General features: G+C 48.9%; 4 protein-coding genes across 7 annotated transcripts; 3 read left to right on the top strand and 1 right to left on the bottom strand.

Annotated features, from left to right (window-relative positions):
• The first annotated feature begins 35,140 nt into the window (after positions 1-35,140).
• Positions 35,141-57,861, top strand: Tmem72 (transmembrane protein 72). 2 transcript variants are annotated; one of them, XM_003466108.3, is made up of 5 exons: positions 35,141-35,775; positions 47,636-47,702; positions 50,772-50,843; positions 51,725-51,864; positions 52,016-57,861. In XM_003466108.3, the coding sequence occupies exons 1-5, from the start codon at positions 35,706-35,708 to the stop codon at positions 52,492-52,494; spliced, it is 828 nt and encodes a 275-aa protein (XP_003466156.1). In that variant the 5' UTR covers positions 35,141-35,705; the 3' UTR covers positions 52,495-57,861. The 2 variants fall into 2 exon arrangements, with proteins under 2 accessions (XP_003466156.1, XP_063089860.1); XM_063233790.1 differs by lacking the exon at positions 47,636-47,702.
• Positions 57,862-67,297: 9,436 nt separating this feature from the next.
• Rassf4 (Ras association domain family member 4) lies at positions 67,298-96,524 on the top strand. 2 transcript variants are annotated; one of them, XM_023563473.2, is made up of 12 exons: positions 67,318-67,407; positions 71,892-72,296; positions 75,112-75,200; positions 76,768-76,843; positions 84,644-84,786; positions 85,397-85,488; positions 85,976-86,133; positions 88,712-88,813; positions 89,226-89,277; positions 90,613-90,734; positions 91,393-91,490; positions 92,336-96,524. In XM_023563473.2, exons 3-12 carry the CDS (start codon positions 75,139-75,141, stop codon positions 92,394-92,396), a joined length of 966 nt encoding a protein of 321 aa, XP_023419241.1. In that variant the 5' UTR covers positions 67,318-67,407; positions 71,892-72,296; positions 75,112-75,138; the 3' UTR covers positions 92,397-96,524. The 2 variants fall into 2 exon arrangements, with proteins under 2 accessions (XP_003466193.1, XP_023419241.1); XM_003466145.5 differs by lacking the exon at positions 71,892-72,296 and having other exon boundaries at positions 67,298-67,407.
• Positions 80,698-82,060, bottom strand: Depp1 (DEPP autophagy regulator 1). The gene is made up of 2 exons (XM_005002038.4): positions 81,855-82,060; positions 80,698-81,299 (listed from the first exon to the last, which is right to left on the bottom strand). The coding sequence occupies exon 2, from the start codon at positions 81,288-81,290 to the stop codon at positions 80,727-80,729; it is 564 nt and encodes a 187-aa protein (XP_005002095.1). The 5' UTR covers positions 81,291-81,299; positions 81,855-82,060; the 3' UTR covers positions 80,698-80,726.
• Positions 96,525-97,468: 944 nt separating the features above from the next.
• Znf22 (zinc finger protein 22) lies at positions 97,469-101,778 on the top strand. 2 transcript variants are annotated; one of them, XM_005002039.4, is made up of 2 exons: positions 97,469-97,634; positions 99,544-101,778. In XM_005002039.4, exon 2 carries the CDS (start codon positions 99,626-99,628, stop codon positions 100,352-100,354), a length of 729 nt encoding a protein of 242 aa, XP_005002096.1. In that variant the 5' UTR covers positions 97,469-97,634; positions 99,544-99,625; the 3' UTR covers positions 100,355-101,778. The 2 variants fall into 2 exon arrangements, with proteins under 2 accessions (XP_005002096.1, XP_013004036.1); XM_013148582.3 differs by lacking the exon at positions 97,469-97,634 and adding an exon at positions 97,688-97,887.
• Positions 101,779-141,956: the final 40,178 nt, after the last annotated feature.

Raw genomic sequence — 141,956 nt, 5'->3', positions numbered from 1 at the left:
AGGAAACCTTCCTTTCCTTCCAGAGGCCTTTGATGGCCCAGGCGACCAGGGCCCAGCCACTAACTGAAGACTGAGAGGCACCTCAGAGAAGGCCCGGGCAGCTTGCAGATGAGAGACGGGGCTTCCTGGTGTCCTGGATGGGGTCCTGGAGCTCCTCCTCCTCTGCCTCCTCCTCCTCCTGGTGTCCCCATGGCCCTCTCCTTCTCCATAATCCCTTGGCAGGAGAAGCTGTCAAGCATTTCCTGCCTCAGCTGCTGGGAGCTTCCTTGAGCTCTGGATTCTGTCACCCCTGCCGCCCAGGCCTTCTCTCTGGGCCCTGATTGAAGATGGTGCCCGAGAGATTTATTCTCAGGACTGAGGCCGGCGACGACAGCAGGGCCTGAGAAGGCCTTGGAGAAAGGGAAGGTGCACCACCCAGCCGAATTCCACAGGCTGTGTTTGTGCTGGGATGGGGAGGCAGGAAACGGGCGAAGGGAATTTCCACTCTGCGTCTGCTGCCCCAGCTGAGGATGGCGCAGCGCCCTTCCTGCCTGTGCTCTCACCTTCTCAGGGCATCTGGGACTCAAGAGGGTGCCCCATTAGCAGCCTGTGGAAACTGCTTCCTGTTTGGCCCACCATGGGAGCCTGTCATCTGGTACCACGCCTAAGTCTCCCTACTGCTGTCCACTCAACCCTTTTAACAAAGCAATGGTAGTTCACAATGGCAAAGAATGTTGGTGCTTGTGATTCACCAACATTCCCTGCTGAGGCAGAGGCAGGAGAACTGCAGGTTCAAGGCCAGCCCAGGCAACTCAGTGATATAGCAAAATCTTGTTTCAAAATAAAGCAATGGTAGTAAAGTGCAGGGGTCCCTTGGTGTCTGGAAGGTTTCTAGGGGAGATCCCACAGATGCCTGATCTAAGGATGCTCAAACCCCTTGTAAAAATTGGCGTAGTGTTTACAGAGAACATACAACACCCTCTATACCCTCAAATCACCTCTAAATCACTTGGGATCAAATACAGTGCGACTTGTGTTGCAATACACGACCACGGACTGCACAGAAGAGGAAAAGATCACCCAGAGGTGGAACTTAGTTCAGCCACTCAGGGGTCCTGTTGGGCTCTTTCTCCACCGCGGCCACCCAGCCATCAGGGCAACTCTGGGAGAGGCAAACGACCCCAAGCTGAGAACCCTGTGGCTTTTATTTAGAATCTCTGTGTAAGAGAAAAAAAGCAGTTTGGGCCAGGAGCTGTGCCAAGGCTAAGCAGCTTTCCCTGGGGAAAGGTGAGGACAAATGGCCAGAGGGAGCGTACTGCACTGACCTAAACTTCTGTGTCACTATTTAATTCTCATACAGCCTGATGATTTTGCCTCCTGGTTAAATTATTTATTCTGCAGAGCCTGTGTGCCTGTTGCCTTGCACTTTAATTATTTGTGTGCCTTTGCCCGGCATTGTAACCATTCGCTCCTCGTGGAGCCCATGTGCTTTTGTCCCTCTGTTTAATTGTTCAGTTTAGCCATTCACTCTTGGCTAGATCTCCTGCAAACTGTCGCGCAAATCACCATCCAAGCTGTGTTTAGGGAACAGTGCAGAGCGAAGGCACTCGTGTGCTTCATAGGTGGAGGTGGGCTTTTCCTTATTTGTTAGCCCCCCAGCTGATTGGATGTGCAGGCCCACAGCTGCGCGTGTGAGCAAGTGTGAGAAGGTGTGTGCAATCTGAGACAGATTGAATTACACTCACTGGTACACTAAGTGCAAATGTATGTACTGTTTGAAATCAGGAAGGGCTGGAGTTGTGCATGACTGCAGGGCACACCTTAGAAGGTGCCACGATGTAAATGTTTTGAGTTTGAGGGGAGTGAGGATCGCACAGCCCCAGAATGTGCTGTGACCATGCCATTTGCTTCGAACAGTGCAGTCTCTTGCTGCAGTTTACCTGAGGGTGCATCTGAGACCAGCCCTCATAATCACATTCAGACTCACTGACTGCACGCGGACTACAGGTTTCTATCTTGGTCATGAGATCTATTTGTATTTAAAGTTACCTTAAACTCTTCCATCTTAACTGTAAGCACATAGATAACATGTGACACACATGGACACTATGTGTCCTCTTGCTATTTGCAAGGGTTACAGCCCCAGGTGTGGCATCTGTGTTTGTGTGTGTGTGTGTGTGTGTGTGTGTGTAAAATAGTTTCCCAAGCCACTCTCCCAATCCACACCCCATTATTCTCTTTTTCTTGTGCCTTAGCTGTGCTGCACTTTGGGGCTCCTCTCTGGCTGTCACATTGTCCCCTTGCCAGGGTCTCCTCCTCTTGGGCCAGGCTGCAGCCCTGCAAGCTGCCCCACGCATGTCCACTGTGCACAGGGCTCCCGGTGGCACTGCCCTGTCATCCCTGATGTCTGCCCTTGCTGTGCTCAGCCTGCTCTTCTCAGCCTGGGTTCTGCCTCCCCCCTCCTCCTCCCCTCTTCTCCTCCCCCCTCCTCCTCCTCCCCCTCCTCCTCCCTCCCTCTTCCGCCCTCCTCCTCCTCCTCTTCCTCTTCCTGCTCCTCCCTCCTCCTCCCCCCCCCCTCCTCCCCCCTCCTCCTCCTCCCTCCTCCTCCTCCTCCTCCTGCATTTCCATTCATCTCTGTCTGTGCTGTCTCTTCAGTGTCTCCACTCCTGAGCTCCCCACTGAGTGAACGAAGGGGCCACATTGGGAGGCACTGTGGAGATCAGGGCTCACTCAGCAGACTGTCTCAGTCTGCTCTCTGTCACTGTAACAAACCCCAACACTGGATGCTTTCTGGAAAAAGAGATCTGTGGAGCTCACAACACTAAGATTCAAGAGCACAGCACAGTCTGTGCCCAGTTCCCATGAGGATCACATGGCAGATGGCACTTCGAGGGCGAGCGCAAGAACATAAGCAAGACAAGCATTAGGCACACGTGGACCAGGGTGGGAAGGGCCTGGCTCCCTGTGGTGACTCATCTCATTCTCAAGGAAGAAAGTCCCCGTCCCATGAGACCTACATTCCCTACTTACCTGCTGCCACCACCTCAGCTCCTCGACACCACCAGGCAGAGACCAGCTTCCTGCACAGGAACCCATGAGCGCCACCCAGCCCCTGAGCAGTCACAGCAAGGGCTCCAGGCCCCCACCCCGCTGTTCCCTCTGGTTCTAATACTTGCGGCTCAAGGCAAGATGACAGGACCAGCATGAGTCTCTTTTTCCCTCTTCTCAATTTCCCAGGCAGATCTGCCTTTCCCGTAAGTAACTCTTGGCAACTCGGCATGGGATTTGTTGGTTTTCTTATTGAGTCCAGAACCCTGGTGCCTGCACTTGAAGGCGGGCACTCTCGGGCTTCTCATGGGCAGATCTGCACCCCCAGCTTGGCTGTTCTTGTGCTTTGGGGTCCTCTCCAAGAGCAACAAGGACTCCTGCAGTGCAGGCCCTGTGGCTCTCAGAGCTGATTCAATAACAAGACAGCTGCTGGGCAGCCAATGGACAGGTGGTGTCCGTGGCTCTGGACGTGCTTGGAGGGATGAAGCGGGCAGAGGGGGTGGCAATGTGAGATCGCATGTGCCCCCTGCAGCAGCACGCTCAGGAAAGACTCTGGGAATTTTCAGACCCTGGTGGCTGAGGGTAACTGATACCCCAGAAAGTGAGGCTGTAGAGGGGGCGGCTATGCCTCCACTGATTGCAGAAACCTCTTGCTTTGGGGGAGTCTGACTCCAACCAGAGGCCCTTCCTCTGGGGACAGTACATTCTCTCCTGCCTGTTAATTTCTAGACAGCTCCCCTCCTGGTCTTCTGCAGCCTCAGTGTCTGCCCTGCTCCCAGGCACGGATCTCTCATTTATGACAAATTTGTCTTCTTTTAATTTCTTCCTTTTAGTCCTTCAAGGGATTTTTCCTCCGTTTTTCTTTCTCAACTCCAAATAGACACAGTGTAGAATTCTTTGATAAGGTCACTCTGTCTCACGTGAATCCGCTACTATTTGTCATTTTTATGTCTTGGGGTTATATTTTGGAAGAAGTTTTCGTCGCTACCTTCCACCCCATAAATTCAGTTTTTCACTGTGTTTAATTCTGCCCTAAAACTCACTGATTGTATTTCATTGGTGTTATTTCTCTCCAGGTCTCTATATCTTTGTGTATATATTTTATGAAATATTGTCATCCATTTCGGCAATGTTCTTACACCATGACAGTCATTATTCTTATTCTAAGGAACTTTCCAATACTCTAATCTTTGTGTCCTAAGGCAACGTCTTTTTCATGTGACCTGTGGTTGCAGTTTAATCATGTTCCTCTGAACATGCTGATTGTCCTGCACTGCTGGGAGGCCCCTGGTTTTGGGCCATTTTCTATGTCTGTCTCTTTGGTTTGGGGTAGAGAGGGTGGGAGAAGATAGACATATATTTCTGCTGGATAAGCTTGATATTTTTACAAGCTTTTAACATCTGTTAAAAGTTGCTCTTCTATTCATATGTATTGATTGAATGAAAAATTGTCACTGAGTGACCATACTTATGGCATCACCTGCCCAGGAAAGCAGCCCATCTTAGGATTTAAATAGTTTTGGTGATTAGCCAGTACTGTCAATCTCCAACTCTCAAGCTTTGGATAAATGACATCTCTGAGCCTCAACCTTGTAATGTGTAAAGTGGGCATAGAATAAGAGTACTCCAAGGATTAAGTGTGACCTTGCAAATCTGTGTACCGGTGCCTGAAATGTGGAATTCTGTCATAGGGGGTTCAGAAAAGACCCCAAGAACAGAGATGCCGAAACCCTAAAGAATGTGCAACTGTGGTGGGGCTGGTGAGGTGATGATGGGGGAAGGCTTTGACCCAGGAAACCTCCCAAGCCTTGATCCTCTGTCTGCCCTCATGGAAACTGTGATGCCCCCTTGCCTCATAGACGGGCGAGCCTGGGTGAGAGAGGGGGCTGCTGTCACCCTGCAGCACATGCAGCTGTCTCCTAAAGGAAGGGCCCTGGCATCCTGGTGACCTGTGTGCTGTCTGCCATGGCTCAGTGCTGACTGTCCACTCCTCTGGGAGTTCCTGAGGACGGTGAGCTGCTTTTTACCACTCTTTTCCAGCTCTGAGCAAGACAAAAGGACTCAACCAGATCAGCGGCTGCTCCCCAAACAAGGAAACATCTCCCGGGAGATGCCTAAGGGTCTGTTCCCCAGACAAAGAGCCACATTTTAGCACCAAAAACCCCAAAATTCTTCAAGCTGCTTCCACCTGGTTTGTCAGAGCTGCTGACCAGCATCTGTGCTGGCCTGTCCATTCCTTAATAGGAATGTCCGTGTCTGTGTCTGTGTCTACTCCTCCAGGGCGACCAGCTCCCCAGCCACCTCCTTCTCTCCTGCTGCCCCACAGGCTCTTGGCCTACACTGTGCCTTTTCTGGGCTGCTCACCATGCCCACCTCTGGTCTCAGCCAGCCTGATCTATGGGCAGTGAGTTCACCCAAGTGGGGACTCAAGTGGCCTCTGGAGAGGAGGACAGGGACACAGACCGTGCAGGGCCACTGCTGCTTCCTGATGGCAGCCAAGACCTGTGATAGTCCCAACCCATGGAGGCAGCAGGGGATGGCATCAGCACCCCCATCATCCCCTCCAGCTCCTGTCCCCACTCTTATCCCCACCCTGGAGGATGGAGCCAGCCCGAAGGCCTGTCACACTCTGGTCCCGCTGTGTGGCACAGGAACTTATACCAGTCCAGTGCCCAGGAGAGGAGGAGCCCAGCTGAGCCCCCTTCTTAACGGGTGTCCGGCCCACTGTTTAGGGCTTAGGAGGTCTACAGAGGCATGAAACAAGTCAGAAAGGAGAAACGGCCTTCTCAGCCTCAACCAGACCCCTCAATAGTGCCCTTACTGTATCCCCAGTGCATTCAGAACCAGATCGGAACCAGGACTAGCAGAGAGTGTCAGGACAGAGCCAGTTGGCATCTGAGGCTCTGTCTGCCTTGCCTGGTTTCTGCCCAGCTAAAGATGTGTGTTCCTAAGTTATTTACAAAGCCCTGTATGGGTCCTCCTCGGCCCCTGCTCTGCAGCATCAAACGAGTCCAGAGCTGCACAGGTTTTCTGTGGGCAGAAATGGGCAGGAATCAGCCCCAGCCCACTGGCCACGCACCTCAGCTCCCCTGGCCACGCAGATGCTCCACCACACCCAGATACCCACTGAGCTGCTTCTGGAGTGCGGCTGGACCTCCGCAGGAACAGGTGTCACAAACAGGGATAAAGCCCAGAGCTCCAGGCCAGAGGAGGAGACCAGGCATGTCTGCAGCTCAGCCCCAAGCCAGAGCCGAGGTTCTGCCTGTGGTCCTTAGCCCCTGGGGGTCACCTCTGCCCGTCCTCACCCAGACATGGGTCTTCTGGGTCAGCAAGGAAGCCAGAGCTGAACAAACATCTCAGGCTGCAGTTAGCACACCCATTTTCCCCTGGTCCTCCACGGCCACTAGTGGGGAGGCCCTGACCAGGGGTCACAGGTAGGAAAAAAGATATAATAGGATCTCATTAAGCTTTATTAAAGCAGTTAATGGAAAATCTTACTAATGGCAGTTTTGCCTCTGCAGTGAGACTCCAGGAATTAGAAAGACAGAGGTAAAAGAGAGAAACCAAATAGAGAAGGTGCCGGGCGACACAATATAAGAATTTAGCAGAAAGAGTGGACAGGCAAAACAGAGAGGTGGCCAGGAACATGGACATTGGGGTAACCAATCCCCACCCCCACCCCTGATAAAGTGCAAAGGAGATAAGGGGCAGCAGCCGAGGGCTCTCAGACACACACCTATGCAGACATCCTTACAGGTATGCTCTGTCTTTAGCATCCCTGCAGCTGCACACACGTGCCCTTTACTCAGTTCCTAGCTCTAAGCTGCCCTGCTATGGAGCTCCATCTCCCCACGCTTGTCCATCCCAAAAGGGCAAGCAGGAATCAAATTGCCAGAAAGACGGTAGTTAGAGGTGCCCATCACAAGATCAAAGACAGCCAGAGAGCCAAGCAGATGGTGACATGAAAAGGATGAGAGAAATAAATAAAAAGGAACTAAGGACTAAAACCCACACGTATTCGCTTTCCGATGAAGCTCCGTGCCTGGTGGACACCCACCTGTGCTGTCTGCTTACAAAGCCCAAGCATAGACAGAGAACTGAGACACAGGTGGACTCTTCCAGAGTAGCTCTTTATATTGTTTCTCTTCACTGTGTTTCCAATTAAACTATCTTTTTATTTAACTTCTGCCTCTTTAATTCCTTACTGTTGCCGAGTTTACCATCCCAGCAGGATCCCTGGAGCTGCATGTTCCAGCAGGACAGTAGTGTGGTGTAGGGTACAGTCCACCCCCAGACACGACACCTGGCCTCTGGCTTCCTGTGACTGTAGAGTCTGCTGTGCCCAGAGGAGCAGACCCGGAGCCTAGAGCCCGGTGCCAGCTCAGCTTGGACGCATGATACAGTGGGGGTGGGGCACTTTCCCGCACACATGTCCTCAAGTTATAAAAGGTTGCTTTTTGGAGCAAAAGGAAATCTGCCCCGTGTGGCTCCACTTCAGATCAAAGGCCTCCTTGTGATAATGACACAGACTCTGTGTCTGCACCACATCATCACAGTCCTTTAAACACCTAGACACTCAATCCTCTCCCATCCTCCCTGACTAGCTTCTTCCTCACTCATGTCAAGAAGTCAAGTGACACAGTTTCTAGGCCCCTGGGGGCTCTGACCACTGCACCATAGACTTATCTCATGGCTCTATGATGCCACAGAAACCCCAAGTGCACAGCTCAGCAGACCATAGGACACAACCTCCTCCCCTGCTCCATACCACACTTCTCCATCAATGCAGCCAACATTGCCCTGTTATTGTGTGTGACACTGTGGGTTCCCCCCTGAAGACACCAGAAACATTCATGCTTTGGTATTTCTGCAATTAACTTTTTTGAATGAAAAATATATTAATCTCTGATCATTTTTAGCACTAATTTTGTCCCTCCCCCCCCCAATAACACGCAACTCAGGAAGTATCCCCAGGCCTCCCAAGAGCACCAGGAAAACTCTCTCTCCCTCTGTCTCTCCCTCAGTCTGTGCTTGGGCTTTGTAAGCAGATGGCACAGGGGGGTGTCCACCAAGCACGGAGCTTCATTTCACATGGCTCTGGCTACAGGGAGTCCAAGACCAAGGCGCCCACAGAGCAGGTCATACAGGGATCAGGATGCGGGTCCCTGAGTTCCCAGTGAACTGGCACTGGGATGTCCCTTTTCAGATTCAATTGCTTCCCAGTGAAAGGCAGAGAAAGGTCTACAGTGCTTCCAGTATGCATGACATCACCTGCCAGATGTGAGCGAGGAACACAGGGGAAACTGAGGCACGCACTCCCAGGTGCCCTCTGCTCCCCACGCAGCCCCTAGGGAAAGCCAGGTCACCTTGAAGCAGCTGTGCAGTCCTCCATCCTCTCACTTCACTTCCCCTCTCCACTTCCTCGCCTGTTCCCGCACTCACCTCTCACTCTGGCTCTTTCCTCCTGTAAACAGTGATATAAATTACCACTTAGCTGGCGCTGCTGTGTACCCTTCCCTTGACGGAGACAGCAGGCCATGCCGTAATGCATCCCCGTTCTCGGGGGGGCACCGGAGCCGGGAGAACTTTGATGCTGAGCCAGGCCTCTCACTCAGGAGATCACAAGCGCCCGACGCAGTGAGATTCAGCTCGACGCAGAAAAACATGTGTTTCCTGTCCCTTACTCTAAATCGATTGAGCCATTTGTCTAATTTAAACATGCTATAAATTATACACATCCTCCCAAGATAGGGAGGGAGGGGTGCTTAATCTATGCACTTTCCTGGGACTTGAATCCATCACTGTCCCTGCGAGGCCCCTTGGCTTTCTCCTGAGTGAACGGAGGCCCCATAACTCTCTGATGTGTGGCTCGCTCCCTGACACCCCTCTGGAGCTCAGTCGGACGATCTGGCCAGGAAATTACAGCTGAGTTCTCAAGGCCCAGGTTGCAGGTTGAGTTGGTACCACAGCCCTCACTACCTTACCCTTTGTTAGCACAACGCTTCAGTTCTCTTCAATTTCTTCTTCTATATATCATCCATTCTTGTAAGAAATTTAACAGGCAAAAAGCCAAAGCAGGTAGTTGGGGAATGGATGGACTCTCATAGCATGCAATTACAATATATACCATTTTTGGTCAATGTAGCCCAAAAGAAAATCAGAAGAGGAAGACTCCTCTTATTCCAGTTACCAGTTTCTCTGGTATATGAGCCTCTGGGAATGGTGAAGAGAGACCTCTCCTGAGGTCAGGTTCCTCCTTGAGCCTGGCTAAGGAGACTGCAGCCTAGTTACCAACTAGATTTTATCATGATCATCTACATTCTATTACGTTTCCAATTGATTCCATTTTGGTTTCAAAAGCAATCTGTGTTCTTCTGTCCATCCATTAAATTGCATATGAAAATAAGTCTGAGCTAACTGGACACAGTGGAACACACCTGTAATACAGTACTCAGGAAGGCTGAGGCAGAAGGAGGACAAGCTGGAGCACAGCCTGAGTAACCTAGTGACCCAGCAAGACCCTGTATCAAGGATAAGGAGGAGGAGGAGGAGGAGGAGGAGGAGGAGGAGGAGGAGGAGGAGGGGAAGGAGAAGGAGAAGGAGAAAGAAAAGGAGCAGGAGAAGGAGAAGGAAAAGGAGGAGAAGAAAAAGGAAGAGGAGAAGGAGAAAGACGAGAAGGGGAAGAGGAAGAAGAGGAAGAGGAAGGAGAAGAGGAAGAAGAAGTTAAAAGCCTGAAGGTTTAGCTCAGGGCCGAGTCCTAGGTTCAATCTCCAGTACCAGAAAACCGTATTTGCGCCTGTAAGGGAAAAGAGATCTCTATAATTTCAAGTGCTTTACTTTATAAGAAGGCTGAATGTGGTGAGGGGTAGCAGCTAAGACAGAAACAGATCTAAGATTTTTAAAACATTAGTTTGGTCTAGGAGATAGAAAATATAACAAAATTAGAGCTGGGGATTTAGCTCAGTGACTCAAGTGCTTACCTGGTAAGCATGAAGTCGTGAGTTCAATTCCCAGTACCAAAAAAGAAAATACAATAAAATCAGAACTGAGGCAGCTCTCTAATTGCTGCTGCCATGTGGCCGTGCATAGTTTCCCAGTGATACAGCATGAAAACTCAAAGCTAAAAGTTTCAAAAACAAGACCTCAAACTTTATACTTTCAAGTTCAAAGGACTATGTCCCCATAATCCCATGAGCAATAAGTATTAAAACTACCGTGGACCCTTGACTTAGGAACTAAATTTGGTTGTGACTCAAGTTGTCAGTTGTAGGCTCGGGCCCCTCTGCACAACCTCTGGTCTCTCCCCTGTCTACAGCAGATCTTGGTGTCCTCAGAGACCCTGGCCCAGGAATTCTCAATTAACCCCATCCAGGAAAGTGTGTTCTGTGTTTCTTCCAGGACTCTTAAGGGTTAAATCTGTATCTGAGACCAGCTGGAAGCACAAGTAGCCAGCATCTGGGTCATAACTCAAGACTTTGGTCATAAGTGAAAACTGAAATTCCAGTCATAGCCCAGGCTGTTTGTCTGTCAAGAGATGGTCCTTTGTATACTGGATTTCAGTGAGATGGGTGATTAATGAAAACATTGCACAGAAGTCAATAAAAATGTAAGATAAAAATCTTCCTTATAAACATTTGAAAGATTCCTAAGAATTACTAACAATAGATCATTTGGAAAATTTGGCTATCATGATTCTTACAAGACCCCTGAAATCATGAACAAGAAATATACATGAAATACATAAATGAAACAGTCAAACACGATTGGAGGTCGCACAAATCCCAAGTCAGGGAGAAACGGGCAGTTCCAGGGGAGAGGCTTCCTGTTAGGTGAAGATATGGAGCCTCAGACAGCATCCCCTGCCCTGCAGGAAGACCCACTGCTGCCTCTGTCTCCAGTTTTCAAGCCACCAGCTCATTCTCCAGCCCTGTGGCCTTGCTGGTTGTCCCCAGAGTAGGATCTTCCTGAATATGAGGACAGATGCATGTTAGCATCTCCTGGCCCAGAATCAGAGATAATCAGAATTTAGGTCCTAGACATCTCACTTCCATTTCAATGTTATTGGTTCCATGAAGCGAATACTCCAGAACTCTCCTGATGGTGTTTCCTGTGCTCTTCTCCCTGTGCCTCAGAAAAAGAAGCTGTCCTTAATCCATAGGGATCTTGAAGCTGGCTGATGCAGCAGCCACATCCCATGCCTACCAGGAGAGAGTGAGAACTGCACCGAGCACAAGGATGGCAGGGCTGGGAATGGGCCAGCCAGGGCCCTCGGAGACAGGTCACCAACCTCCAAGGGGAAGAGGTGCTACACTCACCCGGACTTCTCCTGAGTCTGGCAGGATGGCCGAGCTAGGAAAGTTAAAATCTGCTCTCCTCAGTACATTGTAAGTACAGCAGGATTTGGTTTTCATTATCAAATGGGCTTTCCCAAGACTCTAGCTTGGGAAAATATTAAATAGATTATAAGTGGAATAAACACACTGATTACAAGACAGAACTTGGCAGAGTACATTTCAAAAACTGTAAGAAACCCACTTCATCTGTGACAATACAGGCAACTACACAATAAAAGAGCAGAAAATAAACAGTGGAATATGAATATACAAATATATTTCAAACCATCAAAAACAAGAGTAATTTTTGCCATTATCAGTTAATTTCAGGGAGGAAATAATTACCAAGTCAGAGATTTTATATAAAGATAAGAGTCAAAGTACTAAGAAGACATAGCAGTGCTAAATGTACATGTGCCAAACACCGGAGCTACAAAATATTCAAGGTAACATCAGATAGAACTTGAAATAGCCATAGCTGAAAACCTCCATCTCCCAAAGTTGGTGAACTCAACCCACATGACCCCCCAAGGATCCCACTGACACTCGTTGGACTCCCAGCAGCAGAGCACATGTGCTCTTCAAGTTCCTTCAAAACATAGGCCAAGGCGGATTCTCTCCTAGGCTATAGAATCAGTTTCCACAAAATTAAAGGAATTGAAACCACAGAGAATGTCCTTTCTGATAACATCAGTATCAACTACATATCAATGATAGAAGGATAATGAGAAAATGCCCAAATATTTGTAAACTAACAAACATACTTCAAAATAATCTATGCATCAAAGAGGCTATCTCAAGGGAAATCAGAAAACATATTGAAGTAAATGAAAATGGAACATAACTTTAAAGTTTGTGGGATATAGTTAAAGGCAGCACAGAAAGAGAAATGTATAGTACAAATGCATGCATTAGAAAGTTCTCAAGCCAATCATGTATGCCTCATCAAGAACTAGAAAAAAGAAAAGAGCCAAAAGAAAAAATAAAAAAAGGAAAAAAAGCATCTGTAAATAAATAACAGAAAATCAGTGAAATGAACACATACAGACTCCCCATCATGAGTGGGATCATTATGCATTGCAAAGGTGAACTAAAAATAAACAAAAATTAAAAGAGAAAATAATATAGAAACAAAAAAGTAATAGGAGAAACAGTGAAACACAGAACATTGGAAGATAAATGAAATCAATACCCCTTTAGCAGGTGGACAAAGGGAAAAGAGAGAAGGTGTGAGTGTCCACATCAGGAAAGAGCAGACGCTGTGGTTTCAGATCTGCAGACAGCTGGGAATGATGTGGGGAGGAATCTGAACACTTGGGTTTAATGGTCTAGTTCCTCCAAAAAGACGACACAGCAAGGTTTGTTCAGTAGACATCCTAACGTCCTGTATGTAGCTCATGAGGGAACTTGGATTTACGCTTAAGAATCAAACAAGAAAATATTCAGGACCACATGATTTCACAAGAGAAGCCTATCAAATGCATAAAAAAATTCACACGAATTCTACACATCTTTTCCAAAACAGGAGAGGAGGGAACACTTATCAAAATTAAAAGCAGTTGTTCAAAGGACAGTAAACCAATCTAGAGAGTGTGAGGGAAAAATTGCAAACCACAGCTGGACTAGCACAGAGAATATTAAGGAAGCTTTGAAACTCAACAGTAAAAACAGCTCAGTAGGAATCTCATACAGGACACAAAGAGGGGCTTCAACAAAGAGCGTGAGATTGCAGATGGGCCTGTGGAATGATGACTGCATTAGCCCATAGGGAAGGGCGAGTTACTAACCTTAGGAAGGGGGATAGGAAGCAGGGGACTCCGGGTGACTGAGCCCCTCTGAGCAATAGGCTGGCAAGTTTTAAAACACTAAGCCTGTAAGCCAGTGTGGTGGAGCAGTATCATCCCAACACTGTGGTAGGCCAAGACTGCAGGCTCAGAAGTTCGAGCCCAAAGTGAGAATTTAGAGAACTTGTTTCAGAAAATAACAAGGACTGGGGATGTAGCTCAGTGCAAAGGCCCCTGGATTCAATCCTCAGAACTGCAAACAAATAATAAAACATTAAATTTTAGTCTGTTTTTAGTCTAAATCTCTTTAATCCTATAGATAGATGGGAGCAGGCAAAATGAGCTGATCAATACTTGAATGCAGTTTGCTCTTTTACTGCAAACTCTCCCAAGTCCATCCCAAATGCAAAAACAGCCACAGAGCTCACCTCATCCCCAAGGCTGGAAGCAGAATGTGTCCTCGCCATCTTACTAACCCCTGCCTGCCCCGTTCTCCACCTGTGCCAGGCTCCAGCTGTGCCATCTCAAAATCTCCACCTGAAGCCTTAGACATGATCATTTCAGTGATCACTGATCATTGAAGGAATCTGAACTTTACGAAACCCAATTGCAAACATAATTAACTGTGTAACAGTGTCTGCTGATGAGCTCTCTGTAGAGGCCCCTATTCCCAGCCTGGTTCCAGTACGGGAAGTTTATATTTATAATCCCATGGAAATGTTATTGAAATTCCAGCGAGTTAATTCCAATCTACCATCTCCAGGGCTCCCCATGGTGAGGATAAAGGCACTAAGACATATTTATAGTTATGAGGAGTCACGGAGTCCTGAGTCTAGTCCAGATGAGGTTTCACAGAACAAAGGCCTTGATCCAGGGTCTAACCCAAACTTTATTAATTCATGAAGAAAGGAGTGGCTAAGGATGAGTGACTGTGAGAATGCTGGAATTATGTGAGCATAAGCAGAGCTAGCCAGGAGGCCAGAAGGTACCTCTGCATTATGCAGAGAGAAGGCTATGCAGAAAGACCAACCTACACAATGCAATAGAACCTTTAACCTGGGATTTAGCTGAGTGGCATAAGCGCCTGCCTGGCAAGTGTGAGGTCATAAGTTCAATTTCTGCCATTAAAAAAAAAAAGTAAACTGCATAACACAATAGAGGTAGCAATTAATGCTTAGGGCATGGTGCCTTAGCTCTGAGTGTAAAGCCTTTTTGTACCAGAAAGTCATCGTTTCTTATCTCGAGGCTCAAACCCAGTTGACAGCCCTGGAGCTATGTGGCTCTGCCATTCCTCTGGGCTCAACCATTTAGAGGGAGACACTGAGGTAGAGAAACAGGACTGCCACTTAGCTTCAAAGATTAAACATCAGCACCTCAGCCAACCCTATTTACATTGCTTAAAGCCAACCGAAGGGAAAAGGAAATGGCTCAGCCAGCTCTGTACATATCAGTCCATAGAGACAGAGCCAGGTTTAGCTAAAGTGGAGGTGACTTTTCCTTATTCAAGGAGAGCTGTCCAGGTGGTCTTCTACTCTCCACAGTGCAGCTGGACTTGAATGAGGAGGGGAAGGTCCCTCAGCTCAGTTCTGACCTGAGCAAAATCACAGCCCATCCTCTCCACACATCTGCTAGCTCCCAAATCTGCAGACTCTGCATCTACAAATTCAACCAACTTGAGGCCAGAAATACTTAAAGCACTACATCTGTACTAAACATGCTCAGCATTTTTTTTTCTTGTCACCATTCTTCAAATAGAACAATGAAACAACCATTTATGTAACATGGAGAGAACACCAGATAAGTGATTGGGATGTGGTTTGGAGTGTGCAGGGGAAAGGGGAGGGGTAGATTCTATGCAAACCCTGCATCCTTTGTGTTTCCAAAGAGTTTGATGATCATGAGATGTTCTGGAGCCAGTCTCCCAAAGACAACCCAGGACAGTTGATACTGGACAGTGATATGACCCAGACTTAGACAAACTGTGCGTGCCCAGGGTGTTACAGCAATCGAGCCCTTTAGAATGGTCAGCCTGGCCTCGTGCTTGGAGGAGACCTGCAGAGACAGCTGAGTGGGGCTGGGGACCTCTAGACAGAAGAGGGAATCTTTCACTTGCACCTATGTCTGGTGGGGCCTCCTGCTTTACCTGCTGATGGCTCACAGCTCCTGTTCCAGGCCTCGGAGACCCCACCATGTGTGCATCACCACAGGCAGGGCAAAAACCTTGTCCCACCTGATCCAGCCCCCTAGGGGAGCCCTCTGAGACCTGTGTCCCAGTACCCATGCTCTGTAGATCCAAAGCCTTGGCCCTCAGCTGAGCACATGGCCAGCCACTGGTGCTGGCTTCCATGTCCCCTCCTCTGAACACCTTTAGCCCAGGGTGGCCTGCCTCTCTGTGAAGTTGGGTCTTGCCACATGGAAGTCACCATGTCAAGCTTCATCACTACCCTGACGCTTAAATTTGGCACCAAGTTTAGGAGGGTCAGATCGTTCCTGTTCTTGTTCGGGGCAGGCAGGGCTCACTGTGTCCCAGTAGAGAAGGAAGTGTGGCCTGTGATAGGGTTCCAAGGCAGGGCCTTCCGTGTGGCCGAGGCGTCAGTTCAGGTGCTACCCTGTTTACATCCAGCTGCTGCCTCTCAGCACCAGCTGCATCCACGGAGGCCAGTCTTCACTGTCTCAGATTTGATACTCTAGTTCCCGCTGGGCTGTGACCCAACTTTTCTGGGCTGTCCACACCTCCCTTTTCAAGGCCAAAATCTGATTCCTTTACCTCCCAGCTTCTGACAACTCAAGATGTTATCACTCACCTGACTTTGAGTCTCACTCATTTTCAAAGATTGGAGATCAGGTTTCTGGGAAGCAACAGACAGAAATACTTGTTGATTTTCCTGCACTCAAATAACCAGACCCACCAAAAAGAACATAATCCCAAATCAGATGCCTGCAGACAACCAGGAGCTCCTGCATGTGTCTGGCTCCTTCCCAGAAGCTGAGATTGCAGAGGCTCCCACACGGCTCCTGCTGCCCAAGCTTGTTCTTGATGGGAAATGCACGAGTGAACACAGCTCTCTGTGCAGTCCTGTCCTGAAGGGGGCAGCCAGTGGGTGACCTAACCTGGGTGGGTGTGTGGCTCCTCCATAGCAGTACAAAGTCCTCCAGAGGACAATAGAGGGAGAGTAGCAAGTGTCTCCAGCACCAATAAAGGCTGACCTCCCCCAGGGACTGTGAGCAGCACCCTAGAAGTGGTAGCATCTCAGGGAACCCTGGCTTCTGGCCTTGTAGAGCTGGGATCTAAGGGTAGCAGGGAGTCAGGTGTGGACACAGAATTCCCATGATGCCCTGGATCCTGGGTAGCTCCTGAGGAGGGGCACAAGGGCAGGAAGAGATCCCTGTGGGTGGTGCCCAGGAAGCAGGGGCTGTGAAGGGGCCTATAAGACCTGGCCCAGGCCATGTAGCCTCTGATGTGTGCTGCATGCTGTGTGGCGCCCTTGGACCCTCTCTTGCTCAGGACTGTAGCGCAAGTGTCTCAGTGACTGTGCTGCTGACGTGGCATCAAAGCCTCTCCTCACCACCAGGTGACAGGGGCTTCATCCTGACGGCACTTTAGCAATGACCTCATTCCAAACCCCACCACTGTAAATGGGAAACCAGGGGCTGCCTCCTTGGGAGAAGCTTCCAAGCAGCCTCCCCTGAAGTGTCCCCCCGGAACAAACAGCCAGCTAGGGACAGGGTCACAGGCAGCACCTGTCCAGGATAAGAAGGAGAATGAGAAAACACTCAGTCCAGATGGATAGTGGTAGAAACAGAAGCTGCCAGCTCCACAGAGCAGGGCCTTCAGGACAGGGGTGGGACAGCTGGAGCCCCCAGGGCCACAGCTGCAACCACAATGAGGGCATTGAGGCTAGCATGGACTGGACAGCAGGAGGGAAGAGGGGCAGGGAGGCCCCCAGGGGAGTGGCCCAGAGGCCCAGGTCCATCCTGGATCGGGGAGAAAGGAGCCCCACCCGGCAGCCCTGACCTTTGCTGGCAGGGCTTTGGGTCTGCACAAGGCCCAGGCCCACGCCTGCATCTCATCTCGTGATCCCTGCCCCCCACTGTGCATCAAGTACCCCTTGTTCTCAGGTCCCCTCCCCAGTGCCTGAGGTTCAGAGCAGAAGGCGGCCTGGGTGGGGACTCCTGGTTTCCAAACCCTTCCCTGGCCTTCCCAACCTCTCCCACCAGGTTGCTCTGTGGCTGGGAGCTGGAGGTCCTCCCAGGGCAGGTCTGCTTTCCCAGGGTCATTGGCTGGGCCCTAGAGTTCACTCGCTGTATGGCCCTGAAGTGGAAAGCGCACCCCGGCCTGATGTTTGGAGGTAACATAGGCATACTGCCATTCTTGCCCAGTGCAGTGCCCATCCTGCTATTCCTCTGTCTTGGCACAGCTGGGCCCTGCACCCAGGGGAGTGCGCTGCTCTGATGTTTCATGGGTGCCTAAGGAAGCCTATTGTCTGACCCTACTGGTGTGGACAGGAGGGAGGGAGGGCACCCTGAGCCGGCACACAGAAAGCCTTTATTCAGCGACTCTAGCTCTGTCTGACTGGGCTCATTGGTGCACTTTGGGTCGGACGGGTGAACAGAAAGAAAGGACTGAAGAGAAGCCAAGTGTCTGGTGGCGTGACCTCAGCCGCAGCGCTACAGTGGCTCTCAAAACATCCTCCTTGATCGGGACCCTGGAATGTCACATTCTGCATGCCCTGGGGGTCTCTTTGCTAAACTGTACTGAAAATTGCTCAGCTAATGAGGCTGCTTCCTGAACCAAGCCTGGGTTCTGAGACAAAGGAGGGACCTGGGGTGCTGCTGCCACCTGGAGTCATGACGGTGAACTGCAGAAGAGGAGTGTGCACGTTCCCCCCCCCCCCCCCAGCCCCAGAAAACCCAAGACTGGACTAGAAAGTGCAAAGACACAAGCTGCCTGGGTGTGTAGGGGGGTGACAAGCAGGTGGGGGTGCTTCCTGAGGGTGTGGAAAAACAGTCAGTGCCGAAATGCATTTGCAAACATCCCTGGAGAGAATGGGAGCTGATGTCCTGTGGTCACTGCCCTGGGCTCGTGCTAAAAGCCAAAGCTGCCAGGGGACAAGAGACAAGACAGGGTGGCTAGGCCTATACCTTGGGCCTCATTGTTGGCCTGAGATGACAGTAACCTTGCCTTACCCAGAGCATCACCATCATGGGCTCAGTCTCAGGTAGAAGGAGGCAGGCAGCTGTCTCCACATGGCTGTCCCATAGTTTCTGTCATGAAGACTGCATGTCCATGTCCCCAGCATTGTGACCTAAGAGGGGACACCTTGGGTAGTGATTGTGAGGAGCGTTGAACCTTTGCACAAGATTGTGGTCCTTAGAAGGAGGACCACAAGAGATGTGCTCGCCCCTATATGGAGACACAACAAAAAGATGACCAGGCCACCCAAGGCCAGGAAAAACCCCACCCCACAGCACACTGAGTCTCTGGACCTTGGGCTTCCAGCCCCAAAATGGCTTCCATCTCCAGGGCATGGTCACAGAGAGCCTCGCTGTCAAAGGCCGCAGCCCTACCCCTTGTCCTTCTGCTAGAAGGAGAAGCGGGGAGGAGGAGAGTGCTGCATGCACAGAGGTGAGGGGTACGCATTGCTGAGTTCAGTTTAGCAGCTCCCACCCTGGTCACAAAACTCAAGCCTTAGGCTGCAGTAAGCAAAGCTGAACTTCCGACAGCAAGGCCAGGTGCGTTGAGATGACAGGGGTGGGGGAGGAAGATCCCTCCCAGGAGCCAGCGGGACTTTGCATTCTTCCTTGAGAGACTGGACAGAGGCCAGGATGGGCCTGGGCCTGGGAGAGAAGCTCAGCACTGAGACTGAGGGGTGAGTGGGAAGCCCCAACCCTGCCTCAGAGTCTGGGCAACATCTTTAGGCAAATTCATGACTTCAACCACACAGATGGTTCATGGGGGCTGGAGTCTGCTGGCTACAGGTAAAGCATAGGTGTGGGCCCTCTGATCCGGGCAGAACCCAGCTGCCCAGGCATCTGTCTGGCTGGGACCCCCCTTGGAAAGAGCACTCATAAGGAATGTGGGCATTGAGGGACGTTAAGGCACAGAGGGTGAGGAGGTTCCTACAGACCCTGTGTGAGCAGGTACTCAGGGTCTAACCTGCTTCCCTCTGCCATAGCACGCCAGGCAGGATGCACTCACCAGGGCCAGAGCTGGGGCCAGTAAAGGAGGTGGTACAGGGTCTCCTCCTCCTCAGGCCCCCACAGCCCACTGCAGAGCAGGCAGCCAGTGTAGAGGCCACCCGGGGTCAGAAGGAGCCCGGTCCTGACAAATTTTGCTGCCAAAGCCTCTGCAGAAACATGGTCTCTGTCCCTAAGGAGGTCGTCTTGATCAGGAGCCTGTCTATTCTCAGGCCCTGGGGACACAGAACTGGACAAGTGTCTTAGCTATTCTTCTCTAATTGCTGATACAAAATACTTGACACTCAAAGTTAAAAGGGGAGAGGTTTATTTAGCTCACAGTTTGTAGAGGTTTCAGTCCATCATTGGCTGGCCCCAACGGAGGGTGTCACATGGCAGAGGGTCAACCATTTATAGTAGTGGAAGACACCAAATGTAATGAGAGAGAGAGAAAGAGAGAGAGAGAGAGACAGAGAGACAGAGAGACAGAGAGACAGAGAGAGAGGAGCCAAGTCTTTTTCTGTCTCTTATGTTGTATGCAGGCTACCCACTCCCTCCCTTTCTCCCAGCATTAGATCCTGAATCAGTCACAAGTTCCAAATTCGGCCATGACTGAAAAGTCTGCCCCCATAACCACATAGCTTTTGGGGGGGCATCTAGACACAAATTATAACAACAGGGAAAAGGCCCCCATTAATGGTCACTTGGGATATGCCACACATGGTTGGTGTCCACAATGGCACTCAGAAATATTCAAAAAGTCATTTGCAGATAAGGAAGTAAATTTGGGAGCCCAACCTGGTGGGCAGCATTTCAGGAGTGTTCCACACCTTCTCTCATTGAGTTAGTCAAGCATCTCCAGAGAAATCATGCCAGCAGAAGAAAGATACAGGGTGGATGGATGGATGTGTGGCTGGATGGACGGATGGATGGTTGGGTAGGTGAATGAGTGCATGGAGGGGTTGGATGTATGGATGGATAGGTAGATGGATGGGTGAGTAGATGGATGTGTGAGTAGATGGTTGGGTGGATGGATGGATGGGTGGGTGGATGGATGGATGGGTGGATGGATGGATGGATGGGTGGATGGATGGATGGATGGGCGGATGGATGGATGGATGGGTGGATGGATGGATGGGTGGATGGATGAGTGGATGGGTGGATATGTGGATGGATTGGCAGATGGATGGATGAATGGATAGATGGATGAATGGATGGAAGGATGGGTGGATGGATGAGTGGATGGGTGGATATGTGGATGGATGGGAAGATGGATGGATGGTTGGATAGATAGATGAATGGATGGATGGGTGGATGGACAGGTGGGTGAATGGATGTATGGATGGGTAGGTGGGTGAATGTATGGACGGATAGATGATAGATGGGTGGGTGGATGGATCAAAGGATGGGTGGATGTATGGGTGGATGTATGGGTGGGTGCTTGGATGGATGGATGGATGGATGGATGGATGGATGGATGGATGAATGGCTGGGTGGGTGGATGGACAGGCAGGTGGATGGATGGATGGGTAGGTGGGTAGATGTATGGATGGATAGATGATGGATGGGTGGGTGGATGGGTGAGGAGGTCCCTACAGACCCTGTGTGACCAGGTACTCAGGGTCTAACCTGCTTCCCTCTGCCATAGGACCCCTTAGGGAGAGGAATTGGTTACTATAATAGCACCTCCTTCTCAGAGTCAGTGGGAACAGAGCAATGGTCAATGGGCACCATTAGCCCAGGGCAGCAGGAGTGGGTCCCTGGTCCTGGAAGCAACACCTCTGGAGGTGGGCAAGGACTACTGAGGGTGCACATCTATGCAGCTGCATGCAGTCTGCTGTTGGGTCTTTCCATGCTGAGCACTGACTTCTTTCTCCGTTTTAGTTCCTCAGTGTCTGTGAACTGTGACCGCAGGTCCCTGACCCCACAACCATCTGGCCACCAACCCATCCCATTCCCACCTGATGTGACCTCTGAGAACTTGGAAGCTCCACCCCCTAAATGAGGGATGCAGGCCCTGTTTGGAGGCTCTGGACCATATGCTTCCCCCAAATGAACAGTAGCCAAGAGGGACAACCAGTCCCTTGCCCCAGACAGACAGAGACTGAGCACACCAGTCCTGTGCTCCAGCAGGGAGCTGTGGGACCCACCCCATCCACCCTGAAGCCATTGTCCTGTGGGTCCCCACGGTCACTGCAATTTGTAAAAAGAATTAGGATGATTCTGCCCTGCTTCTGAAACCCTTTAACAGTTTTCAGGTTTCTTTTTAATATAAAATAGCAATATCGCTATAGATAACAAGAACAACCAGAAATCTACAAGGCAAGCACTATGCTGAGAACTTCACCGCACCACCTTGCCCCATTTTTGCAAGGCTTTGGGTCAAGGCATACAGTCACTATGGCTTTAGAAGAGGGGAAACTGAGGCTGGGGGCAGGCACACAGCCACTAAGTAGTAGAGACTGGGCGTAAGCCCTGCTCCTTCTGCAGAAGCCACTTTGTAATTGTCTGTGGTCACCAGACCCTCCTGGTCCCTGTCCAGAGGCTGTGCTGGGGCACAGAGTCACCCCCTCACTGGGGACAGTGAGATTTGCCCACAGGAGCGAAAGGTGCACTTTGTTTGAGATTCTTTGTCAACCTGCCCTGGGCTGGTGGATAATCAGGCACTCTGAGAGAATGGGCGGGGTGTTGGGACCAACTGCCACTGTGCTGGCTTTGCGGGTATGTACTGTGTGTCACGTTGGGTGCCAATGTCCTCTGAGAGCACAGACATCATCGCCACTGCCCAACATAACCTTGGGTCACTGGCCTCTGCTGCCCCCTGGCGGGGCCTGGAATACTGCACATAGCCAGGGTGAAGAGAGGGTGGCCTGAGAGGGTCTTGGCTTCACAAGCCAGGTGAAGGGCAATGGTCACAGCGGCCCCTCCTGGGTGCCCCTCTCCTCAGTGTCTCTATGAGGGCAGGACCCGCCCAGGAAGGCCAGCCTTCCCCAACTTGTGCTCCGCTCATCTCCCAGTGCTGTAATTGGAACGTCTCAGCCTACAGGGCAGGAGGGTACAGAAGTCTGGACCGCAGTCCTGGTACCCTCACCTTGCTCCTGAGTCTAAAGAAATAGGTAAGACGCTTCTCCACCAAGTGTTAGCTTTGCTCTAGGCTTCTTGATACAACTTTTGTCAAGTTTAGGACAAATCCCCCTGTTGCTTGTTTTCGGTGCTTCTTTAAATTAACTGTTAGTGTATAATGGACAAAACCACTGCTGTATCACACACAGTGTGAGTTGCAAAGAGTGTGGACATCATGCTGTGGATGCATCCACCCCATGGACAAATGCATTCTTGCTGGTCAGTGCTTGTGCATGGAGAAAGCATCACGTCCACTCTGCAGTGTGCAGGAACACAAGAGACCATCACTTCTCCAGCCATCCTCATTGTGACAGGTGCCTGGGCTCTGTTTCTCCCACCTCACCGTGGTTGTGTGTGCTGTGGCCAGCTGCTTCCTGTCTGCCCCTTCTCCCTATAGCCCAGCCTCTGGTGTGTCCTGCCCTCCACCTGGGAGATCACCTTCCTACAGATGCCAGTGAGTGAGGTTGCACGGTGTCTGCACTAACATAAGACCTTCCAAGTTCATCCATGTCATCCAAAACCAAAGTTTTCACTGTTCTTTAGTCTCTAACTTCTTTGTGAACCAGCTTAGTCTTCCAGTGAACTGTGCCCATTCCGTTTGGTTTTTCAAATGTACTAAGTTGTGACTGAACATGTGTTGTGTGTTCAAGGCCCGGGATGGTGCTGGCCTGGCGGGGGCCAGCTGCCTACCATCCTGTGCCTGCAGCCATGCTCCTAGAATGACACAAATATGGCAGTGTCTCCCTAGACGCTATGCTGAGACCTCCTCAAATCAGCACATTCATTGTGGAAACTCCTGGGTTCTCTCCACAGTGGGATGGAGAAGGACGGTGCCCTTCTCCCAGGTGCCTCTGTCTTCCATGTCTCGGGAGCTGATACCACAGCTCCCACCTAGCTAGTCCTCACTTGTCCCCTCTCCATCAGTGCCCACAGACTCACACCAAGGATGTGGGTTGTCTCTGCCATGCTGTGGTGACCCAGGATTAACCAGAGAAGTCACGGGAGCCGAGCCCCGGTGGCCTTTCTCTGGTATAGTCCAGTAAACCTGACGATTGCTGCCTTCCACCTTACCACAAGGACCTCAGGGATCCTGTTCCATCCATGCGGACGGCCACTCCTCAGCCACTCCCAGCCGTTCAGTGCACACTGTCCTTCCGGACTATTCACCCAGGTCCCCATTTGGTTACCTAATGTGTCCTATAGCCAGACATCTTGCAAAACAAGGCTCCCTGGAGAGACCTACAATCCCATGGGCTCTGCCAGCTGGGCGCAGCTACGCTGCTAAGCTCCGGGAGCCTCACAAAATCTGGGACAGCTACGAGAGGTCACTCAGGCAGCCAGCTGGGATCTCAAGCTGGGGGTGACAGGGAGAGGGAGTCCAGGTCCTATGGGGAAATCAGCCGACTGGAGACACAGGGACGCATGGGGGAAGGGCTGAGGATTCACCAAAGCCAGGAGGTCAGCTGGACTTTGGCAGGGGTGGACGGGGTCATCCTGGGATCTGGGCTCTGCAGGCCATGCTCCTCCTCCCCCAGGATTCAGGCTGGTCTGAGAAGTCCCCTGACCTGTGCAGCTCACCCACACAAGGAAGGCTGGTGTGCTCTGCTGTCTGCGGCTCTGTCTAGGAATATGCCTCTTCAGCAGCCTGGGGCCTGAGCCACCGGGGACCCCACAGGCTCCAGGTGAAGTTTAGGATTCCCACTACCCCATGGCGACCAGCAACCTCTCACGCAGTGCTCTGTGACCACAGACAACCCTCAGCACTGAAATATCAGGAAAAAATGTGTCTGCTAGATGCGTACAGGGACTAGCCTTTTCCTTTTCCCCTTTTCTTCTTTTTAAACTTTTGGTTTTTATTTTTTAGTAGTCCTGGGGGTTGAACCTAGAGCCTTTGCACCAAGCTACAGCCCCGGCCCTTTCCTATTGCTTGAGTCTAGGTCCTGCTAAGTCACTAAGCAATCTGGGACTGAGCTTGAATTTATGGTCCTCCTGCCTCAGTTTCCCTGAGTGCAGAGATTATGGGTACACACCCCTGGGCTCAGCTAGGCTGCTCCTTTTCTGCCTTTAACCCTAGACAATGCAGTATAACAATTATTCACATTGCGTCGGGCCTGATAATTAACCAGAAAATGATTTACTGTACTGTCGCACATTCCCTGAGCACCACCCTGGGGTCTGAGGTGAGGCAGGGACCACACACAGCCACCCACTGAGAGACATCGGCACCTCCCTTCAGCCCGGGGCTCATGGCAGGATCACCTTGGGGTTTACCGCCTCCCCGTAGACTCTGGCTCACAGCCTGCGTGGTTTTATTTCATTTTTTTAATGTTTCTCAGCTGGTTTTAAAGTGCAGTTGGGATTCAGAGCCAGCAGTAGACCTGTGCTTGTCAGCAGTGTGGGCATGTGGGGTTCTCACTGAGACCCAGGGATCCTTGCGGTGAGCAGAGCCTGGCCTCCCATGCTGACTGAAGAGGTCTCAGGTGTGACCAGGTGCACCCAGGCCAGCACGGGACCTGGCATTTCCGGTGACTCTTAGGGAAGGCGAGTCGCACACAGATGGGAACACCCATCATCCAGGTGCCCGGCAACCCCGCAGAGCACTGCCCATGCCTTCCTCCTGTGCAAAGGTCTCTGGCCCTGTAGTCCCCATGCCCCACCCCAGGGCTGTTTCTCCCAGTCAGGTTGCGACAGCCCTGCAGTACTTGCTGCCTGTCCCCTGCTCTGCAGCTGCCTTGAGGCTCCTTCCCCAGCCTGCTTCTTCCCACACTTCCGGGGAGCTTTCCAGGGACCCTGAGGTTCTCTGCTTCATTTTTGTTTTGGGGGTGTCATGTGACCATGGCAGAGCCCTCGAAGCTTGACTGCTGAGAAAATAAAGTCCCAGGCTCCAGGGACACTGCAGAGGGCAGGAGGAGCCAGTGTCTAAGAACAGGGTTTCCTCTGAGCAATTTGCAGGTTAGGGTAAACTCAGGTCAAAGAGCTCAGGCCCCACCCTCAGCCCTTCCAGTTCCTTGGGCCCAGGACTTGCACGTCCCAGGGAAGAAGGCTGGTGAGTGGAGTCCTCTGAGACACCCCAGCCAGCGGCTGCCATTGTCCTGCCCACAGCTGTGTCTTTCACTACAGCAGGAGGAGTCTTGGTGGGGTGACAAATGTGCCCCAACACCTGTGCTTAGGGTCCATGTCCCTGGACCTACGGGTATCACGTCACATGCAAAAAGGGCACAGAGGCTGCAGATGGAGCTAAGGTTGCTCATCAACTCAACTTGAAGCAGTGAGGCTGTCCGGGATGACCAGGGACACTTTCCTGGCTGGAGAGATGAAAGAGGGCAGAGCAGGATGTAAAAGAGCAGAGACCCCATCTGCTGCTGTTTGCAGGTGCAGGGTCCCCAAAGGCTTCCAGGAGAAGGCCTTGCCCCCAGGCTGCACATTCTGGTCCTGCGGGCTCGACCACACCATCAGGGTAGGACAGAAAAAGCTTCACAGCTCAGTGGACATGGAGCTGGCTAAAAGAGTTGGGCAGCTGGGCCTCTTCACTTTTTGGTGCCTGGAGGCGAACAGTCACCACCACACTTCTGCTGCTCTGGGACACACAGGTGCAGAGCCAAGCCGAGGCCAGGACTGAACACTGAGACAGTGAGCCCAAAGGAACTGGTTCTGCTGTACACTGTCTTCCCCTATATTCAGCACAGAAAGGAAAACGGACCAACACATCTGTGTTTGCTAGCTTTAAAGATGGAGAAAGAGGGCTACCAATGGAGGGCCGTGGGCACTCTCTAAAGCTGGGAGAAACCAGAGAGAGAAAGGTACCTTGGGACACACCCTGCAGTGCAACCTGGGTGCACGGAACACAGGACCTGGCTGGAGGCCCAGGACAGGCACCCATCCCCGGCCACAGGAGCATGGACTTCTAACCTGCAGGACTGGAGCTGACCTGTGTTGCCGCGTTAAACATCTAGCGGCGTGGAATTCGTGACAGCGAAAATAGGAGCCAAATCTGTGGGACAAAACCATGGCTGTGGGGTTTGGCTGGTGACCCCTATGTGGGCCAAGGAGAGCTGGCCAACTGCACCCGGGGTGCTGAGTGCTCCCCACCCCCTTCCCATGTTTGTTCCCCATACCATCCACCCCACCCCCAGACCAGTCAAATAGTCAAGATCTCCACAGGCAGAAACTAGGAAAGTGAAGTCACCACAGATCCCATGAAAAGGAAAAAGGAAAAGGGAGGATTGGTGTTTGTTATTGAGGACCCAACTCAGGAGGCTACCCCAGGCCAAGGAGGCTCAGCCCCAGAGAGGACCCTGTAGCTCTGCAATGGGGCTCCGGATCCTGCACGGTGGAGACCCCACCACAATCCTGGCCTACCTTTGCAGAGTGCAGAGTTAGAACTCCAGCTGTCTCCCTGTGGGGAGCTCGCTCAGGCCTGGACATAGGAGCTCACAGTTCCTTGTCCACCAGCAGGACGCTGGGTGTGCAGGTATGGACAGTGCTGGCCAGCAGGTTCCAGGCAGGTTTGCCCCCTCCACGAGGAGGCCTCCCTGGATAAGTGCAGTCCTGTTTCCCTCCCATGGCCTGAGATCCATGCAGCTTTTATTGTTACTGTGGACAGCTTTGCATCCCCTGTGCAGTGCCTGGTAATGGAACAACCCGCTATAAACACTGTGGAGTCAGTAGGTTCCTTGAGTTGGACTCAAATTTGCAATCTTCCTGCCTCAGCCTTCCAGGATGTTGGGATTACAGGGCTGCAGGACACACTTGGCTCAGTCCTTATTTTATAACTACAAAATATTCACTAGTAAGATGGTCATTACAGAACTTGTTCACTTTAATGCTCTTGTGTGACCTCTGCCTGCCACAGCTCCTCTCTGGTCCCCTCTCCTGTTTGTCCTGTGCTCTCTCTTTCAAGACCCCACTGGCCCAGGGCAGTCCTCATGCTCAGCACAAACAACTAACCTGATGGTCAGGGACCTGAGAACATGAATGTGGGTTCAGGGATTTGAGGGATTCATGGCAGGGTCGTGAGGCTTTGGGGTTCCCAAAGCTGGGATCTGAGTCACTTCTGGGAATCTGACCCTCTTGGGAAGCTTCCAGTTCTGCCTGGGGACAGAGGTCCACCGGCTGCTGGCTTGGCCTGGAGGCCCCTCTGTCCCCCGCTGACCCAGCCTCCACACCTCCAGCTGGCCCCCTGGCTTGTCTAGAGAGCAAACCCAGGCACCCTCAGGTAGGGAACAGGAGGACAGGAAATGCCAGTCCCAAGCCACATGGGTCAGGATGGGTCTGCAGGTCCAGCTGGTCTCTGCACACCATTCATAGACTTGGGACAGGGACACCTGATGAGCCCAGTGGAGGAAAACACATCCACACAGCCTAGCATCACAGTGCTCTGTGAGTATCTGACACTCCTGTTCCTGTTCCTGTGGTTCCCGGAGCTGCGGCTCACTGCCACTGCCCAGCACCATGAGAGAGGGTGTGACACAGGCAGCTGGCCTGGCAAAGGAGTGGCTCCTACTTCACTGAGCTACATCCCATTCCAGACCTTTTTATTTATTTATTTATTTTTTAAAGATTGGTCTCATTGAGTTCCCAGACTGGGTTTGAACTCGAGACCTTCCTGTCTGTCTCCCAGAGTGCCCGGGTTACAGGCATTCACCACCACATGCAGCTACACTACCTTAAATCTGAAAAATGGAGCCATTCTCATCTGTTCAGCCATTTGATCTCCCTCTCAGCCCTGTGCTTGTCCTTTGCTCACTGGTCCCTGGCATGCTGGGGGCCGAGCTCATGGGACTGCAGGTGCATTGGCTCAACATGTTCTGCTCCGTGGTCACCGCTCTGCACCTTGCAGGACAGTACACTGTCCGTCTTCCCCCATCCTCAGAATTGCCACAGTCGACCATGAATGTCTGCACAGCCACAAGTTCACATCCTAAGCAGCGTGGCGTCCAGGGTCCACGCTTCCCCAGTGAGCCCCTGCTGGTGGCTCTATGCTGCCAGGAGTCCTTTGTGTCTGGAAGTTAGCAGCTGGCTGTAGCTGGGTGAATGAGCAGAACCGGATCAATGTGGCCTGGTTCTGACAATTAGGGATGCTTGCAAGCCTTGGTTGACGTCTTTCTGAAATTTACCCTCAGATTCTCATTTTCCCAGCAAAATCCAAGATGTCTTTTAAACAGTTAAACAGTTAAACCAGAGCACAAGGAGTGTTCAGAGACACCGTCGCTGGCAGCACCACACAGAGCAGGGAGCTGTGGCCACTGCTCTGCACCCCACCCACCCCCTCGGAGGGCGATTGTCCTTCATGGAGAGCACCAGGACTCCTCGAGGACCCTCAATTCTGTCCCCAAGCTGGATCCTCACTGTCTCTGGGCTCTGAGTGAAGAGATCGACCCTGGCCGAGGTGACTTGGTCCCTTCCAATGAATCCTACGTGTCTCATGTAGGACTCTAACCAGGAATGCAGGCAGCAAACTTCCAGGCAGCATCTGGTCTCACTGTGTCTCTGGAGGACCGAGGACAGACACCAGGTTCCAGAACGCAGCCTCCACCGGCTGCTGCCCTCCTACCACGCTCTAGGTCTCCGAGCCCATCCCAGGAGACCAGGGGCTCAAGGGCCTGCTCAGCACAGAGGTAGACCATGACGTCCCCTGGCCTGCAGTCCCTTCCCCCTGCAGTCCTCTTTCAAGGTGGCTTTATTGAAATTGTTCCTGGTGACCCAAGGACTCAGCAGGTCCAGATTCCCCTTGAGAAACAGACATACCCAGGAGGCTGAGCTGTCCATCCTCATATTGACCTCAGCCAAACTGGCAGCCTGGAGGGAGGACACCACACTGCGCCCTCTGCTGGAGCCAGGTGGCAATGATGGGTCCGTCATCTGAGCAGCCAGGGGTGGTCCTAGGCCAAGGGCAGCTCCTCCAAGCTGGTGAGCAGATGCCCCTACTCGCCCGCACACCCGCCCCCAGGGGATGCCAGGCAGCTTCCACACCCTGTGGGCCAGACTGCTGAGCCCACACTGGGCAGCACACAGTCCAACTGGGCGGCCTCTCTTCCTCAGGAGCACAGGGCTTGCATGGGGTCAGTACAGCCTGGGATCCAGGATTGGAGGCAGAACCATCCTTGGCCTGGAGTGGCTTTGCCTCCTCTCTGTGCTAAAGAACCAAAATAGACACCAAGGGTGTCCCCGAGATGAGACTCCTCCGTTCACTGCAGCTCCGCAGCCCAAGCCTCTGGTGGTAAGGGCAACGCTAATGTACAGAACCCAGGTCAGCAGCCCAGGCCAGGGCACAGGCCAGGCAGAGGTCATAAGGGTGAGACCCATCCAAGGCTGAGGCCATGTGGGTGTAGGAGACTGCACACACACAGCAGTTCTGGGAAGAGAAAAGAGACGCCCACAGAAACGGGGGTCTCTGGAGGTGGAGGGTGCGAGGCCAGGAACACTGGATGGAGGAATCCCGATATCAGTCTCCAAGGACTAAGCCGGGATGGAACTTGAAAAGGTCTACTGTTCCCAAAAGATCTCGAGGAGCAGCTGAATGGAACCCAGGGGGTGACACAAAGTAACAGGGACGACGGATGGCTTTGGGGAGAGGACATGCAGTTGTCAGAGCCCAGAGCTGATGTTTCCAGCTGCTGTGCGCCCGGGAAGCAGTAAGGCTGGCAGCTGAGCTGGAAAGGTCCAAGAGCAAAAGGAAACTGAGAAGAGAAGGCTGAACCTGGCTGGCGATACGCTGGTTTCGACACAGAGGTGACCAAAAGCCAGGGGAGCTGCAGCCTGGTGGCCAGGAAGGCAATGCACTGGGCTCAGGGCCCAAAAGGGGAAAAACTATTCTGTTTGTAATACTCAAGCCACAGGATGGGAAAACAGCCCGAAAGAACAGAGGGGTGGAGGAAAGAGGATTAGAAACTGGGCCTTTGTACCTGTTGCTGGGTAACAGATCACCCTAAACCCAGCAACTTCAAACAGCATGGGCTCCCTGTCTCCAGTTGCCAAAGCTCCAGTGTCTTCGAGCAGCTCCACAGAGAACCAGGCTCAGGGTGACCCCTAAGGCTGCAGGCAAGGTCACCTGTATCACCCCCATGAGGCTGCACTAACCCAAAGGCTTGGCAGGGCCAGAGCCACCTATAGGGTCCCTTCCTCTGCCACTGTGGGCAGGGAGCCTGGCCTCTCATGCACAAGACAGACCAACACAGTGCTGTGACCTTGGATCAGGATGGATACATGGTGCAATGGGAGGGGTGGAGCACCCCAGGAAGTACAGAGGGCCCCCCTGGACCTGTGTGGAGGTTGCCAACTGCAGATCACCCCAGGAGAAAAGCTCTCTGCCAGAGAACTCCAGGCAAAGAAGAGACCACAGTCCTAGCGCTTGTACGTGTGACAGGGGATAAGGCACACTGTGCATGGGAGCTTTGGTCTGGCTGTGGACAGTGGGTGAAGAGGGTGGAAGAAGAACAGAAGGACGGAGACCCTGGCTGAAGGCTCAGGTGCCCAAGACACACGAGACAGTGAAGCAGAGCACAGGTGCAGGGCCGACCCTCCTCTCCCAGAAGGAGGGGTGTGGCATGGAGAGGGCAGAGCTTGGGGGCCCTACTGTCTTCTTCTTCAACTCTAGATGGGGCAGAGGAGGGACAAGGGTCTGGAGAGATCCGCAGGCTACAGATCTCCTCTACATGCATCTCCGGGCCCAGCCCTGGCTGATTTATGAGGTGAGACTCCCTACCATGCAGTGGAAGCCTCCTCGCTCAGAGATGGGATTAGCTAGACACACATTTCATGCTGTCTTGACGTTTGCAGCCCCCAGAGCCTTCCCCGGGTCTGGAATTTCTGTGTGTTCACAATTTATGTCATCCTTGTGGCTGGAGGTCGGCGAAGCATCTACTCACCACGGCCAGGAGACTTGCAGGTGGGGTCACAGAGAGCAGCGACGGAGGCTGGTCATTGTCCCTGCCCTGGACCACCATGAGTCTACCTCTAGGTCTAGAGCTAGGGGAAGGGGGACAGAGGAGTCTCTGGGGCTGCTGGGGAGCATCTTATACTGGGTAGCTTCCTGCCTGAGGCACCCACAAGCCTGGGCCAACTGCAGAGAAGGGCTGGTTGGGAGGCCTGGTAGGCTCAGTGTCCCTGGTTATTTCCTGGGTGACCTTCTCAGCATGAAACACTGCTCCCTCGTTCGGAGTACAAAAGGTGGAAGAATTGGGCTGCGTGGTGGTGGGGAGGGGCACTTAGTCCTGGGGAACCATGCTGAGAAAACTCCAGCTATGGTTACAGCCCTGACATCAGTGTGAGTTTGGTCTTCATGAGCCTTGAGGACAAGACAGTGTATGGAGTCAAGCCATCTTCCTCCTGCTCCAGCACCAAACTGGTGAGGGTAGTGGGGTATTGGTTCCCAGGGTAACCACAGGAGCACCACCTTCCTGTTTATTTACCATGTCACACTTCCTGGCACCTGCTCCGGAAGAGTGCTTGGGACACAGGACATAAGACCTGACCTTTCAAACCCATTTTGCAGATAAGGAAAATAGGATGGAAAGGGTAAAGGATGCCCCAGGCCTCAAAGCCCCTAACCTCAGGGCTGAGCTCTGCAGCTGTGGGCCACCCTACTTCCCCATGCCACTGCTTGGCCTGGCCACACATCCGGGACCCTAGGAAGAGGTGGAGAGGAGCCAAGCAAGGTGGGAGCCCAGGGCTGTCTTGGTGCCCAGAACAGCTGTCCTCTGGGAGCCCTGTTCCTGGACCACAGAGGTCATGAATCACAGCCTCTAGATGTGAAAGGTCCACTGGGCACTTGGGGACCATCCCCTCTCAGCACCCACAGGGCCCAGGGAATTCATTCCCTCCCCCACATGATCTCCAACATGATCAAGAGCTATAACTGAACCCCTTGCCTCTACTCCGAGCCTACCTGCAACCCCACCCCAGATTCCAAGGATGAAAGTGAGATTGTCCCTTCCTGCGCCATGTCCCCATCACACCTGGGTCCCAGCACACTGTGCTTCACCCGTGGCTGAGCCTCGAGCTGCCTTTCTGGCTCAGAGTGCTTCTCTGTGCCCTGGGCAGGTCCCTGCCTCCCACCTCTGGGTCCACCCTGGCTGCCTGCCCACACTGACCTCCCTCCTCTGCTAGTCAGCTGGCCTTCTGGTCCTCACCACCTTCCCGTCCAGCTGCTATTTTAGACTCTGGCTCCATACTTGGGGGCAATCACTGCCCTGAGTGCTGGGGGGTCTGTGGAACTCATCTGCCAGACAACCCTGGCCACCGCGCAGGACTCCATGCCCTGTGGTATCCTGCAGCCTGCAGCTGCTGCCTGGCACCTCAGCTTTCAGTCTGCCCTGAGCCAGTGCAGGGGAAAAACCTCCCCCTTGGCAAAAGGCCTGGGAGAGGCAGGTCCAGTCATGGGCCATGCCACCTGCAGGACAAATGCTGTAACCAGAAGCCACGTCCATGTCTACTGCAGGGCACAGTTGGCCCAGCAGCTCCCAGTGTCAGGGGGTGCTGTGTCTGTCCTCTCCTGGGCCAGGACCTCCTCACTGTGGGACAGCTACTCCCAAGAGGAGTATCTGAGGGGAAGGACACATCCTGTCCTCCAGCCCCCTGTGAAACGCAGAGGGGCACTGCCCCCGAGGCCCCTGAGCACACCCCTTCCTGGCGGTCATGCAATACTGGGTCACATGCTCACTCCCAAACAGGCTGGGGAGGGGGGCCGCTGTGACCCGTGAAGGGAACAGACCCCACTGAGCGAGGCCCTGAGGGTCACATGCCACACAGAGCCAGAAACTGGTGACCAAGAAGCAGCAAGTGACCGGTGTGGGCTGCCAAACTATCCAGCTGCTCAGAGCAAAGGGAGGAAAGTAAGCAAAGGGTTTGTGAAGAAACTAGGGGAGCCCCAGCTGCTCCCCAGCCCCCATAGCTCCCTCTCTTCTGTTCAGTGGGTGTCACAGCCTTGGGGAGGGGTGCAGAGTGCCAGGACCAGCACAACTTGCTGTGAAGGTCAGAGTCAGTAAACAGTCTGCTAGTCATCAACAGTCTGCTAATAAACAGCCCACGGCTGGGGATTTAGCTCAGCGGGGCATAAGCACCTGCCTTGCAAGGAGGCGGTCGTGAGTTCAATCCCTGGTACCAATAAAAAAAAAAAAAAAGGTAAACAGCCCGTGAACCTAAGAACCCCTATAGATTATATACAAACTGAAGCAAGGGAGGAGAAATAACCTAGGTAGAAAGAGACAAGGAAAATCATAATTTTAAAATTGTGTTTTTTAAAGACAGTTACAGGTTCAGAACAAAGACAGTCAGGAATTCCTAAGGTCCTTAGAGACTCAGCATGCTTGGGCCACTCCCTGTACCACCCATAAGCCTTGTCCTGCTGTGGCCGGGGCCTTTCCCTGTGGGTGGGCTCTGTTTCAGCTGCAGTGGCCATCGCCCAGCCCTGAGGAAGAGCCACCACCTGACACCTGCAATCAAATGCTCTCCTTGGGGCTGCAGCTCACAGATGGATCCCCACCTGAGTGCCATGAATACCCCAACACCAAGCTGGAAACATCTGCCTCGGAGTCTACACTGCTTCACTGAGTGAAAGACCTTAAAATTCTGCCCAATAAACTTCTTTATGTCTTCCTTTGACGTGTCCTAAAATGCCTTTTCTGTGATAGAAGTCAGCACACCTGTGCCCTGGCCCTGGGGTGAGTCAGGCTTCCCTTTGTCCTCCTTAGGGACCTCCTGGGATCCCACTGTCCACACCACAGACCTCACCAGAACAGAATCATACTGTGTGTGTGTGTGGTGCAGTGGTGCGGTGTGTCTGTGTGGTGTGTGCTGTGTGGTGTGTGTGATATGTAATGTGTGATATGTTTGATCTGTGTATGTACATGTGTGTGATGTATAGTGTGTGTGGTGTATATGTTTTACATGGTGTGCATGTGTGGTGCGTGTGTATGTGTGTGCTGCATGTGTGTGGTGTATATGTGTGGTGTGTGTGTATGGTGTATGTGCATGTATGATGTTGTGTGCGTGTGTGGTGTGTGTGTGCGTGTGTGGTGTGTATATGTGGTGTGTGTGTGTGATGTGTGTGTGTGCACGTGTGGTGTGTGTGGTGGTGCTGGGAATCTGACCCAGGGCCTCACACATGCTGAAAATGAAAGGATGCATTTCTGAGGTTGACCCTGAAGCCCAGGGAGCACAGGGCTTCCTGAACTTGTTCAAGGGAAAAGTCGCACAGAGAGGTAGGAGCTACAGAACCAGCCAAACCGACCGCACCATAGCTGCTGCGGGAATGCTGTGCGAAACACCTCCTCTCAGAGCACACTCATCCCAGAAGCTCTGGATGGCACTGGCTTCCCTTACCGTGAGGGCGGTGGACTTGGCTCACCAACCTGCTCCTTGCCTTGCCGAGCCCTCCTGCATGGAGGAGAACCCACTCCACTGAAGCACCTGGCAGGGGCACTAACTCACTATTAGCCAGAGGGAATCAGTGATTTTAGAGGGGGCTTCAGAGAGGGTCCAGCATGGCCCCATCAGGCTCACAGTGAGACTCCTCACCCTCCGGCACCTCCACTCATTTTCTGCAGTTATCAGGGCTCACGGAAACCTTGACTCCCAAGGTCACCCCGTCAATTATTGACAAGCAGCTCCCCGCGGAAGAATGGCAGGGATTTCCCCTTCCGTGTCACTGGTGTCTGCAAGGGATGAAGGACGGTCCTTGTGTGCACTGGGCGGAGCCTCTGCTGCCCAGAGTCTGGATTCACCAGGCTAGAACAGCTTCTGAGCTCGGGCTCCAGCAGGCGCTCTCTCTATGGGTGATTTACAGACTTATCCTTCTCCTACCTGCGCACAACTGGACGGGCACTGATGCTCCTCCTAGGGCCCCTGGCCCAGCAGGTGTGTGGCCCACATACAACTTTCTGGGTGGCACTGCTTACTAAGAAAGGGCCCTGCTCTTCTCTCAGGGCTCCTTCCTCCCTGCCAGAAATGGTTAATTGCCAGCTCCAGGCTCCTACAGCCCAGCCCTAATCAGCCTGATCTCTCTCTAGCTGCTGGGCCAGCAGCTCCGGGCCAGGCTGGAGCATTCTTCCGAGGTAATGATTAAGCCGAGCACTGGACCAGCCAAGCTGGGCTCACACCTCCTGGACTGTGGTGGCCAGGACTGGCTGGGGTAGGCAGGGCTCCACTCAGGGACCCACCAGCAGCCACAGCTCCTATCTGCCTGCACACATAATCATCCCAAGCATCATTCCTGGGCCAGAGCCTCTGCTGCCTGCCCACTGGACTTGCCTGCACCCCCACCATGAAGCTCTGGGTGTTTTGGACTGGGCTGGAGTACACCTGTCGGATCCTGGGCATTGCCACGGCAGCAGGTAAGACCCCACAGGCCAGGTTGCCTATGCCTGCTCCCTGTCCTCCAGTTCCTTCCCCAGGCCCCTGGGAAGCTCTGCTCTGTGAAGGAGCAGACAGGGAGTGGCACTGCATCTGGCCACAGCCCACCTCTGAGCAGTCTCAGACACTTGGAGACCCTCAGCATCCTCCTCTGCAGAGGGGCCAGCTCTGGGCCCCACCTCCTGGAAAGTGGGAGGCAGAGGTGGGGCTCCTGGGTGAAGGTGCTTTTAAAAAGCAAACATGAGCATCATGCCTGCTTGTGAAAAGGGCTGAGTAAACGGAGGAGTGAGAATGCCCGCCCATCCTGGAGTAGCTCTGCCCTGGAGCAAGGGCTGGGCACACCCCAGAGCCAACCAGAACACTCTAGTGGCCTAGTGTACTGTGGGACTCTACCACAAGAGCTCTCTTGGGCTTGTGGCATGAAGAGGCCCTGGGCTTGTCCCTTCCTCTCCCTGCAAGGCTGCAGCAGTTTGCACAGCATAGCCTTTCCCAAGGCAGAGCCCCTTTTGCTGGTCCCCAGGGGCAGAATGTGTACTGAGGACACAAGGAAGCAAAGCTCCCAGTCCCTGCTCTGGCCCACTGTCCTTAGGGTCCAGGAGGAGACACACAATCATCAAAGCCTCCTGGCAGAAGTTTGCTGGGTCAGGGAAGGGAACCAGTTTGGATGCCAGCAGTCCCAGGCAAAGCCCTACCCCTGTCCTCTGTTGGATGTGTGACCTTGGAGGAGCCACTGTCCACCTATCCTCACCCCACACACACTTTCTGACCACCAAGGTAGACTGTAGCTGGGGTTTCAGTCCATTGAGGATGCAGAGCTGTGCACAGCTAAGAACTGAGAGTGGGGCCCCAGGAAAGTGTCAGTGCTGGGGGATCCTGGACCAATCCCAGGGTACCTGGGTCAGGAGTCAGAGCTGGCAAAACCATAGAGAGGGTCTCACCCAACCGGCTGAGTACAGGATGAAACCACTGTGTTCCAATAGGAGCAGTGACCTTACCTGAGGCTGTGCTGCAGGTCAAAGGAACAGCCAGCCCAAAACCCTAGCCCTGGGGCTTTCCCAGGGTGGGAAAATGGGCCTGGTGCAGGCTGGAGGGAAGAAGTTGGTGGAGGAGCTGCCCAGCAACCTCCAGAGCCCCCAGGTTACCTATGTAGGAGGATTAGGAGGATAGCCACCAAGGACACACAGGCCAGCCTGGAGAAAAGACTCTGACTGGACCAGTGTCCACGACAGGGTTAGAATCCTGCTGTAACCCTGTCACTAACGTCTACCAGTGACCTAGGCCCTGGGCTCCAAATAGACACACAGCACCCCAACCACACCCCACAGAGCGAAGTCAAGCCCCTGCTAGGAAGCTGAATGAGATGCAAACCTCTGTCCTTCTACTGGACTTGGGAAAGACTGGTTAGAGGACAAATTATCTCAAGCAGGGTCAGACTCTGCAGTCCTGCACACACACCTGCCCCGAGGCTTTATCTTGGTGTCCAGGCTGCTGGTGAGGCATAGGGGGACCTCCCACTTGGTTTCAAGACCAGATCCAGGCTAAAAATAGGCCCTATCATTGCCTCTTAATGGCCAGGCTCTCAGAGAACCTTGCGGGTTCTCTAGAGTGCTGGGAGTTGGGGAAGAGAGGGGTGTTGGTGCTCTTGCTGCTCTCAAGTTCCCTCCCACACCCTGGACAGCTGGCCTGTGTCCAGCATATAAGATTTGCACATTCCTTTCTCCCTTAAGCCTCTTTTTTGCTGAAATCCTCCGTTGGAAAGCCCCGGCCTCATTGTTGGGTTACAGCTGCTAAGGACGAAAGAAGACTTCAAACAGAGCCAGCACTTGGCAGAAAGTGGGGGGAAGGGATGCAAGGTGGCCCGGACCCTGCAGGTAGAGAGTGTGGGTCCGAGGGGCTAGGGAGACATGTGACCCAGGGCCACCCGAGTGTCAGCCTTCTCTGGCCCCTGCATGCAGAACAGATGGCAGACACCATTCACCGGAACACCCTTGTCCCCAGCCTCTCAGGATGATACTCCTTAGGGCATAAAGTGACCTACAGGCCTCACAGCCCATGCTGAGGTCCACCCATGAGTCACGTGCTTCTGGAGCATAGGCAGGGCAGTGCCAGTGCCAAACCAGGGTGAGCAGGCTTGGGGCAGGGTGCCCAGCCCAGGCTGTAAAGTCAGGGCATTCTGTGGCTTAGAGCAGTTACCAGGCTTGCAGGTCATCACTGACCCTCCCTGCCTATGTCGGCACTGGGCTCTGTGGTGTCCCTCCCTGGCCTGGGCAGGCAGTGGGTGTACGCCTCTGTGTGTGTGGATGTGTATGTGTGTGTGTGCACATCTATGGGTGCCCTTGTAGCTGAGATGTGGCCCAGCACCACCCAAGAAGCTGCCACTCTGAGAAGCAGCACATGAAATACATTCTCCCTGCAGATGCCACCTGCCTGTTACTCCCACAGTGCCCTTACAAGTACACCTGACACCTGGCACAGACACCAAGATAGCACAAGCTCTGCCCAGGCAGTTCTGCCTGGGACTGGTCTGGCTGCAGACTGTCAGGAGAGGGACTGGGCTCACAGGATTCACTGCTGAGCTCGGTGGCTCTGTCACGTGGAAAGGTCCATCTAACAGGAGGGGTCCTCGGTGCTCAGGCTTCTCTCTGCCACACTTGGGGGCTTTTTCTTTTCCCCCTGCGGTATTGAAATTTTCACTGAGCGATATCCCCATCCTTTTTAAAATTTCTTTTTTTATTTTGGGCCAGAGTCTGACTGAGCCTCTAAACTGCCCAAGCTGAGCTTGAACTTGAAATCCTCCTGCCTCAGTCTCTCAGAGTGCTGGAAATGCAGGACTGGGCCAACACACCCACCTTCAGGGTCTCGGCTTCATTCTTCCTGCCCTGCTCTGGACGGTGGCGGCTGATCACTCCAGGGTGGTCCTGAGAGCCATGCTCTGCGCTGCGGCTTTAAACACAGGTCCTGCCTCAGTATGAAAGCAGCATCTTCCTCATCCTCGCTCCTAGGGTACAGTGAGAAGCTGAGACTAGGAAGGAGACACCTAAGGCCCAAGGTGTCCTGACAGCAAGCAGGCAGCAAGAGCCTCACACATCTCCATCTTGGGAATAGTCCCAAGCCCAACACAGCTTCAGAGTCATCACCTTGCACAGCTCACAGATGCCTGCTGTGCAGAGCAGGAACCCGCTTTATATGTGAGGAGACTGAGGCTCAGGCTGGCTGGTGGCTTGGCAGAGGTCCCACAGCCAGATGCAGGTGAGGTGTCCAGGCTCTAGGCTCACCCACCCCAGCAACATGGAGGTTCTCGAGCACGAGGGGCTGGGAGGAGCCCAGGTAGGGGGAGACGACATTCGCAGCAGCCCCACCAGGGAGCCCAGAGTATGGGTCAGCTGGGACCGCTGGAAGTTGTTTTGTTTTAGGATTTGACCCATGAACTTGACTCTGCATGGGACCTGGCAGCCGCACTCTCCACAGCCCTGCGTGCAGTGCCTATTAATATAGATGAGGACGGAAGTGGGACCCACAGCCTGGGTATGCATTTCCTAAAGGGCACAGCAAATGCATAGCCCGACCTTGGCCCTGTTTAAGCCTTCTAGGAAGCGGGTGCTTCGGAAGCAACTGTCCTGGGTCCTGCACGATAATCTGTCTCTCTCCCTCTCTCTGTCTCTCTTTTTCTGTCTCTCTCTGTCTGTCTCTGTCTCTGTCTCCGTCTATCTGTCTGTCTGTCTGTCTCTCTCTCTCTCTCTCTCTCTCTCTCTCTCTATCACACACACACACACACACACACACACACACACACACACGCATGCATGTGGACACACACACACAGGTAGACCCCATGAGCACTTCTTAAACACCAACTGCCTGCTGGGGATGGATGCCCTATGGAGATCCACAGTACCCTTCCAGGTACACCTGACACCTGGCACAGACACCAAGATAGCACAAGCTCTTCCCCAGTGACCTCAGCTATTTGTCTTTCCTGATTCTATCAGCTGGATGGGTAAACAGAATCTCCCTCCCGCTGAGAGCCACAGGCTATGATCCAAGCATTCCTTTCCTTCCTCCTCATGCTCAGAACACGACTCTGGAGCTCTTCATGTGACTCGCTGAGTGGCACACACTTGATGGTCTCTGTGTCATCAGTGTTCAGCAAGATCTCAGTGTTTGGGGCTGCACCTGGTGACCAGGGAAGTAGCCTGGGGACCACACGTCCCAGCTGCAGTGCTGTCTGCTTGCTGGTCAGTGTGTCCCCTCTCCTGTACTTGTTGTGTGGCCTTGCACATGTCCCCTGAATTCCATAAGCTTCGATTTCCTGTCCACAGACTGGGGACAACTATTGGGTCCAACCAAACATTGGGTCAACTGCCAATCGCCCACACAGTCCCCACCCCGCGCAGATCAATCCCAGAGGTGCACATGTGGCATGGCGACTGCACAAGGTGAATGAGACCAGGGAAGGGGGCCAGGCAGCAATAGCCAGGAGGCGGCAAGGGACGGGGGCCAGACTGCAAGAGGCCCGACCCCTGGACATTGCCCTTGCATCCTGAGCCCACAGGAACCAGGCATCTATACACTGAGCATAGAGAACTGACCAGAAGGAAGAGGGCAGTGCTGTTCTACTTTCTATGGGCTGATGGTTCCCTCAAAACTGCCTGAGTCCTGTTTGGCCTTGCAAGGAGGGATCTAAAGGAAAGGGAGGCAGTGGGACATGTGCACCAAGGCTTGTGCCCACTGGGCACATGCTCAGTCTCCTGGCATGGAAGCCTTTTCATGGGGGACAGAAAGCAGACACATCTGCTGTGAATAGTAACGGAACAAGGACAAAATGCTTGGCTTGGGCCTCCCTGACTCCAAGGCCAAAGGACATTTCTCCTGTGGACCTCAAAAGGATGATGCTAGGATAATGGGGTCTACACACTCAAGCAACTGTGTCAGACTGGGGATTCCTTTCATCCAAACACTGCAACCCCAACAAGCTCATGGATCTGCCTAGACAGCCTTTGCCTAGACAGCCTCACAACGCATAAGCAAGAAAGAACATCTGTGCTATGCAGACTCTTCTAGAAATTTGTTTTACAAAATCATCATTTACATGGATACCAAAACTTTGGACAAAGCCCTGCCTGGGGGTGCAGTCCTGAATCTTAGGAATCTGAGTGGCTGAGATGGGAGGATTGGAAATTCAAACCCAGCCTGGGAAATTTTGGCACTTAGCAAGACAGTGTCAAAATGAAAAATGGAAAATGGGCTGGAGATGTAGCCCAGTGGACAGGTTCTTGGTTTACTTCCCGTTGATACAGAGAAAGAGGTCGGGGGAGGTGGGAGACGTGGGCGAGGAGGAGAGGAGGATAAGAAGAGGAAGAGGAAGAAGAAAAAGAAGAAGGAGAAGGAGAAAAAGAAGGGAGAGAGGAAGGGAAGGAAAGAAAGTAAAAACTTTAGACTAATTATCCTTCACCAGCAAAGAAGCAAACATTCTAAACAGTTTTAGCCCCAAACATAATAAAAATTGTAAGACTGATAACAGATCACAACCAAGTGGAGTTTACCACCAAAATGTAAAGTTGCCTTAAGGTTAGAAAATCAATTACTGTCACTGACCATCTGCTATGAAAATATGCCCCACAAATTCATATGTCAGAGCCCTTGTGACAGAGGCCTGCAAGGGTCCCACGGACCCTTCTGCCATGTTGGATTGCAGTGAGCATCCAGTCCTCTGTGAGCAAGTGGATCCACTCAAATGAGCTGGCACCCAGTCCCAGACTTCTTAGTCTCCACTATGATGAGGACTAAGGTTTGCTGTCTGTGAATCATTTAGTCTGTGGTATTTTACTGTAGGAGCCAAAAGCACTGAGCCACCATATTACAAGCTAAACAAGAAAGGCCGTAATCACCTTGGTGGTGGTACACTGGACTCTCTTGGCAAGATCCAATATTCTTTCATGACAAAAACATCAGCCAGCTGTCAGCAGAAGGAAACTTCCTCCACTTAAAAAGGGAAACTGGGTCCCCACCTAGAAAGGGAATCTATGTTTTAGCCACTTTCCTCATCACTGGGACAAAATACCAAACACCAACAATTTAAAGGAGGAGAGGGTTATGTTGGTTCATGTTTCAGGCCATGCTCCACAGGTCCAGGTAAGAAACAGCATGGTAGAGGAGAAGCTGCTCACTTCATGGTGGACAGGAAGTAGAGGGTATAGATGTGCAGGAAAGTGAGAAAGACCCTTCCAGGCCATGCCCACAGCGATCTGTCTCCTAGGACCAGACCGATCCTCCTAACAGCAAGTCAGCTAGAGTGCCCCGTCTGATCACCTTTCAACAGCCCCACCTGTGAGCCCTTGCTGCTTTGGGGAACATTTTAGATCCAAACCATAAAATGTACAGAAAGCATACGGTTGTATCAGAGGACCAAACACCTTTCTCCCAAGATTGGTGAAAAAACAAGGCTGTCCAGTGTCACCATAGCCCACCAACACTGCACTGGGCCTTTTAGCTAAGGCACCTATGCAATGAAAGAAATCAAATGCGTAAGACTACCAAGTAACAAGACAAGCTGTACTCACAGAGGACAAGATCATCTGTAGAAAATCTGCTGGAATCTACCCCCACAGTTGCTAGAACTAGGAAAGGGCTTAGCAAGATTGCAGGAGACAAAAATCAATGTATAAACATTCCTCGTTTAACAACGGAATTCCATTCCCAAGACTGTTCTTAAGTGAATTGGTCGCTAATGAGTTGTTTGTAGTATGGATATCATAGTACTCAGGACAAAGAAGTGGCCAAAGGAAACTTCACCTTGATGGCTTTACTTTTATTTGCATAACTCTTACATGCAATACTCTAATGTGTAACAGAACATAAATCTGCAGTACTGTACAGTACAGTATACTCAGCAAGTCAGGATATATAATATCTAAATGTGCTGTGCAAAATAGATATGGAGGCTCAATAAAAAAGATGTGATAACTATGCAAAAAAATAGATCATAAGTCTAACTAGCAGGCGGTAAGCCTGAGACAGCTCCTTGGTCATAAGTATGAACCGTCGTTAAACACGTAGGTCATTAAATGAGGAATATTTGCTGTATTCACCTGCATGTCCACATACCAGAAAAAATTAGAAAATGAAAACATTTAAATACAATTCATATTACATCAAAAACATGAACTAGAGATAAATCTGACAAGAGATATTTTTAAAAACTTGTATACTAGAAAACAAAAGGTTTTGCTGAGAAATCATAAAGACCTAAATCTTAAATAAATGCAGAAAATATATTTTGTCCATGGAGCAGAAGACTTAATACTGTTAAAAAGCTTTGCTGCAGTCCCATTCAAAATCTCAGGAGGCTTGAGATTGAGGAAATTGACTGCCGTATCTACAATTCACATGGCAATGGTAAAAGATCTAATATCATGCAAACAACTACAAAAACAAATAACAGTCAGAGCATTAATATTGACTCATTTTAAGTCTTATTTTAAAACAAAGAAACCAATACAGTGCAGTATTGATGCAAAGAAAGACAAACAGATCAATGAGACAGAAATAACCAGAAATAACCCTGGATATGTGTAAATAACCAAGTTTTGAGAAAAGCACAGAGGCATTTCAGTGTGGCAAATGTGACTTGTGACAGCTGGTGGTGGTGGAACACTGCCCATTCATTTATTAGTGACCTTTTGTGTGTACTTTGCACCATGTCCCCCGCTCCCTGCAAAGGCTCAAAATAGATCGTGGACCTACGCGTAAATCCTGAAACTGTAACAGTCCTAGACAACAGGACACAGATTCAGTGACAGGTGTGTGGGAATTTCCTAGACACAAAGTCCAATTCATGAAAGAATGGACATATTGGATTCCATCAAAATCTAAAACTTGCTTCTTCAAAACTAGTCGGGACAGAGAAAATCAAAGCCTACAAAGAAAATAGGGTGGCAAGCCAGGCGTGGTGGCTCCCGCCTGTAATCCCAGTACTCTGGAGGCTGAGGTGGGAGGATCGTTGAGAGTTCGAGACCAGCCTGGGCTATAAAGTGAGCTCAAGGCCAGCCTGAACTGCATAGCAAGACCTCGTCTCAAAAAAGACAAGAAAAGAAAGAAAGAAAGAAAGAAAGAAAGAAAGAAAGAAAGAAAGAAAGAAAGAAAGAAAGAAAGAAAGAAAGAAAATAGGGTGGCAGGTAAGGACGTGAAAAGATGTTTCCATCGTTAGCCATTAGGAGGACACAATCCAGACCACCTATAAGTGCTGTTTCCCACCGATCACAGGGGCTTGTATGAGCAGGCTGCCCCCATACCAAGTGCTACCATGCAGACAAAGGTGTGAAGCTCACTCACATGGCACTTGTGGGGTTGCCCAGTGGGGTGATCAATTTGGAAAAGGTTGGACAGTTTCTCAAAAGGGAAACATACACCTGCCACGGGATCCAGCCATTCCACTGCAAATTGGTACTCAAGAACAAAGGAAGCATGTGACCATTCAAAGAGCAGACAAGTGGCCACTGCAGCCTCCTCTATAGCTGCAACCCATGTGCCCATACGTAGGTGAGACGGAAGCAAACTGAGGTTCATCTTCCCGTAGAGTACCACTCAGCCAGAGAGGTGTGACCTTCAGACAAATGGCATGCATGCATCTGGAAACAGTGATGCTGGAGGAAGAAGACAGTCCAGAGATGAGCACTGTACCTGCTGTGGACTCTACTGATTTAGACTAGTGGGAAATACAGACTAATCTCTTGCAACACAGACGGCTGGGATGGTAGGGATACTATGACACCATAGCAGAAAATCTGGGGGAGGTTCATTCTCCTGATCATAGTGGCGGCTGTATGGATACAGACAAACACCACTGCTTATCAGGCTGTTCTTTATGTAAGTGCAGTGTGTGCAGGTTAAGTGCACCTGGATGAAGCCGTCCTAAAGGGGAGGTTATCTGTGCTGTGTAACCGCAGCTGGACCTGTGCAGCTTGTAGACCATAACTTTGCTGTTCCTACTTCAGGCGAGCAAGCAGGGCTCACTGCTGCAGTAGATGGACTGTGTGTCCCTTCCTGGGAGGTTAGACAACCTCTCCAGCCTGGTGCTGGCTGCAGTGACACTGTGGCCCTGCTCTGTGGGCACCTCGTGCTCTGGCAAGCTGGCCCAGGTGCGTGCTTGAGGCGCTGGCTTTGGAGCTGTTGAATGCCTGTTTGTATTGTGCCTGGTAGCACCCTGAGGCCTAAAGGAAGTCACGCTGCTAAGCCTAGATACAGGGTTTGGGAAACAGCTTCACCCTGGTGCAAATAATGTGCATCTGTCCCATGACCACTTGGCAAAGGATGCGGGTCCATCCCAAAGCCCTGGGGCTGCTCCGGTCCTTGGCATCTCTTTGATTGTGGATCTGGACTGTCTGCCCTGGCTCAGTTGGGCACTTCCTGGGCAGCCTCATGCTTTCCAGATCCCTGGCACGAAGGGGACCTGAGATCCTTTGTGACTGAAGCTCCAAAGGCCCCCAGCTTTGAGCTCTCTGACAATCAGGAAGACCATGGGTGCCAGGGTCAGGGAGGCACTGAGAGGTGGCTTCTTACCTTGGGCTGATACAGACTGTGAACCCTTCCACAGCTGGGCTTGGGGGATGCAGGACTCCACTGTCAGGACTAACTTGGGGCTCCCTCTTCAGGTTCCCCTGCAGTGCCCAGGAGGCTCCAGGAAAGTCCTGTGGCCCTCACCATCCTCATCCCTGTCATTCTCTGACCCCTGCTGGGGGTCAGGGCCCAGTGGCCACCACCCTCACTCGCTCCCAGACTCTGGCTTCTCCCCTCCCTGTACCCTATGCATCTGTGCAGGTGCTGCACCTGGGGACCTATTGGGCTTCTCATGAGTATCAGGGCTGCCCGTTCCCACCTAACAGATGTGCAGATTGAACAGGATGCGCACAAAGGGCCGCTGCAATTTGGGTGTGTGGTGGCATCTTGGGGACAGAAAGCAACTGGCACATCTAGAGAGCTCCCAGACCCAGACACCTGAGGCTCCTGTGACTACCCACCAGGACTGCCCTCCACATGCCAATAGTGCACAGCAGGAGGAGGACTGGGTTCTAAGATCCTTCCTGTCACCTGCCTGTCACTAGCCCAACCACACAGCTCAGCCAAGACCATGACCACTGCCTGCCCAAAGAAGGCACAAGCTCAGCCCCTGGCCCTGAGTCAGAGGCCCTTCTGGAAGCCAGACCCCATCCCTGAGTGGGGAGTTCTCCTTCTGCAGACAGGGTGACCCCTTATTACCAAAAACTAACAAGCAAGTTCACTGCACTCCTGTATGGAGCTCACCAAATCCTCCTCTCTATTCTGTGCCAGAGGTACAATGGGGAAACTGAGTCTTGGGGAGACAGAGCAATTCAGGTATTAACTGGAAAACGTGAGACTGCAGCGCAGCATCTGACCCGGGTCTCTATGGCTGCTGACTGCTTTGCTGATACTGTCTGTGCCTCTGTTTCCTCGGCTGTAAAATGGGGGTGATTGGTACAATGACCAGATGAGGTAACAAATGGCAGGTGCTGCGCCAGAACAGAGTGCATGGTGGGTGCTGGGTTAGTGGCCTCTGACTGCACAGCACATGCACACACTCGCCAGCACCCACACTCACTCACCCTATTGGGCAGTAGGCGTGGGGCCCAGCTCCAGGAACCCGAAGACACCAGCTTGGGCCCTGAATCCTCTGTTCCCAGCACAAGTAATGTGGTGAAGGTCATGAGCTTTACTGTGCCCCTCTGTGATATGGGAAGATCAGGGGCATGGGTGACCCGTGTGTGTGTGTGTGTGTGTGTGTGTGTGTGTGCATGCACATGCATGCTCTGAGACACTCATCACTGAGAAAGCCAACACCATGGTGATGGGGAGGATGGCTACTGTCACAGCTCTGGCTGGCACCAGAGCAGAGCAGGACTTGGGGTGGAGCATATAGTTCCCGGCACACTTGCCCTGTGGCAGGGAAGGTACCCAAGCCCTGTGTCAGACAGCATTGCCTCCTCGTCCTGCCTAGATCGAGGGGCTTGATTCTCCTCTCCCAACATTGCCCAGAGTGACAATGAGGTGCAGGTGACTCCTTCCTGCTGTACAGGAAATAAAGAGTCCCTTTCACACAGGACATGAGAAGGGGAGTCCACAGGGTATCTCTGTGGGCAGAGAGGAAGGGCCAGGACCCAGGAAAGAGAGGAACAATGGCTGTCTCTGGGGAGCAGTGGGCAGGGCACATGCACAGTGGTGTCACCAGAGAGAGAAACACAGGTGTGACCACAAGGGAGCAGAGAAGCCTGTACAAGGGCCACACACTGTCCCTATGGTGTCCTCAACTGCAGCTGGGCAAGTCAAAGCTGTGCTGGCTGATGTTCCAGTGCATGCACCAATGCAGGGAAGGAAGGGAGAGGAGGGGACCTGGTGGTGTGACCAGCACCAGACCCAGAGCCACGAGTGTGTGTGAGATGCAGCCATCATGTCCACTAGAGACAAAGGGTTGTGCTGGCAGGCAGCTAGGTGAGAGATGGGTGGGACAGGTCTGCCCTGGCTACACACTGCAGCTCAGACACAGAGCACAGGACAGTGAGGGTTTTAGAAGGACGATGTGTGCAGGGGCACAGCTGCATTTCAAAAGCAGGAGCACCCAGGGATGTTGGCACCACTAAGCTGCTCTGTGGAAACACAAGGGCTGGCCCCTGGGCTCTCCTGTGCCTTCTCAGCCCCAGCCACTGATGCCATGGAGAAGAAATGACCAGCCTCAGCCAAGGGAGATGGCTCCCCACAGCCGAGGCCCTCTACAGGGCAGTACCACTGTGTGGGCGCCTGGACAACTCTGCCTCTCCTCTCACTCCTCAGTGTTGATCAGCGTGGGCACTGAGACCCTCCTCCGGGGGCAGTTCAAAAGCCTGGCCTTCTACCTCCTGTGAGTACACACTCCCAGCCCTCCCCACTGCAGGGCTGCCCACTCACCCCACACCTGTCCATGTGCATTAACCCAGAGGTACCAACTCTATATCAGAGTGGGGGAAGTCCAGGAAGTTCCTAGGATAATGCCTGGTATAGATAGACTATTCCTTAGATAAACCAACTGTACCTCCATCCATCCAATCATCCACTCACCCATCCACTCACCTATCCATTCATTCATCCATTCACTCACCACCCCTTCACCTAGCCATCCATCCACTCATTCATCCATCCATCCATGCATCCATCCAACCATCCATCCATCCAACCATGCACCCATCCATCCATCCATCCATCCATCCATCCATCCATCCAACCATCCAACCATCCATCCATCCATCCATCCATCCATCCATCCATCCATCCATCCAACCATCCATCCATCCATCCATCCATCCATCTATCCATCCACCTACCTGTATACTTATCCACCCACTCACTCATCTGTTCATTCACCTGTCTACCACACCCGTCTACCTACATGTCCATCTGTCTACCCATCTACCCCATGTATCCCGTTGATCAACTCTATTTAGGAAACCGAAACAGAGGTCCCATTTGGAAGCTGGGTCATGGTCATGAGCTGTAGATTTGAGCTCTCCCACACATCAAGAGCAACTCAGTGTCTCATTTGCATCACCTCATTTAATTCTGCTGACCCCCAGTCCTTAGGACAGGGGCACACTGGCCTGGTTGAGGAGGGGGGAAATTCAGAGGGAGCGGGCAGTGCCAACACCAGTGAGCTCTAAGCAGCAGGTCCAGGTTCTGCAGCCCCTGTCATGTCTCCTTGCCCACAAGCTGCCCCTGACAGGAAGGAGGTCAGGGTGTGGTGATGTCCAGGCTTAGACCTTGGTCCTCATACCATGGCCTCCTGGTTATCTCCTCCTGGCACTGAAGGAAGCAGCTCCTTCCAGTACCCAGAGGCCCCAGGACTCCAAGCTGAGAGCTACAGTGATCTCTGGGGTCTCGGGCTGTGCCTTCCACTCCCCCAACCCACGGGGCTGCTGTGCTGTAGTGGATGCCAGGTCCTGAGCAGCTTCACCCATTGCAGCACCCCTGCTGCCCTTTGGCCCAGGGGCCACCCTCCCTGCCCTGTTTACACTGCACCTCCACACGTGGGTCTCTCGGAAGACCTCAGCAGTGCCCTCCAGCTCAGTCTGCTCTGTATTCCACACTGCTCTGCTGTACCCTTGGATATATCCACCACGCCACGGAGCATGGGTGCCGTGGCCCACCAAGGGCTGCTGAGACCAACTCCCCCAGGGACTGCTGAGACCTCCCTCCCCCAGCATCCTGCCCTGAGCACTGGGCCAGCCTGAAGTCCCTGCTGCCCCAGGTGACCTTTTCTTGCTTTGTTGCTTTCCACACCTTCCACCCCGCCTCTATGCCAGGCTCTGTCTGGCCCTGGCATTAACGCAGACATCACCCACCTGGCCCTGCCTCTCCCTGACTGCTCCATGTGCCTTGAAGGGCCCCAGGACCCCTGCCCATGAGCCTGAACCTCCATGCCCTGTACTCCAACCCACAGGTCACACCCTACTAGGACCAGACAGGACATCTGCACCTTGGTTCCCCAGCATCAACCTCCCTTCTGCCCCGCCAAAGGCAAAGTAGGGCTCTGCCTCTGCCTTTCCAAAGCATCGGCCTGAGTGTGCATGGTCACAGGGCTGGTTGCTAAGTGCTGGGTCCACGCCTGGCTTCTGATCCTGCCCGGGCACGTGACCACAGCAGGGGGCTGGAGCTCTCTATGCTTTGGTACCCTCCTTTGTAAGCTGAACCAGTGTCGATCGGAAAAGGGCTGCCAGGGCCAAGGGAGCCAGTGTTGCAAAACTTTGAGAACTGTTCTTGGCACACAGCAACCACACTAGAAATGTTAGTTATTATCCTTTTTAGGACTGAGGGTTAAAAGTGGGGCAGACACTGGGGGAGGCAGAGAGAGGGAAGAAGGTAATGAACAACCCCATGGTGAGAGAGGCGGTGGGGAGCAGGACCAACTGACATTTGCATAGTGGTTGTCATATGCCTATGCTGAGGCCAGTCCTGGGAACCTTATAACATTAATTCATGACTTACATGAGTTAAAGCACTGTCATTACCCAGTTTAGAGCAGGGAAAGCAAGTCACAGGAAGTTCAAACCTCCCACCCGTGGTCACAAAGCTGATGGGAACCAGGCAACACCCATGGCCTTAAGTGGACCCTGTCCTTGAGCTGTCTTCCCCTGCAGCAAGCATTTCCCTCACGCATCCATTCATTGTGGCCACATTCCCAGAACACTTACCCAGCCAGCGGGCTGGGCTCAGACACTCCCTGCATTTCACAGACAGCAGCTTTGGTCACATGCTTCAGCACAAAGAAGCAAGATGTTATTAGAGAAACAAGCCAGGGAAGGTGGCCTTGTGACAAGAATGAGTTATGCAAAGGCCCTGAGGCACCTGATAGCTTCCCACACATTTGAGGAATGTGGAAGTCTATGAACAATTTGGAAGGATGCTGAGAGATTTTGGTTTTATGGACCAGCGAAGTTATCCAAAACAAAAACAAAACATTTAAGCAACACTCCCCAAGGTACTGGTACCTAAAGTCCAGGAAGGGGGCTCTTGAATCTGTGACTTCACACATGTGCAGGAAGGTTGACCCCAGTGTCCCCTTCGGTCCAGGCACTCTGGATTGGGAGACGTAAGATCAGAAGGAGCCAGAAACCAGGTGTGACCACGGAGGAGCAGGGGCAGGGCCTGGATGGGGATGGCCAGGCTGGACTGGGCCCAGGCAGTGCAGTGGGGCCAGAGAGGAGTTTGGGGGTCACAGCCAGTGCTCCAGTGCCTGGACATGGGAAAGAGGGAGGAGTTCGGGGTTTGTGGGTCTACCTGGTCCTGCCAGGCATGGGTATTGGCCCTGGTGACTGCAGTAGGGAGGCTGCTGCTGGTGATACCACCTCCTGCCAGGCCTGGCACTGGGCACACCTGGGAATGTGGTTGTCAGGAAATCAGGTCCACGCAGGGGCCGCCCCACCTGTCCCCACTGCAGGTTCACAGGCAGTGCCATTGCCGTGTGCGAAGGGGCCTACTTCGTGGCGCAGCTGCTGACCATCTGCTTTAAGTAAGTGTACTTAGTCGCTTCTGTCTGTGGGCTGTGGAGGGGACATCCTGCCTCTGGCCAGTGTTGGCAGGAGAAGGCTCAGCGCCTCCCTTGCCCTGCTCCCAGACAAGGAACCAAGTGACAGATCCATCCAGGGATGGTCTCTCCCCGATCCTGAGGAGTTAATGTCCCTGACCAGGAAGGATCCCAAGGGCCCAGTATCCAGTCATCCCCCCAAAAAGGGCCAGCTTAGGGAGCAGGGCTGGGCATGAGTACCAGGACAGATCAGGTGCCATGAACCTCTGCTAGGAGTCCCCTGTGCTGCCCTTCTGGCTGTACCCACTGCCAGAGGCCTGGGGAAGGACTGTGGGTGTGGTGTGAAAGGGCATTGGACAGCATTGCAGCCACCATCACCCCCAACACACATAAGCGCGTGTGCACACAGCCAGCAGGGGGCAGCAGGGAGCTGCATCACGGGGCTTGGTGACCCTGACCCCTGGCCCACATCACTTCCCCAAAGCCAGCCTGGCCCTGGTGCTGCTGGCCATGGAGCCCATCCACGGTCCGCCGTGCCTGTGAAGAAGGAATCCTCACAACCCACTAGGCCTGACTAACCCGGCCAAGCCCCGAGGACTGGGATGCTCCCATGCACCCGCCTCCCCTGGGCTGCAGATTTCCCATGAGGCCCTGGGCCTCTCACTTACCTTCCTTTGCCCTCAGCCACAAAGACACATTGGCAGCCTTTTCTGGAGGGGCCAGTGAAGGCTCCCACTGTGGAATCACAGTGAGGCCCCCAGGTTTCTGTGAAGCCAGGCAGTGAGAAGTTCAGACAGGCTGCTGCAGCAGACTGACACACAGGGCGCCCAGCTCTCCAGGCCTTGCTAACCCCACCTCCCTCCCAGGTGCCAGCCGGGATCTCTGGCCTACGCGGCCAGGGAGAAGGCCCACTGGCTGGGCTGCTTCCAGAAGTTCCTAGCCTACATGCTGCTGTCAGTGGCCTGCTTCCTCCACCCTGTGCTGGTGTGGCACGTGACCATCCCAGGTAGGAGGGAGGGGAGGGAAGGGCAGGAAAGGCACCTGCTTCCCCTGGCCTGCTGACTCTGGACTGCTGGGATGGGGGCTGTGGGAGGTACCTGAGAGGCCTGGGAGGGCTCGGGCTCTATCATGTCTCACCCTTGCCCTGATGTCACCAGGCTCCATGCTCATTGTCACGGGCCTTGCCTACTTCCTGCTAAGCAAGCGCAAGAAGACCAAGTCAGGAGCCGCGGGGCTGGCCACCCCTGAGGAGTACACAGACCCCTCGGGCAGCACTGTGAGCACCATAGGCTCTGGGGACACAGAGCAGATCTACACCTTCCACGAGGCCCTCACAGGGAGACCCAGCTCCCTCTTCACCCGGGTGAAGAGTCTCCTACGGGGGGCCAAGATGAACAGCAGCCTGCCCCGCCCCAACACCATGACTGAGTTGCCCCTGCAGCCTGCAGACAGCCTGGCCAAGAAAAAGCAGGTGCACTTCCAGGACGATGCCATCAGGATTATCCCGGCCCTCACTGAGACACTGGAGGATGGGGACAGTGAGGCAGAGGAGACCACCTCTGACACAGCACCCATCATCCCAGCTCCCCAAGCCCCACACCTGCCATCCTCACTGGATGTTCTCAATCTGTACTGAGCAGCTCGGCAAGGGAAACAGTCCATGACCTGCAGGGACCCATGGGGCCTTCACAGTTAGGTTCTCCAGAGTGACCAGACACTCCATGGTGGCCGGACCTCTAGGCCATCAGGGCTGTTGGAGGTGTGATGACCTAGAAGGTACCAGGAAACATCTTCCTCCTGGCTTCCCTCCTGGCCCCAGGTGCTAAGATGGTGGCTCCCAGTGCACACTGGCTGCAGGGTCACTATCGCTGGCCCCTCTGCACAGAGGACATTGACTGGCAGATGCCACCAGGCTGCCCCTGTACTTCATCCAGAGCCTCTGCTGCAAACCCACCTCTGAGACCCCAGGGCCAGGGACACAGTGGCAGCCAGATCAGGTGTAGGCTGGAAGGCAGGTGTCCAAGGAGGCCTTGAGTCCCAACAGAGACCACTGCAGTGGGGACCCAGGCTGCAGACTTCAGGGCTGGAGCAGCTGCTGAATCTTGAAGCCACCAGGGGATCATGCTGCTCTGTGTCCACTGCCAGGAGAACTGGAATGTGGGAGCTGCTCACTCCAGAGGCACCCCTGAGGGTCCTGGGCCTCCCAAGACTACAGCAGACAAGAGCCCAGGTGCATCCTGTAAGGCTAGCTGTGCGCCTTCAGGACCTGGGGCGGAGCTGACGCAGCCACAGCACGATAAGTGGCCTCGCTGTGGGGACATGGGATGCACACAGGGCTGTTCACAGTGAGAGGGAAGAAGGCCAAGAGGCAGGAGGAGGCCCGGAGGGTGGTGGGCAGCTGCACTATGGGCATCAGAAAGGAAGCAAACCAGCAGGAAGGAAGGAGTCACAACCAGATATTTCTCAGTTAAGGACTGGCGGTATGGTGTCCACTTCAGAAAGATGCACTTGTCCTCGAGGCCACTCCTAGAAGAGCAGATTTGTTGGTCATGGTCAGCACAAAGCAGCAGTGGGAGGGGCTTGGCGAGACCCTGACCACAAGGCTCACAATCTGCAGAGGGACACCTGTCCCCACTATGACTTCTCCAGGTGTTGTCTTTCACAGGTGTGGCAATAAGGCCCCATGGAGGCTGGTGGTGTCTGCACCTGGGTCCCCCTACAGTCACCCACCTTCCTTTGACTTCCAAGGGCCGGTGACTGATGGATGCACCCCATGTAGTCCTCGACACAGAGGACAGCAGGGTCCGATGGTGCTCAGACCCGGTTCAGAGAGTGGACGGTGTGGGAAGTGGGCCAGGTGGGTGAAGTCCTGCCCATCACACGTGAGTCCCATCTGACTGTGATTACCTGTGACACCGGGGTGCCGCATTTGAGTGTCACAGCAGCCCGGTCCCTGGGTCACCAAGAACAAATCCGAAGGCGTGAGCTCAGAGCTGCGTAATAAACACTCCAGGAAGCCCAACACCAGACCCGGGCTAGGGTGTGTCAGACAGAGATGTGCTTCAGGAGATACAGGTGACATTTAGGCTTTATGAGGACATCACCTGTTAACAAAATCTGCTCTGAGTGCAGCGTTAGAGAACAAAGCTGATGGCAGCTAGGTTGCCAAAGTCTCTGGGACAGCTGAGAAAATGTCCCCGCCTCTTGAGCAGGCGACCACACCCAGCTCCTCCTGACCTCCCTGAGCACTCACACCCATGATCCCTCCCGGTCCCTGTCCCTGTTCCCTGTACAGTGGCTGTGGAGACAGCCCCTGTAGGAGGATCACAGGCCCTGCGGTGGCTGCAGACCCCCCTCAGCACACATAGGAGCTAAGGCTCTGTGATGTGGGACGGTGGTGGGCAGGACACAGGGCTGGGGCCACCTGGACTCATTCCATTGTTGCTGCAAGAGAACCCGGACCTGGGGTGTTGGGGTCCCCACCAAGGGCTTTCAGCCTACAAATCCCAGGTCACAGTGAGGGCACTGCATCCCTATTGCTGGGGGGCCTCAGGGTGACAAAACTCAGGGAATTTCCACACCAGACTCAGCCACAAGGACTCCATCCCAACTCCAGAATCCAGGGCATCAGTGAGACAAAAGCCACAGGGAACTCAAAACCTGGGGAGCCGGACCCTGGGGTCATCTCTCTCATCAGCCCTAGCTTGCTTTTGTTTTTATTTGGTCAGTTGGTTCTAATTTTCTTAAGTGTCCTTCCTGAGCTATAACTTGAGTACCATAGCACTCGCCAGTTTAAAGAACACAGTTAAATGGTTTTTCAGTATAGTTATAATCTAAGTTCACCACATCACCACCACCGCAATTCACAGCATTTTCATCTCCGGAAAAAGAAACCCACATCAGGACCCCCTAGCTGTCCCTCCCTCCTCTGCCTCCCGCCCTATGCAGACACCAATCTGCTTTCTGTAACTTTGCCTGCTCTGGGCATTTGGTCTAAGTGGAAAAATATAGTAACATGCAATGTGATCCTTTTTTTAAAAAACCTCTGTCCCTCTGTCATGGTTCTCTGTCAGTAAATTGTTCTCGTGCTTTAATTCTTTAAGTACGGTTTCCTTTAGTTCTTCAGACACATTCGCCCCTTCACTTGGAGCCGTCCAACATCTAGACCCCTCTAAAGTTAAGTTTTCTGGCTATTTTCTCCCTGCACTTCCTTTCATATCTCAAAAATTTGTTCTTAATACGTGACCTGGATATTTAGATAAATACGTGGAGATTTCGGGTACTGGTTTTCTTCTTCTCTCCCTGGGTTCTTGTTTTTTTTTTTTTTTTTTTTTTTTGGTTTTGTTTTGTTTTTAATGTATTCATTGCTTATAGTTATGGCTGGATGAATTCTGTGAAATCAATCAATTTTTCCAGAATATTAAGCCCTTTTCCTTGTTTTTGTCTGTCAGCCTAGTTATCTAGGAATTTCCCGTGGGTCTACATGAGCCATTCTTGGTCACAAGTTGTGATTAACCCTGGGACCATTTAGGTATTTCCCCTTTACCTTACAGCGTGTGGGGCAGGAACTTGGGCTCTTTTTACCAGATCAGGCTTTCATACTTGTCCCTATGTTCAGCCAGGGACTCAGCTTGGATGTCCTTTCTCTGATAGCAACTGAGAGCATAACTATGAGCATATAATGCCATTCGCCTGAGTCCCAGGAGTACGTGGGATTTTATTTTTAAATTTCTTTGAGTTGCCCTGGTCCAGCATTCGGTCAGAGCTGTGCCTGAGACTCCTAGACCCAAGAGCCTTGACTCTGCCTGTGGTGTGTGGTTCCGTGTGCAGGTGGGACTTACTGTAGACACTGTTTCCCCACTGGGACTCAATACCTGCACCCGTGACTTAAAGGAGAAGAGGTTTATTTTGCTCACACTTTTAGTCTATGATGGTGGTCCCAGGGAGATAAACCCTTTCAGGTGATGGCCTGCTGAACTGCCTCTCCCAAGCAGATACTATCTCGTAAGGGCAAGTCAGCTGCTATGTCCCCAAGATGCAGGCACCTTCCAAAGGTCCCACCTATAGGTATGGGAGGTCTTGGGACAGCTAGATGTTAACTATGACCCTAAACCTTCTTACAGGCACAGGAGGCAGGTGCTCTCCCCTCTCCCATCTCCTGGACCCTTCCCAGGAGCAGGAAGCCAGAAAGGATGAGGTAGACCATTCAGGCTGGGCGACAGCTTTGTTCAGAACAGGGTCTGGGGGAGTCCAAGTATGGCGATGACAGGGAGGGGATGGGCAGGTGCTCAAAACTACTGGATCCATAAATACAGAGGAAAAACAATGAGAAGTTTCAAGCTAAGCCAGGAGGCTGTGGGGAGGTGTTTGGCTGTAGCTATTAGGGAAAAAGCAGGGCAGCCTTGAGGACTATCACTGTTATGGTGACTGAGATTGAGTAGATGCTCTTTGGTGAGAGATCCCTGGTTTTCTGGGTGCCCTTAGGACAAGCTCCAGAGATCTAAATAATTGTCATTTATAATCATCTTGCTCATTTTCTTTGGCACTGGAACAAAATACCTGACACAACTTAAAGGAAAAGTTTATTCTGGCTCACATTTTGGAAGTTTCAGTCCTTGCATGGTCTGCTCCAAGGCAAGATGGCATGGTCGAAGAGCCTAACAGAGGATAGCTGCTCACCTCTTAGTGGTCAGGAAGCAGAGAGAGAAGGGAGGAGCCAGAAGAAACAATAAATCCTCCCAAGCAACAGCCCCAGAGCCCCTTCTTCTGACCAGGCCCCACCTCCTAGCACCAAGTCAGCCAGTGGACTCCCAGATCCAATCAATTTCCCTAAGTTCCATCTCTGAGTGCTTGAGGCTTTGGGGGCCATCCAGATCTAAACCATAACCGTAATTCCCCCAATAAGTAATTATTTTGTTTCAGAAAAGGTCCTCAGTTACTCAAGTCTGGAAGTGTTGCCTGCTCTTGATTTACTTGTTTGCTTTTGCCTTGATCATGACAAAATGGAGCACCTGAAGGGAAACTTGGACTACCAAGAACCAAGACCCAGGCTGAATCACTGCATCTGGATTTTATCTGCCATATGGACAAAGCTCAGGAGCCCTCTGAGCCCTGACTTCCCAAGTGTAAAGATGGGATAACAACAAAAGCTCCCCCCCCAAAAAAAAGTGAGGATCAAAAGATGAACGAGGAAAGTTCTTTGAGTTCCTGCCTTCTGGGCTTCTTCCTGGGTGTAGTCGTGCAGCTCCCGGACAGTGGCTACCTGGTCAGTACTGCAGATACTCACTGTCCCCAGATTCTTCTCTTCTCTCAACTTAGCCCAGAGCCCAAACCTTGTTGCTATGTCTGAGAAACTGCTGTGGCCTCTTTTCCTGGGGTTGAATCCATCCCTCTCCCAGCTGAGGCAGCCAAGGAAACACACCCTGCAGTTTGGCCACAGTGAAACTTCTGGCCCAGCCCCTCCTGTGCATAAAGTGTCAAGCTTTCTCTGAAAGTCGGCCAGCTATTCAGCTGTCAGAGCCCTTGGCCTGGCTGCTCATCTGCTGGGGGATAGTGTTCTCATAGGACAAAGAGGAACTGTCCCCACTGGCTGGAACGGGGCTCTCCCGTGGGGCCTAACTGGCTGGCCAAATGTCTTTCATTGTCTGAAGGAGGGAAGAACATCAGGAGATATGGGAGATAGGGTGTGGCAAAAGAGCTTGGATAAATAAGCAGGACAGGTCAATCCTAAGATCCCAGGGCAACTTGAGGACTCCCATATGTGGCATTTCTCATGAGCTTCCATCAGATGCGGCCGGCATAAACAGGGGTGCCTAACACAGAAAGCCTCTATTGTGCGTGAGTTTGCACAGGAGCCCCCACCAAATCTTCATGTAGTGTGTACTTTTATTTTTGCTTTTACCCTTTTTTTTTCTCTTTGTTTGATCCAAGTTTGTGCTCCAGAGCTGGTTTCTCCCGTATTCGTTTCCCCTGCAGTTTTCAAATAAACTTTTTGACACCTTTATTGGCACTGTTAGTCCAATTTATTTTTTTCAAAGCAAGAAGAACCTGGGATACTGATTGGTGAGTCATTTCTAAAGAAACTACCTTATAACGGAATCTACTCCTGACCTTCACAGAGGAGGAGGAATTTCCAGAATCTGAGTTTTAGATCAGTGGGGTGTTCCCCCAAGTGTCACATCATGACAAGGGACCGACAGCTACACAGAGAGGAAAGGGCTGTCCTGGAAGGCAGGAGGCCTAGAGGTGGTCCACCTGCTGGTCCTGCTCAAGTTTGGGGCCTGGGATCCTTCCTCTGTGTCAGCTGAGGACATGCCACCCCTGAGGGTCCTGCCAGCTTCAGAGTGGCCACCTGCAGAGCAGACCAGGAGACCCCTCAAGTGCTAAGCACATGCTTGAGGAGTTTTGCCTGATCTTCTCACAGGACAGGTGGATTCTCGGAGCTAGAATACCACTCAACAGGTGCAGGAGCTGCCTGGGACAGTCTCAGGCCCCTGCCATGGCAGCCTGTGCCAGGCCCTGGTCAGATCATCCCCGACACAGGAAGCAGCGAGTACCCCCATTTTAATGACTCATCTGTCCCTAAATAGCTACTTGTTTCTGAAGTAACATAGTATCCAGGGTGTGGGTGCCACTAGCCCACGGCCACCAGTTTGCAGCTTCCTGGAAACTGGGTGAGATATTTTCAGGCTCCGGGCTTAGTTCCTCTTTCTAGAGTGGTGCATGTTCCTCTCTTTTAAACCAGCACAAACTCAGGGAACAGGATTCTTAGGACAGAGTTGGTTTCAATTAGCAGCATTTATCAAGCATCTGTTGTGTGGACCAGGTACCAAGCGAGGTGCTGGCTTGAAGGGGCACAGCAGAGACTGACACTGTGGCTGACGGTGGCAGATGTGCTGCAGTGAAGCTGTGGCCGTGTGCGAGGAGCAGTGAATTCAGGCAGTGGGACCCTGAGGGGTGCAAAACGAGCTTCTCGTGAGCAGGACTTGTCATTCCTGAGGATCCTTTGCTGTGTCTCTGGAGATGAGGGAGGCAGTCCAGCTCTTGGAGTCTGAGAGAGAGATGCTTTCCACTTGAAACAAAGAAGGCTTTTGTGCAGCCAAAAGGCACAGGGCAAACAACAGTAACTATGACAGGGGACAAACCAGGCCATGCGTCTGGCCTTGTCCATCCCTCATGGCAATGAGGAATCCAGCAGCTCCACAGAGCTGATGACAGTGCAGTGTGTGTTCGCTGCAGGTTCCAGGGCCAAGGCACAAGCCAGGCTGACTCCAGCCTCACCAGCCGAGGCCTGAGCCTGCCCCTCATCTAGAAGGGGAGCACAGAGACATAAGGCCCCATCCCACTTCAGGCTGCTGAAACAGACTCCATAGGCTGTGTGGCTTAAGCAATAGACATTTGTGTCTCTGCTCATGACCCTGGAAGTCCAAGGTCAGGGCACCAGCTTCAGGTTCTGGTGAGACCCGATTCCTGGTTTATCCAGCACCTGTGTGTGTGGCTCATGCAGTGGAAAGAGATCAGCTTTCTATGTCACCTCTTATAGAAGTACTGTATTAGTCAGTTACTGGGACAGAACATCAGACACACAGCTTAAAGAGGTAGAGGGACAACCTGGCTTGTGGTTTTAGGGGATGCAGTCGATGGTTATTTGTTGCAAGGCTTAAACATCATGGAGGAAGGACATGGAAACAGATACTTTGGTGGTTGGGAAGCAGAGCAGGGAGTGCCAGGGAAGAAGGGGTCAGAGACCAGCACAGACCCCAAGGCTATGCCTCTATTATCCAGCCAGACAACCCCAATATGCTCCACCAACCTCTGGGGTGGCTCCCAAGTCACTCAAATTGATGAGTCTGCTACCTCAGGCACTGAGCCCCTTCATACAGGCTCTGTGCAAGTTTCTCCATCACCCCAAAGGCCTAGCACCCACACCCACACACACATATGCCATCCCTGAGACTGGGGCTGCCATGTGTGAATTTGAGGGGACATTTGTTTCCTATAAAGTCTTTGCTTGCCAAAACATCTCCTGGGATTCTGATTACTCACAGGCAGTGAAAGAGAATGAGTTGGTGGTTAGTAAGGAGGGAAAAAGGAAGTGAGAAAAAAGACCGGGCTCCAGTGGATGTGGAGTTCAGAGCCCCTGTGTGAGCTAGGGTGGTGGTCACCTCACTTTTGCCTTGGACACTTTGCATCCCTGTGTGTTCCTTGTACCAGACACCCCACACCTACGCACAGCCCAGGCAGATGGAGCCAGCCACCCTCCCCACAGTTAGAACCAAGAGCTGAAAGCCAAGCTGTCATAGGTAATTTTCTTGTTGCTGACACCAAATACCTGGCACCCAAAGTTAAAGGGGGAAACATTTATTTAGCTCATGGTTTGTAAAAGTTTAAGTCCATAGTTGGCTGGCTCCAAGGTACAATGTCACATGACAGAGGGGTGTCACAGAGAACAGTTCATGGCACAAGGTGGTAAAGCAACAAGGGAGAAAGACAAGCCTCTTTCTGTCCCTTATACTGTATCCAGGCTGGGGCAGAACAGTTCCAGATCAGTCAGTGACCTGATTGAGCAAACACCCATTCTTAATCCAGCATCACACATGCTAGACTCAGCCACCTCTGAAAAAGCCCCCACCTATGACCACATAAGGCTTGGGAGAAATCTAGACCAAATTATAGCATGATCCCAGACCTCCTGCCAGGCCCTGTGTGTGCTCAAAGCCCAAGGCAAGACCTCCAGCTCCCACAGGGTGCACCTGATACATGTACCTGGCTGATAGGCTGTCACCTGGACACTGAGGCAGCAGCACAGACATCCCAGTCCCCTCCCTTCTTCCCAGGGCCCAGGCTCCTAACCTCCCACTGTCACCTCACAGTACTGAGGGTTTTTCAAGGAGGACCGCAGAGTGACACTACCACACATGCCCCCAAGGCCCTTACTCCTGAACCCCAGCATGGTCTGCTCACTCCTGATCCCCGCAGCCTGGCAGGGTCTTCTTGGCCTATGACCCCATGCTTCCTTTTCTGTGGGCATTTTCAGTTCTGTTTCTCTGGCTTGGGTGATTCACCGTGTCCCTGGTCACAGCCCCTGCTCTGGCCCCATTTCTCCCAGTCAACCCAGTGGGGGCCTGGCTTTTTGTGATGGTGCCTGCTGACCTGGGTTTTCCCTCTCTAGCCTGTCTCCTCTCTTCTTGGACTCTGCTGCTCCTCGCAGGATGAATCTGGGCTGCAACCTCACCTGGTGGATTGGGTAAGGAAGCCATAGGCTTCTCAGGAGGGACCCTTTGTCCCTTGATCAACCCTGACCACTGATTTTCCACACATATCTACCTGCCTGCCCCAGCCTGGCTGCTCCACCCACCTCATCATGGTGGGTGAAGCCCATGGGCAGTATCTGGAAAATGTTTCCTCAACACCAAAAGAGCTGGGCTGCTGGATACCTTCCACCAAGTATAGGCCTGTCTTTGAGGAAGGCAACTTAAACATTCAATTAACCAACCTCAAAACTACCTGTTCGCAGGGGGCATTTTAGTATGGGAAGCATTATTATCAAAGTCCCCTCGGTTTGGGGTTTTATTCTCCCTGGTTCAAAGGATGCTGCAGTGAAGCTTCCCAATGCCCTTGGCAGGCATGGTGGGGAAGACAGGTCCAATATCAACATGAACTCCTTTTGTGCTTGTGGGATGATCCAGGCCCTCTGTCTGTTTGTCTCAATAAAGTTTTATTGAAACACAATCACACTCATTCATGTGCATGGCATCTACGGCGGACCATGCAGGCTGCAGACATGGAAACGGTTGCTATCTTACCCTTTACAGAAAACACTGGGAACCCCTGACATTCATTCACCAGGCCATAGGAAAGCAAAAGTTCCTCAGATATTTACCTGATGACACAGACAAATCCCCGGGGAAAGTACAGTTTCTTTCTGAGGGGTCCTGCCTGGAGTCCCTGTCAAACCAAACCCTGCCTTGGGGTCTGTCCTTACAGGGACATAAGAGAGTGCGTCCCTGCAGCTGTGGCTGGTGGAGGCTTAGGGGCTGGCTGGTCAAACAGCCCTCTAGACATAGCTACAGATGTATGTTTTTAAAAAATTAACATGTAAATTTCTGAGTTTTGAATCATTAGGATTCCATAATGCTAATGAGTCTCACTTGAGAGGGAAAGATCTGGGGGAAAGATTGAGTTTTGCTGAATGAGAAGAAACTGTGCCTCAAGCCTGAACCGCAGTGAACGCACCAGGAAGCTGGAGATGGGTTTCAGATTCAAAGGGGCCACACCCACTCTCACCTGAGTGCAGCCTGCAGGGGCCACCCAGTCTGTGGTCTTCCAACTCACCATCACCAGAGCCAGTTATTTCCTGAAATCCCAGTCCCCTCCCCAGTCTCTACTGTCATTCTGATGTGAGGATTGGACCTACATTCACTCTTGGATACCAAAAGCTCGGGGCACTGAAGTCCCTGTGTAAGATGGTGTAGCCTTTGCACAGAATTCTTGCACACCCTCCTGCACACTTTAGCTCACCCCTAGATGGCTTATAATGCCCAATACCATGTCAGTGCTGCACAAATGGCCGTTATACTGTGCTGTCCACAGAATAATAGCCAGGAAAAACAGTCTACATGTTCAGTATGGATGTGATTTCTTTTCCACCTGTTTTCTATCCACAGTTGGTATAATCAATGGATAGGGATCATGGGTCTAGAGGGCCCACGTATACATACTCTGCTGGTCCCAGCTCTCTGCAAAGGCCCAGCTATTACGCTGGTCATTTCTCTTTTAACTCGCTGTGCTGTTGAATGCTGTTTGTTTCCCGTACACAATTTTCAAGTTGAAAAGTCAGAGACAATTCCCAAATAAAGACAGAACTTAAGCAATCACCACTCTGTCATCTATCCTTAAACACACAGGTCCTGAGGTCACAGCTAGCAGACAGGGAAGGAGTCTTGGGGGTAGGCAGCCCCCACCAAGCGGGGTTGCACAGAGGTGGCTTTGACGGTGGCAGGGTGAGCTCGACTTGCTGATTGGACATCTCTTAACCCAGAGCCCACAGGTCAGGACTCTGGTGGGGGCCCAGCCTGCCCTCCCCATGGGAATGTGCTGCATTCCTGGGAAGCCACATACTTGGAAGAAGAGATAGTGCAGGACACGGGAAACACATTGCATTCTCTCTCTGGCCGCTTTCCCAGAGCCCCCTGTGGAGGGTCGGCTTTGAAAGACACATCCAGAAGCTGCAGGACAGACGGTCCTTGTTCACGCTAGTGCTCTGAGCACTCCTGGGGCCCTTTCTTCTCAATCTGGGGGTCTCTGCTTCCTCTGGCTGCATCATATCCTGGCTGGAGGGAAGGCCCAATGGCTTCCTCATCAGTGGCTCCTTATTCATCTAATTCTGGCCCCAGGCAGCAGCAGGCCTTTCTGGGGCTCTTCTCCTGTGAGAAGCCGTGTTCTTCTGTAAGTTTTCCCACCGCATGTGCTCCACATCCAAGCCCTAAGTCCTGCAAACAGTCCTGCAAACAGTCATGCTATTTGTTAAGTGGATGAAAACCCTGACCAACATAAAGGTACTTTCTCGCATTACCAAAATGATAGTTACATTGGAAAGGCAGTTGTCCAGGAGACTTGCACTGCCGTATTATTTTTATGCCTAAGTTGACGGTGGGGCATTAGGACAGATTGGAGTACGGGCAGGTGAGGTAGTGATGCCGGTCCAGGGATGCCTGGCAAAGCAGGGCACACGTGAGACAATGGAGCACTGCCTCTTCCCCAGCCTTCCAAACTGTGCAGGTGTCAGGAAGAGATGGTGGAAGAGGAGGAGGTGATGGGAGAGAGGTGCCAGCCATGCACACAGCAGGCTGCCAGAGCTCACCACCCATGGCTTCCCAGCCTCCCTGGTCCACACACAGTTCTGGAGCTGATGTGGGTTCATCAGTCGCATCCTTTTCTCAGAGACCAAGAGCCAGCATTTAATCCCCCCCCCACCTCCGCCCCAGGAAGCTTTGGTAGGGCTTTTGAGCTCTGTCACCTTTTAAAGCAAACCTCCTACCTCCTGTGCACAGCAGTTTCCCCGGAAGGTGCCAGGCAGAAAATGTGGAAATTTGCATCCATTTGGGGAATTAATTATCATCCCCAGCCTGCCTCTGGCCTAAGAGGGCTGCTCCTTACTGGAACTGGAAGTCACTCTGCACATGCTAACAGTGAAGGGAGGAAAATCCACCTCGCCCAGGGAGGACATGTCAGTGGTGTGCGGATTTTCTGAGAAGTCACCTGAGAACTCCAGGGGAAACCTCACAAAGCCACATCTGCAGTGTGGGGAGCCTCAGCACTCCTGGGCCCCGCAAAGCTAATGCCCTCTAGCGAGCGGCTCTGTGAGCCCTGTCTGCCTGATACCATGTACAGCCAGCTAATTGCTTTGTGCCTTAGAGATCAATTTCTAGAAAAACTGTTTTAGACAGTCTTTCATTCTGAATTGAGGCTGGAGACGGTAAAGGAAAGAATCCAAGAAAGCCATCCTTGAAAGGCTTGAGAAAATCGACCAATAATTTTAATTCAAAATCTCTGTTACTATTTCCAGGCAGTGGCCTTGGAAATGGCTGTCATTATCAATGCTGTTTGCACTAAAATACAAAAGTGCATGTTTCAAGACTCAGAAACCAAATTATATGTCGCCAACTTGTGATTACCCCTGGCGTCACTCAGCTTGCCCTGGTATCCCAGAGAGAGAGGGAGGGAGGCATTTCCAACTGCCCTGCAGCAGTGCCCAGGGCCAAGGTGCCCACAACCAACCAGGAGGGAGAAGCCCTCTACAGGCCTCACCAGGCAAATCCCGTGGAGTCACACCAGACCTTGAGGCTCCCTAAGAGCACCCCCACTCAAAGATCAAACATAAATTCATTCCCCAAAGCTCGCTAAGACTCTCCTGCAAAGATCAAACATAAATTCATTTTCCACAGCTCATTAATAAAACATCGGGGTGTGTTTCCATTTGGCTCTTTATGGACCTAAGAAGTCCACCAGGACTGCTCACATCAGTGACATTTTCCCATATTGGGAAGCTATAAAGTATAAGAGGCCAGAGAGGGACACAGTGCCCTCTCCCTAATGGGGCCCTGAAGTCTCTGTCCCTGGGGTGACTTAGGCAGGAGTCCTATAGAGGTGTCTATGTGTCCTGGGCTTCCTGAGACTCTGGCTTCCATTAGAGGAGATGCCACCTGCTACAGTCCCTGGTGGCACCAGCAGAGTCCACCCACCATACAGGGCTACCACAGCAAAACCTGAGGCACCTGGGATGGCCGTGGTGTCCCCCCCCCCAAGTGTCTGAAAAGCAATGACACAGCACGGCAGTTGGGCATTCAGGGCCTAAGGGTGCAGGGCACCCTCCTCCCACCTCAAGGAGTTTAGCGTGTAAAAAATGCAGGGCAGGCCAGGGAGGTCAGTGTGACCAGGGATGGACACATAGGCGGAGCCAGGAGGACCCCAAAGAGACAGCCTGCGAGGAGGTCCAGGGCGAGTACAGCAGGCTCTGGGGCAGGAGCTGTCAGATAGAGGCTCTGCAGTGTGACAAGGCCACAGGGACGCAGGAGCCTGGCCTGCAGGAGGGACAGCGCCAGCAGGAAGAGACAGAGGGAGGAGATGAGGTCGATGAGGCCACAGGAGCAAGATCAACTGGGGAAGGGGTTGCACACAGCAGCCCCCGAGTCACATGTGTCCTGCCTCTTGTTTTTGTAATCAACCAGTTGTAGGGAAGGCATGGTGCAAAGATCCTAAGATGCCAATAAAGACCCAGACACCTTTCATCCTTAGCATCTGCAAAGGGACCTGCTGTGTCATGATCCCAAGAAGGCTGCCAGTGCTCCAGACACTGCACTTTAGATTACTCACATAGGAGGCAGAAAGGCAGGATTTTTGCTCATTGTATCAGGAAAACACACGCTATCTTCACTGTCTTTCAAATCCCCTCTTCCCAGACTACGTCCTCCTATCTTTTTGCCTAGAAGTGGGTGTCAGGGCCACTTGTGCTTCAAAAGAAGCTGCGAAAGCTGTGACAGATGTTGTCTACAGGGGCCCTGTCCATTTTCACTCTCAGCTGTGGACCACAGTGAGGACTACAGTGGGAACCACAGTTGCACCGCAGTCTATGAAGTGGGGATGGTATGGTTAGAAGTCATTCACACAGCTTTCGTTTACTGTGTCATCTGTCTTTAAGAACTGTCACATCTGGTGACTTTCGATTGTGTTGTAAGGAAAACCCAGGCACTGTGACACATCTCCATGCAAGCGACTTTCCCTCTCTTTCACTGTCCCTCGCTCCCTCTGTCCCTCTCTCCCGCCCTCTTTTTTTCCAAGAAAGGAATGGACACAGAGTGGGCAGTGGGCAGCACCCACCCTCAGGAGGGAGGCCAAGGCAGTTCTGCGGAAGTCTCAGGACAAGGTAGCCCCTTCAATGGAGCCAGGACCTGTGCAGGACAATTGACGAGTGGTACTGCCCACAGTGCAGTGGGAATCGAGGGCCCCTGATTGAAGCACTGCAGTGTCTGACACAGGGCAGGATGGGAATGCAGGACACCCAATCCTGCCCACCAGCGAGTCCCACCCTGTGTCGTACTGGAGCTCAGGGAAAGTGTGCACTCACCACCCAGGCCATCTGCCCCTCTCCTGGGCCTCTTGAGTGGGTGGATTCTTAGCAGGCAATGTTCGAGTGAAGAGCTCTGTTGAATTTTACCCAGTCGTTTTTAAAAAATCTTTAGAATCAATCAAGTATTGGTCTCTGTTTCTATGAAGTCTGACCTATGAACTGCCTCTGGGCAAATATATCCCCAAGAATCCCCAACATAGAATCACCTCTGGTCAAGCCAGCTGGCAGCACACAAGGCAGAGATGCCAGGCAGGTCCTTCCTGGGCCCACCCTCCTCCCCCGCTGCTGCAGGAGGCGTCCCGCCCAGCGGGTGGGATACCAAAGCAGGCACAGTGAGGAAGCAGAGCCCAGGCTGATTCCTTTCGGACAGAGAAGTCTGGGAGGCCCACAAACATCAGGAAATGAAAAAAAAGATTTGTATTGGGTGCGGGGACAGAGGTGCAACTCAGGATGGGACTGCTGAGATGAAACAAAGCCGTAGCGACTGACACCGGCCCCGTCCCCGCGTCCTAACCCGTTTGGGTCCTGACTACTAGTCCACAAACCCCGGCTGCAACCTGCGTCCCAGCCACCTGCGCTCCTGCCTGGCGCGCTCTTGGGTGTGGCGGGCTGATGATGCGGGGTGCTGCCATTGGCCAGTGAGAGGCAAGAGGTGGGCGGGTAGGGGTGGACGGGGCGGAGCCTTCGGTGCGGAGCGAGGGCGTGTCCAGGGCGGGGTGGATGGGGACTGGTACGGTTGGCTGGCATAGAGTAAGGGGCGGTCCAGGGCGGGAGGCAGGCGGTGCCATTGGTTGGCGTGGGCGAGGGGCGGGCCCGATTCCGTGCAGCTTAGGCGGGCAGCGGGCTGTGCTCAGCTCCTGCAGGCTCTACTGAGCGCGGGCGCGGCGGGCAGAGTTGCGCGGAGGGCGTGATGCCTGCACGGTGAGTGATTCGGCGGAGTGTGAGTGTGGATCCCTGGGGCCCTCTGCGCACGACCCCGGGCGCCCCCTCCGAGTAGGGCGCAGCTCCCTGCACACTGGTGGCCGCAGGAGTCTTGAGGAGGCGCTTCTCCTGCCAGGTTGGCGCAAAGTGACCCCGACAGATGCTGGGTACTGGGCACAGCGCCAGTCGCCTCCTCCAAGAGAGAACACTTTGGGGCCAAGACTCAGCAAGACAGGTGCTCACGGCCTCAGGGTGCACCTGTGCCCCAGTCCAAAGCGAAGCCGGTCTCCTGGAAGCGCTGGCCCTAGGTGGGGAGGAGAGGTGGGCGCTGCTGCTCAGCCTAATGTCACAGGTCCAGGGCAGCGCCCACGTAAGACCTAGAGCGGCTTCTTATCTCAAAGGCGCTATTTTGGTGGTGTGCCCTGTGCCAGGCCCGGGGCCCAGGACACCTCTTCATGGCTCTGAGCGTGGTACTTTCCTCACCCTCACTTTCAGATGAGAAACTGAGGTGTACAAAGTGTAAGTTTGTCCACCCTGATCCAGGAGGCACAGGGAGGGGCAAGACTGAAACTCAGGGACCTGGCCTGGGTCCGTGGCCTTCCTTCTGGCCCGGGGTCGCTCTTCCACTCTTCTGGGGTCTGGGCTATGGAATTGGTACCCAAGCCAGTTAGAGACTCCAGAGTCCTCAAGGCCCTGCAGCTCTTCTTCTCTTTCACCTCCCTGTCCCCTGAGTTGGGGTGCCTCAGGATCTGCATCAGAAGCCAAGAAAACAAAGAAAGAAACAAACACAAGCCTTTGAGTGAGCTGTGGGACTCAGGGTGAGCGCAGACCTGCCTGCCTCCCCACCTCTGCTCCTGGGCTGTGGCTGGTGGAGTTGGAGATGAGGTGCTGGGAGGGAGCTGCAGGGAGAGGAAGGGGGAAAAGGTGAATCCCTGCAGCGGCTGGGGCAGGGCTAGAGGACAGGATGGCACAGAGCCTATGTCTCAGCACAGTCCGCAGTGTGTTCTGCCTGCTTCCTTCCCTCTTTGCACCCTTCCCTGTGGCACTTGGTGGTGCTGGTGGCAGCACTGAGAATGTTTTGTGCACATATTAAATTGCCTGTCTGAAACACCAGGAAGCCCCAGGGCAGCCTGAAGGTGTAGAAGAGAATTAAAGTCCTATATCCCCTGCATCAGAGCCACCTAGACTGTGACAGAGGAATCAGCGTGGAAACTGGGTGTGAGTCTTGTGTTCTGATTCTAAATGCCCAGCCTGGGGGGAGGGGTAGTGACTGAGTACGGTAGACTGGGATCCTGGGATTTGGGTGCTGGTTTTGGGTAACCCTAGCATATTTTTCTGAGTTGCTCCTCCCAGGAAGGCCTTCAGTCCTCTTTGGGCATCTGCCCATCTCTGAGAAGCCTACTTGCCCATCTCTGAGACTCACTGTCCCCTAGGTCCCAGACTCCCAATGTCAACAGGAACATGGTGCGAGCTTCCTTGTGTTATAACAACCTACACAGACCTGTCCCATGGGTCTGCTTTCCCACAGGTCTCCCCACAGGGATCAACTGAGAATTCCAATTATTTTTCCTACAATGAACCCAAGGTTGTGTGGCCCGAGGAAAGAGAATTTTCCCCTGGCCACACAACCAAGAGATCCCAAAGCCAATGCTCCTCCAGAACATTCTGCAGAAAATATTTTGAAACTATTGTATAGCACCTCACAATCAAATGGGAAGGGCTGCGTGGCCCGAGGCTCTGTGGTTTTTCTTCTGGTTAGGGAAACTGGCTGCTCCCTGGGTCTCCTGCCCTAGTGGCTGACCTTTATTCCCAGAAGCCCCACCTGCCCTATGCTGCAGAGCCCTGAGGACACTACGCCCACTGCTACTGTGACTCTGGAGAGGCCCAGGGCTGGGGGAAAGCCCAGACACCCATGACCCTCTGCACGGCTCTCCTTGGCCCATGCTCTATGCTGTGACATTGTCAGGAGGTTCTCACCCTGAGATCTAAGGTGGGCAGTATATGGAGTTGCTGTGTGTACATGCACATGTGCATGGCTGTGTTACACACTCACCCAGTTTTCTAAGAAAAGTGTTAAATTTCTAAGAGACTCCAGACCACTCCATCATCCCAAAGACCCTGAGAACCAGAATCCCCAGCTCTGCAGGTGCACATGGCATAGGCAGGGGTAGCCCGGGGTGGACAGGTGTGGGCAGTGGCTGGTATCCGGAGCTTGGCACATCTGCTTCCTCTGCACTGCACCCTTGGCCCAAGCAATTGGGATCTCAACCTTGGTCATCATGAGGAACTGTGTGCCCCACTCCAAGTCATGGCTGAGCAGATTTCGGTTTCTAGAACCCCCTGTTTTACAGGCAGGAGGTGACACTAGTCTGGAATGGTGGCGCAGGCTAGAAAGCATGGGCACCAAGTATCAGGGGAGCAGGAGTAACAAAGCAGCTCTCTTGTCCAAAGTTGCTGGGCCTGAGAGCAAGAGCAGAAGCCAGAAGCCCAGCCCAAGGGGAAAGGGGGAGGCCCTGCCCCCAGGATGGGGCCCAAGGATGGCCAGTCTGGGTTTAGATGAGGACAAACGTCAGGCTCTCAGGCTTCTTAGGAAGGGGAGCTGTGTTCAGGGGCCTGTGAACCAGAATGGGCTTGGGCTAGCTCAGGGCTACAGAGGGTGTGGGGATGCAGTGGAGGCACCTGGATGGTATGGTCAGCCCACCCTGCCTCCTGCACGGGCCTCCAGGCACACCAGACTCAGTGTAGTGTCCTCGGATCTTACCAGCTGCAGGATGTACTTGGACAGAGGGTTGGGAGAGTGGGGGACTGGACACCAGGATGGAACAGTGATAGTGGCTGCAGCTGCTGAGCTGTCGCAGCTGTCCACAGCCGAACAGCTGGCTTGCTCTCCCATGTCCACAGGCCTCTCTTCAAGTGGCTGGCTTCTTTCTGCTGAGGCCCTGCCACTTGCTGGTAACAGGTGCTGGGAGGCCCTTCAAAGGCTCCTTGTCCCCTGCACCTGGCTCTGCGCTGGCTGACACAGGGCTGCCCAGCTCCTCAGGGACCTGGGCAGTGTCAAGTATGCTCACTAGGTTCTGACTGACCAGCTCAGCACATTTTAATTGGATACCAGTCGGTGTTCTGTGTGTTGCGGGGGGGAGGCGTTGCTAGCAGTGCACCCCATGGTGCATAAGAAGGGGTGTTAGACCAGGCAGGAGGTGACACTAGTCTGGGAGGTGACACTAGTCACCAGTGCACTCAACTGAGCTGCACGGAAACCCGTGTCTTTGGACTTTTTTCCTCCCTTTCCAATTGGGCCATAGAAACTGGGCCTGCAGTGACCTGAAGAATCATAGCCACCTCCTTCTGTGATTCTCAGCTCCAAGACCACAACAAAGGAGAGAGGGCTGGCCTGATGGCTGTAACCAGCCTCGGTGACCTTTGTCCATGCGTCCCAGTCTGTCTGCCCACGGCTGGCAGAGCAGCCACTGAAGTGGAAAGTGAAAACAACCCTCTGCTTGTTCGCTGGGGACTGCGGCTGTGGTGAGCACGCAGCCTGGGGCCTCCCCAGGGAGCAGTTCGTCCTCATCTGGGAAGCCCTGGAGGCTGAGCTGCTGGCTGGGTGTGGGGGCTGGAGCTAGCCAGGGGCCTGTCCACTCTGCCTGGGGCCTCCCCAGGGAGCAGTTCGTCCTCATCTGGGAAGCCCTGGAGGCTGAGCTGCTGGCTGGGTGTGGGGGCTGGAGCTAGCCAGGGGCCTGTCCACTCTGTGTCACAGCGGTCCTGATATGTGCTGGAGTGACAAGCCAGCCCTGCCTGTTCTCTCCCAACTCCAGCTCTGCCCCAGTGTGATTCATCCATGCCCTGGGCTCTGCTGAGGGTTTAATTTCCAGATTAGTTGATTGAGCTGTGGCCCTACTCAGTGCACAGGGAAATTCTGTGCTCAAGAGACAGCTGCAGGAAAATGCTCCTAAAGGAGACAGAGGTGTCCGCCTCCTTTCTTGTGTGTGTGTGTGTGTGTGTGTGTGTGTGTGTGTGTGTGTGTACCATCTCGGTGTACAGGAGATGTGAACACAGAGTTCCCTTCGGAGGGATTTGCATGTGGTTCTGAGCTCAGGGACTGGTTGTGTGATGCCCATGAGGGGTGGAGGCTGGAAAGAGCCTGAGAGACCAGTGACCCTGGTGGGGCCAGGCAACTGGGTTCAGAAGTAAATGGGAGCTGTTTTCCTGTGGGTCAGCACTCCATCCCAGCGAGCTGAAGGTAGTGGCCTTCGTCCCTCTGGGCCTTGTTCCCTACCCTCCTGTCTGCTCCTGGGATGGTGTCCCAGACTCTGTCCCTACATAGCCTGGCTGCCTGCCCTCTGTGCCCCTTCGCCTTGCTCCTATCACTCTGCCATCTGCCATCCAGAGCTGTCCTTTGGTCCTCGACTGCCCTCTTGATTTCTCCTCTGAGTGGCCACTGCTGCCCCCTGCAGCTGGAGACTCTCACACTGGCCACATCTTTGTAGGGAGGAGCTGGAGGCCAGCAAGGAAGGACAGGACTTAGCACCCGGCATCACCTGGTGCTCCGGGGACTGCGGACTGGGCTCCATCATGTGACACCCTCCTGCTGCCAAGTGGAACAGGCCATTTAACCCGAATTGCAAAGTCCACATTTGAACAAGCACTTCGGAAGCTGGGAAGGTGTCAGACCCACAGGGTTAGAGCTGTCATCACACCTGCAGGAAGGTGAAGGCTCAGAAGAGAAGGCCTGCGACCACGTGGAACCTCATGGACCAGTGGCTGCCAGCCCGGAGTCCTCCGGGAAGTGCCTGCTATTAGCAAGAAGCTGCTGCCTACCCACAGTCACGTGTGTCCCATATGCTGAGGGAGAAGGCCAGAGCTGTAAACTGAGTCATGACACCAGCCAGAAGGTGCATAATGGATACCCTGCTGCCACTAGTGTGTCCATCTTGAAAGTACATTTGGTCTGGCTGGGTGATATTTCTAGGCACATTGAAATGCGAAATATTAAGTTAATATTAAGCATGTTGTCTTGATTGCACTCGTCAGGCTGGGCTGTGTTTTGCTGCAGTAACAAATCCCCAGGACACCAATGGGTTGTCACAGTGGAGGCCAGGTCTCTCTCCCAGTGCACATCCAGTATGGGTAGCCCCGGGGCTCTGATCTAAGTTTACCCAGGGACCCAGCTGGCCATCAAGTGCCCACACTAATGGGAACATGCAGCCTTTTTAGTCACCATGGCAGAGACTGGTGCTGGCCTAGAAGTGGCCTGGGACACTTATGTGTGCAGCCTAGAAGTGGCCTGGAGAAAAAGGAGGCGGACACCTCTGTCTCCTTTAGGAGCATTTTCCTGCAGCTGTCTCTTGAGCACAGAATTTCCCTGTGCACCAGCCTAGAAGTGGCCTGGGACACTTATGTGTGCAGCCCCTAGCTCAGGAGTGGTCACACAAGCCCACCTGGCTGCAGAGGGAAGGGACAGCTGGCAGTCACATCATCACTCAAGGCACAGCTAATGTCTCATGCAGTAGACACAACCCATGAGCAGCCAGATTCCTGCTACCCTTGTGAAAGACCTAGCATGAGCCCCCCAGCTCCCAAGTGCCTCTGTGACCCATATCCCTCAATCCCATCAGCTCCTTCGCCCCTGGACACATGTATTTTATGATCCTGCTATATATGCATAACTCGAAGATCAGGAGTCAGGGAGCCTATGAATTTCATATTTACACAGTCACTCAGCAGACACTTAGGGTCCTACTGAGACGTGTGTGTGGTGCTAGGAACAGCAGTAAAGCAGAAAGGCTTGGTCACCTTCTTGTCACCCCCTTTCATGTTCCCAAGCTCCTGTAAAGTCTGCCCAAGAGGTGGACACTAGAGGCTGGGAGTCAGGAGAAGGTGGCAGAGCAGAGGGGACCCCACAGGGGTCTGGAGAGAGGTCTGGCCCCTGCAGGGGGCTCAGCCTGCACAGCACACAAGAGTGGTGGCCCCAGGATCAGGGCTGGGGACCTGTCACTGCCTTCTTCCTGGCCAGGCAGCAGAGATTTCGAACCCAGGTTTCAGTTCCTCGGCCCTCAGCTGTCTTTGGAAGCTGCTCTTGGGGGCCAGAAGTTCCTCAAACACAGTAGGCAGAAGCTGCCCCCGCCTGGGTTTTGGGCGGACACTGCCTCTGTGGCCCATGGCACAACCATGTCTTGCTACAAGCAGCCTGTGACAGCAGGCATGATGGGCTGGATTCTCTCTTCCCTCCCATGTCCATGAGGCTGAGCAGCACTGTCCCCCTCCTCTGTACCCTCCAGGACTGGAGCAGTGTCCAGTGTCACCTTCTGATGTCACTACCTCTCAGACCCCTAGATGAGACTTGGAAGGAGAGAGGTAGAGGCAGATTACTTTCCTAGCTCCCAGTATGCAGGAAGTCTTGATAAGAGAGGAGCCCCGGCCAGAAGACCGTGGTCCTTTTGCATTTGTTTGCCGTGATCTCTTATCTATGTCACTCTCAGTCCAATAATATGAAATAGAGAATTCTAAAAATAAATAATTCCTGATTGCAAACAGCATGGCACCCTGAGTAACATGATGAAGCCTCACTCCTTCCTGCCCTACCCAAGCATCCCCTGCCCCGCATGGCCTCTGGTGTCCACCCCACCCCGTCACATAGCTGCCCTCTCAGTTGTCAGATCAACACTGGCATCACCCTTATTTACTTCATGGTGGCCGCATGGTGCAGGAGCGGTGCTCTGTAACTAGGAGCTGCTGTGGGAGCAAATCTGTCTGTGAACTGGGAGGTGGAAATAGAAATGTGTGCGGCACACACAGTGGAAATGTGTGCCTGTATTTTTATTGTACCTAAAATGACCTCCATTCTGTCCATGGTTTATGAGGGTGGGAAGGGCATTGACTTTTGGCTCAGTACCATGGAGGGTTGAGGGGTGCCCCTGCCTGTGGGAGATGCTGTGATTTGGAGGAGACAGGAGGAAGCAGCAGGAGAGGCCTGTCAGGTAAAGTAAGGTGTTTGAGGTCCCCCACTCTGCTCTGTTGAAGGAAGCCGGGAGGATGGGGGAGCCTCCCCCTCCATGGTATGAAAGGAGAGACACTATGCCAGCTGCACAGGGGGCCACAAGGTACTGAGCTGGACAACCCCGCTGTCCAGAAGGAGCAAGGTCGGGGGCAAAGTCCCTGACCAGGAGCAGGGCAGAGACTTGGTTCCAGATTGGGAGACAGTGGCTCTGCTGGCCTCCTGTTGAGTGAGCTTGGGCCGTGTCCCCAACTCTGCCTTTCCAGCTGTGAAGTAGGAGCACAGGATCCTTGCTTGGGAAGATGCAGGGAGGGCTGGACCTGCAGGCTCCTAGGAGGCCCATGCCAGTTCTGGCATGTGGGGAGCACCATCCATGTCTGGCTAGCCCCCTTGGGCACAGTGGATTCCTTGATACAGTGATAGTGATGCTGCAGAAAGGAAGAACACAGAAGAGTGGCTGTGGAGGACAGTGGGGTGGTCATGAGGCATCCCCAGGGCATCCCCAGCCAGAGCATGGCCTGCAGTGTTTAGGAAACAGCCAGACACCTCAAGATTCTGGAGGGGTTCCGAGTGGGGCCTCTGGACCTGACTCCTCAGCTCCACCCTCACCATGGTCAGCAGCCAGCCAGTGTGCCAGGGCTGAGTGTGCTGGGTGCTGCCTGGCTGGGCTGCATGCCACTCACCTCGCTGCACCCTCTGCATCTTCCCCGCAGGTGACTTCTGGGTCTCATCGAGAGAAGATGAAGGAAGACTCTGCTTCCAGCTCCCACGTGCCCGTCAGTGACAGCAAGTCCATCCTGAAGTGAGCCTCAGCGCGGTGGGGTCAGGTGGGGAGGACTCCCAGGGCTGCCCTTCTCCCTGCAGCCGCACATCCCTGGGTCCTGACGTTCTGGAGATCCAGGGCCCTTCAGGGTGTGGGTGGGGCGTGGCTGGGTCCCTGGGCCCTGGGAGCAGGAAGGCAGAAAGGCACCAGCTCTTAAGTGATGCTGTTTAATTTGTTTTAAGTCCTGAATGATAACATTGCTCTACTTATGTTAAACAGTTAAAAAATAAACTCAAAACTGATTGTCAGTTTTTAATGAGAAAATGCATTTTATGGATGTATTTTTTACGTTACTTATTTTATTTGCTCTCTTTATACAAACACGTTTGGGGCATTTTTTCCCATCCATTTCTGAACAAAGAAAGGTAGCTTTTTCATTTTATCTTGGATTTTGAGTTCTTCATTCAGGTACTTTCTAAGCATGGGCAGCTCCAGCCTCCCCCTGCCCCCAAGACCAGACAGCACCCTTGGAATGGTGAGCTTTTGCCATGGGCTCCCGTAGGTCCCCTATGGAGTGCCCCAAGGAAGCAGGCCTGCTCCACTCCACCCTGTCCCATTGTTGCCCACCAGAGGGCTCTCTCTTTGTGATTAAATTCTGAGCTCAGAACAGTGGAACAAGAGTAAGTACAATGCCCAAAACTCACAATCACCATGGCAAGATCAATGCCACGTAAAACACACTGCCAAAAACTTTGTCTCCAAGTGGACTGGAGGATGCCTAGGAGTTAAACATCTCTTCCCTAGCCTTGGTTCCCATGTCATATGCAGGCCACACCCCCTCGCCCAGGGCAGGGCACTGTCTCCGCTGTGAGCTGCTTGTAGGAGTTGGAGGCTCTATCCCAGAGGCACAGCAGGGTCTGGGGTCAGTGTGGAAGCCACAAACCCATGTGACTGCAGGTGATTACAAAGGATGCTTGAATGGCAAAGGCTTGGTGCAGAATAAAAATGCACTAGCTCTTGTTATGCTGTGCTGAGCTTCTGCTGGCAGAGACAACTGGAATCCAGGTCAGTGGGACATTGGCCTTTCTCACTCCACTGCTGTGTGCTGTGTCCCTGGCTAACTTGGCTGCTAGGAGACCTCAGGTTGCCCCTGTGCTGTGTCCCCATGCCTCAGCCTCCTGTCACATTGGGAAAATCCCATGGGCAGGCAGCGCAGTCCTCCAGAGCATCCAGGTTCCTCCCTCAGCCTGACGTTCTCACACCTCAGCTGTACCTTGGAAAGCCCAGGCAGGGGTGCAACAAGAACTCCTGGTGCCCACAGCAGCCACGTGGGGACTTTGCAGGGGTTAATTCGGGGAAGCAAGACTTTGGAAATGTCAGGAACCCCAGCCTGAAGTCCCTTGAGGAACTGAGAGGAAGACACAAAGGCCATCAGTGTCACCATTCTGCCTGGGATTATCACCCTTCCCATCCCCTCCCTGCTGTCTAAGGGCTCGTATACCTTCTGGAGGATGAGAGGCTAAGCGCACGTGTTACTGGGTGGCCAGTGAGGCAAGCACCGTGTCCAGCCCTTGTAACTCACATGTCCCCGTCTTTCCCTCCACAGGTCCGAGCTCTTGAGCCTGCTGAAGACCTATAACTGCTACCATGAGGGCAGGAGCTTCCAGCTGAGACACCGAGAGGTGAGCCACCCTGCTGGACACCTGTCTCCCTACTCCTTGACACCCCTAACTGGGAAGTGGGGTGTCGGACCACTCCAGGTCACAGGGCTTGGCAGGGTGGATGTGTGAGGAGTCCCCAGCCCAAAGCAGCAGCAGCCCATGGATCCTGTGTGTGGCTGCCCAATGGATGTGGCCTGGTACAGTAGACCCTTCCCCACTTCAAAAGAAGCTAGAGATGGTGCCCACGAGTGGTTTCCCATGCCTTGAGATGCCCTTGGCTGTAACAGACTGTGGCCAGGCCAGGCAGGGCCTTTGGCACCGCTGTGCTCCTGACTGTGCCTCAGGGCATAGGAGCAGAGGCCCAGAGACTGAGCCAGCACAGTGCACCTCTAATCTCTGGCAGCCTTGGTCACAGCTCTGTGCCCCATCTGGGTCTAACTCCCTGAATCTCCCTGTGGTGGGTTTGTATCTGGAGATTGCCTTGGCAGCTGGACATTCCCAGCCATTAGCATCTGAGCAGCCAGTGAGGTCCAGGTCCCCGTCTGCTGTCACCTGTAGGAACAGGAGCCCACAGGGACCTCATCAGGGCCATCTTTCATCAGCTACTTGCAGCCCACATCCCCTGACAGGCACCAGACAGGGCACCCAGTAGGCACTGGTGTCATGGGTCCCACCACAGAGCTCCCTGCTCGGGGTCTCTGGGCAGGTGACCCAGGCCGCCTGTGCCAACCCAGAAGGGTGCAGACCTCATGCCCACTTCCCCTTAGTTTCCTCCCACTTGGGCCTTGGCAGCACTCTGACAGCTTCCTCATCTGTCCCCCCACTGCCTGTCTTATGCCACCTGCCCCAGTGCCACCCTGCCTCTCCCAGGGTTCTGACCCACTGCCTGGCCATCTCGGATTCCTCTGACTCCTTTCTTCCCTGTGTGGGCAGCTCTTAGAGTATGGTGAATGGGCCACGGGGTTCTGATCTTTGTGCTTCTGCCAAGGGAGAAGTTGTGGCCCACTGCAGACCCTGTGGGAGCCTGCTGTGGTCAGAGAATCCCCTAGCTGGGCTTTGTTCTGGGTCCTGGGCCCCTCCAAGGCTCTGGTGGTCCTTTGTATGGTGTCTGTGCCAGGAACTTTGGTGTTGAGGCCTGGGGATGCAGGGAGAAGTGTGGATTCCTCCCTCTTCCTGCCCAGGCCCAGGGTATCTAGCCCCTCAGGCCTTCCAGTGGCAGGTCTGGCCTGAAAACCATGAGTGAGAGCTTGTGCGTGGCACCAGGGATTCCTCAGAGCACCACCTCTTAGGAAAGATGTGGGGAGCTGGGCCGGAAACCGCACCCAGTCTGGTTCTGCAATTGTGCATGGGATCCACTTGGCCTTCCTGGCAGCCTGCAGTGTAGGCAGTTACTTATGGTGGGGTTCTCATGTTCCCAGCCCTGGAGGAAAGGTGGAAGCCTGATGTGACCTCCACTGAGCTGGAAAGTCCCTTTCAGGAGCCTTCTGCAGCCCTCACAGATCAGGGGTTCCCAGCAAGGAAGTGCATGCCTTTTTGTGGTGACACCACTTTTACAACAGGGGGATCAGAGTGCAGATGCTGATGAGGAGGGCTGGTTCTGGGGCACCCCACTCCTTAGACTCTCACTGAGGCCGCTGGCCCACCCATTGCAAACCTGGGACGTCCTGGGGCTCTGGGACCCCTGAGTCCCCCAGCACTAGGCACGGACTCCATGGCCACCCCAGACTGGCCTCCCTTGGCAGGCAGACATCCCTCTGGGTCATCCCAGGGCACCCCACATGTTGTCTCTCTTTCAGTTATTGTGATACAAAAGTTCTACAATGTCAGAATAATCATTTTCCAGGCAAAGAAACAAGACCCTTGCAGCTGGAGTCTTTAGTCCATGGTCATCTTGGAGTTAGTGTGGCCTTGAAATCTGAGCCTAGTTGTTCATAGCCTAGCAAAGCTGTCATTGGCCTTAAGGGTCAAGGTCCTGGGATCTCTACTGAGTGTCATTGAACAAAGCTGCTCTGGTCACCGAGCTGAGGTGCACCTGGCTTTGCGCTCCCAGTCTGTGAACAAGGGGTCCTTCTCCTGCACTCCCCTGTCTAGTGTCAGCAGAGTGTGGGGGGTGATGAGTATCCAAGGACAAATGTGACCCTTCTCCCATTTTCCTATGGGAGAGATGGAGACACCAGCCGCGCTCACTGTGACCCTGCTTTTGGGACAGTTGTGTTTGTCCTACTGTTGAGGTGAGCTGCTAAGAGCATCTGTGCCTTGTGCAGGTTGCCACAGGCTGGCTGATGTCTATTTGCATTGTGGATGTGACCCATCACCCACAGGGCAGTGGGAGCCTGGACAGGCAGGCATGCTGCAGAGGCTCATGACTTCCCCCTGGTGGCCATAAGTGTGTAACACACTCAGTCTTGCCTGCCGGAGGATGGCTGGTCTCTCTTCTGCCTTTGGAGAGATCACTGGGCCCTGGTGTGAGCAGCTGACCCCTGGCACATCTGCTTTCTAGGAGCTGCTTGTGGCCCCGCCTCTCCTACTGCAACAGCCAGTGGTGGTGATGGTGACAGTGACAGCAGGCTCCCACAGAGGGCTCAGCAGGAGGGGAAGGAGCTCTGCTGGGCTCTTCTGCCCTTGGCTGCTGGGGCTCTGCTGCAGCCCCTCCTCCCACTCTCTCTGTGATCTGTGGGGGTGCCTGGCACTTGGCATCCTGTGAGCTGAGTGGTCTCTTGGCCTGAGCCTAGGACTCTCCTGGGTCAACTTTTTCACACCAGGGGACATTGAGGAGCCCTAAGCCTGGGGTACCTTACCAGCCCCCACTTTACAGCGTGGTTTCGGAACATGGAGGGTCTGCTGACAGTGTGCTGGCTCACCAGCCAGGCCCATTCTCCTCGTGACTGCGTTTGCTGAAGGTCAGGGACCTGCAGGTCTGAGGCTGCTGTGGAGGTGTTCAGCACCCCACATTCACTGTGCAGTTCCTTGCCCTGGGGTGAGGGCAGATGCTGCTGTCCTCACTTTACAGATAAAGAAGGGTGAAGCTTTCTCTTTAGTGTATGGGACATGTACAAGAGGACAGAACCCTTCAGCAAGTCTCGGGCAGTGGGGATAACCATGCTCACACATAAAGAAAGACCCAGTGGGCAGACACAGCTCTGCCCTCTCCTCACTGCCCCTCCGGCCATCCTGGGTCCTGACCCTCACCTCCCTGGTGAAGGCAGTCCCACTGCCCCTGCCCCACGTGTACTCCCTTCTTGCTAGTGGCTTCCAGTAATCAGAGACATCTGGGCTTGGACATGTGGACAGACCTGGGCCAGACAAGATCCCGCACTGAGCTCACAGCCAAGAGTGGACCCTTCAGCGAGGACACTGGGCATGGGGCAGGTGAAGACCAGGCTACCAGGTCCCAGGATTTGATACCCTGGGGCTATTTGAGTGGAGCTTTGACCTTGAACCTGGGGACTCTCAAGGACCACAATAGGACTTACAAGCTAGAGGCAGGAGGGTCCCCTGGTGTACCCAGTGGAGCCTCTGCTGAGAGCCCATGTGCATACCCTAAGAGTGTGGGCCAAGGTTGGGGTGCCCAGGACCTGCTCCGCAGCCTCCCTACCTGTGGTGTCTCCTGCCCCTCAGAGCATGGTGGTGCACTCACTTCAAAGGTGTCTGTGATGGGTCCCTTGGTTACCTCCACCCACCATGAGAAAGCAAGGGGCAGAGACCCCCAAATTGCTCAGGGTGCTCAGCCAGCAGAGACAGAGCCAATGGTAGCAGCACCCTCTCACCCTGCAGGATATATGGAATTCACTGAGGACTGGGACCCCAATGGTCCCTCTGGGAGCCTGCAAGGACCCATGGACAGCAAGGAGGGTGGAGATGACAGGGACAGCTGCTGTGGGGGTGGAAGCCTTTATTAGGAGGCTCAGAGTTCGTGGATTACAGGGAGCTGTGAGTAGACAGTGTGCAGGATGCTGCTGGGTCGGGGCCTGCAGTGGGAGGCTGAGAAAGTCCGGCTCTGCAGGCTGGCACTGTGGTGCCCATGCTGCAACGGCGTCACCAGAGACCCCTCTGGCGTCCTGGCCTTGATGCTGTCTGCCTGTCTGTGCTCGCTCCAGGGCCTGGCAGAGTCAGTCTTGCTCTGCTTTTCCTGGGAAGCTCCGAAGAGCCAGTCCAGTGGGTCTGTAGCACCAGCAGAGGGCAGTGTGGGCTCTCGGCCGTTGAAGGAAGCACAGATCTCCTGGGGGGAAGAAGCCAGAGGACTCTTGTCTCTGTCTTGAGCTGCCTGGTGGGGTCGGCTGAGTCCGCCCTGGATAGTGACCTTATCCACTATGGCAGTAGGCTGCACCAGCTGGCAGATAGACCTCACGTAGTCCTCCAGGCTGGGAGAAGCCAGGGGCTCCTGCCCTGGGTCTGTGGGCTGCATCTCCTCTGAAGTCTCCCGGATGGTGGGCAGCGGGGCTACTGACAGCAGGAGCCGAGACCGCATAGTGGTGACCTGTTGGCCAAGGCGCACAAGGGTGAGGGCCTGCCATGCCGTCCCGCTCCTCCCGTGTGCCCGCCCTCAGATCCCAGGCCAGGCTCGTCACTTCTGTGAACAGAGCTCTCCTCCTGCTTCTGGCATTGTCATCTCTGCATCCGAGATCTGGCACCCATGAGAGACCCCAAGTACACATATGTGAGTCAGAGAAAATAAAACAGGGTTGGGAATGTAGCTTAGCACCAAGGTGCTGAGTTCAATACCCAGTAGTGCTGAAAAAAAAATCAAGAAATAACAGTAATAAACCCCCCAAGATCTGCCTCTTAACTGACCTGGAGACTTGGGAAAAGGCACCTCTTTAAGCCTCCACTTGCCCACCCATATGTAGACACCCTGTCAGGGACGTTTAGGAAATATGCAAAATAGCACCCTGTACGAGCCCCCAGCAGACTCCACTGTGCCCTCCACTGCTGCCCCTGCTGCTGGGTGCCATCTGTACCACACTGAGGCTGGGAGCTCTGGCCAGGGGTGCCCTGTACTTCCCTCAAGCTCCAGGCAGCAGCTCTGTCTTACCTGGAGACCAGAGACCTGGTGTGCAGGGAGGTGACAGTAAGGACAGTCTGGTCCTGAGCTGGAATCAAAAGCCAGGCTGTGTCTGGGTGGATTGCAAGGCAGACAACTGTGGCAGGCAAAGACTTCCCCCTGCTGAATAGTGGAGGCCCTCAGCTGCTTTTATACCTTTCCTCCTGCCTTCAGTTACTGTCACTGGGCCAGAAATAGCTGTGCTGGGAAGGGAGCCGCCCAGAGGAAAACAGCCTGGTGGGCGGGGCATCTGGGCGGCCTGCAGCAGCCTCTGGACAGCTGGGATGTTGTTGGCCCTCAGGGCTGCTTAGGGTTTGCCTGTCCCGGGCGCTTCTCACTACACAGTGAGAAGTCCCTCCAGCTCCCAGGCCCAGAAGAGCCATATACCCAGCAGGTGGCAGCCTGCTAGGGTCTGCTCCTGGCTTGCAGCCCTTGCAGGTGTGGTACCCTCAAGGTAAGGTGCCCTTACAGACCAGCTGCTTCTGTGCCTGGCACTGAGGATACGGCGGCCCTGCGAGGGGACCATCACATCACCAGTGCACAGGTGCTGGGGCTGCAGGCACTGTGGACGGCTGCATGGAGCAATCGGAGTACCCCAGGGCCGGGTGGTTGCAGTTGTCCCTCCCTGAGATGTGACAAACACCATCTCTTCCCTGTGAAAATGAGAAATAAGGGTGCAGGTGCAGAGGCCTGGGTTGAATATGCAAGACACAGCCAGGCCAGCAGGGTTGCTCACTTGGCCCATGCAGAAGGAGGACAGAGGACCCTGGTGAGGACGCTGGGTTTCACGCCCCAGCCGGTGAAGGACTCCGCAGGATCTGGAGGAGGGCTGCCTTCTGGCTTCCACGCTCTGTCCTGGCTGTAGCACCTGTGTTGGGGGTGCCGGATGGGGCGCCACAGCAAAGTTGGGAAGTTCAGAGTGACCACCGCCCGGGAGATGGCTGAGGACCAGCACCATGTGCTTCTCAGACAGGCCCAGAGCTGACTTGGAGCTCACCTGCAGCTCACCAAGAGCACATCTGGGCCACACCTGTCTGTGCCCCCAAGTGGGGATGTGCAGTGGAGAGACCACCATTCCCACGATTGATCGTGGGCAATCCGCCCAGACACAAGGGTTAGATCAACCCTGGGTTCCAATGCAAGGAGGGGAAGGTGATGACCTCAAGTGCATGGGACCTGGGAGGCTTCCCTGTGGGTGCCTGAGAGCAGACCGGGGTTCGGTGTACCTGGCAAGCCCCTTGCCTCATGCTTCTCTGCAGCCTGTGTGGGTGGCTCTGGCTCTTTACCCATGAGCTAATTAACCAAGAGGCTCAGCAGGGAGGAAGAGGACTTAAAGCCCTGGAGTGGCTTCTGATACAGGAACTTCACAACCTTCCTGGGCGTAGTGCACCTGGCTCAGGAGACCCAGGTGACAGTCCTGCCACCGCCTGTGTGCCCTCCCCATCCTGTGATCTGTGGCCTGGCAGACGCTGCCCTGGCCCAGCCTTCCCGACTTGGTCAGAGAGTGCTTTAGGCTAGCGTGGCCCCTCCATGTGGGTGGGGCAGGCGGAGGTGGGTGGGTGGGGGCACAGGAATATCCTGTGTAGGGACATTCAGCACGACCCAGCACAGCTGCCCCTCAGGCTGCCCATGGCAACCTCCACCCTCCCTGCCTAGGGCCTCCCCTGCCCTCCACCGCAGCCCAGGTCTCCCTTGGAGTCTCTCAGAGCCCAGCCTCGGCATGTGCGGCCCCACACTCTGCTTTCTTTGGTACTGCCCTTTGAACCCACCTCAACCTCCAGCCCTCTTTCATTTTTTTTTTTTTTTTTTAATTTTGAGAAAGGGTCTTGCTAAATTGTCCAGGCGGAACTTAAACTTGTGATCCCCCTGCTTCAGCCTCCTTCCTTGCTGTGATTACAGATGTGGATGACTGCTCCCACCCGTGGTGGCCCCCTCTGATGATACACAGGGCCCAGCAAAGAGGAAAGGATGGTGCTGGCCTCTGGGCCCACTGATCCCTGGGAGAAGGGACAACCACCTCCTTTGCCTTGGCCTCAGAGCCTCTGGTTAGGGATCCTGGCCCACTGAACACCTCAGGTGCAGGCAGCTCAGTCATAGGACTCAGCCCCCTTCCAGCCCACCCTGGACACCAGGCTCGGGGACACTTGACCGGCCATGAAGGGTTCACCCCTGGGCTGCAGGAGGTAGCGGTGTTCTGGAAAAGCAGCTGGTGCCCTGGGCCAGAAGAGATCACAGATGAGGGGAGGGTGGGCAGGCTGGGGATACAGCTCAGTCTTAAGGTCCCTGGTTCAAACCATAGTACCAAAGAGGAAAAAGGAGCTCCCAGCGATTCTTGTTTGGTTTCTTTCTTGGCAAACAGTGCAAGGTCATATCAGAAAGCCGAGTGTGTTGCTGATAACCCTAAAGTAGGTGATTTCCTCTGTGGATGGCGCATGTTTGAAACTAGAAACAGTTACCAGCAAACTGTGAGACCCACATGGCAGCTCAGCCAGAGGGGATGAAGTCCCAGAGTCCCTCTGCTCACGAGAGTCCCATGCCAGTGAGGAGAGAGTCAGGGGAGCTCCGAATCTGCCTGGCGCAGTGTGGGCAGAGGCCAGGCTGAGCTTCCCCGGGATGCACTTCCTGCCCACAGTGTGGACGTGCCTCTGAGCAGCTGCCAGTTTCTGTGGGACACCTGGCTCAGTACTCCCTCCCGGCCCCTGGGCACGTCACATGTGTGTGTTTGGGTAAGGGAGGGGGATGGTGACCCAGGGGGTGCAGCTAACCAGAGCTTCCCACAGGAGGAAGGGGTTCTGATCATCGAGGGGCTCCTCAACATTGCCTGGGGGCTCCGCCGGCCCATCCGCCTCCAGATGCAGGATGACCGGGAACCCATGCACCTCCCTGCTTCCTTGTGGCTGCCTGCACGGCCCAGCTGCCCCTTGTGAGTCCCAGGACAGGGTGGGCTAGGACCTCTGTGATGCCTTCCAGCCCTGGGCACCTCACCTTCCACCCGGGAAGCCCACAGCCCAACCCTGTCCAGGGACTCCTGCTGTCCATCTACACCCTGCACAGCTGAGTCCCTCCTCCCTGCACACACGTGGGGCATGAGGAAGACTACCCGGAGGTGGGAAGACTGTCCCAGGCAGGCTGGCCACAGCCCCAGGACCTCCCAGCATCCCTGTGCTTGGACCACACCCAACTCCTCCCCACACCATCACTGGGCTCCCTGGCCTGGGTCCTGGCCTTGTCTCTGCCAACTCTCCCAGCCCTTTGGAGCCTCCAGGCACTTGGCTGCACTGATGCTGACCTGGCTGAGCGCAGCTCAAAACAGGTCGCCAGCTATGTGTGTGTCCCCAGGTCACAGCCCAGTAGGCCAGGATGCTTCTCTCGGAAAGGGCCAGGAAGCCTTTACCTTCCCTTCCTGTTGGAAGTTCACCTGCCTCCACCCTGTGGTCACCTGTGTCCTGCCCCAGGCATGGGGGGGTACTCCTCCTTCAGCTGAGTTGCCTGTTTGTGCCTGGTCACCTGAACATTGCAATGGTCCCTTTCAGGAAGGAGTCCTCTGCTCAGGACTGCAGAGTCACTGCCCAGGAGACAAATGCCCAGGCCTCAAGCCAGGCTGCAGTCTCCAGGGACAGCTCAGGTAAGTGGAGCCCTCGAGGTGCTGGGATGTGTCTTACTCCGAGAGGAGCAGGAAAGGGGACATGGGGACATGGCAGGTGGGAGAGCAGCCTGCTGAACAGCCAGGAGCATTCAATTAATCTTCAGGGCAACTTCTCGGATCCTCACCAAGGAAGCTCCTCACAGAATGGAAAAGTGTCAGCGGCCTGAGTGTCCTGCTCTGCGTCACTATGCACAGAGGAGGAGCCTCAGCCCAAGCACAGACTGTAGGACCTGGTCCATGCACTCCAGGATCCAGAACCTCTCCAGTCCCTTTGGGTCCTTCCCTCACCACTCAGGGAAGGACCTGCCCCAGAATAGTGCCCAGAGGACCCTTGCTGGGCTGCAACACACTGGAGGCTGTGGCATGGTGATCCTGTCCTTCTGCAGATTGGAATTCCACCATCCCCTGGCACAGCCTCCTGCAGGAGTGACCCAGGAGCCAAGTGCTCATCCCTCTCTCCCTTAAGGGACCCCAGAGGAAGACGAGGAGGTCCCCCAGCTGATGCGGACCAAGAGTGATGCTAGTGGCATGATCCAGAGGCGACCCAAGCGCCACACGCCCGGCGAGGCCCAGCGGATCCGGCGGCACCGGTTCTCCATCAATGGGCACTTCTACAATCACAAGGTGACATTCCCACGTGGCTAGGGGAGATCCACCTTGCCCAAAGTTGCACCCCCAAAAGAGTCCCACTCAAGACCCACTATTCACCACCCACCACCCACCACCATCTGTCCATTTTCCAAGCCCTGGGGATTTAGGCAGGCGGAGATGCCAAGTTTATCTGCGGTGAGGCCAGTTCTAGGAGGTTTCTCCAAGCCAGGAAACCGTCTCATGGGAACAGCATGTATCCTGTGTCCCTGCCCTAGTAGAGTGAGACCAGATGGAGTGTGCAGGGGCCCTGTTTGTTCCCAGAGAACCTGGCTGGGCTGGGTTCCCAGCACTGCCTTTTGTCCAAGTGTGTATTGTCCTGACCTTGGGAACCAATTGCCTTCCCCTATGACATCACTCTGAAAACACAGGCACTGTAAAGAGAAGGAATTGTTACTATAAATGGAAGGAGTGGCAGTTGGGTGAGGCCGGACCCAGTGTTCTGGGCCTGGGCTGGCTGTATCCTGCTTCGCTGGGAAACGGAGCAGGGGTTCCCAGCTGGGCAGCTGCCCTCCTGGATGACATATGGGTGGGGGAGGGGGAATGTCTAGGGGTCACTTCAGCAGGAGCAGCAGCGCAGGGCAGACATTGCAGGGACTCCTCAAGTGACTCTGGGAGTATGCAAGACCTTAGGAGAAAGCTCGCAGCTTGGCAAGTTGAGGTACCCTACTGTCCCATCGCACCACTGCCCTTTTTCCTGAACCTGGCCCCCAGCAAACTTTGTAGTGAGGCCACAGAAAGGCCAGAGGGTGTCCTTTAAATACTGTTCTCAATGACATTTTGTCTGTGAAGGCTTAAGCACCATTTGTTAGTGTTTGAGTAAATATTAACATGCTGTTTTAAAGAAATCCTCAAACATCTTCAAAGACCATGTTCTTGGGTGTAGCCTCTCTGTGTTCTTAGAAAAAAGAGAACTTTGCTCCAAGATGCATGAAACTGGGGTTCAGCTCTGGTGCACAGGCTTCTCTTACCACCCCTGGGGTATCAGACATCCCAGGACTCTTGGTCATGAAGCTGTCCTTTCAGATGGGTGATCCTGACCAGCTCTCTGATTTCCCCACCTGTGTTTCCTTTCTGAGAAAAGGGGACTTGTTCTAGGTACATCAGAGGCTGCATCGAGGGTTAAATCAGAGAGTGCATGTACAGTGTTGGCAGGGGCACTGTCCAGAAGGTGGGTACTGAGGACTGTGCAACACAGGCCATGTCCCGGGTGACTTCATGTACGAATGCCCTCGACTTCAAATGAGGTAGGTCCCATGCAGTCAGCATAGATTTAAAATACCTTCAGATAAAGGTGCATCCCATCTGCCCACCCTACCAAACAGCCTCCCTGGATGCTGCAGTGACTATGGTCCTGGTTGTCCCTGGAGTGGTCCTGTGGCTGATGGGTGGGCCTGTGACTGGCTGCCACTGCCTGCACTGGGAGCCACAATCCTGCAGCACATTCCCAGCACATTTCCCAGCGAGCCTGGGAAAAGATTCAATTACACAACTCGCAGTTCAATGTGTATTGTTTTCACATCATCATGAAACTAAGAAATTGTGCAGTGAATTATCCTATCTGTGGACCAGCTGTATAGAGTCTCATGGACCAAAGCACAATACTTGCAAGAACAAATGCTCGGTGTGGTGGTGTACACCTTGATCCCAGCTACTCAGGACATCGAGGCAAAAAGATTGCATGTTCCAGACCAAGAGCAGGGGAAGTAGCTAAGTGGTGGAACATTCTCTAGCATGTGCGAAACTCTTTTTGAGTTCTCTCTCCTTCTCTACACACATGCGCCTGTGTACACACACACACACACACACACACACACACACACAACTATAATGAGCCTCCTCCAAAACTGTGAGGAAGCCCAGGGTGCTTGGTGGAACCCTGGTGTTGTGTGTGTAACTGGGGAGCTGGGGTGGCACAGCATGGCTGTGGAAGCCTACAGATGAACCATGGTTTTCCCACGTGCTCTGGCAAATTGTGTTGTGTGGAGGACGTGCCCTGGTGTTCTCTACCCAGTGCTGACTTGGTTCAGGAGCTGCACCAGGGAGGGGCAGGGGACACAGTACAGCAGGCTGATGAAGCTAGGCCTGTGCCACACTTTGGGGAATCAGGTTTGGAAGGTGGCACCTTGGTCAGCAATAGGAAAGGTGGAGGAAATGGGCTAAGGGAAATGGGACGCACTGGGGCTGCTGCAGTAGGACCCAAGGCTCTGCTCCGTACCACTGGGAGAAGGTTGAGGAGAGGACAGAAGGGGACCTTGGGCCTTGGGATCAGCAGACTTGTGGAGACTTGCTGGGTAGAGTGAGAGGAGTCCAGCACCATATCCCGTGAATCACCTCCATGGCCTGGTTCCTGGGCTGCGCAGAGAGCTGGCCCGGGTGCCATGGGGTGTGGGCATCTCCTAGCATCCTCTATAAGATGCCCTGCAACAGCTTCCTTGAGCACCCTGGGTGGGGGACAAATCTGGCATGGAGGGCACAGTGTGCCCAGAGGAGGGCACCATACCATTGGCTCATGTCCCCTCTGGACCTGCCCTGAGCCACCCTTCTCCCACAGACCTCCGTGTTCACCCCTGCCTATGGGTCTGTCACCAACGTGAGGGTCAACAGCACCATGACCACGCAGCAGGTGCTTACCTTGCTGCTCAACAAGTTCAGGGTGAGTGGGCCACGGCGTGGGTGCTGCTCCAGGGTTGTGGGCGCCTTGCTGGGTGGTGGGCTGGGAAGGGGAGGGTGGAAGGCTGGCAGGGTTTACCGAGTTACAAGGAGGGCCCTGGGGTTCAGGCAGAGCAGGCTGGGTCCTGGGTACTTGAGTTTGTGCCAGGGTTTGTCTATTTCCTCTTGGTTCACAAAGCTGAGGTCTCATAGCCGGGCAAGGTGGCTCATGCCTGTAATCCCAGCACTTGGGAGGCTGAGGCAGGAGGATCCTTGTGAGTTTGAGACTAGCCTAGGCTACAAAGTGAGCTCAAGGCCAGCCTGAACTGCATAGCGAGACCCTGTCTCAAAAAGACAAAGACAAAAACAAAACAAAAAAAAACCCCTGAGGTCTCATTGCTGTGGCCTCTGTGCAGGTGGAAGATGGCCCTGGGGAGTTTGCACTCTATGTGGTCCACGAGTCTGGGGGTGAGTACCAGCCTCTGCTTGAGCAGCAGGAAAGCTGAATGCCCGTGTCCCTGTGGCCAGCTCCCAGCTCCTTGGCAGCCCCTACCTCTCTCCTGGACCATGTTGCTCCTCCACCATGCTCATCCCTCTCAGAATTCCCATCCCATAAAATGGAGGTTGTGTCCACCTCATGGGAACTTGGCCAGCTGTCTGGGGCCTGTGCAGGGCTGTGAGGCTGAGTTGCAGACTAGAACCGGCAGGTCCCCTCAGTGCCATTTACCAGACTGGCACCCAGCCCATGTCTCCTGCCTCCATCTCCTACCCCTCTGCTCCTCTCTGTCCCAGGGGGCCTTGGCTGGGTGATGCTTGAGAAAGCAACAAAGCCTTCTCCTTCTATCCATGGCCCTGTAAGTTAGCTGAACCCGAGACAGAGACCCGAGGGATGGGAGAACCTGAGTTCACAGGCCACTGCAGAGCCCAGGGACACCTGCAAATCAGACAGTTTCATTCAGGTCAGAGTGTGCCATCAAGAGGCTGAGGGCTTCAGTTTCAGAGAGGGGCACAGGGACTGGAGAGGTGGGAAGGGGCTGGGGTCTCAGGGATGCCTTTCCCAGGGGGTTCTACTTCAGGGACACTGAATCGTAGCCTGCATTGGGCATCAAAGCTGCAGGCTGGCGGGGTCACAGCCTCCTGCTCCTCAAAGAGGCCCCTACTCTGGGGGATTATTCACCTCATCCTTTGTGGTTCACTCAGTGACCCTGCGGGAGCTCAGGGCTGTGGGGTGGGCAGGGCAGACAGGATTGCTTCCCTGAGGTTTAGTGAGGAGATTTGCTGCTGCATAGCTGGTTTCACCCAGTGTTGCCAGTGGATGATCCCTAGATGTGGCAAAGGAGGGGCTGGGACATAGGAGATGAGCTATGTCTCCCGGTGACACTGTAGAGGCGAGGATGCATGTGACAGATGAGGACAGGGCTTGTTTTTAGCAGGCTTCCTAATGGAGATTCTTCTGTTGCATACTTTGAGTGGGTGAGGGTCCCAAGCTGTCTCTGAAGACAGATTCCTCTACTTCCTGATGGAGAGAGGGGACATCCTGCTGACAAACTCTGCCCTGCCTTGAGGCAGGTAGGAAGAGGACACCAAGCTTTCTCTGCGTCTGTGCTTCACAGTCACTGCAATAACCCTGCACTGAGGTGGCTGGCATGGGATGGCCTGCTCTGCTGTCCTTCGGCAGACTCTCCATCTCTGGGGGCAGCAGATTTAGGGAGCCTCTCATTGCCCATTGCCCTTTAGGCTCCTGTCCTGGGGAAGAGACTGCCCCAACATCCTGTGAGCTGTGAGAGTGGCCTTCTATTTCAGAGCGGACAAAGCTGAAGGATTGTGAGTACCCGCTGATTTCCAGGATCCTGCATGGGCCCTGCGAGAAGATTGTCAAGATCTTCCTGATGGAGGCAGACCTGGGCGAGGAGGTTCCCCATGACGTGAGTGCAGTTGAGGCTGGAGATCTGGGGCATGGGGTGGGGGAGGCGGGAAGGTGGCCTTGGACAGCTGGGCCTTCAGTGGTGATGTCCCATGTGGAGCTATCTTCCTGGCTGGCCTAGGCCAAGATGGGCCTGGGTCCTAGGAAGCCAAGGCCCGTTCTTTTTCATCTGTAGTATGGAATGCTGTTTCCTCTACCAGAGGGTGCCTGGTTTTATTAGAGCCTCTCACGGGGTGGGGGTGGGAGGGTGGCATTCCTTAGCTGGGCCCTAACACACTTTATGCTCCCTAAGTTGGCTCAGCATCCTGTAGGGCTGGGGCTGGGGCCCAGGAGAGGGTCGAGCTTTGTCTCCCTGGGCCTCCCCACTGGCTGGTCGGATTTCTTCCATTGTTAGAATCAGTTCCTACCACTCCTGCCCTCAGGAACCCAGTGCCTTTCTTGTAATCTGCTCTAGGCTTCCTCTGGGGATAAGCCTTGCCTGTGCGATAAAGAAATTTCATTCTGTCTGTACAGAGGGAACAGGGGACATGGAAAGGGGGCAGCTGCAGCTCCGTGGACTTGGGGCCTTGGTGGCCTTGCCCCTGTGGAAGCCAGGAGGAGAGGAAAGCATACTTGGACTTCTTGCATAAAGTATATCAAAATGCTCTTGGATTTTCTAGGTTGCTCAGTATATTAAGTTTGAAATGCCTGTGCTGGACAGTTTTGTTGAAAAATTAAAAGAAGAGGAAGAGAGAGAAATCATCAAACTGACCATGAAGTAAGTGGCAGTTCACAGCCAGCCATAGGTCCTGACACTGGGCTGGGCACACAGAGCACCCCACTGCCGGGCGGGCACCCCAAGGTTGGTGCTGATAGCATTCTGGGGTAACAGCTGCCTGAACAGAGGGGATGCAGCCCAGACTGCCCACCCAGGCTTGCTGTCCACCCAGACCTAGGATGGTCACCCAGCAAGGCAGAGGCAAGCATGCAGTCCCCACTGGGTGAAGATTTCCAGTTCTGCAGGTGACTCAGCTGCAGAGCACAGACAGACACCCAGAAAGTATCTGCCCTGCGGGAAGGAGAGGACTGCTGCTCACTGGAGGCCTGAAAGAGTCTGGCTTGTAATCCAGCTTCGAGTGACCCCCACCCCACCCATGCAGTCAACTACCCAGAGAGCCATTCGGGGGACCCCATCAGAGGGAACCTCCTAGTGCAGCACTGGTCAGGCCACTGGAGTTTTAGAGCTAGAAAGAACCCAGAAGTCCCCTGGGCAGACTCCAGAGTGCAGAGGACACTGAAACTCTGGCCAAGAAGGGTGCAGCATAGGTTATTTGCAGAGCTCAGGCTGGAACATGAGCTTTCTAATCCCTACCACCGCCCTGCACACCCTGGCACCTCCCAGCTCTACTAGGGCGTCTAAGGAATAGAATGTACTGTACCCTGCCTGCTGCTTGTGCAGTCTACAGCCCTGATAATAGTTCCTCACAGAAGCTAGTAGACTTTGCTCCTCTTTGCTAAAGGAAACACAGTGTTGGGAGCACCAGTCCCTGGGCCAGGCACCTATGTGCCCCTCTTTCTGCTCTCTCCCAGCCTCAGTGAGTTCTTGTTTCCATCTCCCTGCAGGTTCCAAGCCCTGCGTCTCACAATGCTAGAGCGTCTGGCACAGCTGGTGGAGGCCAAGTAGCCACTGGTGCCGCTCCATCTACTGCCCCAGCCACAAGTGCCACAGAACCCAATGGCTAGGCTGACTGGTCACTCTGATCACACTATTGCCTGTGGAATCCAGAGCCCATGCTTCTTATATGTCAAAGCCTAAGTGCAGAGGGCCCCGCTCCCCTGGGAGCACACAAGGGACAGATTCAGTCCCTGGGAGCCAGGGGCACTTCAGCCAGGGGCTGCACGGGAAGTGGCCTAGGGAGTGAGCACTCCTAAAGCCGTGGCACCAGCCTCATTCTCTGGCTGAGCAATGTGGCCAGTCCTACGCATGTCACACCCCCTGCTAAGGAGGGCAGCACCCAACACAGACCACCAGCCATGCCTTCATCACCCAGGAGCCATGAGAGCCTTGTCTATCCCTGTGTCCTGCTGCCACTCAGGGCCCTGCTGTGGAAAGCCATGTTCCACCCCTCTTTTCCCCATGGCGACCTTGGCCCTCAAAGCCACAGCCCTGCACCGCAGCACAGAGGTTGGGTCACCAGCAAGATCACACTGCTCCCATCTCTCTGCAGAGTCAGTCTTTGTGCACAGTGAGACCCAAAGACACTTACAACTGGAGCAAGTATCAACTTGAGCCCATGGGGAGGAGGCCCCACGGCTCTGGGGGAACATGGGAATGGTGGCAGCTGAGCTCTGGAACGCAGGGCTCACCCCATCTCGAAGCCCCAGGGATGTCTGTGTACCTCTGCTACAGTGGTGGGAGTGACTCAGTACTTTCCATCAGAGTGTGGTAATGAGGAGAAAGACCCATCTGGGGAGACAGGGTTTTGAATTCCTAGGGGCCAGACAATGAACAATGTGTTTGCTGATTGGTGGAGAATTTGTGGACTGAATGAAGAAGGCTTTGCAAAACTCTATAGCAGTTGATAACAGCTGTGCGGATGTTTGTCTAAAACTGCAAATTGAAGCCCCTGCTTTTCCTTTACTGAGGTCTGAGGGTGATGGATTCCCAGAGAAACTACAAAGGCTTGTGGAGATGGAAGAGATTCTGTATCAGTGCTGCAGCAGCTCCACACAGGCTCAGGATAGGGCAGAATCAGGGAGCACTTCACGGTGTGGAGACTCTGGGTGTGTTGTGGGCACCAGGGCTCCCTGGACCAGCTCTGTGGTCAAGGAGTGCAGTGTGCTTGCCTGTCCTCTCCAACAGAGTGACTTCATAGGGCTCAATAAAATTGTGCTGAGCTGAGCTGTGGACACGAGGGCCAGGCTGTCTTTGTCTTTGCCTCTCAGTGTGTCCACTGTGGCCCCAGCTCTTGGAAGTTTTTATATCACAGTGTATGCAGCCACCACTTGACACTGACAGACTCCTTGCTTCCATGCCCAGTTGAGACCATTGTGGCCTGAGACATAGAGGAGGACATACTGCAGGGGCCTGCTGGTGGCTGAGCAGCAGGGCTACCCTGAACTGCAGGCTCTGAGCACCCAAAGGGGCTCAGGCCATCCAGGGAGGAGCATAGGAGAGGATGGGATCACACCAGGCAGCAGCCCTGGGTAAGTTGACTCTGCACCTGTGTCTCAGGCATGGACCACTCCTGTCCTGTGTTGAGTGGTAATGGATAGATGCCCAAGGGACAGAGATGGAGCCCCAGGCGGCCTGTCTCAGAACTATCATCAGGAGCAGCTGGCCAGACAGCAGAGAGAAGCCAGGAGGCTGTGGACCAAGGCTGAGGCTGCATGGCACTGGCTGGGGTGCAGTCTTCAGTGTGGCAGGCCAAGCCCCTGCCTGCCCAGGCACCATGACCCGGGGCTCTGGATGCCATCTGAGCAGGAAACCCCCTGTTACCACCAGCCTGGTCAGTTGTATATATTTTTGCAATTGTTAAAGTATGATTTAAAGGCTTTTCAGATGAGTGTCACTTTGGAAATAGATACGAATATCATGGCTCGGAAAAGTCTCTTCAAGTTGCACAGAAAAGGGGATCATTTTTGCTGCAGTGTTTGGAGGAGTTTGCAAGGCTTTTGACTAGAGGTTCTCAGGAAAGCTGCTGGTCTGTCAGAGCTGCGGCTGCAGCTGGTTGGGGGTACCACTTTGTCTAATTTGGTTCACACTGTGGCTCCATATACTCCTCATGCTTCGTATAGTCCAGGTATCCAAGGTAAAGCTAAGATCTCTGTCAGAAAGTGCTGTCTTTTAGGTTGCACTGTCCTCCCAGCCAGCCTAGGGAACCTGCTGCCAGGATGATAAACATCACTGGATAAGATCAACATGATTGCAAAAGGACTGAACTTGGGAAAAACAAGGTTGTTTGTTCAGAACAAATGACCAGAGGAATCAAAAGCAGCTTGTTTTTTTGCTGCAATAACACTTTGCTGCTTGTTTGGAGTGTCTACCAGAAAATAGGTTAAAGATCTTTCACCATCAAAACAAAGCCATGTACCAGGGACACATCCGGGCCTTGAGCTCCCAGGAACAAAGCCAAGGCTGACCCAGCCCAACCAGGTGACTGGTGGAGGGACTAACGATGCCAGACATGGTCATGCATGGTAGCTCGGGTGCCCACAGCTGCAAAGGGACCTCCTGGTCAGGTGCAGAGGTGAGCAGCAGCCCTCTGCCCTCAGGCCCTTCGCAGTGACCATACAGGAAGCCAGGTCAAAGCCAAGCAGCTCCAAGTACAACAACAGCCAGCTGCATGCGCTATATTTAGGCCACGAGCCGTGGTTGGGTGGGAGCCAGCTACCAACGTGCCCAGCGGTCACAGCATGCAGCAGGCATGGGCTGTCCTCCTGGGGCAGGCACAGGGTTGTTTTCTGCAGGAGTGAGAATTCCCAGGGTTCCTTGCACTGAGAGCCCAGAAGAAGCAAAGCAAAGTCTCAGGCATAGTAGGTAGAACCTTGCTCAGGGCCCCTGAGCTGAGGGGTCCACTTCGGGGAGAGTGACCATGCTAGTCAGTGCCTCAGGCCACAGGGCCAGTTTTGTTTTCCCCTGGGTTGCTGGTCAGCACTGCCAACACAGACCCAGGGCAGCGGCCCTCCCCCCGAAACATGCTGGTGAGATAGCAAATGTGTACAGAAACACATGCACAGGGACAGGTGCAGGACCATGGGAGAAGGAAGTGTCTTGCCAGGAGGTCACTCAGCCAGTAGGTGCTTTTCCTAGCATGAACCCATCTAATAACACTGCACTAGGGGCACTGTGGCCCCAACTTCCCAGAGACGCCTTGACCACAGAGGGGTCCTTGCTCTGTCAGCTTCTCCTAGCCCCAGAAGATACAATTAGGACCCCAAACTGTGACCTCCACTCTTTCCATTCTCTTTCCTAAGTTTCAGATGTGACCATTCTTGATTGTTTAATTTGCTCTAAAGTAACCTGGAATTCCCAACTTTCTGGCTTCCAAGTCTGCCTCTATTTATAAAAATGTGTAACTTTTAGTGGTGTTTCAGAAAAACCACGTCCTGGTGGATGAGAACCAGCTGCCAGAGGGAAGAGGTGAACTGAGATCAGACAAAGACAACTCTAGGATAGCAATTTACTGGGGCCTTGTGGACAAAAGTTTGGCTTGGGTGACAGCAAAAGGCAGGAATGTGGGGCCAGAGAACGTGGCCAGGGAAGGGCGGCCACACCTGAGAGTGCTTGATGATGCCAGTGAGAGTGGGACTCAGTAAGCTCTCTGTCAAGGTGAACTATTATAGCAGTGATAAATAACTTGGGGACATAAACCCTACCCGTTTATTCTCCATTTCCCTTTTCCTCTCCCTCCCCAGCCTCTTCTGACCCTGATCTCTCTCCCTGTCCTTACCTCCATCCTTGCCCACCATTCACTCCCCTTTACTTCCTCCTGATTTTTATGCCTCTCTCTTTTAAAATCCTCACCCAGTTTCTAATCTGTACACCTCTGGGGCTGGCCCAGTTGTCTTCAGGCCTGAGAAAAAGAGGCAGTGTGGGATATCGAAAGGGTTAGGTCCCATCTTACTATGATGTGTGTTAGAAAAAATTGCTTATTATTTTCATGTACACAAAGCAAACAGTCCTAGAAGATCATTTTTGGCCTTCAAATTTGGAGAAATCATCGCTGGCATCTCTGGCTACCTTCAGCCCCTCCAACCACCAGCACCAATAGCTTGTAGTAATTTAACAATAAAAACCAAATGGCTTCAATTTCTTATGTGTTTTGCATTGGGCTAAGCATCTCCCATTTAAACTTCATATTTAGTGCCGCCTCTGAGTTCAGTTTGAACTCAGAGAATTTGAACTTGAAGTGGCCCAACTTAAAGCTTCACCAGCTGCAGGGCAGGAAGCCCATCCTGAGTGGGGCCTCTTGAAGGTTAAGGTTAGGGTGAGATGTGATGGTCCCCACTCCTTGAGACTGAAGATGGATGGCAGAAGAAAAGCTCTGCGCAAGGAGCCTTACAAAGCCATTAGTGGGACAAACCCCTAGTGCCTGCAGCCGTAGGGCACCATTTTTTAGCCCTTAGACCTAACGTGTGAAAACACGCAGTGTGACAAGAGGCTGCTCAGAACACTGAGAGTGCAGTGTGGCTGCTGGGGTTTGTTCTAAGGTGGGGAAGGCTGATGGGTTCTGAACTGATGGATGCCCCAACCTGACTTGGGTTTTAGGAGGATCATGGAGTCAAAGGTCAGGAAGCCGAAGCAGTAATCCAGGCATAATGGAGTTAGCTCCGTGTGCACAGGGTGACAGGGGCTGGATCGCGATTGTATATGAAGGGAGACCCTGCAGAATTTGCGGGTGGAGTAAGCCATGCATTGCTGGGGGCGCGGGGGGGGGGGGCGGGCTCCAGGTCAGCGAAGTTCACGCGGTCCGCTGTACAAGCGGACGCGCTCCTGGACAATCGACTGGATGCGCGAGTCTGCGGTTTCCTAATATCTGCAACCCAGAATCCGTCTGGAGGCCAGGCGGGCCCTCACGAGTGGCAGCGGAGTGCTGGCAGCTGGCACTGTAGATGAAGCAGGGCAATCAGCGAAGCGCTAGAGGCCGTGGCCACAGAGGGCTCCTCCTCGTTCCTAGAGCGGTCGCTCTTCCAGCTACTGGAAAGGAGAGGCGAGGGCTGCGGGAACGGCGAGGCGGACCGGGACCCTAGAGCGTCACTCAGGCAATGGCCCGGACTTCCGCCAGCTAGGCGGCTGCAGCCGTGAGCTAGGACCATTGAGGGTCGCTCCGCCCCGTTCCTAGAGCGACCGCAGGGGAGGCGGCAAACGGCCCGCACTTCCGGCGGGGCGCTAGGCCCGGAGAGGGCGGTAGCGGGAGAGGTGAGTTGGTGCGGGTTGCCGCGGGATTCCGAGCTCGCGGCTTAGTCGGGCGGGAAGGCTGAGCAGGAGCGTCCTGCCGCGGGCGGTGGGGCGAGGCCTTACTGGCGCTGGCGAATTGGAGCCAGAGGCGGAGGAAACCGGCTGGGGGTTTCGGGCCTCTTTGGGCGCGCGGGCCACAGTGCATCCATTGTGCCGCGGCCCGCCCCCGGCCAGACGTTCCCAGGCCGCGGCCCTGCCCCAGCCCGTCCGCAGGGTGAGCGTCGCTGCTCTCCTGGGCTGACAGTGGGACAAGGACGGGGAGGCGCGAGCGGTGCAGGGCTAGGAAAAGGCGCTGCACTGAGCATTGGGGTGGGCCTGGCCGTCTGGAGTCTCCCGCCGCATTTGACTGCTTTAGCTTTAAAATAAAAATGTGCCCCCCCCAAAAAAAAAAATTACCATGATAGGTATGTTTTGGACAGCATGTACGTAACAGTGTCTCCTGAGTAGCAAGTGTTCTGTAAATATTTGATGGAATTAATGGATGACAAATGCACTCTTTGCACTTTTATATGTAGTTTGCTGTCTCCGATTTGGGATGCCATAATTAGAGCGAATATAATTGCTGAATATTTAGAAAAACCTCAATGTACTGTTAAACCTGGAGTCTCCAGTATTCATAATGAAGCAAAATGACGTTATGTGTATTTTCATCTGTTTGTTCAGTGTGCTTATTTGGAAAGAAACCCAGGGCAATTATTCCTATTTTTAAAATCTACAGTTTGACCCAGAATCCAGAAAATAGTTTAACTAATTTTATTTTGCAGTCCTGACCTCTCCTACTCTGCCACCTATTTGGAGTTGTTGGGGTTTTTAGTTTGCATGTTTATTTAGGTAATTTTAAATAGCCTCCAGACAACCATAAGAGTAAATAAAATGAATTTATAAACTTTTTTAAACACTTGAGTATTTAATCCTATTTTTACATGAAAATTACTTTCAATCTTTTTCTGTTTTACTTACCACACTTTTCCCACTCAGTTACATATGCTTAACTGAAAAAAGATGTGTTGGCATTTTCTCTCTCCTTTCTTGGGTCATTTGAATCCAAAAAAAGCAGAAGTAATGTGTCTCTTCGTTGAGGTTTTTCCTGTCCAGTACTTTTGTCTAGATTCACAATGAACCTAAAATTTCCAAAGTAGGTTTCCCTGCTTCCCCAGTACTGGGGATTAAACCCAGGACCTTTACACCTACTGAGCCACTTTTTCTGCCAGCTCTTTTTATTTTTTATCTTGATAAATTATTCAAACTAGGCTTTATAATCCTCTATACCTCCTTATTTGTGACTAAACAAGAATAGGAGTATATCATGTAGTATGATTTATCCTGTCTTTCAAATTTGGACAAGCCAGTTTCCTAGTCACTGTTAAGTGAGTAATTTGATGTGGGAATAGATCAGAAACATAAAAAATACTCAACTACACACTGTGCGAAAGTATATCTTCTCATTTTTTTCTTGCCCCCTTAGTCCTTCAAAATAGTGTACTTACTTGATAATGCTTTTTTTTTGGAGACAAATTTCAGTGTGTAGTTCACGCTGAACTTGAACTTACTTGTAGGATAGACTGGCCTTGAACTCCTGGCAATCCTCCTTCCTCAGCCTCCCAAGTGTTGGGATTACACGCATGCACCACCACACCAGTGATAATGCTTTAAAAAAAATTTTTTCCCAATAGACAAAAACTCCAATAGTAAATTCAAATGTGATGATACTAATTAAACTTAACCACCATTTCCCCCAGAGTTAACTTTGTTTTCATTTGTCTTAAACACATATTTAGGTTGAATATGAATGTCATTTTGAAGAATTGAAGAGATACTAAAACTGAACAATAGGTCATCTATAATTTACTATTTTTTTTCTTCCACACAGAAAATACTGAGCTGAGGTGCTCTAGGAAATTCGACATTAGTTCAGAAGACAGTAGACTGACAGATTCCTTTGGCTTTTCACCATGAGGCTAGCAAAACCTAAAGGGAATATTTCTCGGGGCTCAAGCCAAGGAAAAGCATATGAAAACAAAAGCAAGCGGAAGACAGCCCGACCCCGTCAGAAATGGGGGGTGACCATTCTATTCGACTCGGGTTTGAGCAGGCTGAGAAGAAGCTTGGATGAAAAGCCCTACAAATGCACAGAATGTGAGAAGAGTTTCAGTCAGAGTTCCACCCTTTTTCAGCACCAGAAGATCCACACTGGAAAGAAATCCCATAAATGTGCCGACTGTGGGAAAAGCTTCTTCCAGAGCTCTAACCTCATTCAGCATCGCCGCATCCACACCGGGGAAAAGCCCTATAAGTGTGATGAGTGCGGAGAGAGGTTTAAGCAGAGTTCCAATCTCATTCAGCACCAGAGGATCCATACTGGGGAGAAGCCGTACCAGTGTGACGAGTGTGGCCGGTGTTTCAGCCAGAGCTCCCACCTCATCCAGCACCAGAGGACCCACACCGGGGAGAAGCCCTACCAGTGCAGTGAGTGCGGCAAGTGCTTCAGCCAGAGCTCTCACCTGAGGCAGCACGTGAAGGTGCATAAGGAGGAGAAGCCCCACAAAGGCCGGGGCACAACCATCAGGGCAAAACCGCACCTGGTGACCTCCTGGAAAGCGGGGAAAGGACGGAAGTCAGCGCCTGGGCTCCGCCAGGGAAAGGGCACTGCTTCGGGCCTTTTTAAAAAGAATAAAAAATGAAGAGAAAAGCTCTCTCTTAGAACAAGGAAGGCTTAATAGTAGAGGTCTTAGATACTGACTCCTTCCCTAGCATGGAGGCCTCGGGGGTTTAATGACATTGGGCTGATGCTTTGTGGGTCCAGCTGCCTTCATGTCTTTTTTATGTGACATGGAGCAGAAAAAACTGAAAATACGCTTTTAGAACTGGGGACCCTTATTGGTAGAGCACTTAGGTATCGGATCCTCCCTAGCATGGAGACACTGGGGGTTTAGTGACATAGGCTGATGCTGCGTGGGTCCAGCCACCTTGGTTTCACTTTATGTGACACGGAGCACAGAGAACTGAGGACATGTGTTTAGAACTAGGGCCACTTCCTAGTAGAGCACTTAGATACCCGGTCCTACTTGGCATGAAGATACTGAGGATTTAATGAGGCCTGAAACTGGGAGTCCAGCTGCTCCCCTTTTTTTATCTGTGACATGGAAGACAAGAAAAATGTTTTGATAGAATATAAGATCCTTGACCTCATTAGAAGTTCCCTTCTGCATCATTTTAACAAAAGTGTCTTGTTTTCACAACACGTTGGTGAAAATGCAGGCATACTGATGATTACTCAGTTTTAGGACTTCATGTGAAAGGAACAATTTTAAAGGGAAAAGAAAATCATTAGTTTTGAAGTTCTGCAACAAATTTGGAGCACTTACGTTTGTAAAGTTTAGTATATTAACTACTGGCTTATGATGTGATTCAAGATTCAGTGTAATAAAATGTGTTCAGTTCCCAGATTATCAATCAGCAAAGCCCATCCGTTTTAGCTTTCTTCTGTTCCCTCCCTTTTTGTTCTGTGTTTTTGTCAGATACATTGTAAGAATGTCTGCTTTTCACCATGTTCTTCATCAGAGATCTTGAATCCAAAATAAGGATTGAACTAGCCCACAAGCCTTCTCATTTGTCATGATGTTATTCCTGTGTCACTTATTTTCCAGAAGGTGAAACTGATTGATGGTCATCATTCCCATGCCCTCTTTGGGCACTGTCTTGTGCTCTGCTCAGCTGAGCCAGCCGACATGAGTAAACAAACCACATCTTGCCAACAAAATCTCAGCTTGCTTCTTGCTGCATTACTAGAGATGTTCCTGCCTTCAAGATTGTGAGCTTCAGAAATCAGTTTATCTTAGATAAATGTTTGTCCACAGCAAAAGTCACTTAAAATGTCAGTGCTTTAAAGCTTACCTTTTCTGTATTACAAGAAATATTTTAAGAAGGCTTGTGAACGTGTTTCTTACCCTCTGTCACAATGGTGCCAAATGTTTCATATCAACTTTCAGCTCAGGTTTTTATTTCTATTGAATGCTGACATGATTTTTTGATATATTTTTTAATCATATCATTTCCTGCTGTATTAGTTACAATTATCCATAAAAATAAAATATTTTGCATAGTACTACCTTTTTATTTTTCTTTTGGAACATTGTTTTAATGATTTAAATAACAGATGTGCATAGCTTTTAGAAGAATCATTTGTTTTGGCTGTTGTGAGCTCTTCAAACTTGGATTTGCCTGCCTCCTGACCTTGCGTTTGCGTGCAGGGCCGGAGAAGATGGCCTTGTAGGCAGCGGTTTCATCCAGCAGAGCTGAATATCCATGATATGTAAGGATGAGGCAGATGCGGTTCTCCTTTGCTCTTTGATTTCCCTGTTCATCACCACAAGTCACTTTATAGCAGAGGCATGGCTGTGGCCCTTTAGTGGTTTTACTGTCTTGTTTGTTTTATGTCTGGAATAACTCCTGGCCAGAACCAAGAGCACTGTAAAGTTTTATGAATTGCCTACTTGGATGGTAACCACAGGGTCCTGCAACAGAAGAACTGCTGTGTAGCTAAGTTTTATAGTTTGCATGCTTATTTTTCATAGACTTACATCGTTTCCATAATAAAGTAAATACCCTAGATTTTAATTTAGCTCTGGTTTGACTTCGTTTGCATATTTTACCTAGATCCTTAAGACTGGGAACAAATAAATGAGTAACACTGGCTGTAGCCCTCTGGGACAGCTAATCTGTGGCACTTCAGCCCTATGACAGAATGAGTGTTCATGAGATTGGGAAATCACAGCAGTTTAAAATTAGTGTGCTGCTTTACAAGCTTAGTGCTCTGATATGGGTCTGGAAAGTACCTCCTCTGCATAGGCTCATTGCATGGAAATATGTGCTGTTCCCCCTCTGTAATGTGCAGAAATTTACGCATAACTCAGGAGTTACTTACCTGTTCTGGCAGGTTTACTTTTTTTAAAAAAAAAGTGTTTACTATCTCATTTGCCATATTTACAGTATTCTGTTAATGATTAGGACACATTTGCAATTCATACTTTACAATCTTAGGAAGTGGTTACATGTACCCGTTACAGTTCTTTTTCCTCATTTCCTGGTTTTCCCCGCTCCCCTCCTTATGCTTGTTGATATTATTTGTCTTAGCACATAAAACCTGGTATTTAAAGAACAAAACCTCCAAAGTTGTTTAATTGCTGAAATGTTCCCACCATACCAACAAAATGTGTCATTCAAAATCACCTGGCTTTCCCTGCCTTTTATCTAGTCATTTAAAAATGAATCATTTAATAAGCTAAGAGTCAAGATAATGCCCTTAGCTGTATGGGACTTAGGTTAAATAATAGGTAAGCATAAGGTGCTACGGGAACACACCAGTGCCTCTAACCCGGTGGTTCTCAGCTGTGCTGTGCATCAGTTATCTTCAGCCAGCAACATATGGCTTCCCCCCACCGCCCCCAAGTTGTTTATGTAATAGACACTTCAATGTTTCTAGCAATACTGAGAGCCGCTGCTGCAGTGGTACACTATGTGCTTACCTTAAGTCCTGTCTAAGTCGTGTGGATGCTACTCTTGGACAGCAGTAGGCAGGATTTAAGGGTGAACATGGTGTCAAACTGGGGTCTGTCTTAGGTTTTCACACCATTGTTCGCTAGTAAGTGAGCAATTTTGAGTTTTCTGGGTCATAAGTTGGAGAAGATACCGGTGATTGGATTACATGGAGCAGAATATTTATGACTCAGTGACTTCATAGATCACAAAAAATCCATTGACTCAATAAACAGTGCCACAAGTGTTGCTCCCATTTAAAGTTCTGTCTGTCTTTGGCCAAGTCAAGATTGTTAGAAAAGGGATAACTAAAGATTTCAAGAACCATCTGCAAAGTTTCTGAGGGGAATTTTAAGAATCCACGTGCATTTTTGACAGGCAGTGGAAGTTCATCTTCAATGTGGAAGTACAGGGTATAGTTACCAACACAGTCTTCGTCATACTGGGGAAGGTGCAGAAGCTGTCTATGTGACGAGCTAGATGGGAGATGGGGAGCGACAGTTATGATTTGGAATGGAAGCCGTATGACACCAAAGAATCTGCTCAGAAAGGTAGCTGATAGCTGCTTTGTTGACAACACAGTTTCATGAAGGAATTAGGTAAGGTGAGGCTGGAATGGCTTCCACGAACACTTCGGATACAACAATTGAAAATGAAACAATAGAATGAGGTGCATGAAGGATTTGGAGCATACATTAGACAGTGGTGGTGCAATGGGAAAAGTCACTGCTGGGAAGACAGCAGGAATACTCCTGGGGAATTGGACCTCCAGGGCTTCACCTCTTCTCTTGGGCCTCAAGTCTTCTCTCCCTCCACCATCTGACCCAAACTACATGGCAGGAACCTTGAAAATGGCCAGCATCTTTGCTTCTACCATTTTAACCAAAGCCTACTGTGAGAGCCAGGCCTCCAGGAGGCCAGTTTTGGTGTTTTCTTGGATGCCTTTCTTTTAATCTGAAATGTATTGATCTGGGTCCCCCATCCCCTTCCATCTCTCTCTGGCTCCCCTTTCCTCTGTCTTTCTTTTTCTCCTTCCCTTTCTCCTACTAGACTGAGCTCCTGGTTTGTAATTCAATTTAAAGTTTCAATGAAGAAAGGCTGAGAAGGAAGTAGAAAGGTGAGAGAGAGAGGGAGAGGGGGAGAGAGAGGGAGAGAGAGAGAGAGAGAGAGAGAGAGAGAGAGAGAGAGAGAGAGAGAGAGAGAGAGAGAGAGGTTCTGCAAAATCCCCAGCCTGACAGCCAACTATTGTACCCACAAAGTTGGAGAATTACCTAGAATCCAAAGTCTCATCCCTGTCTGTCTTCAGTCTATTTTGGAGCTTGCTCATTGGGAAGGCCATTTTTTAGCCTTGTGCTTGGTATACACTTACATTTTTTAAGTGAATTAATGAAGGAAAGAAATGTATATGTTGGCATCAAACTATTGACAACCAGATAGCTTCAAAGATCCTCCTTGTCTTAAGGAAATGAAAGTCATTTGCCTTAGACTCCTCCAAACTGTATGACTGTTTTAATGACCTGGATTCCTTGTTTATGCTTTTTGAGTTATACAGTATATGTATAGAGTGTACAGTTTTAGAGAACTAGTATCACTTCCTAATTTTAAATTACCCGACACTTCCCTCTCTCCCCTTAAAATCAGACCTGAACCATTTTAGAGACTCTATAAAGATTTTAGCACATGCTTCTTATTTATTTGGTGACCAGGCAACCTCGAATTCTCAGTACTGGAAAGTCCCTGAAGGTTCTGGGTGTGATTTTAGGTTGGTAATTTGAAGAGACTTTAGATGGCTTTCAAGGTGGAGACTTGGTCAAGGAGAACTCCTGGCATCAGTGAGAGTCAAGAGGCCTCAGAATAGTGTAAGAGGAAGTGTTTGCAGTAGGATCTGCAGCAGAGGAGCAAAAGTAAGAGGAATCTATCAGGGTGACCAAAGAAAGTTGAAGACACTCAGGGGTAAGGTGTGAGCCAGAGAAGAAATGATGGAGTTTTCCAGCCTTGTTTGGGAGGACGATCAGGCAGGATCAGGTGACGAGAGAAGAGGATACACAGTATTCATGTTAGATGACCTTGAGATGTCTCCAAATGGAGAAGTGTAAGCGTTTGTATCTGATATGTGAAAGATTTAAGGAAACTAATACTTGACTCATTATGTTCCAGATGCTTTAAATGCACTGGCGATTTCTTGCTTTGCTTAGAGAGCTGTAAAAAATAATAACACACATTGAGTGGTTTAAACAGTGGAAATTTAGCAGGCATGGTAGCACATACCTGTAATCTCAGCTGAGGCAGGATGATCACAGATTCAACTCCAGTCTGGCAACTTAGCAAGAGCCTGTCTCAAAAATAAAAACGACTGGAATGTAGCTTCATGCAAATGTCCTGGGTACAGTTCCACTAACCAAGCCAAACCAAAACAAACCAAAAGCACAGTAGAAATTTATTTGTGTGTGTGTGTGTGTGATTCTGGAAGCCAGAAGCCCAAAGGCAAGACTTGTAGCAGGGCTGGTATTTTTTGGGGTCTCTTCCTAGTTTGCAAGAGGTGGTCTCTCAGCGTGTTCTCACATGGTTGCATATACACAGAGAACATTGTCTGCTCTCTCCTCTTACAAGGATACTAGCACCAAGTGGTTGGTCCTGTGTGTCACCCTGCCTCCTAATTTGTCAAGAAATAGCTGTTTTTTTGTGTCAGGAATTTGGCATGGGAGCAGTGACTTCAATGTGAAGTCTGAGAGGAGAAGCCTCCCCAGACACCAGAAAGCCCTGGTGCTACCCTGACGTTCAGGGAAATCGAACTGGTTCTTGTGACACCAGAGGCCTCTTTGCTCTATAGACTGAGATAAAAGACAAAATCAGAGCAGATGAGTTAGAGATGGGGCAAAATGATGGTTTGGGGTGAAGCATAATGGAGAGAAGTTGGGAATAAGCCACAGCATGTTCCAGAGTAACCAGTTTAATGGAGCTAACCAGATGAATGGCTTGGTTCCTTCCCCTTTCTTTCTGACCCTGTGGTCTGCAGCTCTGGTTTAGCTCATTGCCTGTATTCGGTTTTCTCTATTAAAATACTTGCTCTGTTCTTCTTTTTCCTGGCTGGACCTTGCTTAAAACAGGAACAAGAGAAGCTAACATGAGAAGAGCTTACATCTGACTACTGTGAGACCGTGGGACCCTGTCACACTCATGCACTGATGGTGGGTGCAGATATGCTCCTAGGAGGGACTTGGTGATATTTATATCTAACATGATGCACATGGTCCAGGAATTAGGCTTCTATGAACTGTTCCTACCATGCCGTTCCAAAAATATGAAATATCTATGCCTACATGGCAAGATATTTTTATGGAAGATACTCGTTTGTGTCTGCGTTGGCACCAGTGCAGACCTGTCCTTCAGGAATGGGTTTGCTTTCACACCATAACCATTGCTCTGCTGGCACTATTCTTTGACCTGAGAGTCAGCGATTGGCTTGCCTCACCCATGAAGGATCAGAAACAAGTTATTAAATGCTCTTGACAGCTTTAGCATGACTACTGATGCAAACTCGCAGAGGAAACTGCCTAGGCTGCTCTGAAAACACACCCCTGCCATGATTCCACCTGGCCTTGGAGACACTCAGCCATTGTGCCTTGTTAACAGACTCTGGGCTTTTACATTTTGTAGTATGTTACCCAAAACTGTCACTAGATGGCAGTAAAGGCAATGTAATGGAACCTATCCTCTTACCTCCAGCTTTCTTCTGAGTATTGTGCTCAAACCTTAAGCACTGGGGTGTAGCTCAATGGTAGAGCATTTGTCCTGCATGCAAGAGACCCTGTGTTTAGATCCTCATTACTTGGGAAACAAAGTAAAAAACGAGGCCACTCAAAGTCAAGTGAGTTTCAGGAAATGCCTTCAAAGATGCAAATACAACTTAAACTGTGGAAGTAATGGAAACTAAAATGTGTGATTGTTAGTGTAAAAAAGAGAGGAATGAAAGTGATCTAAAGGATATAACTGCAAATATATTTAAATGTGTAGGACAGAGAACCATATTGCTGAGTTTTTCTTGGATCATTGAACAGAACTGACTGCAATCTCACTGTATTAATCTCCACTTTGTATGCTTTAATTTTGTAATCTGGACAGCTGTTTGTAAGATGACAATGTGTGATCTATTAACTGGTGAACTCTTACTGTATATTTTTTCTCTTGAAATTCTGTATTACTTCTAGCCTTTTACTGTTTTGCTTCGTTTAGTTTTGTTTTTCTCTTTAAATAAAAAAAAAGCTTTAGTTAAATTACATGGATACCATTTCCAATCCATTTTCACTGTAGCTTACATATTACTTGATTTACAAGACACAAGGGGCTAAATTAGTTCCTATCTCATCCTGGTAGAAAAAGAATCACCTAAAAAGGGGGCCCCTGATGGAATGATCAGAAGATGAAACCCTGAGAGCAATGGATTTTGATCTCATCATGACCTTCAAAAGGGGCTATGTAGTGTCTGTCCCAGTAGTTGTCTGTCCCAGGGCTGACAAGAAGTCTTTACTCACTGGCTCCAGTACCTTTTGTGCTGCAGTCCTGTGCATTGACCCCCACCACACACACACACAAACACACACACACACACACACACACACACACACACACACACCTAGATTCTAGTGGCTCTGTTTGCTTGAGAGTAAACTGTAGTCTACAGTGACAAGAACACTACAAAAAAGAAAGTCAAAGAATAGAAAGCATAATGAGGGCAAGATGCCTTTGGTGTGAGGTGAGTTCAAACTCATGTGACTCACTTGCCTGGGTCATCATCACCTTACTGAGAAGGGAGACCGAGGGGATGAGGTTAGCACCAGATCTGATACAGTGTTATCTTAGTCACACACACACAGTCTCCAGCATCTAAAGGAGGACGGGTGTATTTTGTTTCATGTTTTCAGGGGCATAGAGGAGGAAAGGTGCCCATGTGATGGTGGCCAGGAAGCAGAGACAGAAGGGATGAGCTGCAAGACCCATTCTCTTCCGGGTCATGACCCCAGTCACCCATCTCCAGCCAGGCCCTACCTTCCCCCGTGATCCAATCCCCAGGTCCAGACTGTAACAAACACCTCTGAGAATTCTGTTCTAAAATTCGAAAGAACGCCTCACCATTATGAAAGAAGCCCAAGTTCAGAAAGCAAAAAGAAAAATTGAGATGACTCAGGAAATGAGGAAGTGAGGGAAAATTCTAAGTAATCTAAAATTGAGATTCAGACAATTGAAATCCACACTGAAGGTAGCAGGTACCAATACAGATATTTAAGATCACAGTGTCATGTGAAAGAAATTTCAAGAAAATTTTCAGAGGGTAGAGGGAAAAAAAATCCCAAAGGAATGTAATGAGCATGAGTGTGGATGGAGATACAACTCGTGGTCCTCTGATGACCGTGCTAGTGGCTGCACATAGTGACCTGGTGTCAGGAGGAAGGACTGCCCGGCCACAAGTGATTACCAGCAGTTTTCTAAATTCAGAGGCTGTGTTATCTTTTGCTGCATAACAAGTCACTGCTTAGCACGTTTATTACCTCACCATTTCTACGGATCAAGAGTGTCTTTGTTCATACAGCGACTCACAATACAGTGCTTTGCTTTGTGAAAGCCAGTAAAGGACAGACTGTCGGCTAAAGGACAGAAGTTAGCACCACGGAAACCTTTCCCCTTCCTCCTCGTCATATCGTATCTCTTAGAATCAACTCCTTGGGGGAGGGAGGGGACCAGACGTGGGCATGAACACCAGGAGCCAGAGATAACGAGGGGCACCTGAGGCACAGGGCAGGGGAGGAATACAGGGACAGTGCGGCTGGTACAAGCCTGTGAACTGGGAGGAGGTGCCACACGGAGGAACTTCCCCGAGGTTATAGTTGGAAAATATATTTTTGGCAAGAGCTAACTCACGCATGGATCATATCTTCATGGGCTTTGATGCCACGAAAAGTCATAGATGATGTTACTAGACTGTGTGTTGGCTAGCGCAAGCCAGAGGGCCATGTGGTTTGGAAGTTGCTAAAGTCAGGACCACATGTAGTCTTACTGCCTCACTCCAGGGTACGAGGCATGCACAGTAGAGAAGTGTCGGATTCTCAGCCCTTCAGCTTACTGTCTTGGCACAGTAAACAGCCTCAAGATGCCAGCTGAAAGTGTGCAACATTGGTTTCAGCAAAGAAAGCATGGCCTGATTAATAGGTTAGGAAGAGGTTAGCAACAAAAGTGATGCTTAAGAGCAAGAATCACCTGGACTCATCCATAGCTACAATGAGGGAGAAGAAAAGAGAGGGGTCCTGGGATGACTTTCTTGTGTCTGGCTAGGTCACCGAGGGAAGTGTGGCTCTGCTAATTAAGATTAAACGATAAAGTGAGAGAAAAGATTAATCACAAACGAGTCGTGTCAGTGAGGATCCCAATAGGAAATAGATGGTGTGCTCCAGTTAGAGTTGTTTGTAGAGTGTTTTACAAGCGAACTTCCTATTCTAGAGAAATTGTTAGAGCCATGGGTACAGTGAAGCCTTGGATTGCAAGTAACTTCTCTACTAGTATTCCACAAAATGAGCAAACATTTCTAATAAATTTTAACTTCATAAATGAGTGATGTCTTGCAATGGGAGTAGTGCATGATGCCCGATATCACAGGATCACAACTATGCCAATGGTTCTCTCCTCTCTTCTGCTCTGCTCTCCTTTCCCCTCCTCTCCCCTCCCCTCCCCTCCCTCCCCTCCTCTCCTCTCTTCTCCTCTCCTATCTTCTCCTCTCCTCTTTGCTCTTCTCTTTTCCTCTTCTCTTCCTCCCTTTCTCTCTCTCCTCTCCTTCTCTCTGCAAGACTGTGGGTGATCTTCTCCCAACAGCAAGAGATTAAGAAGGAGATCTTATCTGCAGGGGAGGAGAAAAAGACAGGCAGGAATCCCTTACTGCAAAGGAGATTAGGGAGATGTGTAAAATGTGGGGAAGGGTACAAAAATTTGTAGAAATCTAAACACCACCCCAATTAGGTTGCAGCTGTGCAACCAATGAATCTGTTTAGCAATGATGCAATGTCACATTTCCATGAAATCCTAAAAAGGAGGCAAAACCAAGTGTCATTGGGTAAGTTCTTTGTTAAAGTTGCACAAAAAGAAAATGATTCCACTGAGTCAAGAGAGCACAGTGATTTCGTTAGTGATAGTGAAAGTCATACAACACACAACCCTCCTCCCTCTTGTCTCTCTCACTCCAGGTTTTCTGAGGCAAGTGCAGGTTAATTTGTTAATTTTGTTTTATATTTTATTTTATATTACAGTATTGTAAGCACTCTTATGTGAATATTTTGGGGTTGTGGAACCAATCATCTGAATTTTCATTATTTCTATGGGGAAATTCACTTTGATGTACAGATGTTGTGGATTATAAGCATGTTTCCAGAAAGAACCAGACTCACAAACCCTGGTTTTATAATAGGAGGAATGGAAGAACATAGTGCAGGACTCAGGGTCAGTACCAAGTGTTTCATTCTGGTCCTTAGTAATTTCTGTGTTTGTTCTTTATTATTCTTGTTATGTCATATCAATCTTATTAATCTATCAAAAAAGTGTTGTTTCCTTTTTTCAGTGTTTCTATTTGCTTTTTTGTTACTTGCTTCATGAAATTCTGCTATTTTATTTATTCTTTTTTTCTTCTTTTAATTCTTAAGGCTGATGCATTTTTTCTATCTTATTTAGGTGACAGCTAAAATATATAATTTTCAAATGTACTTCTCCAAATATGCATTTAAAATCATTCTCTTATCCTCTATGAACTAAAGCTAAAGAGTATATTTTGAATAATTTTAACTTTTTTTGATGACTCTTACTTCATGCTCATAACATCATCAGTTTTGGTGAATTTTCTATGTACACTTCAAAAGCTTTGTATTTGTGGTTATTGAATGTACAGTTCTATGCACATCTATTGGATCATGCTTGTTAAGTTTTTCTGAATATTTATATATTCTTACTATGTTGACATTTTAGGTAATATTACTGGTATTGAGAAAGATGCATTTTAGCCTCCTACATTGTAGGTTTACTCATTTCTCCTCCTTGTTTTGTTAAATTAAATTTTGAATGTTTATAAGATACATTATTTGATGCACACAGATTGGATATTGCAATTTCCTCTTTGTACACCAGTCCCTCTGTCACTATAAAATATTTTTTTTCCAGTGCTGATTCTTTCCTTATAGTCTTTTCTGTTATGTTTCCTCACTAATTTTCTCCTTTCTTTTATTTATTTAAAGGAAAAAACAAACAAAACAAAACAGTATAAGGGTACAAGTAATACGGAATTACAAAAAAAGTAAGAAATCACTAGTTAATAGATTACATATTGTCATCTTAGAAATAGTTCTTCAAGTTACAGGATTAAAGCATACTAAGTGGACATTTAAACAGTGATACTGCAAACAGTTGTTTTCAATGATCCAACAAAAACCTAGTAATATGGTCATCTATCTTAACACACTTAAACACACTTGAAGTTGTATCCTTTGGAGGACTTTTTGTTTCCTCTCTTTTTTACAACAACATTTACACATTTTGGGTTTTATTACTCCCATAGTTCTTATTACTTTTTTTGGAAGAGAATAAAATCAAATATGACAAAACAAAGCAGTCAGTCGAAACAAAGGATAGACATAGTACATAATGTAAAAACAAGGTTATCAACAATGGTTACCATAATGCCACTTGCTTCCTTAAAAAGAATTGCCTATATCATTAGGTATAATAAAATTGAACAAAACAGTAAAGAATAAAACCTAAACATTGGAAACATTACAGGACTTCAAAAGAAGATAATAGTCAAACCAGAATGGGCATCATGGTGAATCTTATTGCCTTCAAAGTAGTTGCCTATGCCCTCCAAATTGATATGATCAAACAGAACAGAACAGAGTAAAATCAGTCAAAACAAGATGGTGGGAGCAATATAGGGCTTCAAATCAAGTTAATAGGAAATCAAAAAAGTTACTATAATACATCCTGCTAATTTTTTTATTTCTTCCCTTAATTGACAAAATAATAATAAAAAAATTAAAAACTAATTTTTTTTAAAAAAATGGGGAGATTGAGATAAAAGAGGACATAACAACGTAACACTACAGGTCAAAGCATAACAATTTCAGCAATCTAGTGCTGCACCACAAGATAACCCGACTTAATAGTAGTTACCATAGTGTCTCTTTCTTTGAAATATTTGAATATACCTTCTTATACTATAGCATCAAACATATCAAGAAAATGTGAAACCATTCAAGAGGATGAAAGTATTACAGGTTATTTAGAACCAGCTAATGGAAAATGATCAATGGTTTCTATATTATGTCTTTTTCTATAAAAATTTTTGTTTATACTATCACATATAATAAAATATAAGACACAGCATGATAAAACCATTGGAGACAGAACAACAACAGTTTGGTGGGACTTCAAAACAAGATGATATTAAATCAGCACTAGCTATTATGATGTCTTGTTTTGTTCAAAATAGCTGTTCATATCATCACAGGCAAAACCATCAAACATCCCAGAATAAAGCCATTCGAATTAAAGAGTGAAAGCTTTATAAGGCTTCAAAGACACATAATGGGGGATCATGATTACCACATACTTTTATATATTTGAATCATTTCTTACACTAGGGAAACTATTCAGTATTCATACATGTGAGTTTGATTTATTTCACTTATGAGTATGCTCTCAAGCTGCAACCATTTATTGATAAATATCTCAATGTGATCCTTCTTTATAGCTGAGTAGTACTGCATTGTATAAAAATACAACAACTTTTTTATCTATTCCTCAGTTGATAGAAACTTAGGTGGTTTCCAATATCTGATGATTACAAATTGTGCTACTATAAACATGGGTGAACATATATCACTGTGGTATGATGCTTTAAGTTCTTCTGGGAATATGCCTAGAAGTGGGATAGCTGGAACAAATGGGACTTCTAACCCCAGCTTTTTGAGAAATCTCCAGACTGACCTCCACAATGGTTGGACTAGTCTATATTCCCACCAACAGTGCAGGAGAGTTCCTTTTTCCCCACAGCCTCTCTAGAATTTGTTGTTGATAGTTTTCTTGATCCTGGCCATTCTTTCAGGAGTGAGATAAAATCTCAGTGTGGTTTTAATTTGCATTTCTCTAATGATTAATGATGATGAACATTTTTTCATGTATTTATTGGCCATTTGTATTTCTTCATCGGAAGAGTGTATATTCATCTCAGATGCCCATTTTTGGATTGGATCTTTGAATTTTGTGGGTCTGATTTTTTAAAATTCTTTGTATGTTTTAGACAGAAGTCCTTTGTCTGAGGGAGAGTTCACTAAGATTTTTTTCCCATTTTGTGGTTTTTCTTTTCACTATGCTGGAGATTTCTTTTGACATGCAGAAACTTTTTAATAAGAGGTGGTCCCAGTTATTGATTCTGGGAAGTATTTCCCGTGTGGTTTGAGTCCTGTTCATGAATTCTCTACCTACCCCTATGTCTTCAAGGTTTCTACTCAATTTGTCTTCCAATAGATTTAGTGTTTTTGTTTTAATATTCAGATCTTTGATCCGTTTAGATTTTAATTTACTACATGGGGATAGGCATGGGTCTAGTTTTCGGCATATGGAAAGCCAGTTTTTCCAACACCATTTATTAAAGAGACTGTCATTCTCCCAGTGAACCTGCTTGGCTCCTTTATCAAAGATAAGGTGGTTGAGTGTGTTTGTAGTTGTGGTTGTATCTTCTAATCTATTCCATTGATCTTTGGCTCTGTTTTGATTCCAGTACCATGTTGATTTTACTACAGTTGCTTTATAGTATGACTTCAAGTCAGGGATTTTGATGCCTCCTGCTTTGCCTTTGTTGCTTAGAACTGTTTTTGCTATTCTAGGTCTCTTTTCCTTCCAGATGAAACTTAGGAGTGATTTCTCTAGATCTATGAGGTATTTTGCTGGTATTTTTATTGGGATTGCATTGAATCTGTATAACAGTTTTGGGAGAATGGCCATTTTCACAATGTTTATTCTTCCTATCTATGAGCAAAGAATGTCTTTCCATTTTCTGAGATCATCTTCCAGTTTCTTTTTTCAGTGTATTATACTTTTCCCTGTATAGGTCTTTCACTTCTTTCATAAGAGTAATTCCTAAATATTTCATTTTTTTGGTTGCTAGTGTGAAGGGTGTGACTTCTCTTATTTCTCTGTCTGTGACTTTGTTGTTAGTGTACAGGAACGCTATTGATTTTTGAGTATTGATTTTGTATCCAGCTATGTTACTGAATTTATTTATTATATCTAAGTGTCTTTCAATGGAGTTTAGGGGGTCTTCTATGTAGAGTATCATGTCATCTGCAAACAAAGATAATTTAACTTCTTCTGTTCCTATCTTTACCCCTTTTATTTCTCTGTCTTGTCTAATTGCTCTGGCTAGTATCTCCAGTACTATTTTAAATAGGAGTGGCAATAAAGGACATCCTTGTCTTGTGCCTGATTTTAAAGTAAAGGCCTTCAATCTTTGGCCATCTAGAATGATACTGGCTGTTGGTTTGTTATAGATGACCTTTATTATATTGAGGTAAAGACCATCTATTCCAATTTTCTGTAAAGTTCTTATCATGAATGATTGATGGACCTTATCAAATGCTTTTTCTGCATCTATAGAAATAATCATGTGATTCTTACTTTTGGCTTTATTGATATGGTAGATTACATTTATTGATTTATCTATGTTGAACCATTCCTGCATGCCTGGGATGAATCCCACTTGGCATGGTGTATGATCTTCTTGATGATTTGCTGCATCCTATTTGCCAATATTTTACTGAGGATTTTTGCATCTGTGTTCATTAGGGAGATTGGTCTATAGTTCTCTTTTTTAGTTGGGTCTTTCTCAGGTTTTGGTACTAGAGTAATATTTGCTTCCAGGAATGACGTAGGAAGGATTGCTTCCTTTTCAATTTGATTGAAGAGTTTGAGGAGTGTTGGCATTAGGTCTTCTTTGTATTTCTTGTAGAATTCTGCAGTGAATCCGTCTGGGCCTGGGCTCTTCTTTGTAGGTAAGGACTTAATTACATTTCAAATTCATTAACGGAGATTGGGTTATTCAGCAGTTTTACATGCTCTTGATCTAGCTTTGGTACTTCATATGTTTCTAAGAATCTGTCTATTCTGTGTTATCAAATCTTTGAGAGTAGAGGTTTTGTAAATAGGTGTTGATTATCTTCTATATTTCTATAGAGACTGTAGTGATTTCACCTTTTTCATTTCTTATTGGATGAATTTGAGCTTTTTCTTCCCTTTTTAAAATAAGGTTGGATAGGGGCTTTTCAATTTTATTTATTCTTTCAAAGAACCAACTCTTTGATTCGTTGATTCTTTGGATTGTTTTCTTAGTCTCTATTGCATTGATTTCTGCTCTGATTTTTATAATTTCCTCTCTTGTTTTGGCTTTGGGCTTGACTAGCTCTTCTTTTTCTAGATGTTTTAGGTGTAGCATCAGGTTATTTATTTGTATTCATTCTGTTTTCCTGATGTGGGAACTCAGTGCAATAAATTTTCCTCTGAGGATGGTTTTCATTGCATCCCACAGATTCTGGTAAGTTGTATTTGTATTTTCATTTTCTTGTAGGTGTTTTTTAATTTCTTCTTTAATTTCCCCTGTGACCCACTGATTACTCAAGAGTGTGTTTTTCAGTTTTCATGTGTTTGTGGGATTTTTGCAGTATCTTTTATCATTAATTTCTAATTTCAAAGCACTATGATCTGGTAACGTGCAAAGGATGATTTCAACTCTTTTGCATTTATTTAAGTATGTTCTGTGAGCTAATATATGCTGTATTTTAGAGAATGCACCATGTACTGCTGAGAGGGATGTGTATTCTGATTTTATTGGGTAAAACATTCTGTATATGTCTATCAAGTCCATTTGTTCACAGGTGTGATTCAGTTCTGTTATTTCTTTGCTCATTTTCTGTCTGGTTGCTCTGTCCCTTGGTGTCAATGGTGTGTTAAGGTCTCCTGTTACAGTTGTGCTACTGATAATTTGATTTTTCATTTGTGTTAATACTTGTTTTATGTAACTGTGTGCTCTGGAATTGGTGCATATATATTTAAGATAGTCATCTCTTCCTCTTGGAGTTTTCCCCTAACGAGTATGTAGTGATCTTCTTTGCCTTTTCTGGTCATTGTTGGTTTAAAGTTCACATTGACTGCAAACAGAATGGCTACTCCTGCTTTTTTTTTTTTTGATTCCTGTTGCATGAAGTATTGTTTTCCATCCTTTGACTTTCAGTCTGTGAATATCCTTGTGGGTTAGATGGGTTTCTTGTAAACAGCATATGGTTGGATTTTGTTTTTTGATCCATTCTGCTAGTCTGTTTCTTTTAATTGGTGCATTGAGACCATTTACATTAATCGTTATAACTGTTATATGTTGTTTTATTGTTGACATGTTATCTTTCTGCTGTTGCATCTTTATTTTTCTGTTCTGTTTAATTATCTGCTTTGGTTAGTGGTTTTTTCCTTTGTGTATGTAAACTGTCTTTCAATACTTTTTTCAGGGTTGGCTTGGTGATCATGAAGATCTTCAGATGTTCTTTGTCATAGAAGTATCTTATTTCACCATCAATTTTGAAGCATAGTTTTGCATGGTACATCAGTCTAGGTTGGAAATCATTTTCCTTTACGATCTGAAATACTTCACTCCATGCTCTTCTTGACTTTATTGTTTGTGCTTGAAGTCTGCTGTGATTCTAATGGGTTTTCCTTTATATGTTATTTGTCTTTCCTTTCTGACAGCTTTTATTAATCTATTCTTCTGCTAAATTTCTGGAATGGTGATTATTATATGTCTGGGTGTAGTTTTATTTTGGTATGACTATTTGGAATTCTATAAACTTCACTGAACCTGATGTTCCTTTCTGATCTCATGCTTGGAAAATTTCAGCTATTACTTTTCTAAATATCCTCTTGACGTCCTTTGTGTTGTCCTCTTCTCTTTCATTAATCCCTATCAATCTTAGGTTGTTTTTCTTTGCATCATCTTGCAGTTGTTGAATTGTTATTTCCTGATTGGTTGCTATTTTTAAAATATCTTTCCTTTCCTGTTCACTAGCTGCAATCTTGTCTTCAACGTCTGAAATTCTATCTTCACTTTGATTGAGGCGGTTTTTACAGCTTTCAGTGGAGTTTTTGATTTCCTGTATATCTCTGTGCATCTGCTTTATGTATTCTGTTTGTTTCTTATATTGCTCACCTAGGGATTATATCTTTTTGTTTAGTTCCTCCAATTTTTTAACTGTGTTTTCTTTAGATATATTCAGCATCTTTTATCATTTCTTCTTTTACCTGGGATCTCATTTCGAGTTTGAATTCCTTTAAAAGTTTCCCAGAGTTGCTTGTTTATTTCAGTAGTTATTATGTCCAATATTTGAGGTGTCTACCATATATTTTCTTCTATATACATCACTCCTAGGGTTTCTTGAGATGGGCTAGAGGTTTGAGGTTGTAATTTTGTTCTTTCGTTTTGTCATTTTCCTATATTTCTGTGTTTCAAGTGTTATTGATAAGCTTCCTTAGGGTCTGTTGGAAGCCCACTTTCATGGTCGCAGCTCCTGGGACTCTGGCACCCAGTTTCCCCAGCCTGCTGGGCCTCTGGAAAACATGGCACTAGCCTGCTTGCTTAGAACTCCACAGTCTCAAACAGGCTGGGCTCCAGGGACAGTTTATGCTTGCCTGCTTGCTTGGAACTCCACAGTTGTCCTAGTGCAGCCAGAATGGGGAGGTGGATGTAGGCTCCTCTGACCTGCCTAGTTGTTTCACTGCACCTGGAAGGCTCGAGGGTCCCAAACAAGCTGAGCTTGGGGGAGAGTGCACGGGGCAGTTTTCTCAGGATGCAGGGCCTCTTGAACTGGCGATGCTCTCCTGCTTGCTTAGAAATCCACAGTCCTCCAGACACACAGTGAGGCAGATGCAGGCACCCCATACCTGCCCAGCCCTTCTACTGCCCCCAGATGATGCGAGCGTCCCAAGCAGGCTGGGCTCTAGGGACAGTGTGTGCCCACCTGCTTGCTTGGAACTCCACCTGGTGTCTATGCTTGTATAGGCCACAGGACTTCCCCTAACCCCACACCACCTGGGTGACTTTCCTTGAACCTGGGTGGTCCTTTCTGTAGGCAAAGAGAACAGTAATAACCCCTGGGTGGCTCAGAGAACTCCTTCCACCCAAGAGATGTGTCTAATTATGCCCCACTAGAAAATTGTGCATCTTGTGGCAAATGCTTGTAAGTAAGTTGACTGACAGGTGTGTCCATGGTAAACCTGTGAATCTTTCTGTTTGTATGTTCACTTTACTACACTCCTTATACTCTAACACAATAGTGGGAAAGAAGAAAAATACTGCCCCTTTCCTCACAAAGCTTATATGATAATGGAGAGACAGAAAAACTAAGCAACCAAATCAATGACAAATTTTAAAATTATGATTAATGACATAGGGTATAGGGGGAGATGGTAGGGGCAGCAATGGCCAAATTCATTCTATCATGATTCCTGGCTTAAGAAACTAGAAATACATGGTGTCATTTGCTGACATGTAGATGGTCGATGATTGGCTTTGGAAAGAGGGGGTCTGATTTTGGAAGTGGTAGAGAAAACCAAGTTACACTCTTCATACATTCTAAATTAGAGAAATCTGTGTAATGCACTAGCAAAGATGTAAAGTGAATGTTTAGATCTATAAATCTGGAATTTGAGGAAGAGATCACTGCTACAGATATACACTGTCATTAACTGCAAAAGAAAAAAATCCAGGGCCAAGGGAAGAGGAGCCATGGTGAAATGTATCTAACCTTGGTTAATGTCAACAAAGTAGAACAGAGGAGGAAATGAGTAAAGTCTTCTCTGTAATGAATAATCTCAACAGCCCTACTCCCACCCCTCAGATGGTACAAGAATATTCAAAAGACTCTTCAACCATTTTTCTTAGGATTCCACTGCCTCAGCCCACAATGCTGGAATTATGGATGTGTACCACAATGGCCAGACCAGCTTTTTAACATATAGTGATCCTCAGTAGATTGTGACTACTGAGAGTCCGGTCATGAGCACACTGCATATAGCATTAGAGTTACCGGAGGAAATACAGGGAGCAGGATACACCCGCCTCTCCGAGTATGTGGTGCCCCTCACCACATCACCCACCACTGTTTGTTGCAGGAGATTCTTACTGGATTCTGAGTTTGCCCTCCGTTGCAGTGAATGCTTCTCATAGTGATTATGATTCTCCACTGAAAGTGTGTGCTTCCCTTTCCTCTGCATCCAAGAGCTCTGCCCATTGTCATGGAAACCTGCTCCTCTCTGTGGCAGGGATGCCTATGATACAAGGGACTTACCAGACCCCATGCCAAGAAGCAGCCCTCAATCGGTGAGGCATGGGAGCCAGGAGAAGCGTGGGAACCAGTGATCTCTTCCTCAAATTCCAGAGCCTTTCTTAACCCTAGGAATTCAAGATTTTCTTTGTTTTGTTTTCCTTGCTTTATTTTAATAGATGACATGAGACCTCCCAGCTATACAAATTTTAAGCATACTGAATTGTTAGTGACAAGCACAGTGTTGAATCTCTAGAATGTTTCAATCTTTCGCTATCAGAACTTTGTACCTGTGAACAATAACTTTCCCTGTCCCCCAACCACTGCAAACATCCATCTACTTTCTGCTTCCATGAGTTCCATGAGTTTGACTACGTAAGCTGAGTCATGTAGTATTTGTCTTCTGTGACTGGTGTATTTCACCTAACATCATGTCCTGAAGGTTTATTTTTGACAGTATTCCCTTCTCTTACAGGGAAAATTACATACTAACTTCACTACCACAAGGTTTCTCTTACATGATAAACTAAAATTATAAATAAAGCACAAATAAAAGGATGGATGATAGGAAGGAGGGAGGTACCTTTCCTCAAGTGTATGTTTTTGGATCCTTTGGTGATGATCACATAGTTAAGTATTTAGGAATTAACTTTAGGAAATGAAAGATCTCTACAGTGAAAATTACAATACTCAGAAAAGTAAATGGCATGAGCCAGTGAAAAGAACTCATGTTCCTGGATAGAGAATTCTGTTTAAAAGTTCTCAGCGATTACTACTTCAGCTATCTTGCTGGTTCCATTCTCTTTCTTCTTTTTCTATATTCTGATTATGTATATTATATCTTTCTAATTTGCTCTCAATTCTTGGATGCCCTGTTGTTAGGTTACATAGGTTAAGTATTGTTATGTAACTTTGAGAATTGACATCTTTTTCCATGGTAATTCTCCCTGCTTAAAATCTACATTATCTTAAACTAACATAGCTACTCAGATTTCTTTATATTAATGTTAGCATGGTGAAAATTAAGAAATATTTATTGAGAGACAGCTCCTGAGAGGTCCCAAGTGGGTTGCCAATGAGCCTACTTCACAGAGGAAGTTTTATAGAGCAAAATCGCAAGGTGGGTAAATGGTGGATTAAAGCTATGATCAACCAGTCAGATTATAAGTATAGATGCTTAGGTAATATTGATCCAATGGTCAAGTAAGTCACGTAACAAGCATACATGGAAAGAACAAAGAACTTTTCAGGAAGGGTTGGGTCCAAAGGTCTTGATCACCCATTATGTGACTGATGTCTATCTAGACTTCATTAGACCAGCTGTTACCACTTATTTCATCTCTTGGGGAGGTATGTCGTGCTGGTCATTCCATATTTAATGTTTGCTTTCCAACAGATGCACCTCCAATCATAGTTTTATCTATTTTTTTATCGGTACTGGGGATCGAACTCATGACCACCTGCTTGCAAGGCAGGTGCTTATGCTGCTGAGCTAAATCCCCAGCCCCCATAGTTTTATCTCTTGTATTGACTCTCTCAAGGGCCTAATCCTGTCTGACTACCTAGAATAGTTCCACTTCACATAGCTGTCTGTAATACTGTGGGAATCCTGTGGGGTTCCTCAAGGGAAAGCCCTCAGAAGTACAGAGCACCTCCCAGCTGTGCAGTCCCCAGTCATCTCTTACTCATTAGTTTCTTCACACTCAGTCTCCAGCAGTCAGTGAATAGCCATTCACATGTCCATACTGACCACACTCAAGACTCTATCTGCAGATGGGCCTATCCCTAGACCCTGAGGCCATAGGAATCTTTGTTCTCTCACATTCCAGGCAAGTTGTTGACATTTAGGTCTTTTGTGGCTGTTGTCAGAATTTTCTTGTGAGCTTGTGAGCAATGATTTCCAAGCTGTGTAAAAGTGAAAGTGTTTTGGAAGCTTTGTAACTACAGATTCAACTATGTTAACCAATGTAATCTTGTTTGGGTTGTCTATCTCTCTTCAGGTAAATTATGATGACTTTTAGTATTCAATGAAACTGTTAATTTCATCTAAGATGTGAATATGTGCGTAGAAATGTTCACAATATTCCCCTGTTGCTATTATTTATTTATTTATGCATGCATGCTGGGAATTAAGCCAGGGAGCTGTGCATGGTAGACAAGTTCTCTGTCACTGTGCATGTCTAGTTCATTTCACCAAACATTATACTTTCCAGGTGCATCTATTTTCCTACAAATGTCTCAAATTTTTCATTCTTTATAGCCAAGTGGTATTCCATTATATATAGTTCCCATATTTTCTTTATCTAGTTATCTGTTTATAAGTATACAGGCTGCTTCCAGGATTTAGCTATTATGAATTTTGCTGCTATAAACATTGGTAAGCATGTATCATTTTAGGATGTTAACTTAAATTTTGGGGTAAAAATACCAAATGAGGATAGCTGGGTTATATGGAATTTCTAATTTCAATTCTTTGATAAATCTCTGTAGTGAGTTCCATGATGGTGATATTTTAAAATTCTCACCAATGAGAAACCATTTAAAAATATGGATGAAAATTTTGAAAGTAAAAATGGAAACAATTCCTCCTGCAAATACTACTACAAGAAAGTCCAGTAGGAAAGCTAGTCCTATGGTTTTTTTCTGTATGGATATTCATAAAGAGGAAATACAAATACATCTTGATCCCTACCCCACATCATATCAAAAAGAAAAACAGGGAGAAATTTCTGGGAGGCTTCAGAGATAAATGTAAATGATATGACAAATAAGTTTCTAGAAGAAAACAAACCTAAGTATTTTAATGTCCTTGGAGAGAGGTAAAAATTTTGTTACCAAGACATATAAAACTTTTAATTGGGTTACAGTTATTGAAAGACATCATTAAGAAAATGAAAAAGCATTACACAGTCTTGGAGAAGATAATTTCATTTTGACAGATTTCCTGCATATCAAAGAGGTAGAGACAAAGGAATAGTAGAATGTTGTGCAAAGATTTGGACAGTTACTTTAAAAAGTCTGTCTTCTATGTCTGAGTTTCTGTCCTCACATTGATTTATTTTGCTGCAGATACTTTCAGTGGAGTTTTTAGTCTCCTGGATATCTGCTTGAATCTGTTCTATGGATTCCATTGTTTTTTCCTATGCTGAGCATTCACGATTTCCAACATTTTCCTAAGTTCCTCTTATTTAAAATCTGTATATGTTCTAGAGTCACTATGCATGTTTTTCATTGTGAATACCATCTCTGCAGTTGTCTGAGAAATTATTTCTGATTTTATTTTTCAGGGCCTTGTTCCCTTGCTTTAATACTGCAGGATGAACAATTCCAATTTTATCCTCAGAGAAGAAAAGTTAAAAGGGAATAGGGGAAGATAGACAAATAGAGGAAAAGAAAGAAATTAAAAACAAGGCTAGATGACAAGGAGGATCACGCAAACTTAGAGAAACTGGTGCAGAAGACAGCAGGGAAAGAAAGAAAGGTGAAATAAAAGGCATAACAGAACAGAAAATCACCCACAAAATAACTGAAAACCACAGTCACACTCATGTAGGATCAAACAATGAAGGAAAAAAAGACCAAAAAAAAAAAAAAAAGAAAAAAAGAAAAAATACGTCTACATCAAGGTTTATCTATGGTGTCACTAGTGGACAATGTGTGGACAGAGTTCAGATCAGTGTTGTTTCATCCCAGTAAACCAGCAGTAGCTTTGTGGCAGGGTGGTGGGTAGTATCAGCAAGCCTGCACCTTTACTTCCCCTGAAGTTCAGGCTGTTTTCTGGCCATGTAGGTGGAGCCATACCTGTTCACCCTGCAGTAGTCAACTCACTTTTTGTGGGCTTGAACTCAGTTGGGAGCTAGTAGATGGAACCAGCAATTGTTCTCAGTTCTGAGCTCAGTTGGTCCCATTCCAAGATGGCTCCTAGCCAATGGCCTTCTCTCACAGGATGTTTGATCTTGCAGTACTCATCACCACCCAATGCATTCCTCCATGACCACCACTCCCTGACATTATTCTGTCTCTTTGTGGAGCTGTCTTGGGTTAGCAGCAGTCACTGTGAGTCTTCAGGTGTGAACCACTCTTCCCAGTCAGAGTCCTGATTCCTGGAGAAGGTGAAGACTACTTTCTCCTTCTACACTGAAGTTTGTCTCTTGCTCTTCCATTCTCCTTTGAGATCCTCATTCTTCTCTTCTTCGCTTTGATATATTCCATTGTGTGAACAGCATATTTCAGAGAGGCTCATTTTCTGATGCTTACCATTTCATCCTCTTCCTGGTAGTCTGATAATTTATATTTGTTTAGCAGCCAGAAATATTGAAAATTTTTGCATATATTTTTGACAATTCATGCTTCTTCTGAGGAGTGTCTATTTACTTAAATTATCCATTTTTACTAGGTCTTTTATTTGGGAGAGGGCTAATATTTGTGTTCTTTATATATACTAGGCATTAGTCCTTTGTCCAAGGTGTAGTTGGCAAAAAATTTTTCCCCTCTTGTAGCATGCCTGTTACCTCTTTTGGTTGAAACTTACTTGCTCATGATGTATGATCTTTTTGATGGCTTGTTACATTCTATTGGTCAATATTTGGTGATGATTTTGTGCTCATATTCATTAAAGAGATTGGTCTGTACTTTTCTTTTTTTAGTTTGGTCCTTTTCTTGTTTTGGGATCAAAGAAATGTTGGGTTCTGGGGATGGGTTTGGAAATACATCTTTCCTTCCAATTTCATTAAAGATTTTGTGGAATATTGACAGTGTTCTCCTTGAAGGTCTTGTAAAATTTAGTGGTGAATCCATCTGGTCCTTTTCCTTTTTAGTTGGTAGAATTTTAATTACTGCTACAAGTTATTGCCTTTAATTGGATTGTTCAGAGTTTTTGTCTTCTTGGATCAGTTTTGGTAATTCACATGTGGCTAAGAATCTTCATTTCTTTAAGATTCTCCAATTTGTTGGAATACACTTTTCTTAATAGTTACTCATGGTCTTCTGGATTTTTGTGATGTCCATTGTGACTACAACTTTTTCATTTGTAATTGCATTGATGTGAGCCTTTTCATCTTTTGCTAAGTTTGACCAAGGCCTTGTCTATTTTGTTTATTTTTTCAAAGAAAACTCTCTTCAGTTCATTGATTGTTTATGTTTTTTTTATTTTAAACATACTAATTTCTGCTCTGGTGTTTATACTTTCTTTTTACTAGGTTTGGGCTTGGACTGTTCTTGTTTTTTCTAGTTTCTTGAAGTACACTATGGGGTTCTTTGAGTTCATTCTTTTTTTTAATGTGAGCATTCATAGCAATAAATTTCCCTCTTAGAATTTTTTTCATTGTGTCCCATGTGTTACAGTATGTTGTATTGGCACTATCATTTGATTCCAGGAATTGTTTATATCTTCCTTGATTCTTTTTGTGATTCACTGTGTACCCCAATGTGTGTCATTTAATTTCCTAGTGTCTCACTTACTTCTTCTCATTGCTGAAAGAAAAACCCACCACCCAAAGTTGAGGAAGAAAGGCTTATTTAACTCACAGTTTATAGAGTTTTCAGTCTGTAATCTGATGGCTCCAAGGCAAGGTGGCATGGTGAGGGGCAATGATTCATGGTGACAGAAGATACAAAAGCAACAAGAACAAGAAATGTGGAGGAGCAAGCCTTACACTGTATATGGGCTTCCCATCCTAGCACAGATGTAGAAGTCAGAAACTTAATCCCAGCACTAGACAACAAACCAATTGCACACTCTAGATTCAGCCACCTCTAAAAAGTCTGCTCCCTGTTACCACATAAGTCTTTGGAGGAACATCCAGACACAAACCATAACACCATGTGTTTGTAAAATTTCTGTGATTCTTTTGCAACTGATTTCTAGTTTTAGGGTACTAAGATCTAATAGTATACATGATATGATTTTTATTCATTTCTGTGTATTTAAGCAAGCTTTGTGGACTACCATGATGTCTATTTGGATGGAGTTCTATGTGTTTCTGAGAAGAATGTATACTTTATGACAGGATAGAACAGTTTGTAGATATTTACCAAGTACATTTGTTCAAAAATTGGTTGTGTTCTGATATTTTTTTGTTAATTTTTTGTTTAGTTGATCTACTTGTGAATTGAGGTCACCCAATATAATTATGTTGCTATTTACTTAATCTTTTATACCCAGTAGTGTTTATTTTATGAGGTTATATTCACTGATACTTGATGCATATACATTTAAATTTGCTAACCTTTTCTGTTGAATTATTCTCTTAATACGTAGTGTTCTTTTTTTGCTTCTGCTGACCAGCTTTAGCTTAAAGTTTACTTTGTCTGAGAATAAAGTTGCCACTGTTGCTTACTTATGTGGTCTTGGTAAATGGAAATTTGTTTTACATTCTTTGATTTTGTAATCTTTGAACTTCTTTTGGATTAGACCATTGGGTTATTTTTCTTTTCTTTTTTATCCTTTTTTTTGGTACAGAGTCTTACTATGTTTAGGCTAGCCTTGAACTCATTTTGTAGCCCAGACTGGACTTCAACCCCAAGTGATCCTCCTGCTTCAGCCACCCAATACTGGGGTGACAGGCATGTTCTACCATGCCCAGCAAGTTTTGTTTTTGACAGTCTGTGCCAATCCTGTGTCTTTTAGTTGGGGAGTTAAGTCCATTTCCATTGAATTATTACTGAAAGATGATTGGTTCCTGTAATTTTGTTTTGCTATTCTGTTGTTGACTTTTTTCTTTCTTCTTTTTTTTAAACACATTCAGGTCAGGGCCATAATTCATGTTTCATGCCAGTCAGCTTCTACTACTGGTGGTAATGTGTGACTGTCCCATTGGGTGGTTTGTACATTCCTTTTAAAATTTTTTTTTATTTAAAGAGAAAAAAAAACAGAAAAAGGGTAGAAATAATACAGAATTTCAAAAAAAAACAGTAAGAAATCACGTTGATAAATTACATATTGTCCTCTGAGAAATAGTTTTTCAAGTTACAAAATTAAAGCATACAAACAGTGAGACTGCAAACAGTTAGTTCTATTAAGTGATACAACAAAAACTTAGTAATATGATTATCAATCCTACACACTTAAACATACATGCAGTTATATCCTTTAGAGCACTTTCTTTTCCTCTCTTTTTTACAATAGCAATTACACATTTCGGGTTTTATTAATCCTACAGTTCTTATTACTTTTCGCATTAGAGACACAATGTGATATTTATAAATATGATTATTATTTATTTCACTTATGAGGCTAGTCTCAAATTGTCTCCATTTCCCTATGAAGACCTCAAGATCATCCCTTTTTATAGCTGAGCAATATTCCATTATATAAAACTACCACATCTTTTTCATCCACTCTGTGGTTAATGGGTATTTTAGTTGTTTCCAAGATTTAGCTATTACAAACTGTGTTGCTATGAACATGGGCACACATATATCACTGTGATATGACTTTTTAAGTTTTTCTGGAAAAACCTAGGAGGGGAATAGCTGGATTGAATGTAACTTCCAACCCTAGTCTTCTGATAAATCTCCATAATGATTTCCATAGTGGTTGCACTAGTCTATACTCCCACCAACAATGAAGAAGTGTTCCTTTCTCCCTGCATCCTCACCAACATTTTTTATCAGTTGATTTCTTGATGGCAGCTCTTCTTTTCAGAGCAAGATGAAATCTCAGTGCTCTTTTAATTTGCATTTCTCAAATGAACAGTGATGGTGAACATTTCTTCAATTTATTTACCATTTGTATAGCTCCATCTGAGAAATGTGTGTTCATCTCAGATGCCCATTTTTGTAGAGGGTCTTTGAATTTGGGGGGCTTGATGTCTTTCAATTCTTTATACATTCTGCATATAAGCCCTTTGTCTGAGGGGTTGCTGGCTGAAATTATTTCCCATTGTGTGGGTTTTCTTTTCATTCTGTTGGTGCTTTCTTTGAAAGTGCAAAAACTTTTCAATAATATGAGATCCCAATTATTAATTCTTTGAAACATTTCTCATGCAGTTCGCATTTTATTCTCTGCCTACCCCTATGTCTCCAAGACTTCTACCTACCTTGTCCTCCAGTAGATTTAGTGTTTCTGCTTTAGTATTTAGATCCCTGATCCATTTTGACTTTAGTTTAGTGTATGGTGATGGGCATTGGTCTAGTTTCAGTCTTCAGCATGTGGAGAGCCTTTCCAACACCATTTATCAAAGAGGCTATCCTTTTTTCAGTGAACATGTTTAGCCTCAAATATCAGGTGGCTGAGTATATTTGTAGTAGTGTTTGCATCTTCTAATCTGTTCCATTGATCCTCAGGTCTATTTCTTTGTGAATACAATGCTGATTTTACCACTGTGGCTTTGTAGTAGTTTCAAGTTAGGAACTGAGATGCCTCCTGCCTTGCCTTTGTTACCCAGAATTGCCTTTGCTATTCTAGGTCTCTTGTGTTTCCAAATGAATTTAAGAGTATTTTCTTTAGATCTCTGAGAAATGTCAATGGTATTTTGATTGGATTGCATTAAATCTGTATAGCAGTTTTGGAAATATGGCCATTTTCAAAATGTTGGTTCTTTCTAGCCAAAAACAAGGAATATTCTTCTATTTTCTAATATCCTTTTTAATCTCCTTTTTTAGCATAGCATAATTTTCAGCATATAGGTCTTTTACATTCTTGGTTAGGTTGATTCCTAAGTATTTCAATTTTTTTAGATGCTATTGTGAAGGGCAATATTTACATAATTTCTCTCTTGGTGAATTTTTTATTTGTGTACAGGAATGCTATTAATTTTTGAGCATTGACTTTGTGTACAGCTACATTGCTGAATTTGTTTATTACCTCTAGTAGTGTTTTAATGGAGTTTTCGGGTCTTCTATATAGAGTATCATGTCATCTCCAAATAGTGATAATTTAACTTCTTCCTTTCCTAATCTTATTCCTTTTATTTCTCTCTTTTCTGATTGCCCTGGCTAGTATTTCAAAAACCATATTGAATAGGAGTGGTGATCATGGACCTCCTTGTCTTGTTTCTCATTTTAAAGTCAAAGCTTTCAGTTTTTGCCCACTTAGTGTAATGTTGGCTGTTGGTTTGTCATAAACGACCTTTATGAGATTGAGGTAGACACTGTGCATTCCTCAATTCTGAAAAGGAGTTTCTGAAGGAGTTCATGTTTTATCATGAACATGTGTTTTAATTTATCAAAAGATTTTTCAGCATCTATTGAAATGACCATTTGGTTTTGGTTTTGGCACTGTTGATGTGGTGTACTATATTTATTGATTTGCGTATGTTAAACCATCCCTGCATTTCTGGAATCAATCCCACTTGGTCCTGATGTATAATCTCCTTGATGATTTGCTGAATTCTATTTGACAGTATTTTATTGAGAATCTTTGCATCAATGTTTATTAGTGAGATTGGCCTATAGTTCTTTTTGGTTGGGTCTTTCTCTGGTCTTACTATGAGAGTAATACTTGCCTCCAGGAATGATTTAGGGAGGATTGCCTCCTTTTCAATTTCATTGAAGAGCTTAAGAGTTATTGGCATCAAATCTTCTCTACATTGCTTATAGAATTCAGCCATGAATCTATCAGGAACTGTGATTTTCTTTGCTGGTAAATTTTTAATTATGTTTTCAATTTCATTAGCTGATACTGAGTTACTCAAAATTGCTATATCTTCTTCGTTGAACTTTGGTAGTTCATATGTTTCCAGAAATCTGTTCATTTCCTCTGTATTTTCCACTCTGAGTAGAGATTTTCAAAGTAGGTATTCATGCTCTTTTTAATTTCCATGGGATCTGTAGTAATTTCCCTCTTCTCAGTCCTTGTTGCATGAATTTGGGTTTTTTCTTTCTCTTTCTTGATAAGATTAGCTAGAGGTTTGTCAATTTTGCTTATTCTCTCAAAAAACCAGCTTTTTTGATTCATCAATTCTTTGTATTGTTAGTTTCAGTTGCATTGATTTCTGCTATAATCTTTACAGTTTCGTCTCTTCTATGAGTTTTGGGTTTATCTTGCTCTTCTGTTTCTAGAAGCTTGAGATGAAGCATTCCATTTTTTATTTGTGCTTGATCTGTTTTCTGGATATGACAATTTATTGATACGTATTTCCCTCTTAAGACTGCAGTAATTGCATCCCACAGATTTCAGTATATTGTTTCTTCATTATCATTGAATTGTAGGCATTGCTTTATTTCTTCTTTAATTCATATGTAGCTCACCATTATTCAGAAGTTTGTTATTTGATTTCCATGTATTTATGCAATTTTTGCAATTTCTTTTACCATTAATTTCCAATTTCAGTGCACTATGGTCAGATATTACATGTGGGATAATTTCAATATCTTTGCAGTTACTTAAGAATGTTTTGTGGGATAATTGGAGAATGTCCATGCATGGCTGAAAAGAATGTGTATTTTGATGTGGTTGGGTGGAACACTCTGTAAACATCTCCTAAGTCCAATTGCTCACAGGTATGATTCAGTTCTATTATTTCTTTGCTAATCTTTTTCTCTAGATGATCTATCTCTTTGTAACAATGGGGTATTAAGGTTCCCTGTTATAACTGTATTCTTGTGTATTTGCTTTTTCATGTCCATTTGTATTGGTCTTATATAGTTAGGTGCTCCTGTGTTTGGTACACATATACTTATATTGTTAGTTCTTCCTCTTGAATTTTTCCACTAACAAGTTTGTAGTGACTTTTTAAAATCTCTTTTAATCATTGTGTTTGAAATTCACATTGTCTGCAAATAGAATAGTTACCCCTTCTTTTTTCAGGGTTCCTGTTGTATGGAATAATGTTTTCCATACTTTAACTTTTGGATCAGATGTTTGAGTTTCCTTTTGGGTCAGGTGTGTTTCTTGTAGACAGCATATTGTGGGATCATGTTTCTTGATTCATTCTGTCAACCTGTTTCTTTTGATACGTGAATTGAGGCCATTTACTTTTATGGATATAACTGATATGTATTGGCTCAACTTTGCTATGTTATCTTCTAGTTGTTTGCTTTCTGCTTTTCCCCTTCATTTAATTGCTTGTCCTATATGGTGCTTTCTTCTGTTGTTCTGCACATTGTGGTCATTTTTATCTCTATGTACAATCTTTCTAGAGTTGGTTTGGTGGACATGAATTTCTTCAGTTGTTCTTTGTCATGGAAAATCTTGTTTCTCCATCAAATTTGAAAGACAGTTTTTCTGGGTACATCAGTCTGGGTTGAATGTTGTTTTCTTTTAGGGCTTCAAGTACCTCACTCCAGTTCATCTTAACCTGAAGATCTGTGCTGAGTAATCAGCTGTGATTCTAATGGGCTTTCCTTGATAGGTGAGTTGTGTCTTTTCTCTAAAAGCTTTTAGTATTCTGTTTTTATGATGCATGTCTGGGTTCTTAATTATTATATATCTAAGTGTAGATTTACATTGGTTGTAATTGTTTGGCATTCTATATGCCTCACTTATCTGCATATCAGATTTTTCCCCATGTTTGGGAAATTTTCTATTATTACTTCTGTGAATAGTTTAGTTAAGTCATTTGCATTGACTCCTGCATCTTCACGGATGCCTCTTAGTCTTATATTGTTTCTCTTGGCTCCATCTGGAAGCTGCTGGATTGTCATTTCATGCTGCTTAGTTATTTTTAAAAATTCTAACCTTTCATGATTCCTAACTGCGATCCTGTCCCCAAGGTCCAAAATTCTATCCTCAGCTTCATTTAAAATGGTTTTGCCAGCTTTCAATAGAACTTTTTGTTTCTTGGATATGTCTTTGAGTTTGTTTCATGAATTTTGCTTGTTCTGTATATTATTCAAGGTTTCGTTTAGTTTCCCATGCTCCTGTACTTTTTTTTCTCTATTTCTTCCCTAGCTGTGCTGAGTTATTATTGTTATCCCTAGCTGTACTAAGATTGTTATTTCTATCTTTACATGAGAGATTACTTCCTAATTTGATTTCCTCTATAGCCTCATGGAGTTGTTTTTGTATTTCACTTGCTATCTATTCAGAGATTTCTCATGTGTTACTTTTGAAGTCCTCTATTTCAGTGTCTCCTGTACTTGCTCCTGGTGGACTAGATGTTTGAGATTGCGTTTTGCTTTTCCATTTTTCCATTTTCCCCTTTCAGGTTAACATCTGGTCCTTCAACCCCACTAGTGTCAATAGTTGGTAGTGTGTATCTTGGAGTTCTACTGTAAGGTTGGTGTTTGTCGAATTGCTGGGTCCCATAATGAAGAGGTGGGCCAGTCACCTAAATTCCCCCAACAGAGCCTGTTGGGTGAGTCCTATGTTCTTCCTAGGCTTACAAGCCTAGGAGTATTGTTGGAAATCAGCCCCTAGTTCCTGCTGTTATTATGTATTCAGGTTGTTCAGAGTCATCAGATCTCCCTGTTTATAGTGTTTGTCTCTGCTGGGAGCCTATTGTGTCTCTGGGTTTCCCACAGGCCCCCTTAATATTCTCCTGTTTGAGGGAAGCCTTGTTGTCACCCTCCTCAACTACCTGATATTCTCAGTGTGAAGGAAGAACTCACCAACCCACTTGTGAATCTCGCTAATGGCCTACTTCTAGAGGGGGCTTCTCTATTGCTCATGTTTACCCACCAAAGGTGGTAAACTCTATTCCTGTTTTAGGGGAAAACTCACATCACTGATGGAAGCTTGCTGAGCTCTTCTTACTGAGTCTTCCCTTGATACTGCATGGCTGATCTACTGTAGTCCAAGGTTCTGGGGGTAGGTGTTGGAGCTGAAGATCAACAGCAATACTAGGTCCAAGAGGTGGGGGTTCCCAATGGCAGTGGTGGGACTGCAGGGGCACACATCATAGATTGGAGTTCCTAGGTCCTGAGGTGGATGTCCAGGACTGTTGGATACAGGAGAGCCTTGGTTCTGGCCCAGCCCCATGCATGCTGCTGGCTGGAGTTCCCAAATCCCATGAGGTCATCTGTGGGATGGCAGGAGGCTCAGGTGGGGCGAGTCAAATCTGTGCCTGTGTACACAGCTGGCTGAAGTTCCTGGGTGCCACAAGGTGGTCTGCAGGGAAGACGGGAGTCACAGGAGGGGCCCGGGTCTAGCCCAGGCATATTCATGCTGCTAGCTGGAGTTCCTGTATCCTGCGAGGTCATCTGCCAAGATGGCGGGAGTTGCGGGGGTGGGGGGCGGGGGCTTGGTGTAGTCCGGTCCTGTGCATGCAGCTGGTTGGAGTTCCTGGGTGCTACAAAGTGGTCTGCCGGGAAGCGCATCACAGGAGGGGCCCAGGTCCAATAGCAAGAAGAGAGTTTGTTGTTAATATGAAGATCTCCTATCCTAAAGTGTATTCATTGTTTTTTAGTAAACACTTGATCTATGTATCTGTGGTCTTCACTATTAAGAAAGAGATCACAAGGTTGGCCAGTATGGTGGCATATGCCGGTAATCCCAGCACTTGGGGGTCTTAGGCAGGAGGATCCCTGAGAGTGCAAGACCAATTTGAGATACTAAGTGATTTCAAGATCATTCTAAACTGTACAGCAAAATCCTGTCTCAAGAAGACAAAGAATAAATAAATAATTACACCTCTTTAAGAAAATTTTTAAAAAAATATGAAGACATCCTTGATTAGCCTTTGTTTTCCAGTGACATGTTCTTTGCTTTATTTGTAAAGAGGTATTGTTTACCACTTCAATCTATTTGACTTAATTGCATTGGATCCTGTCACTGTGCTATAAGTAGAGAACTTCTACTGGCTACAACTGTATTAACAGATCCAAGTGTACATCAGCCATAAATATTAATATTTGTTTTGATAGTGTCATGTTTCTTTCAGTACCACTTTCAGACTAGAGTACACTGCTATTTGTGATGGATCTATGATGTGGAGGGTGGGAGGAAGGTAGAGGAAAGGGTAAGTTAAGGGAATATGATGTGAGTGAGAAGAGAGAAGGGTTAGAGAAATGTCAGTAAGTTAAACAATGGACAGTAAGTTGGACTCTTGGAATAATTTTTATAGCTGGAGTATAGGATTAGTTTTGATGGGAGTTGAGAGAGTACGTATGTAGGCAGGAGGAGGTCTTCAGAAGGGAGGAAGCATATTTAATGAATGAAGCAGACTGTGAGGTTGTCAGAATCTGTTAACATATTTGCAGATAGTTTTTCTTGCATGGTCCAAGTCCAATTTTGTTAGGGATTACCCTTAAATGCAGTTAACTGATCCTGTTCAGTCTATAGCACTGCTTAATTCTTATCCTCTGCTGGAGTTATACAGACCCCTATTACACTTATGTAATCAAGTAGCTGGTAATGAGGAGGAGCAGAGAGATAAATGTTTACAGCATTAAGAATTGCTAAAGATCAGCCAAAAACTCAGTGGGTTGGAGTTCTTGTAAAGATGGCACATAGATAACAGCAGGCTACAGAGGCTCCCTGAGATAGTCAACTTACATTTCAAAATAACACAGCATGAGGAGTCCCAAACAGAGGGAGATGAATATTCTTGAATCAGAAGGAAACTAAGATGGGAAGAACCAATCAAACATACAGTCAGTGCTACTATTTGGAACAGCTAAAGGCTCGGTGCCCCCGCTACAGCACCCATGCTCACATCGCCGAGACTTACAGAGCCCTGTGAAATCCCACCACTTTTATTCACTGGAAATGAGGTTGAGGGTCAGCAAGCTGAATGGAGAGCTGAGCTGGTGGGGAACCTGCATCAACCTGCCCGTGAGTGATCAGAATAAAACCATTCCACAGAAAAAGGGGCTCCAACAGATGACATTCTGGGACCAGGTAGACTGGCAAGAACAAGGAGCACAGTGACTTCAGTCAGTTGCTCTCAAATGGGATTGGTGGGGAGCACTTGGCCTGGGTCACGCCCCTAGCTGAGATCCAATAGGTTATCCAAAATCAATTCCCTACCCCTGGCAGCATACACTAAACAGGTTGACTAACTTGAAGGGGAGTTTGCATGTTTGTATATCAATAGCACCCTGCAGTGAGCAGGACCATCTAGCCAGCACACTTCAGAAGAATCATAACCAACAAAGAAAGAAACTGGGGCCTTCTATATACACCTTGTATGGAAGAAACAAAAAATACGAGAAGTGGAAGCAACAAGAAAAAGTCCCCAGTCTCCAACCCTGAGAACATTGATCCAGGAAAGGTAAATACAAAGGAGACTGAGGTCAGGAAACATACAATATCAGGCATGGCACCAGTGGACATAAAGAGGTATATTTGGGATCTCATAGATGATTTCAAAAGTGAAATATTTAACCAAGTAAAGAAAGATATAAATAGATTAATAAAATAAATGCTAAGCACCTCTCAAGAAGATACAGATGGAAAAATGGAGGAACACAACAAATTGTTTAATGAAGAATATAAAGAAAACATAGAGTACATGAAGCAGGTTCAAAGAGATTACCAGGAAATTAAAAACTCCATTGAAAGCTGGCAAAACTGGTTGAAAGAAACTAAGGATAGATAATCCAAATTGGGAGACAGGTTTGCAATGTGGGATCATGAAAGGAAAAATTTATTAAAAATAACAAGAAAACAAGCAGTAACAATACAAAGACTAGAAGACAACAAGAGGATCTACAACTTAAGAATAAAGAATGTGAATGAAGAAGCAGGAGTACAAACAAAGGAACTATAAATTCTATTCACAGAAATAATTAAGAAAATCTTCCAAACATAGGAAAAGGAAATGATATTCAGATGTATGAGGCATACAGAACTCCAGTCACCTACAACCAAAGCGTATCTACATTCAGTCACATAATAATCAAGATACCAGAAATCCAATATAAAAACAGAATATTAAAAGCTGCCAGAGACAAGAAACAGATTACTTACAAGGGAAAGCCCATCAGAATTATGGCAGACTTCTTGACACAAACCATCAAATCCAGATAAGCCTGGAGTAAAGTATTCCAAGTCCTGAAAGAAAATAACCTCCAGACCAGGTTGATGTACCCTTCAAAACTATCTCTAGAAATTAATGGAGAAACAAGATGCTTGCAAGACAAAGAGAAACTGGGGGAATTTGTGACCACCAATCCAACTCTACAGAGAATACTGCAGGACATTCTAAAGAGAGAGAAAAGCACCAGGATTCCAGGAACAGTGGCAGAGAGGCCTCATTGAATGGAGCAGGACGCGAAATGAAGAAGAAAAACTGACAACTAATGACAGAAAAAGAACTCAACAGAAATGAGGCAGAGAAGTTTGGCTATAATCTCTAATGTAGATGACTTTGATACACTAAATTAAAAAAGAGAATCACAGACAGAGTTGATCAGGAGGTAGGGTCCACCAAGATGCTCTTTACAGAAAATATAATTAACCTGAAAAAGGGTTTATGGACCAAAAATCAAATATGAGAAAACAATGCTCTATGTGACAGGGAATCAGAGAGTAATAGGGGCAACTAGAATAGTATTTGAGGATAGGTGGGAAAGACAGGCTTTACTAGGGAAAGGAATACAACTAGAGATCAAGTCCAGGAGGGAGAAGGTTCGGAACCACTTAGGTAAATAGCAGGTTGCCCCCCCCCCAATTTAAAACCGAGGGTGTTGGTGAGACCCAAAAATGCACAGTACTCCCTGGGGAAGTGAAAGGGGAGGAATAGTCTTTAAAAAGATAGCAGATGATATTATTAATAGTGTATTAAGAATCAAGACCCATATTACTTGCACTGCTCTGTTAAGATAGAACTTATTCTGTCCCAGTTTGTCTATAAGAACTAGATTTGAGGGCACAGACAGCCATCACAAAAATGTCAAGATATAGCACAGTAATCATCTTTAATTTCCTGTTAAGTTAATCTGGAGCCCTGTATAACTTACACTGTTATATCATGACTGATCTTAGTTAAATCTGGTTTGTTTGATTGCTGTTATCAACAGATTTTATTTAAAACTGTTATAATTGATAGTATCAAGTCTGAGAGTATAGACAACTAAACTGAAAATGACAAAATTCACTATGATATCCATTATGATTTGATTACTACCTGTTTTTGCAATTTAACACTAGCTACAAAGTTGTGTTTCTATCAATATTGTCATATACTGATATATTAAATTATACAATATCTGATAATATAGCCAATTCTGTTGAAGATAACAAGAAATAACACAGTAACCATGTGTACTAAAACCCCTCATACACTGGTTTTACATGTCTTTTTTCATTTTATGTATCTGTAGGAATATGTCCTACTTTGTCTTGTTTCCCCCTCTAATTTAGAAGGGATAGAAATACATGTTAAGACTCATGCATGCATAGAACCTATGTACAGTTTACGAGAATTGATCTTGTGACACATGATGACATGAAGAAATACTTTGAAGGAAAAAAGACACTACAGTACCCGGTACTGATCCCAGAGTGTCATGATGTGAAATCCAGCAATACTATTATTCTTTGACCAGAGTGATTTTAGTCAGCTTTATTTTCTTTAATTTCAATATAAATGAAAATATGGATAATTGCATATATATTTAAGTGTATAGCATTGATAGCCATATTACTAAGTTTTTGTTGGATAATTGAATAGAATTATTTGCAATCTCACTGTTTGAATTCCCACTTATATGTTCCACTTTTGTATCTTGAACAATTATTTGTAAGGCGCCAATATGTAAACATCAACTAGTGATTTATTACTGTTTATGTTTTTCTTTGAAAGTATGTATTATATCTACCCATTTACTGTTTTGTTTCGTCTTTCTTTAAATATAAAACCAACTCTGTGGGTTACAAAATGAATACACAGGGAGCTTTATTTGTAAAGTCTGATCTTTAAAATATGTGTTTTCCAGGTGCTTTTAGCACACCTGAAAAAGGACGAGCCAGGAGGAAAGGAAGGCAGGTTTCTATTAGAAAAATATCACTGGGAATAGCTGTCAAATCGGTACCAGCAGGATCTATGGTTCAGATTCAAACCAATGGGGTTGGTCAGTATGCAGGGGTAGAGGCCGTGGTACTGTTGGCTCATCATATGCAGATGTGTTCTATGATTACTCTGTCCACTATACCTTGTCGACTGGGGCTGAAGAGAGACAAGCTGTTTTCCAAGCACAGAGAAAAAATGAAAACAGTGCAGTATAAGAATCTGACCAGCAATCCATATCTAGCCACGCTTCCCATACCAACTGTCAGGCAATTATTGACTTCTTATTTGCAGCAGTCCTCAAATATGGGTGTGCATCTATATCACCCAATGTGTCATTTAACTTACACATTGCTAAACCAGCCCTTAAGAGGTTCTCAGGGTATAGGTCGGACCTGGGAATTTCCATTTATAACAAGTTGCCAGGTGACACAGTGCTACTGATCTAGAGAACCACACTTTGAGAACCAGTGCCATATTTATTATTCCTTTGGTATTCAGTTCAGTTCTTATCTCTGAAGTGTAAGTTAGTCATTGAATAAGCTTAGCAGTGAAGGAGATGACATAGAGAAAATACTAAGCTGTCTTACACCCAGGAATAATGTAGAGCAAAAGTAAACTAATATGGCAAGTAATGGGCTGAAATGGGGGTGCTTATTAGACTAGAGATGCTGATAGGAAAAATGGAGACAGCGGAAAGGGGAAAGTAAGAGTTAATTTATTTTTGTGCTAACTGCTGCTGAAAGCCATGAGCAGAACTGGCTTCCGAGCTAGTTAGTGCTAATTGTGGCAGGACATTTTTAGGGCCATGCCAGCATTCTCTAGGGGAGCCCCAAATCCCAGCCATCCCTGAACACTGTAAAGAGCTGCCAAGTCTCAGCACACATGGGCTTAGCACAGAAAGTTCATCTTCTGGCCTCTAGGTCACTCCAGTAAAGATAAGTTGGCGGATCACTAATCCTTCCTGGAATGGTTTCTCCAGTGTTTAGACCAACTTAGAAATGTTTTCTGTGAAGTGAAAATGCCTTGGGGAATTTTAAATTTCTTGCCTCATCATCTTGCTGGTGTGTTAGGAACTGATGCGGAAAAGTAGTGAGAAGGTGTCTCCTAAACCTTGAACTCAGAATAGCTACCCGGGGCAGTTTCAGCACATAATCACTTAGCGATATAACATCAGTGATGTAGAACATAGTGTGTGGAGCACAGCACAGAGCATAGCACAGGCCTTGCCTAGGCAAGAAGGAAGCTAAATAAACCCCAGAAAGAGCCAAAATGAGGTCAAATTAACATGCACAGAATGTGTGAAAATAAAAGAATAAATGAATAATTATTGGAATCAGCTGAAATAAGGCTAAAAAATGCCACCTTGAATCTACTCTTGAATGCAGCAATGAAGCAAGTATTTTAAAAAGACTGGCATCTGAAATGCTACCAAATCAGTGGTAATTAATTGGGAATTTTGTCCTCTAGTTCTCACCATTTACAGGGGCAGTCACAGCAGAGAATAACCAAGACCCCCATGTCTCTGGCTACAGAACCTAAAAGGGAAACTCCAGGAAAAGACATGTGCAGGGAAGGTTGTGATAAGACATTCACACATCGTATTAATAGTAAACCATATTAGGTAGTTAAATTGTCCTAGATTTGCAGTACAACTGGTCATGATTGGAGCTCATACAAATCAGTGTATTAAAGACTTTCAAAACTGAGTTAACAGGCTTTTGGCACAAACTCAGACCACCTGTGAGTGATGAACTGTGACACAAATGTGAGAAGCATGCCAGGGTTTTGATAACTGAACCGATGTTGAAGCCACTCACTGTAGATGGCAGAATACATCAGATGGTTGAACTCAACAAGTTAGATTTCTTGATAAAACAAATACATCAACATTTGCAAAAGGATTTCAAAAAGTTTGAAGTCTCAGAACACTGTATTTTAATCAAAACTAGTTAATAACCAAAAAGTGCCATGCCTCACGGTCTTAGCCTATTCTTGGGCTATTGCCATCATGGTATTTTTTGTAACTAAAATATATGTATTTTCTGTGCTTTCTTCTGTTATGATATCTGTGAGGATGAGATCCGTGGCTCTAAGCCTGACACTCATGGATTAGTAAAGTACACTTTAGTTATGTGCAGGTGGGTCATAGGTGTGTGAATCTGAGGTCTATGTCAGTCCCTGCCCACTTTGGCACTGTTATGCTACTCTACTTCCCAACCCCTATGACGTGCCATGATTTTTTTCTCCAAGCCCTTCTGCCATGACATTCCTGCTTTAGAACCAGCCAGCCATAAACCGAGAATTGGAAACCACAATCCTTAGTGTCTCATTCTTTAAGTAGGGCATGTCAGGTGTTTTTGTCCCAGGAAAGAGGAATTTTACCAACACAACCCCATTTCTACTTGAGTGGCCCCTCCCAAACTTCCCTGTTAGACCACACTCTAGCCCAGCCTCGACTCACCTCGTCACCAACATCCTGAGAGTTGCACAGATGTTGTATGTTGTACTCCACACTTAGAAACTAGCATCAAATGACATTGAAATTGTTTAAAACTTTGGATGGATAAGACTTCGCGTTGACATTAACACCTTTATAGGGATGATTAACTATAATCTTACTTGGTTCCATAGCTGTAATAATCTCTGTCTTTTTTACCAATTTCCACGGAGACTGTGCTCAACAATCCAGTTGGCCTCAGTTAGAAGCAGAAAATGCAGGTGTACACAATATTGCCCCTTTGTAAGAAGGTGAGGACCACATTCATAGTTGAGAAATTCTGTGACTCTGTAGGAGCTCTGTTCCTTGCATGGTCAGGGTTGGTGAGGGCACACTCAGGCATAACAGATCTCCAGGCAGGTATCACATGCCCGGGTTACCAGTAATTTCACATTGGAACTTTGATCCTCTTCCCTGACTTTCAAAGGCAAGCTACAGGTGGTCTTTTGCATGGGAAGTTAGGCCACTGACACCACAGCATCCTAACCAGACAGCCAGGAACTGATGCAGACAAATAGTGAGCAAGGGTTTCCTAAGCTTTGATCTCAGAATAGCTACCCAAGGCAGTTTCTATGGTTTTTTATTTTAAAGATTAAGACAAAGAAGATATAACAAAGCAGATCAGTACAGAACAATGTAAGCAACACAGTATTTCACCACAAGACAATCCGTAATTAACAGTAAGTACCATAAAGTCTCTTTCTTTGAAATAGTTGAGCATAACTTCATATACAATAGTGTCAAACATAACAAAATAGTATAAAACCATTCAAGAGAATGAAAGTATTACAGGGCATTCAGAACCAAATAACAGAAAATGAACAATGGCTACTATATTGTCTCATTTTCCATAGAAAATTTGTTTGTACTATCACACATCATAAAATCCAATAAGATACAACGTAATAGAATCAATGGAAACAGAACAAAACCATGGTAGGACTTCAGAATAAAATGATATTAAATCAGCGCTGGCTATTATAATGTCTTTTTTCTTCAAAATAGCTGTTCATACCATCACAGATAATAAAATCAAGCAAACCAAGATAAAATCATTTCAACTAATGAATGAAAACATTATAAGGCTCCAAAGTAATGTAATGGGGAATCATGATTACCACATATTTTTATGTATTCTTAAAATTTCTTACACTAGGGAGACTATATGGTATTTATAGATGTGACTTTGATTTATTTCATTTATGAGTATAGTCTCAAGCTGCACCCACTGATTTATAAATATCTCAATGTTATCATTCTTTATAGCTGAGTAGTACTCCATTGTATAAAAATATCACAATTTTTTTTTATCTATTCCTCAGTTGATGGATACTTAGGTTGTTTCCAAGATCTGGCTATTACAAACCGTGCTGCTATAAACATGGGTGCACAAAATATCACTATGATATGATACTTTCAGTTCTTCTGGGAATATGCCTAGAAGCAGAATAGCTGGGTTGAATGGGACTTCCAGTCCCAGCTTTTTGAGAAAACTGAAGACTGACTTCCACAATGGTTGCACCAGTCTACACTCCCATCAACAGTGCAGGAGAGTTCCTTTATCCCCACAGCCTCTCCAGCATATGTTGTTGGTAGTTTTCTTGATCCTGGTCATTCTTTGTGGAGTGAGATGGAATCTCAGTGTTGTTTTAATTTGCATTTCTCTAATGACCAACGATGATGAACATTTTTTCATGTATTTATTTGCTATTTGTATTTCTTCAAATGAGAACTGTGTATTCTTCTCAGATGCCCATTTTTGGACTGGATCTTTGAATTTTGGGGGCCTGATTTTTAAAAAATTCTTTACATGTTTTAGACAAAGACCTTTGTCTGAGGGAGAATTCACTAAGATTTTTTCCCAGTTTGTGGGTTTTCTTTTCACTATGCTGGAGATTTCTTTCGACACGCAGAAACTTTTAATAAAATGTGATACCAGTTATATATTCTGGGAAGTATTTCCTGTGTAGTTTGGTTCCTGTTCATGAATTCTCTACCTACCCCTATGTCTTCGAGATTTTTTGCC

Source organism: Cavia porcellus, unplaced genomic scaffold, assembly GCF_034190915.1.
Source record: "Cavia porcellus strain 051 isolate PalLab524CR breed Dunkin Hartley unplaced genomic scaffold, mCavPor4.1 scaffold_23, whole genome shotgun sequence".
Lineage (NCBI taxonomy): Eukaryota > Metazoa > Chordata > Mammalia > Rodentia > Caviidae > Cavia > Cavia porcellus.
The sequence above is the reverse complement of the archived record's forward strand: the minus strand, read 5'-3'. Positions and strand labels throughout refer to the sequence as shown.

Bases quoted from the DNA above. Each gene is read 5' to 3' on its own strand.
- Depp1 (XM_005002038.4), bottom strand. From the start codon at position 81,290: ATGCGGTCTCGGCTCCTGCTGTCAGTAGCCCCGCTGCCCACCATCCGG.
- Znf22 (XM_005002039.4), top strand. From the start codon at position 99,626: ATGAGGCTAGCAAAACCTAAAGGGAATATTTCTCGGGGCTCAAGCCAA.
- Tmem72 (XM_003466108.3), top strand. From the start codon at position 35,706: ATGAAGCTCTGGGTGTTTTGGACTGGGCTGGAGTACACCTGTCGGATC. The intron at 50,844-51,724 runs GTAAGTGTACTT...CCTCCCTCCCAG, and splicing joins CTGCTGACCATCTGCTTTAA to GTGCCAGCCGGGATCTCTGG. The intron at 51,865-52,015 runs GTAGGAGGGAGG...TGATGTCACCAG, and splicing joins GTGGCACGTGACCATCCCAG to GCTCCATGCTCATTGTCACG.
- Rassf4 (XM_003466145.5), top strand. From the start codon at position 75,139: ATGAAGGAAGACTCTGCTTCCAGCTCCCACGTGCCCGTCAGTGACAGC. The intron at 75,201-76,767 runs GTGAGCCTCAGC...TTCCCTCCACAG, and splicing joins GACAGCAAGTCCATCCTGAA to GTCCGAGCTCTTGAGCCTGC. The intron at 84,787-85,396 runs GTGAGTCCCAGG...GGTCCCTTTCAG, and splicing joins GCACGGCCCAGCTGCCCCTT to GAAGGAGTCCTCTGCTCAGG.